Source organism: Lontra canadensis, unplaced genomic scaffold, assembly GCF_010015895.1.
Source record: "Lontra canadensis isolate GAN:19392208 unplaced genomic scaffold, GSC_riverotter_1.0 scaffold8, whole genome shotgun sequence".
Taxonomy (NCBI): Eukaryota; Metazoa; Chordata; class Mammalia; order Carnivora; family Mustelidae; genus Lontra; species Lontra canadensis.
Window position 1 is genome coordinate 26,430,391 of NW_022631002.1, and position 125,285 is coordinate 26,555,675.

The 125,285-nt window shown below is 44.3% G+C and overlaps 4 protein-coding genes and 1 pseudogene across 10 annotated transcripts; 3 read left to right on the forward strand and 2 right to left on the reverse strand.

The window, feature by feature from the left end:
• The first annotated feature begins 6,949 nt into the window (after positions 1-6,949).
• On the forward strand, positions 6,950-24,630 carry PLLP (plasmolipin). The gene is made up of 4 exons (XM_032854396.1): positions 6,950-7,149; positions 19,830-20,003; positions 22,365-22,487; positions 23,969-24,630. Exons 1-4 carry the CDS (start codon positions 7,015-7,017, stop codon positions 24,083-24,085), a joined length of 549 nt encoding a protein of 182 aa, XP_032710287.1. The 5' UTR covers positions 6,950-7,014; the 3' UTR covers positions 24,086-24,630.
• A 3,820-nt stretch (positions 24,631-28,450) lies between these two features.
• ARL2BP (ADP ribosylation factor like GTPase 2 binding protein) lies at positions 28,451-33,454 on the reverse strand. 2 transcript variants are annotated; one of them, XM_032854397.1, is made up of 6 exons: positions 33,122-33,454; positions 32,343-32,404; positions 30,749-30,855; positions 29,388-29,473; positions 29,077-29,173; positions 28,451-28,553 (listed from the first exon to the last, which is right to left on the reverse strand). In XM_032854397.1, the coding sequence occupies exons 1-6, from the start codon at positions 33,157-33,159 to the stop codon at positions 28,452-28,454; spliced, it is 492 nt and encodes a 163-aa protein (XP_032710288.1). In that variant the 5' UTR covers positions 33,160-33,454; the 3' UTR covers position 28,451. The 2 variants fall into 2 exon arrangements, with proteins under 2 accessions (XP_032710288.1, XP_032710290.1); XM_032854399.1 differs by lacking the exon at positions 33,122-33,454 and adding an exon at positions 32,721-33,055.
• Positions 33,455-38,066: 4,612 nt separating this feature from the next.
• RSPRY1 (ring finger and SPRY domain containing 1) lies at positions 38,067-83,455 on the reverse strand. 3 transcript variants are annotated; one of them, XM_032854400.1, is made up of 15 exons: positions 83,055-83,453; positions 68,908-69,412; positions 64,161-64,213; positions 63,366-63,478; positions 62,170-62,296; positions 61,060-61,118; positions 59,102-59,168; positions 58,561-58,692; positions 57,556-57,671; positions 56,303-56,446; positions 50,941-51,052; positions 48,222-48,324; positions 47,734-47,886; positions 42,823-42,927; positions 38,067-39,429 (listed from the first exon to the last, which is right to left on the reverse strand). In XM_032854400.1, exons 2-15 carry the CDS (start codon positions 69,255-69,257, stop codon positions 39,333-39,335), a joined length of 1,731 nt encoding a protein of 576 aa, XP_032710291.1. In that variant the 5' UTR covers positions 69,258-69,412; positions 83,055-83,453; the 3' UTR covers positions 38,067-39,332. The 3 variants fall into 3 exon arrangements, with proteins under 3 accessions (XP_032710291.1, XP_032710292.1, XP_032710293.1); XM_032854401.1 differs by having other exon boundaries at positions 82,958-83,453; XM_032854402.1 differs by lacking the exons at positions 38,067-39,429; positions 42,823-42,927 and adding an exon at positions 43,485-43,522 and having other exon boundaries at positions 83,055-83,455.
• On the forward strand, positions 41,600-42,103 carry LOC116865842 (annotated as a pseudogene).
• A 171-nt stretch (positions 83,456-83,626) lies between the features above and the next one.
• On the forward strand, positions 83,627-119,742 carry PSME3IP1 (proteasome activator subunit 3 interacting protein 1). Of its 4 annotated transcripts, none has more exons than XM_032854404.1 (7): positions 83,627-83,718; positions 95,157-95,298; positions 95,841-95,939; positions 96,351-96,472; positions 101,440-101,573; positions 108,939-109,003; positions 119,370-119,742. In XM_032854404.1, exons 2-7 carry the CDS (start codon positions 95,172-95,174, stop codon positions 119,585-119,587), a joined length of 765 nt encoding a protein of 254 aa, XP_032710295.1. In that variant the 5' UTR covers positions 83,627-83,718; positions 95,157-95,171; the 3' UTR covers positions 119,588-119,742. The 4 variants fall into 4 exon arrangements, with proteins under 4 accessions (XP_032710295.1, XP_032710294.1, XP_032710296.1 ...); XM_032854403.1 differs by having other exon boundaries at positions 83,704-83,898; XM_032854405.1 differs by lacking the exon at positions 83,627-83,718 and adding an exon at positions 83,725-83,894.
• The last annotated feature ends 5,543 nt before the right edge of the window (positions 119,743-125,285 follow it).

Sequence of the window (125,285 nt, forward strand, 5' to 3'; positions counted from 1 at the left end):
AAAAAAAAAAAAAAAGTGTCTGCAAATGTTCATAGCATGTTTTTTTTTTTAATTAAAAAAATTTTTATTTATTTATTTAACAGAGAGAGAGAGAGAGCGCGCACAAGCAGGGAGAGCACAGGCAGAGGGAGAGGGAGATCCAGGCTCCCCTGCTGATCAGGGAGCCTGCAGCAGGGCTCAATCCCAGGACTCTGGGATCTTCATAGCCACCTAAACTGGAAAGAACCTAAATGCCCATCAACCAGTGAATGGATAAAGATATTGTGCTCTATCAATACAATGGAATACATTCAGCATTAAAAAGAAACAATCTACTTAAACTATGCTGAATAGCACAGATGAATTTCAAGAGCTTTGTGTTACATGAAGGAGCTTTTCACAAAGGACTACTGTATCAGTTTCTTCTTGCTGCTGTAACGAATTATCAGGAACAGCAGCTTAAAAAAACACAAATTTATTCTTTTTTTTTTAATCTTTTATTCTTTCTTTATTTTTAAAAATTTATTCTATTGCAATTCTGGAGCCCAAAATAAGTGTCTAAATCAAAGTGTCAGCAGGGCTGGAAGCTTCTGGAGGCTGCAGGGAGAACCCACTCCTTGCCTCTTCCATTCTTAAAGGCTACAGGCTTTCCTTGCTTGGCTCCTGGGTGCTCCTAGTGATTGATCTCTCTTTCCATATTCACATTGCCTTCTCATCTATTGTCATCAAATCTCCCATCTCCCTCTGCCTCCTCCTCCTTTTTTTTTTTTTTTTTTAAAGTAATCTCTCCACACAAGTTGTGGCTTGAACTCAGGACCTGGAGATCAAGAATCACATGCTCCACTGACTAAGCCAGCCATCGCCCCTACCTCCTTCTTATAAGGACACAGTGATTACATTTACCATCCACCCAGATATTCTAGGATAATCTCATCTCAAGATCCTGAAAAACACCCGCAGAATCCCTTTTTGCTAGACATTCTAGTAGAGGCAATGACAGAAAACAAATCAGTAGTTGTTTGGGGCCAAGGTGGAGGTCACAAAGGCACTCTTGGGGTGATCTATAATCTTGGTGGTGTTCACATGCCTGTACAAATTTGTCAAAATGCTACAGAGTGGGAGAGACGAAGTAGGAGAAAACAAGGGCAACATATGAAAGCAACAGAGTATGCAAAATAGAAAAAGAGCTTATATCATTTGAAAACCACAAACAGGGAGGGAGCCCAGTAAAGCACAAGACCACTGCCACTTCCAAGGACAGCAGAGTTCGGGGCAACCCCCAGACCACCCTCAGGTGCAAACATCCATTAGAAGGACTCACCAAAAGCCTTGACTACTGTTAGACTCACAGTGACAGTTGTTCACTACTAAAGGAGATAGATAAGAATCAACCAACGGAAGGGCACAGAGGGCTGATGGAAATGTTCCGGAATTAAATAGTGATGATGGTTCACTACAGTGAACATACTGAAATTGAGGATTTGTGTAATTTTTAAAACGGTGACTTTTAGGTTCCAAATGGTTGTCCACTCCCCAGGGAATCATGGATTCCATGCATTATTTCCTCAGCACTCATGTGTGACTGTGGAGCATCACTGACCAGGTAAACTTGCCACTTTGGTGTCCAGAATCTTTACAGGACCCTCCTCCTGTGGCCACAGGTGACCGACTGCCCACAGAGCTGATCTGTTTCCAACTTTTCCAGGTGGAGTGAAACAAGCTGATATCAAGTTCCCCAAACTACACTGTTAGGTGTGACCAGACCCCGCCCTGAACAAAGACTTCTATGGGGCAGAACTTTCCAAAGCTTTAGAGATGACCTCCCAGAAGCTGAGGGCAAAGGCCAGACCTCTCTTTGGGCAAATATAAATTCCTTACTACGTCAGGGCAAAGTGTTCAAACCTTAAATTTGAGGAAAAAGAAATACAAATGGCCAATAAACTTAAGAAGAAACTCAGCCCCAGTAGCTAGTGCCAAAGGAAATGCCAATGATAACAATGAGACCTTTTTTTTCAATGCTCATCACACATATCATAGGTGGGGCAAATAGTTAAGCTTCCGCTTCCTCCCACTTCCAAAAGTGGGCATCTTTTGGAGTATCCATAAAAATTTGGCAGTATGTATAAAAAAAAACATGAAAATACTCTTCAGTCCAGTGGTTCTGCTTTGAACACTGGATCCACAGATAATCTCACATGTGAGCTACCATATGTAAATAAGAAGGTTTATATAATATTACTAGTAATGAGGAACTATTGGAACTCACCTATCATTGAGAGGAAGGGATAGGAGATTAGGTAGAAGCCACTCTATCAAGTATTACACAACATGTAAGAAGGATGAGGCCAGCCTTCATGTGAAATTGAAATTTCCAAGCTGTTAAGTACAAGTCAAGTTTCAGTATATATAGTATAATCTTATTTTTTGGTTAAAAAAAAAAAGGTTTTTTTAAATACTTACAAAGCAAGTCTCTACATTTCTCCATGTCATGTGGTAGGTAGTGAGGGAAGAAAAGAAAAGAAAAGATACGCCAGGAGGGGTGCCTGGCTGGCTAGGTTGGAAGAGCATACTCCTCTCTATCTCAAGCTTGTAAGTTTGAGTCCCACATTGGGTGTAAAGGTTGCTTTAAAAAAAAAAGAAAGAAAAAAAAGATAAGCTAGGCTACTCAAACTCTTCTCAGTGATTAGCTGGAAGTAAAGGTGAGGAAAGAGCAGAAGGGAAGCTGAGAACAGAGCCCCCCCCCCAGGCCCCCCCTCTAGGGTTGGGGGGTATGTGTGACAGTCCCTCAGGAAACTTCCAACTCTCTTAATGTTACTGCTTTGCTACAGTGAAAAACAACCTTAACTTGATAATAGCAAGGCCTCCAGTATCCTAAGGGTCTTCTTTAGCATATGAAAGTCTTTTTTAATTTTTTTATTTTTAAAGATTTTATTTATTTATTTGTCAGAGAGAGAGATCACAAGTAGGTGGGGAAGCAGGCTCCCCACTAAGCAGAGAGCCCGATGCATCCCAGGACCCTGAAATCGTGACCGGAGCCAAAGGCAGAGGCTTTTTTTTTTTTTAAAGATTTTATTTATTTATTTGACAGACAGAGATCACAAGTAGGCAGAGAGGCAGGCAGAGAAAGAGGAGGAAGCAGGCTCCCCTGATGCGGGGCTTGATCCCAGGAGCCTAGGATCATGACCTGAGCTGAAGGCAGAGACTTAACCCACTAAGCCACTCAGGCGCCCCCTGAAAGTCTTTTTTAAAATTTAACTTATTTGGCACAGATTGAGAGAGAGAGAGAAAGAGAGAGAGAGAGGTGGGCACAAGCAGGGGGAGTGGCAGGTAGAGGGAGAGGGTGAAGAAGGCTCCCCCATGAAGAGGGAGCCTGATGTGGGGCTTAATCCCAGGATCCTAGGATCAGGACCCAAGCTGGAGGTAGCTGGTCAACCGATTGAGCCACCCAGGTGCCCCTATGAAAGTCCTTTTGGACACCTCCCCTTTTCCTCACCTCCCCCAATTCTCAAGTATATAATCAGTCACCCCTCACAACCCCAGGGAAGCAGCTCTTTCTGCCTTCAGGTCCTGTCCCTGTGGTTTCATAAAATCACCTTTTTGCACCAAAGACATTTCAAGAATTCTTTCTCGGCTGTTGCATCCTGACCTCATCAATATTCCAAAACTACATCGAAGGTGCAGTTTTGGAGATGTGTGTGTGTGATGTGCAATGAAATCAATTAATGAATTAATTATGCGATTAAAGAAATTGAATCAACCCCATTGCACTGAGCATAAGGCCAGTTGGAAAAGTGTTTAATCGATAGTTGCTGCTTATAATCAATATTGCCCAGAGCTGGCTTCCGGAAGCTGGTTATTGACTGAGCCCCAGGGAAACCTTTATGAATTTTTAAAAATTGTAACTCAAAAGATATAATTGCCCTTCAAGGGTCTTTTTTTTTCTTTTTTCTTTTTTCTTTTTTAAATAATCCACCCCATTACCAAGGGTTTAAAAACCAGGTGATCTGGGCCCTGGCTCCCACCTGAACCTCATCTCTCCCCAATCCCTTCAGCTCATAACCTTCTGTCCTTCCTCAAAGACCCCAGTCTTTCCCACCTCAGGGCCTTTGCACATATGGTGGCTTTCTCTGCCTGATTCCTATTCATCCTTCAGGTCTCTGTTTAAATGTTTATACTTTCCCTGACAACCCCCAAACCTCAACTATTCTTTTCCATGGGGCCCTGCTCTTTTCCTGAAGTAATCTTATCACAACTGATAGTTATCAATTTATCTGCAGGCTCACAGCTCTGTCCTCAGGGCCCAGAACATCCACGGTACAGGTTAAACATCTGCTCAGTGCCTGAATCCCCACTGCCTCTCCAGCATGCTCCCATCCTACCCCAAGGGAGGGAGGTCCAGCACACAGTAGGGGCTTGGCCAGACTAGGGAGTCTTTATAAAATGGAGGAGAACTGAGACAAAGCCATGTGTTCTGTGTGGAGATGGCTGGCTCAGACCCCAGAGAGGGGGACAAGCTTGGAAAAGGACAGGCATTCCTGGTCTCATTCCCAGCTCTCTTTTCCCCCCACCCCATCCCAGAACTTCTAAGGCGCCAGTGGAGACTCTGGGTGGGTGGCAGGTTCCAGCCTGGGGACAGGTTCCTTCCCACTTTTTCTGACTAAGGGCGAGAGCGAAGCTGGTCTGGAAGAAAATGTCAAAGTAAAAAACAATGCAGTAATTGACTCTTGCTTGCTGCCATTTGAAAGGAATGAAAGTGGGATTAACCAAAAAAAACAAAATCTAAACCAAAACCAAAACAAAAACACTCTACTGTTTTAGACTCTGCCTCGGAAACAATCATCTTACTGTTTTCTGTGTCATAATAAAATTAAAGGTTTACCCAAGAGCTTTGTTCTGCGCTTGGCCTTGTGCAGTGTACAGGGAGGCTGGTCTCTGGGTTTGCAGCTACCAAGAAGCACCGCTCATTTCAAGTGCCCACTGCCTGTGGGGTGGGGAGGAGGGTCTCAGGGGCCTTGTGGCGAAGGGGTAGGACATCCAGGGTAGGTGAAGGGCTCAGTCATCATCCACCAGTGATATTTTCATCAGATATTGGCCATCAGATCTTGTCACTCTCCTGTTAGAAACCCACCAGGCCTTAGAATAAAATGTTAACCTCTCTCCTCCATTACTGAGTAGGCAGAAAAATAACTACTCAAATGTCTCAGACCCTATCCCTGGAATCTGTACATTTTACTGTATAAAGAAAAAGGGTCCTTGAAGATTAAATTAAGGTTCTTGAGGTGGGAGGTCATCCTGGATTACCTGGGTGGGCCTTAACCCAATCACAGCTGTCTTTACAAGAGGGGCCAAGAGAGATTTGATCCATACAGAAGAGGAGTCATCAACGTGATCCTTGAGGCAGAGATTCAGGAGATGAGGTCACAGGTCAAGGAGTGCCAGAAGCAACCACCAGGAACTGGAAAAGCAAGAAACAGATTCTCCTCTAGAGCCTTCAGAGGAAGACCGGCCCTGCTGACACCTTGATTTTGGCTAACTGAAACTGATTTCAGATTTCAGACCTCTAGAACTATATGGAAATAAATTTCTGGGTCGGTTTTGTTGTTGTTGTTGTTTGTTTGTTTTTGTTTTTTTTTTTAAAGATACCACAGTCAGGTGGCAGCCACAGGAAACTACTAGGACCATCATCTAAATAGCCCTCTGGGAACTGGTCCCTGCCTACCTGCTGAGCCTCCCCCCTTGCTCATGTTACCCCCACCCCACCAATAATCCTCAAACTGTCTGGCTTCCTCCAGCTCCAGGGCCTTTGCACTTACTAAGTTCTTCCCAAGGGCGGCCCTACTGATAATTCAGCTCTCTGCCTAAATGTCACCTCTCTGAGAGGTCTTCTCTGGCCAGTTTATCTAAAAATTGCCTTCTGGCCATCTCCGTCACATCTATTTTATTGTAGTCACAGCATTCGTCACTGACGTTTTTTCTTCCCAGTCTATCACTTGTCATACCCAGTAGAAAGTGGGATCGGAGAAGCCTTGCCTGGCTTGTACCTGCTGTATCCCCAGGGACTAGGATAGGGCCTGACATATAGTAGAGGTTCTGCAAACACTGGTTGATAAATTATCTGTGCAAGCCTTTATGGCCTGAAGGGGGTTTGTGTGTGCTTGTGAGTGTGTGTGTGTGTGTGTGTGTGTGTTTGTTCGCGCGCGCGTTTCAGGGTGCAGGTGGACTAATGAGACCATAACTCCAACATCATCTCCCACCTTGTGAATGCCCCTCATGCATGCCCTTGTCACGTTGTGCCAGGAGCTTCTGTGAAGTGAGGTCCTTTCATATCCCTATATTACAGACGAGGAAGCTGAGGCTCAATGATCTTCTAAGTTACTGCTTAGTATGTTCAGAAGTGGAAACCACGTAAATTGAGTCACCAGCAGCCTCAGTCAACTATAGACCCTCACCTCCTGGGTGCCGGGTCCCATCTCCCAGGACTCCTGCAGAGATGCGGATCACGCTGTAAGGAGAAACTTCAGAGAGGCCCCTAGAGGCATCTAGGAGAGGCATCCAGGCCAGGCCTGGGAGTACTGCACTCCCCCAGCCCCGCTTACCTCCCGCTTGGAAGTCACCTGCTGGCAGGGGGCGGAGCATCGGTGAAAGCCGCACCGACGCTGAGTGAGATTCCCAGGAGGTGGCTTTCTTTGGGAGAGAAAAGTGCGGCTCTCCAGGCTGGCTGTGGCGGAGCCGTCTCACTGACTGCGGCCTCAGTAGCCCCATCTGGAAAGTGGACGCGGCCTCGAACGGCTCGAGGCGGAGCCGGCCGGCGGCGAGCAGAGGGTTAAAGGGGCGGGTCCCGCGGTGGGGGCGGGGCCGGAGCTCGGCCGCACCTGGCTGCTGGAGGCTCCCCGCCCCGACGCCGCGCGTCGCCCCGGGAGCCGCGCCGGGAGCCTCTTCGGGAGTGGGAGCCCCCGGGGAGGAGCGGCTCGGCACCGCGGGGAGGGGCGGCGGCGGCGGCGGCCGGAGAGACGTCGGGAAGCGAGCGGAACCGCCATGGCCGAGTTCCCGTCGAAAGTGAGCACGCGGACCAGCAGCCCCGCGCAGGGCGCCGGTGCCTCCGTCTCCGCGCTGCGCCCGGACCTGGGCTTCGTGCGCTCCAGCCTCGGTGCGCTCATGCTGCTGCAGCTGGTGAGCGCGCGCGGGGCCGCGGGGTCCGGCTCGGGGGCGGCCGGGCCGGGAGGGCTCGGGGCTGCCTCCTTTGCTCCCAGTACTCCCTCACCTTAGGCTCCGACGCGCCGCGACGCCCCTGTCCCCCGGGCGCCTCCAGGACTCACGCCCCCAAGACCACCCTCAGCCCTCTCACTTCGACGCGTCCCCGTTGCCGTCGCCGCGAGCACCCGTGTTCAGAGTGCCCACTCTCGCGCGGCCCATGGTCCCGCGAGGTGGTCACTGGAGGCCAGACAAAGGAGCGCTCCCAGACGCACAGTCACTGCGCCCAATTCGCTCTGTCTCCCAGCCTCTCTGTCCCCCAGCCTCCTTGTCTCAGTCTCTGTCTCTCTCTGCCAGGGCAATGCCCGCAGCCCTCCAGGACACGCGGCCTGAGTGAAGCAAAGTCCACTCCGAGGGGCTCCGCGTGGCCGAGCCCCAGACGCTCCTTTTCTAAGCGAAAGGGCACCTCGGTGCCGGCGCGTACCTTTAGGCGCGGCCCCTGGCCTCTCGCGCGGGGACCGGGCTTTTCTGGCTTCCACTGGTTGCCCCACCGGGTTCCAGCCGGTTTGGCCGGCCCCAGGGGGCCGAGATACCGCGCCTAGCGCGGACGGGAGGGATTTGTGGGAAACCAGAGGCATTTGCAAGGTTCCGAAGCCTCCCAGACCCTGTGCGGATCCCCCCAGAGTCGGACTGATGGGAACACCCCTCTCCCCATACACTGGTTTCAGGCCTGGCGGTTTTCTCTTTATTCCCACGGTACCCTCTGGTGGGTCAGGAAGCCGGGTGGCTGCCCCTGCGGGAGGCTTCCCCAGCAACTGAGGGTCCCGAGGACTAAGGTGGAACTGGAGGTGGGCCAGGATCCATTTTCTTTTAGGACATGTCCGTCGTCCCCATCCTGCCTGATCCTGGTTTGGTTGGAAGGCTGAGAGGCTGGGTAGTCTGACACAATGTGCCCCTTCCCCTCCCCAGCACCTGTCTCCACCTAGGTCAGTGCTAGCTGTGTTTCAGGGTTTCACAGATCTGTCTCTGGCCCCTCAGCCCCCACACCAGCCTCAGACTCTCTGGGAAGGGTTTAAAATGTAGAGTCTTAATCCCCACCCCCTGGAAAAAATGTGGAATTGGAATTTCAGGAAGTGCAGCCCAGAAATCTACATTTGTAATCTTCTCCCAGAGTTGTGTTGGCGATCTCAGGGTGGGTAAGACGTCCCATGGGGCCTGATTTAAATTGGCAGGTTTGTATGCTGCACTCCAGGACCATTGAGAAGGTGGCAGGGAGCGGGCAGGGAGTGGGAAAGGAGCCTCAGGGCTGGGCTGAAGGGGCAGAGGAGAGGCAGATGAATTTGGAGTCCTGGGAGGTTCCTGAAGGAGAGGGAACTTTTGATTTCACTGACCTCGGGCAATGGAAGGGAGAGGGTGTTCAGAGTTGGGGCGGGGAGCTGATGTGGGAGCCAGGGTTTGGGGATGGACTAGTGGAAAGGAAGTTGGGGGGGGGATTGGGTTGGTACAGCTAGAGTTGAAGCCCTTGTTTCTGAGGTGGTCAGAAGCTGAGGGCCTTGAGTGCCATGGGGAGAGATAGGGAGAGAGCTCTGCTGGGCTCTGGGAGTGGGCGGTGGTTTCGTGGAGCCCCAGGCTTAGCTCCTGCTTGATGGGACCTGAACATGGGCTGCTTTCGAATTTGAACAGTGAGAACTGGAGTTGAGAGTAAGAGGGCCCTGCTGTGCCTGCTGGGACCTGGGTAGATCCCTTGGGAAGAGGCTGCCGTTTCTGATTTGGCAGTCCCTGTGGGCCCAGCAGCCCAGTCCTGAATATTCATGTCCCATTGCACAGAAATCAATCCTGGGTCTACACCGGGTGTGCAACTTACAGGGAGGCCTTGCTTAGGTGTCCAGACACTAAGGGACTGGGTGTGAGTGAGGTGGCCTTCCTTTGCCCCCCTCCCCCTGCAGTGCTTTTGGAGCTGGGGTGAGGGGATCAGGGACTCCTATTAGACTTCTGAAGACCTGCACCTTTTAGTGCCTTAACCAACCTATGTGTTGGAGAAGCTGCTTCCTGAGCTGTTTCTCTGGCCACAGACAGTTCCAGTGGACAGTTTCCTGGTTTCCTAGGGGGCTTTACCCCAACAGGCACCACCATCTGCTGAGAAGCAAAAAGCTCCCACCAGTCATGTGTGAACCAGGCTCTGGGTTCCTTGGCAAGGGCTTTATATACTCCATTCTCCCCTTTTTATAGGTGAGGAAGCCGAGACTCAGAGGTCAGTTCTTTGCCCAAGGTCTAAGAGTGATAGAACTGGTATCTAAGCCCTGTGTGGGCTGACTTTTCTGGCCCATGCTCTTAATCACCACACTCAGCTGTACTCCCACAGGGCACAGGGTGTGGTGCTTTTGAGGGTGTGATGGAGTGGTCGTCCCTCCCAACCCCCAAAGGCCCAGCACCTGCTTACTCTTGGTCTGAGGGACCAAGACTCTTGGTCTTCCTCAAAGGGATCAGGGAAGGCTGCATGGAGGAGGCAGTCAATGGGAAGATGAAAGCTAATTCTCCTTTGTTTCTCAAAGGATGTGGTGGGAGGAGGGAGGTGGGGTGGGTAGAGAGCTCCCAGCTTCTTGGGAAGGAAATGTGCTCTTTGTCTGGTGTTGAAATGGGTCCTGAAGAACCAACTTCAGTGTTAATGATTTATCACCCCCCCCAACACCATCTGCTTCCAGAAAGAACATTAGGTGGAATGTGATACTCAGCTACGTACAACAGGAGTTAAAGTCATATATTTCTAAAAGTTCGTGTTGTGTGCGTAGGAGGGGATAGTATTGACTTGAGACCCAAAAGAGATCATTGTACCAGGAATCTATAGCAAGTTTAAGGCTATTGATTCTTTGTCGAGTTTCCTAGCAGCCTAGGCAAAAAGGGAAACATGATGAATTTATGCAGATAAGCATCTAAAAAGCAAGCAGGTAAGTTTGAGCTAGAGACAACTCGTTTGGTCATAGAAATCTGGAGGTTTTGGGGTGCCTGGGTGGCTCAGTGGGTTAAAGCCTCTGTCTTAGGCTCAGGTCATGGTCCCAGCATCCTGGGAGCCCCAAGAGTCTGCTTCCCCTTCTCTCTCTGCCTGCCTCTCTGCCTACTTGTGATCTCTCTCTCTCTGTCAAATAAATAAATAAAATCTTAAAAAAGAAAAAAATCTGGAGGTTTTGATGTTGCAGGGGTGTGGCTAGGGGGTGGAAGGAATCTTGTGGAAGGTGTGGTTAACTGATCCTTACAGCTCTGGGGAGAAGGATTATCTTACCTGGGCTTACTGATGAGCAAAGAGTGAGGAATTTGTATATAAAGTCACACAGGGTACAGTGGCAGTCAGAATTTGCACTCACATCCAAAGCAGGGCTCTAGCTATGCTTCCTGTTATGTTTTTATTTTTTTAATTTTTTTGGTAGGGGGTACCGATTCCTGGGGTGCTTTGGAGGGGAAGGAAGGGAGACCTCCTTCAGGGAGAGAGATTTATCCAGGGCCAGGGCCACTAGGGAAGGCTTCCTGACAGAAGTGGGCTCTGAAGGGTTTAGTTATAAGGAAGGGAGTAGTAAGAAGGAGGTTCCAAACAGATGAACCTTAGAATAGCTTGCCCAAAAGCCTTGCAGTCAGAAGGCATCCCTGAGGTCTCGGGCATAGAAGCCCATATAAATGGGCCAATCAGTGTTTGGCACCTTCTTTCCTTTTTTGCTGGACCTCTTGGAATTGGAGGTGGCCACACCATTTCCGTTTTTGAACAAAATATCAAAAGCTTTACCCACCACTAGATCACAGTGACCCGTGGGTGATGCGGAGTATTGGTGGGAGCACTGGCCTGAAAGCAGAGAGCCTTGGGTTCAGATCCCGGCTGCCCCTTCCTGGCTGTGTGATCTTGCACCTTCCGTAATACCCTAGAGCTTCTGTTTCCTTGTTGGTAAAATAGTGACTATGGAATAGTGAGAAATGTGGAATATGGTGCTGTAAAGGGCTAAGTGCCGTGTGTGTTGGAATGAAGGGCAGTTAGGATTCACAGAGCCGTAGAATCATAGGGTTCTTCATGCTTGCTCCCAGAGGTCCCGCGAGCTTACTTGCTTCCAGGGACAGGGAGCTCAGTCTCTCTCAAGGCTGCCAGCACCATCCTTGTGTATTTGGGAGTATTAGAAGGTTCTTCCTTGCGGTAATCCTGGCTCTGTCCCCAGTCCCAGCAGGCACTTCACCTTCCTCTCCCTGTGGGGGTCAGGGCAAGGCCTGCAAGTCCCCTCTGTCCTCCATCAAGAGGCTGCCCGGAGGAGATTGTGGGGGTTTCCAAGGTGTGAGCAAAGCTCGGTCTTGTTGGAAGTGCAGTGCTGGGGCCTCCCAGGGTGTTCTTTAGCCCTGAGCTATGTGGGTTCAGTCTCCTGGGTACATCATGCCAGGCCCTGCAAGCTTGCTGGTCCACCTCCTGTGCCCAGAGGAAACCAGTGCTTGGTCTTGTTATCTCCACCCACACACCCCACTGGTTGTGGCCTGGAGGGAGTTGAGTGTTTGGAATAAATATGTGAACACATTCTCCTTACAAAATGAAAACCTTTTACAGATAAGGCCAAAGTTATTCTTGGATTGCTTGCCCCTCTCCCCAAGGGGACCCCTGTAGGGAGTTGCCAGTTCTTTTTCCTGTGCATTGTGAAAAATACGGGGATGGTTTTATGCCCTCTCCTTTGTTCGGTAAGTTGGCATTTCTTACACCCAGGCCACCTGAGATGCCTTCTGTTATTGTCCCTCCCTTTTAACCGATTCAGGGCATGTCCTGGTGTCAGCAGGTGTTCATGTAGCCCTTTCTCTACTGATGGGCATGTTTAAAAAAAATTGTATTCCTTGAGAAAATCACACAGGCACACAGCAAAAACAGTCCAACAATACAAAGGGTAATTAATACGAGTGTCATCTCTCTCCTCCTGGACCAGTCCTGGACCAGTCCCCCGAGGTACCCGCCTGCAGGAAGGCAGCATTCTACGCTGAGTCTATGCATTTTTCTGCACGTGACCCCTGTCCTCACTTTTAAAAAAACCATAGATGGGAACACTCTGTGCGTGTGCCCCGCAGTGCTTTTCCCCCTTGACAGCACGTACTGTGCTGGGTGTTTTCTTTCTCTAATCCTTCCTGTTCTGAATTTCTTTAATAGGTAATATATTTACTACGGTTCAGAATAAAACGGGCTGGGAAAGAGCAGGCTGAAAAATCTTTGTCCCTTTCAGTTAGAGTCGCCCCGCCCATGCCCGCCCTGGTTTCCCAGATTCCATTTCAGACTCTTGAGAGAGGCACACACTTGGCAGGAGAGTCCCACCTCTCCCCACTTTACCGAAGGAGTACAGTCTTTCCATGCACATCCTTCTGTGTCTGCTCCTTTTTCATATAGAAAATGTCTTGTGGTCTGCTCTCCGTGCATGGAGTGCGATGGCTGGCTTAGGGCTTTGCAGTGGTCCATTACCTGCTGCCTTGGGACTCGTGGGGCCCATCCCTTTGTGGACAGACACCTGGGGTTCCCACTCCTGCTGTTTTGCACCCTGTTGCAGTGAATGAGCACACACAAGCCACTGAGTGCATCTGTCCAGTACATTTCCAGAAGCAGGACTGCTGGCCATGGGTCTGAGTGTTCGTGATTTTGATAGAGCTTGCCAAACTCCCTCCGGAGGGGTCACCAGCCTGGTCAGTCAGGACCTCCCCAACCCCCCACCTCCATCACTCGGGGTAGTAGTGTTTTCTAGTTCTCTTATGAGTGAGGTTGGCCTTGGAAAAATGTGTTGGAGAGCTGTTTGTGTTTGTCGTCTGTTTGTCCTCTTTCTCCTTCTGTGGAGTCTTAATTCTGTCTTACCAGTTATTAGGACCTCCAGATGATTTGCAAATGTTTTTTTCCTAGTGTTGTTTTTTACTTTGCTCGTGGTGTTTTTTTATGCCACACGGACTTCTGTTTCTTTTTTAAATTTTTATTTATTTTTCTTTAAAAGATTTTATTTATTTGTCAGAGAGAGTGCGCACAGGTAGACAGAGTGGCAGGCAGAGGCAGAGGGAGAAACAGGCTCCCTGCTGAGCAAGGAACCTGATGTGGGACTCGATCCCAGGATGCTGGGATCATGATCTGAGCCGAAGGCAGCCGCTTAACCAACTGAGCCACCCAGGGGTCCCTCTTTATTTTTTTTTTTAAAGATTTTATTCATTTATTTGACAGAGAGAGAGGTCACAAATAGGCAGAGAGGCAGGCAGAGAGAGAGGGGGAAGCAGGCTCCCCACTGAGCAGAGAGGCCGATGCGGGGCTTGATCCCAGGATCCTGGGATCATGATCTGAGCCAAAGACAGAGGCTTAACCCACTGAGCCACCCAGGTGCCACTGTTGTTGTTTTTTTTTTTTTTTTTTAATTTCTCATCAGCATTTTATTTATTTTTAAAGATTTTTTAAAATTTATTTTGTCAGAGAGAGAGAGCACAAACAGGGAGAAGCCGGCTCCCCGCTGAGCAGAGAGGCCTATGCGGGACTTGTTCCTAGGACCCTAGGGTCATGACCTGAACCCAAGCAGATGCTTAACCGACTGAGCCACCCTGGTGCCCCTTATTTATTTTTTAATAGAAACATAGTTGACACATACTGTTATAGTAAATTATGACACATGTGTACAGTGGCATATCTTGCAGTTCGTGAAAAGATAACGTCTTACCCCTCAGAGAAAATAGGAGGGCAGCTCTCTGTAATGACGGACAGTCTCCAGGCTGTATAGCTAAGTGGAAAAGGCAAGGTGCAAAACTGTGTATGTAGAATACTATTGTGTGTATGGGAGGAAGAGAGAATATATAGAGATGCACCTATTTAAAGAGGGTGTGCAGGCGTGCATGCATGTACAGTTCCTGGAGAGATACCTAAGAGACCCTCTTTTTTGCCCCTGGGGAAGAAACTGAGTATCAGGGGAGGAGGGAGACGTGCTAAAAATACCATTTTGTTATATGCCATGTCATACAGATTACGTATTTCAAAAATAAATGAAATACCTTCTTTAAAAGTCTTCCAAATACATGAAAATACAGAGTAAAAATATAGTACAGGTAGTTTGTGCTTGTGACAGAACTATGAACTACAGAGGCGGCCCTTGTGGGCCCCTTAGGCCCTGACTGGGGAAGATACTCTCCCATGAACACACAGCAGCAAGCATGGCCTTGAATTCAATGTTATGGGCCAGGTGCCCTCAGGTGGTTGCTTAACCAGGTGTACATAGAAAGAGGCTGCGGGGTGCCTGGGTGGCTCAGTGGGTTAAAGCCTCTGCCTTCCGCTCAGGTTGTGATCCCAGAGTCCTGGGATCGAGCCCCTCATCGGGCTCTCTGCTCAGCGGGGAGCCTGCTTCCTCCTCTCTCTCTCTGCCTGCTTGTGATCTCTGTCAAATAAATAAATAAAATCTTAAAAAAAAAAAAAAAGAGGTTGCAAAGCTATCCACGGATGGTGGGTGGACCCTATTTCGTACATGTGCCAGGGTCAGGTGTTGGTCGCTCCTTGACAGCTGGTGATTGGTTGATGCTGGAACTCAGTGAGGACCAAGCCCCAATTTCCTGCTCATTGACGGTCTCAGGGAGCCACAGGGGTGCTGCCCTGGTCCCCATGGCCCCTGGGAACCTGCATAGTGGGCAGAGAGGGGTGAGCTGGTTTTCTTGGCAGCCCAGTGAGCCTGGCCCTTTGCTGTTGGTCTGGGTTGGCCTGTCCTGCTTGCCCAGGTGGGAGAGGCCAAATGACAGCTTGGAGTGAAAGGAAGGCTGAAAAGAGTGAAACCTGTGGCCCCGGGTGGTGGAGCTGGGAGGCGGCCCCCAGGACTCCCGAGTGCTGGGGTGTACAGTGCAGGGATTCCAGGGAGCCGTCTCCTTGCCCCTCCCCACCCCAGCCCACCACCTCTGCACAGGGAGGGGCCGGTGTGTGGGTGTGTTGTGGCCAGTCCAGGCGCCCCGGAGCCTCTGTCCCCTGCGCCTTTGTCTCTTGTGACACAATGGGTGGCTTTTGTCCCCATAAAGTCCCTTTCACTGTGGGAAGAAGGGTCAGGGCAGGGGTGGAGGCTGGGTCTGGCCAGGCCAAGTTCAGCGTGTCCTCAGCTGCCCAGATGTGTGCCTGTGAGGGGGAATCCCAGAAGGGCTCATGTTGCCCCCGGCTCCCAGTTTCCTGGATAGTGTAGTGGAGAGAAGGGAGTTCTGGCAGCTTTTGGGTGGGGCCCCATCCTCACATTATCTCCAAAACCTTTGGGTTCATTGCCAACATTTAAAAAGCTGAAGATTTCACATAGGAATTCAGATTTCTAGTGTCTCTTGGAAAATTGGAAGTCTTGGCTGCCCCAGGCTGCATTCCCCTGACACCAGTAGGCTGCTCTCCGCTCCGTACTTCCCGCCTGGACAGCCTTGGCCATTTCTGTGACCTGCCTGCCTTGGCTGAGTTTGAGTCCCCAGTGTCAGCATCCAGGCTCAGAGGTGCTGCCACTCTTTGAGGCACCCCACTCTGAGAGGTAAGCCCCTCTCGACTCCCTCCCGGAGATCCCAACGGCCCTCATACCACACCCGACCACTACAGCTGTTGACATTTTCCTTCACAGTATTTTACCTGCAATGACACCCCTGTGAGGTGACCGGGATGGGTGTACCTGCCTAGTCCTCTCACATGTCAGATAAAGAAACATCAGAAAGTTTGGGTAACTTTCCCAAGGTCAAACAGCAAATCCACAAGGGTCTGACCCAGCCCAGGAAGTGGAGAGGGATTAGAAGAGTGACCATCTTTGGGTGGGAGAAGACTTAGCTTAGTGCTGGGGGTGGTGGGGTCCCTCCAGTACCAGGGGGAGAGGGCTTTGGGCCCCGCTGCGGGAGGTGTGTAGTTGGAGGAGTGTCAGGCCCAGGCTGAAGGGAGCCTTGGAGAGCACTAAGTGGAACCTCCCTGCTCCCATTGTCTGAGGGACATACTGAGGTCTGAGGATGAAGGGTTCTCCCCAGAACCCCTCAGCCTGTGAGGAACAGAAGGAGTGTGCTTCCAGGAGGCATTCTAGGGCCGGGCAGGGCTCCCTTTCTGGGGCCTGCCCTTCAGATAAGCCTGGCTGCCTTATCTGAAAGATGGGTGGGGCCCACACTGGCATGGGGCCCTGAGCTGCCAGGCACCATGCCTGGTGTTTAAGTTCAGATGCGTCCTTTATCTCAGTGAGGCCTCACACCTCTGGAAACTGCACACACAGTTACTTCTACTTCAGGAATATGGGCAGAGAATGGATTGGAAAACCCATAGTCCAGCCTCTCAGGTTGATAATGACAGTGGAACGTGTTGATCTAAGTCCCTTACATTTACTACTTTCTTTAATCTCAGAACTACCCCCTGAGGTAGGTACATTTGGAGGATGAGGACACTAAGGCACAGAGAGGTCCAGCAACTTGCCCCGGGTCACATAGCTGGTAAGTTGGCAGGGCCAGAGCCTGAACCCAGGGAGGTAGTAGGCCAGCCCTCCATCAGAACTGATGTCAGTATCACAGTTAAGTCAGATGGTGACTTCCGTCAGCTGTCAAAGAGTAGCTAAGAAAGATGTGTTGGTTTCCTGGGGCTGCCATCACAAAAATACCATAAACTGGGCTGCTTCAGACAATAGAAATCTGTTGTCTCACAGTCCTGGAGGCTAGAATTTCAAAATCGAGATATTAACATAGTTGGTTCCTTCTGGAGGCTCTGAAAGAGAATCTGGTCCGTGCCTCTCTCCTGGCCAATCCTTGCTATTCCCGCTGCTCACAAGTCACCTTCCCAGTGAGATCTTTCTTGGCCTCTTATCTGAAATTGCAAATGACCCTACTGCCCATTCCTTCTCAGCTGCAGTTTTCCCATAGCACTTAGCCCTTGCCCTGTGGCTTGCTTGCCCACATTCATCGATGCACTGGGCTTTTATCTGGGTCCCCTCCATAGAGTGGGAGCTCTGGGAGAGCAGGTGTTTTGTCTCTTTGGCTCACACAGTAGTAGGTGTTCGATAGATACTTGTTGAATGAATGGTCCCAGAGAGGGGCACCTGAGCTGCAAGGCGACTATCCTGGACAGAGGGGCCTGGATCACACCCTGGAGACAGGTGGCCCTCCTTTGCTCTCTACCCTCGGCTACCTACTCCTGTCCCCTTCCCTCTGAAAAGTGGGATTTACTCTTGTCCAGTAGACCACAGGACAAGTCCTCCGGCCCCTTCTTCCAGCTACAGGAGGGGTCTTTGGCCAGAGGGGGGATGAGGCCGTCAGGCTAGCAGAGGGGTTGGCAAATGTGGGGCCTCCCTGTCCTGAGTGGGGTCTCCCTGGGGCCCTGGGCTGGGGTGCGCCATTCAGATTCCTGGGGCCGGGGGAGAGTGGACAGGAAAAACCAGTCTCTCTGGTTCCAAGGGAAGAGTGGACCTTTCCTTGTTTGAGGGCAGAAACCAAGGCGGCTCCCAGGGCACAGGGCCAGGTTGGCAAAGCCAGGAGGAACCCCAGAAATTCCCGCTGCTTATCCGGTGGCTTTATCTCTCAGAGGCTGTGCTTGCTGATCTGGAAACCAGGGCTGGGCTGGAGGGCAGGGCAGAGCCAAGGGACAGCTCAGGTGTCCTCATCTTTCATGTGTTACTAACTCACTCTCAGTAGCCTGGGTTCTAGAGAAGGTCAGAGCTGGGTTCAAATCCTACCCTGCCCTACCCCCAACTCTGGGGGGACCTATGGGCAGCTGCAGATATTTCCCTCTGAGTTTCTGTTTGAAAAATGGGGGAAATATATAGTACACACCAGTGAGGGGGTCATAGGGAAACCGTGAACCAAACAGGGAGTGGCTTACCTGAGGCCCGGCATGGACCCGGAGGGCGTTTAGTGGCGTTCAAGGAGTAATCGTACCAGTAAGTGGTAGGTACATGTTAGGCTGAAGCCAAATTGGTCTTCTCTTGATTTTCAGTTCAGTGCATTTTCTGACTTCCTTTTCTGGTGGTTGAAGCAGTAGCACATTGGCCTGGGGGCCCATCAGGACCCCGTTTGACGTGGAAGGATGATTGTCCCTGACGAGTCTGGTTCTTAGCTGGGAGGGTCCTGCAACAAGCTGTGTTGGTGGGGGAGGGGTTCTCCTTCAGAGCAGTGGCCTCACCCAGCTCTGGGGGCTCTTGGCCGCCCTCATATGTCGTTCTCAGGCAGGGTGCCTGAGGATGGGTGGTAAACCTGGGGGTGCTGTGCTGAGACACCCCAGCTCTGGGTCCTCGCTGGTAACAGCTCTGTTGCTTACTTGCGTGCCTGCAGGCAAGGCCCTGCCGCCTTCCTCCCCCCTAAATTGGGCCATCCAGGCCGCTGCCAGCCCATCTCTGGTGGGTGGAGAGGGGCAAGGCCAGGAGCATATCACCGATTCACCCCTGCTTCCTGTGCTGGGCAGGTTTCTGACCCCCATTTCATGGATAAGGAAACGGAGGCTCGTTAGTTCTGCACACGCATCTACTGACCAGATACCTCTGGGCCCTGGAGATACAGCAGTGACCAAACTCGGACTCCTCACGGTACCTGCATTCTGGTGGGGAGACTGGAATTGTTCCCCGGGAGCTGCACAGAGAGGGAAAGGAGCTTGCCCAGGGTCCAACAGCATGGGCAGGATTAAAGCCCAGCTGTTGGCTTTCAGGCTCCAGGGCTCCACCTCCCACTGGGAGGAAAAGTCAACCACACCCCTCCCCGGCCTCTTAGGCAGGAGGGGCAGGACGAGGAGAAAGGAGCATTGTCCTACAGATTTTTGGACTCAGCTAAGGTCATTCCTGTCCTGACCCCTCACATGTAGGGGAATGGGTACGCAACATGCCTTCAGTCCTTGGCGGGGCGCTGGGGTGGGAGCGCGCAGCAGGTTCCCAGTGCTGGCTGTGCTCGCTGGTGAGCACCAGCTCTCTGGGGGCTGGTATAGGAGCTTTTGGCCAAGGGGCCTTTTTGTTTCCAGAACCAGCAGCCAGAGATGGATTTGGCTCTTGAGCCATTTCTCTCTGATCTGTCTGATGGTTAGCTCATTCTCCAGCTGTGGCAGGGTCCCCGTGAGCCTTGCTGCCACAATGCCTGGATGCCATCCAAGAGAGAAGAGGGACAGTTGTCTTGGTGCATCTTTGTCAGCAAGGGAGCCTTTCTCCAGAGCTCCCCATTAGACCCTCCCTGCCTCCGCGCTAGCGCTGAATCATGCCTAGCTCCAGAGATTGCAGAGCGTGCCCTTGTGGAGAAGGGAGGATGCCTCAGCCTCGGGGATCTCGGGCAGCAAGGAAGGGGGTGAAAGCTGTGGAGGAGGCCAGGATGGCTCCATGGGAGGTGTGCTGACTGTCTGGATGCAGCTGTGAGATGGTCATTGTCCTGCCCTCAAGGAACTCAAAAGTCAGGGGAAGGAAACAGAGTCTGGTCCTGGGTGGTGGGTGCCTGGGGGGCCAGGAGGGCACAAAAGAAGTGTTCTAGAAGCCAGACTGGAGGACCAGGGGGAAAGTGTCCTATGGTGTGCAACGTTTCAACTGAGATCTGAAAGGAGGAGTTACCAGGCAAGGGTAACTCCCTTACCTGGTATGCAGTAGGAGCCACATAAATGTTTCTTTGACTAAATGAGAAATGTGTCCTGCAGAGTGAGCCCCGTGGCCTCTGGCCGGAGTGTTAGGGGCTCTTGGGGGACTCTTGGCCCTGTCTCGTCCCTCCAGGTGCTGGGGCTGCTGGTATGGGCCCTGATTGCCGACACCCCATACCACTTGTACCCGGCCTACGGCTGGGTCATGTTCGTGGCTGTCTTCCTCTGGCTGGTGACAATCGTCTTCTTCATCCTCTACCTGTTTCAGCTGCACATGAAAATGTACATGGTGCCCTGGCCGCTGGTGGTGAGTCCGGGTGGGAGCATGGCGTTGTGGGGGGATGCCTCAAGGCTGACCCCTCTGCCTCTGGGAGGAGCTGTGACAGAGGCACCTTCCCTGTCTGAGATGTGGCTGGTGGGGGTTGGCCCTCCGCCAGCTGTAGAGCTGAGTGGGGGAGGGAGGATCCATGGCCACAAATTCAGGAGGACATAGACTTGGCTTTCTTCAGAGAAGGGAGAAGTGAGGCGCGCGCTCTCTCTCTCTCTCTTTTTTTAAAGATATTATTTGTTTATTTGAGAGAGAGAGAACACAAGCTGGAGGAGCCCCAGGCAGAGGGAGAGGGACAGGGTGAAGCAGACTCCCCGCTGAGCAGGCAGCCGGACATGGGGCTCGATCCCAGGACTCTGGGATCATGATCGGAGCCAAAGGCAGACGCTTAACCACTGAGCCACCCAGGTGTCCCTGTGAGGGCTCTCGAATGGAGAGCCCCCTGCATTTGGAATCTTGAAAGTGTTTTTCTGTTTTATGGGGGCAGTTGGGATTTGAACCTGTGTTTCAGGAGGTCTGTCAAGACTCTCCCAGCCCTCAGCCAGACTATCAGGAATTACCCAGAATAAGGCCCCAACAGCTTGGGAGAGGGTGGCCTCCCCGCTTTGTCCAGGTCAGTCTTCTCGGGACACAGAGCTGAGAGTGGCCATAGGAAGTTCCCCGGCCAGACACAGAAAGCTTGCTGGGCTTTTTTCTCTGACCTGGAAAACCCCTGCAGCTGGGGTCTGAGGCTTTCAGTGAGCGGAGAGGCAAAGAGAGGCACATGATTGTAAGACAAGCAAGGCTGGGACTAGGCGGCATTGTGTGGAATTCAATGACTGTTTAAACTGAGGAAACGTGAGTCATCCTCAAGACAGAACGGGTTTGTTAGATCTTGACATCACTGGCAGGAGCCAGGCAGTGTTTGTGGTGGCCGCTGGGCTTGTAGGGAAGATCCTGGGCTGAGGAGGGGACGGCCGGACTTCCTGGCGAGGGTCCAGTCCCGGTCATGGCCACGTCCTAGGAGCCTTGAAGAAAGAAATCTCCCAAGATGGCGGGGACCTCAGTGTCTCTGAGCACAGACCTGGGGCTCCGGCCACAGCTCTTGTTGGAAAGAGGCTCCTTTCCTCGGCCAAGATAGCAGAACAGTGTCTCTTTGGCTGCTGGGCCTATTGGCAGATAAGGCTTGGCTGCATCTGGAGACGACTGGATTGGGATTGTCAAATTGGCATTTTCTGGGATGGGGACTGCAAGCTCCCTACCGGACCTGGGCAAGGTGAGTGAGTGATGTAGGTTGAGGAGGGGTTCTGGAGAACCTGTACCCGTCCGTCTGTAGGGAGCCACCTCCTACTGTCAGTGGGAGTGCAGGCCCCTTGGTACCAAATCTTGATATTTTAAGATTGAAAGTTTTATATGAGCTCTTTGGGTTTTCATATGAAATCTCATTTTCGGGGCACCTGGGTGGCTCAGTCGGTTAAGCATCTCCCTTCAGCTCAGGTAATGATCTTGGGGTTCTGGGATCGAGCCCCACGTCGGGCTCCTTGCTTCTCCCTCTCTTCCCTGCTCATGCGCTCTCTCACTATCTTTCTCTCTCTCTCAGATAAATGAAATCTTTAAAAAAAAAAAGCTTTAAAAAAAATCTCATTTTAGAATGTTGATAATTTTTTTTTTTTTAAATCTATAGGTTGAACCAAATGTGCCTGAGGGCCACCAGTTTGCAGTCTCTGCTAAGACTGTTTATGGGCTCCAGGGGCCAAGTGTTGGGGAAATGGGACTCGGGCCTGAATGTCAGCCGAGCGTCCCTTCTGCCAGTCAGCCCCAGAATCCAGCTGGGTCCTCACCCTGGCATTTGACATGGCGGCCTTGAGTCTAGGATGTGGCCAAAAGGCAGACAGAGATTCCCCCGTGGTGGGGCAGAGAGGGATGGGAGGTCTTCCCAGGGCCAGCCTCAGGACCAGGGTCCACAGTGCCATGAATGGGGGCCAAGCTTGCATGGAAGAACGTGGCCCTGGAATTCTTCAGCTGGTGCTCTCAGAGATGGCCTTCGTTTGGTCTCCTGCCATTGGGAATGGAGTTTTGCCTTGTGAGGCTGTCACTGCCCCTCCCCTGACCAGATCACTTTAGGCCTTCCCATCATTTCCCCTCCCCTCTCAGCCTTATGTGTGTTTATGCTCCCTGCGTGGATGTCCTATGGGTTGACCCCATGTGGACTGCCATCCTGAGGAGTATAGTGGGAAAGACCCATATATCTGTCCCCATCCTTGAGCCCCCAGCCCCTGTTCTGGATATTAAAGGGGTGTGCCGGGGCAACTGAAAGAGTTTGCCATCTTTAGCTTGTTCTCCCCTCCCCCCACCCCCTAGTTAATGATATTCAACGTGGGCGCCACTGTTCTCTACATCACGGCCTTCATCACCTGCTCTGCCGCTGTGGAGCTGACGTCCCTGAAGGGCACCCGGCCTTATAACCAGCGTGCGGCCGCCTCTGTGAGTATGGGTCCCTGGGGGTGCCCTTGGCAGTGATGGGGGAGGGGCGGGTCAAACCAAGTCTGTGCCTCTGGGCTCCCACCACCCCCTGGTTTGAGGCCAGCATCTGCCGCCTCCAAGGGACCTCCTTCTCAGGAGGGGCTCAGGGACGTGCAGGTTTGTCCTCCACAGTTAGAAGTAAACCTCAAGGAACTGCAACACTTGAAAATACTTTCAGTGGTAAATGGGAGTTTTGGGTTCACTGTTGAACTTTTCTGGCACACAGGTGCTTCATACCGATTTACAGTCTGTGTGCCCCCTTGGAGAATCTGTTAAAAACTGCCCACCCATCTTAAAAGGCGCACACAATACCTTTTGGGTTAAACCATTTGGGGGGATTTACAGCTCTCTCAGGAAGCCCCGACTTGGGCTTCATATCAAGCAGCCAGTGGCATACCAGCAACCCTGTCCACACCTGTCACGCTTCAGTCCACGGGGCCCTGTGCAGACATTACCTCACAGGACCCCTTGACTTCCACAGTGAGGGACTACCAGTTCCTCTGGACAGACAAGGAAACAGGCTCAGTGAGATGAACACGCCAAGGTGCAGTCCAGGGTTGGGCAGGAGCAAGACCAGTACATGGGTTTCCTTAGCTTCAGAATGTGGCTGCGGGGGCCAGTGTAGTCCACCTATGAACTGATTCCAGAGAATTCCTTGGATACTTTTTTTTTTTTTAAGATTTTACTTATTTATTTGACAGAGAGGCAGGGGGAGCAGCAGGCAGAAGGAGAGGGAGAAGCAGGCTCTCTGCTGAGCAGGGAGCCCGATGCAGGGCTCAATCCCAGGACTCTGGGATCATGACCCGAGCTGAAGACAGAGGCTTAACCCACTAAGCCACTTAGGTACCCCTCTTGGGTACTTTCTGAACATTGTCTTTTTTTTTTTTTTAATATTTTATTTATTTATTTGACAGAGATCACAAGTAGACAGAGAGGCAGGTGGGGGGATGGGTGGGAAGCAGGCTCCCTGCTGAGCAGAGAGCCCGATGTGGGGCTCGATCCCAGGACCCTGGGATCATGACCTGAGCTGAAGACAGAGGTTTTAACCCACTGAGCCACCCAGGCGCCCTGAACATTGTCTTTTTAAAACTAAATTCCTGATGTGTGTCTGAAGGAGCTCCTACCCCTCGGTCACTCTCAGCACACTGTCCAGTTGCCCGTGTCACAGTCTGACCTACCTTGCTGCATGGTTAGCCATGGTTTCCCCCACAAGAATGTAATGTCAGCACCCCTACAAACACTTGGGAAGTGAGTGTGTGGCTAATTGGAGTTGGGGTGGCTGCCAGTGCAGCTTGTTCTAGTTAAGTGGGGAGCACTACTTCAGGTTTTACTGTATATGCCCTTCTGAGGCTGTCTGGTGCTCGTATCTGTCCACCTTGACCCCCTCCCCCCATTGCCATGCTGCACACCAACTCAGCTTTGGTGTCTTCTTCCTCTTCCAGTTCTTTTCGTGTTTAGTGATGATTGCCTACGGAGTGAGCGCTTTCTTCAGCTTCCAGGCCTGGCGGGGAGTGGGCAGCAATGCGGCCACCAGTCAGATGGCTGGGAGCTACGCCTAGACCACGAGTGCCATGGTCCCCTTGGGGCCTTTGGCTGCAGCTGGGTCCCAGCGTGGGGCGGCCCGCAAGCCCGAAGCCTGAGCCCTCTGTGGAGTCGGCCTAGAAGGGACTACGCTTGCTCTGCTCTGCTCGTCAGACTCCTAAGGAATCAGGATCATTACTCTGGTTTGGCCCAAGTCAGCATGCACAGGGGCTGGAAGGAGGCCAGTGGCTGGGACCGCCTGCCCATCCTCCGTATGTAGTGGAAGGCGACGGGGGATACAGGCCTCTCAGTGTCTCTGCTTTGTCTTTAGAAGACCTCAGTGTCCCAGGCTGGGGCCCAGGCCTCTCAGCAACACTAAGTACACTAACAAGGACTCCAGACCTGCAGTCCCTGACCTTCTGTAGAATAAGCCTAACAAGCCATGTGTATTTATCTTAGTCTTTGTTCTGGGACCACAGAGCAAGTTTTTGAAACTGGTCTGGGTCCTTAAAACACAGGGGTTTTTTTATTACTGTTTTGGGGGGTTTTTTGTAAATAAGGCTTGAACTCACAACCCTGAGATTGAGACCTGAGCTAAGATCAAGAGATGGCTACTTAACCGAGTGAGCCACCCAGGTGTTCCCCCCGCCCCGACCCGGCCCATAAAACACAATTCTGACCCTCCCCCAAACCAAAGGCTGCTTTGAGGGAGACCTTTGCAGAAAGAGGGGTATGATTTCTGATGGCACGGTCTTCCTTTCCTGCATTTCAAACATACAAGTGATTTCAAACAATCCATTGGAAGCAACTTCTCAGTGATGAAATACCCAGCCAGCCTTCCCTCCCTCCCTCCAACCCTTGTTTGTAACACTCCCTTGGGGAAAAGCTAACCATGCTGATTGCTTCCCTGACACTGTTGATGAGGCACGGGGGACATGAAGGAGGGAGGGAATCAAGACCTTGCCTGGTAAGTTGTCCTGTGCTTGGTGGTGACTTTGTTCTTTGGGTTTTTTGTTTTTTGTTTTTTTTTACAAAAATAAAGATGGAAGAACTTATTTGGAAAAGGTGTTGGGTAATCCTGGTTGTAGATGCTTATAAATTCTGGGAAGGTGCAGGGAAGGGTTGCAGTGAGAGGTTCCAAATACCTGGAGTGGGCAAGTCCAGTTCTGGAGTCACTCAGCAGCACTCATGACATCCTTTACCAGAGGCGGCCTGACCCACTTCCTACCTGCCTGGCCATGTGTCCCGACAGGTTGAACATACCTTTTACTCTCCCAAGGGTCTCAGTTGAACACTGAATCATGACTCTAGCTTTAGGCTTCTTAGGTCATCTTGCTAGACTCAACGTTGCCCTCCTGTTAGCTCCCTTGAAGGTTTTGTGCAGTTCAGGAAGTGTGTCATCAAAGCCGATGACCACGCTTGATTCGGGAGGCTGGTGCAGACCACAGCGAGGGACGGTCCTCCCAACTGAGCTCATGCTTTTGCTGCCAGAGTAACAGGCTTTGAATGATCAGCTGAAGGCATTTCTGGGCACCCCTTGGTCCTTTTTGGACAACCCCGGGGACAATCAGAATGTAAATACAGTGGTCTCCCCTGTGACTAGTGGCCGACAGTCTGGAACCAGTTGGTCCTGCTGAGAAGGCTCACAGCAAGGTCACACTGCACCTGCGCCCTTCACCTCTCCTCATGTAGGTGCTGGGTCAGCTCCTATCATCAGAGGAATACAGGACAGTAAGAGATCTTGAGAGAGACCACACTCAAGTAACTTTCGTTAACAGTATATGTTTAGAATGGTTTTTATTGTTGTTCATCTCTTACTGTGTCTTTAGAAATTGAACTTTTACCACGGTGGAGGGGAGGATGTAGAGGGAAAGACACTGTATAGAGAGAGTTTGGTGCTATCCATGATCTCAGGTATGGGGGTGCTGGGGTCTTGGGACAGAGCCCCTGCTGATGGCGGTGTGGGGGCCGCTGTAGAGGCACACGGTTGTGGCAACGACTCTAGCTCTGGGGGTTGGGGATGTAGCCAGACACCCATGTCCCAGTCACCCTGGGACAGGCCCAGTTCGTGCCTGTTGCAAACACAAACAGCATCCCTTTTTACTCTTAAGTGCCTCAGAATTTGAGCAATTGCTAGTCATTCCAGGACTCAACCAGAGAAGAGAGTTCCGCGTTAAGGATCAACCCATTTTCTTTTGAGGCTAAAGAGGAAACAAAAATCCTAAGAAGTCTTAAAAGGTTTCTGACCCTGCTACAACAGCCTATTGCCTTGCAGATGTCAGTATGCTCAACTGGACTGTTTGCTTTTGGTTTAGGCCTGAGCCTCCCGACCCCACCCCCGATCCTTTGACCCTGCAGTTCAGGTGAATATTGCTTCCCACGGGTGAGGAGGCCACAGCAGTAAGTTGTATCGCTGTCTCTGAGGCTGGCCAGGATGTTTCTCATCCCCAGTCAGCCCTGAGCCCCATCAGAGGCGACACGCGAGGATGGAAGTTCCTCTGTCTCTGACAGACAGGTTTCTAGTTGGTGGATTTTTCTTTTTTTGTTTTCATTTTTTCAGATTTTATTCATTTCAAAGAGAGCCCATGTGCATAAGCATGAGCAGGGAGCAAGGGAGAAGCAGGCTCCCTGCTGAGCAGAGAGCTCAATCCCAGGATCCTGGGATTACGACCTGAGCCGAAGGCAGACGCATAACCAACTAAGTCCCCCAAGTGCCCTGCTAGTTTGTTTTATAAGAAATCAGAAAGCCTACCTGCTCATACTTAGCTACAGCAGGCTTGCCTGCTTTTTTTCCTCTACGCAGAAAAAAACTGTTTGTCTCTGTTCTCATTTTTCATAAGCGATTCTTTGGACCTCTCGACATCCATGGCTTTTTTTACACCAGGCAGACAGACCAACAGGTTTTCAAGTACTTTGACCAGGCCAGGCCTACAGTACCTGGTCCTCTATGAAAAGGGCAAGAAGGGAAAGCAAGGCCAGGAGGCAGAGCATTTGAAAAAGTTGGCTCTGAGAGTGCCTTTGGCTTGAAAGATCACAACAGCAGTGACCCAACAACAGCGGCGACAGTAAAGAAGACCCTGTAAGAATCGCGGTTCTTGCAACGTACCTCCAAGTTTACTCATGGTACAAAAGTATTTAATAAGCATCACACATCAGTACAGAAAAACACATAGTCTATATAGCTCATACTTGAAAACCAGAATGGGTGACTGAGATCAGTATAGAGTCTTACTTACAAAAAACACAGAAGGTACACACTGGGGATTGAAATACTACGTTCGTTCTTTCTAGAGATGTGACACCTGTGTTTCCTGGTCAGTACTTTCTATGAAACATTGTGCTAAATCAAAGCATACATGTGACCAGTGAAGTTGTCTGCTCTCTCCTACTTGCACTGAGCTCGCTCAGGGGAACACCATCTTGGTAGGGAGATTTTGACAGGAGGAAGGAACTAGAGACCCCACCCCAACAGAAAACCTAATAAACTTATTTATATAGAAAGGGTTTTAGCAAACCTGTACAAACACTTAACATGCTATTAGAAGGGGAGACCTTTGAGCCTACTTCCACAGCATTAAGCACATGCTCGTTGGTGCCCAGTAGACCAGGAAGGCCAACGCAGAAAGCATTTTTGCTTTCATAGCACTAACAGCTAAAAAGCACACAGCATATAATACTTTGATCTTTAAGTGGGTAATCTGGAAGCTCCAAGATTATATCCACTAGGTTAGCCTGAGTATTTTTCTATAAAAATATTTTTCTAAAAATGCTTAAGAGAATTCTAGAAACCGACCACATCAGGACCACAGAAGACAGTGATGCAAGGACTGCCAAGTTTAAGACAAGGAAATGATTTCCACATGTAGCTTCAGGTAAGGGACACCTCTCAGTTGATTCCTACAGCCCAAAGTAGCTGGAATGGGAAGAGCTGCAGAGAGCTCAGCTGAGCAGGCAGCTGGCTTGACTAAGAGCCTAGAGATATGTTCTCCCACAGGCAAAAAGCCCACTGAGGCTGCAGGTCTGAGAGTGATGAATACAGAGGGCTGTGAGCAACACGAAAAGCCTGGAGGACATGCAGAGCCTGTTGAGCCAAAGAGGCCTGGAGGTGACCTATCAACACATATGCTGGGGAAGTGGCCCCAGGGCAATGCCAAGCTCCGGAGCCTCATGCAGAGGCCTGAGAGGGGTCTGCCTGGGGAGGAGTGCTAGGATTACTGAACACAAGAAGGTGCTTCAGGGTCTCAGGAGGGTCAGACCATTGTCTTGACCCATCAATACTTAACATTAATAAGGAGTTGCAGAGCAGTCAGTCTTTCTAACATGTATTCTGTCACATTAGCCAGAGCCTCCTCCGTCTACTGGGCTGGCAACATCCAGAAAGATCCCATTGCTTGGTGGTGAGACCTATGGTCGCAGGTCATTCTGGGAAGCTGGCACAGAAGAGGATTTGCACAATGAAGTCACCACTAAACCACTGCTTAAGTCCAGTCCCCGGCCTTCTTTTTCCTGCGTGAGAAAACAATCTTAAGAAGCAAGGAATGGGGGTGGGAGAGTCCTTTCTAGCCCAGTACCCTGCCTCAGGCATGGGGAAGGAGGTGCTCGCCGGGAGGGTAGGCCCCAGTGTGGAGCAGACTAGAGAGGGAAGGAGGTTATTTGGCATTCTTGTTCAGCACTGGCCCCGTCACTCTAAAAAATGTTCCTCCCTTGGCTGAAATATTTTTTTCCTATTAAAATCCTACCTTATAAAAAGGCAAGGCAATTAGACCTCTTCGGTTTTGTTCTTTTAATTAGTGAGGGTCTATAAGAGATACTGGGACCTGTTGCGACAACACATGAGCATGCAGTTCCTCAGTAGGGGTGTGGGATCCCTGTCGGAGGACAGCAGCTCCCGCTCCTAGTACCTTACTAGCTGCCAAACTGACACTGGCCAGTTGTGGGGAGAAACCTGGCAGCTGGTCTGTGCTTGACAGGCCTACATGGAACTTTCTCTGGTTCAATGTGGCTGACAAAGTGAGCAAGAGTGACTTACTGCTCTGTAGTCCAGAAACATTTCTTTAAAAGCCAGAAAATCTGTAAACGTGAGGAGCATGTCAAATATGTCACCAGCCACTTCATCTTTATGGTGCCTGCAAAAGAAAAGGATGGCCATTTCATGAACGACTGAAATAGATTCTCTTCAAGATTCCACTAGAGGGTTTTGAGGGCCTTCCATCCCAGAACCCAACCACCCAGAGCTCTCAACCTTTAGGTTCATGCAATGAAGAAAAAAGGGGGTCTTTTTCAGAGTGGAGGAGGAGGAAGGGGGAAAAAGATAAAAATGCAGAGTCAAGCTCAACTCACTGTAAAGTCGTGGTGAAAGCCGCCATGTTAAATCCAGGAATCCGCTCCAGCAGCTGTTCTTCAATATACTTTTCTACCAGAGAAATCTGTCACGGTGGAAAGGATCTTGGTTTTAGGAAAACAAGGCTGCTTTTCAGAAAGCCCGGCCTCTAGTCCTTTGCAAACATTTCTTAAGAGCCTATTCTCTGCGCCAGGTTACATCCTCAGCGCCGGGGGTACCAATAAAATGAACCACAGCGCCCATCCTCAGTGAGCATGCGCCCTGGCCCACGCCGGAGAGCGCCTGCGCAGGGATTTACACTGCCAGGAGGAACACGGCACGGAACACGCTGACGTAGGTGGAGGCAGGGGACTGCAGGGCTCATAACGCCCCCGTGGCGAGAAGTGAGGCATGAAGTAAGCGTGACCTTTTTTTTCTCGGGTAGATGAAATATGTGCAAAAAGAACGTAAAGAGAGGTATATTGTTGGAGGTAACCACAGGCTCCTTATAAGCCGAGGCTTGTGTGGAGAAAACCATCGAGTCCGCCATGTTTCTAAGATTAAGAAAGTCTGGAGGATCAAACCTTTGCCCAGACAGATGACATCATTCCAAGAGGTTGAGGCCTCAACGCAATGGAAAGACCCGAGGGCCTAGACTTGAGACTCCTGGGTTTTAGTCTTGGTCTTCACACCAACTAGTTAATGGTCTTGGTTTTCACTTCTGCCTAACAAGTCAGGTAGTACCTGACTGGATATTTAGTAGAAAAAAATACAGTTGCCCCTTGAACGATGAGGGTTTGAACCGCGTGGCTCACATATATGTGGACTTTTTTTTTATTTTTATAAATACAATACAGGACTTTAATTGTATTTTATGACTTTAATAACATTTTCTTTTCCCTAGCTTCCTTTATTATAAGAACACAGTATAGGATACCTATACAAAATATGTGTTTATCAATTATTTCTGTTATTGGTAAGGCTTCCAGTCAACACAGGCTGTTAGTAGTTTTTGAGGGGTCAAAAGTTTTTTCCACTCCGTAGGCATCAGGACCCCTAGTCCCCACATTGCTTAAGGGTCAGCTGTAGTGTGTGCAAGTCCAAAGGTCAAAGCACATACAGGCAGGGTATGGCGAACCCATATATAATAACTGAAAACAGGATTATGATCAAACCATTTTTTAAAAACAGAAGTTGGACAGAAATCACCAAACACTGCAGAGGAAAGCAATGGGAGGTGAGAACTAGACTGAATTCTAAACAATTCCTGACAGGTATTGGTGGCAGCTTCTAAAAGTGCAGCAAATGTCATTATCTTTTGGTTCTAAATTCACATTTTAAAGAACCCCCAATCTCTGGGGAGAGAAACAAAACCACTTACGTATTCGTTAAAAATAGGGGTGTAGGTGAGTTTATTCTCTTCTGTGTCTTCAAACTCCTGATAGTACTTGTCCATGAAATTTCTCTGTAATAACTGGAACTCATCATCTGAACCACAACAGGAGAATGTTAGGCTTTTTGGTGGAGACTAAAAACCTTTCTGACTGGTAAGCAGGCAGGAATTCTGTGCCAGCACAACTGCTTTCTCAGTGGCCGGTCTCTAGGAGAGGGAAAGCTACAGATGTTCTAAGCAAGTGTTCATTATGACACCAATGTTCAAATAGCCCTATCCAGTCTTTTTATTAATTAGTAAAAAATACCAAAATTTTTAAAATTGTGAAAACATATACCTCACATAAAATTCATGGTTTTAACTGTTTTTGAGTATGGTTTGGTGGCGTTAAGTACATCCCTATTGTTGTGCAACCATTACAACTGTCCTTTGGTCCATTTTAAACACACCCATATAGGATGGCTTGGGAACTTCTTCACATTCCTTTTCCACAAAGGACTGGAATGGTTCTCTTGTAATAGGATTTCATTAGCTATAGTAGAAACAGTGTAGTGATTAAGCATATGGGCTCTGATCCTAGCTCAGGTGCTTAAACTGTGTGACCTTGGGCACATTTTCTAGTATCTCTAAGCCCCACTTTTGTCAACTGGAAAATGAGGATGATCAGAGTACCTATCATAAAGGACTGCCAGGTGGCATTTGGATGGATTCATATTAGCTTATAGCAAACACCTAAATGTAAGAGAATAGGGAATTTTAACAAGAGAGTATTACTCCTGAAAATAAAAGGAAATACCCCGAGCTTAAAGATGGCTCCTTTTTCCATGGCACACAGGGTGCCCAAAAGGACAGAAGAACTCAAAAGTATTCCTGAGGATTCCCCAGAAACCCTCAGATTCACACAGGACAAGGGCTTACTGGTGAAACCTCTGTATTTACGTGTTAAGGGTGTCAACATTTTTGCGACCTCTTCTGAAGATACAAAAGCTTGGGTCAGTAATTTTCAGACTAGACTAGAGACTATGAAATACCACCAAAATAATGGAGTCATTTTTTGTCTAATTTTAAAAAACTCAAAGTTTTCCACTTCCATATATTTTGTCTTAAACCTTGGGCGCCTGTTACTGCTTATTATACTTAGGTCTGCATGCACCAAAACGAATGCACAAAGAGGAACTCAGAACCTAGGAAAATACAGAACCAGCTCAAGTATGGCATTTTATTTTCTTCATGAAAACGTGTGCTATGGCTATGGTATTATGCTGGTGGTTTATGTCACAAAAACATTAATGCTCAAAACTGAAAATGGGATTCCTCTTACTCTGAAATAATGTAGGTCAGTTTTGCCAAGTGCGTCCTAACTTCTAGGGCCCATTACCTGAATCCATGGTTATTAGTTGTTAAAACAAGGGGGGATGTTTGCCTCTAAAATCACAGTATGGCTTACTTAATACTACTCTTTGCTACATTAAGATTTATATGCAGCTTGCTGTTTTCTCTCCAAATTAACTCCCCAAACCACAAGGGTCTAAGAACTGAAGAGCACAGGTTAGACGGAGGCTCGAGGCTCGAGGAAGCTTACCCATGATAATGTCCTCTAAATATCCAACTACAGCATCAAATTCTGCATCAGAGGCGGAAGAGCTGAAAAATATACCTGGATTAGGTGCTGTTTCAAAGAATTCGCTTAAAAAAGTGCATAAGGGACATTTTCAAACGTGCCTAAAAACAGCAAAAGGAACTTCCCATCACCCAGCTTCAGCCATTAAGAATGATTATTGGCTAAAGCAATTCCAAACAGGAAACATGTTTGACATGTTCGTGATATTGAAGTTGAATGGCTCCATTTTCAGAAAACCCGTTAGGACACAAGGAACGACAAAAGGAACAAATAAAGGGGAGCAGCGGCTCTCACGGCACATCTTAAGGCTCCTCATGTTTGTCCTTCGGGTTTACTCACCGCATCTTCGCTATCACCCCACACCTATCGTCTTGTGAGCGTGAACCTGGCACCAGCGAGATACTGGCCAGGGGGACAATCGGATCAGGAGTCCCCAGAAGTGGCGATGGAGGAGGTGGTGGTGGTGGAGGGTCCTCTGACCTGTGGTCGGCCTCGGCAGCTCAAAGCTGCCAGGTTTTGCTGACGACTAGGGGTCGCAGGCGGAGGGATTGTGATGGAGGCGTTGCTCAACGCATGATACTCGCCCGCACTCCCAGCTTGAACCCGGCGTCGCTGCGGCCGCGCCTTCGGCAGCGGGAACTTGGGCGGAGCCATGGCGGTCCCTCGTCCCCATCCCACCCCTCCAGGACACCCGCTTCTCAGGGCGGAGGCCCAGGCGAGCGCCGGGCCGCATCACTCACAAGGACAGCGCGAAGCTCTCTTCCTCTAGGGCGTCCATCGCCGCCGCCGCCGCCGCATCCACCCGCAGAGCGAGCGGGCCAGCCGGCCTCCTATCCCGTCCGCGGCCCGGGCCCAGCCTCGGCTCTGCTCCGTAGAGCCGCAACCCGCATCTGGGAGGCCTCGCCCGCTCACGGCGCAGCCGGGGTAGGCCCTACGTGCGAGGCCCGGGCCTCAGGCTCCCCTGGAGCGGCCACGCGCCTGCGGGGCCCTCACAATCAGCCAGGTCTCTCAGAGTGCGTCGCGGCCGCAGCGGGGTCCGGGCGTCAGTTACCTACAGCCCCGCGCCGCGCCCCGTCTCCCGTCACCATGGCCACCAAAACCCCTTCCGCCGCCTCGCGCTTCCCGGGAGCCAATCCCAGGCGCGCGCTATTTGACGCCGTGGGCGGGGCAAAGATGGGGAAAGGAAGTGAGGGGTAGCGGTAGAGCCGCGTTAGGGGAACTCTATGGGACTCAGTGGGACGTTTGGGGTTATTGGAGTGTTCTCTGGCGTTGTGGCGGTTAAATCTCACGTTGCCCCTATCTTACGGAAGAAGGAATGGAAGCGAAGAGCCTCAGTTTCTTCACTTGCAATTCGGGAATAAATTATAGGATTTAAGATTAAATAGGGGCCGCTTGGGTGGCTCAGCCCTTGAGAGTGGGACTCTTCCGCTCAGATCATGATCTCAGGATCCTGAAATCCAGCGCTGCGTGGGACTCCGCACTCACAGCGGAGTCAGCTCCCTCTGCCCAAATCTCCGTGCTCTCTAAAATAAATAAAATCTTTTTAATTTTTTGAAAGATTGACTTCATTTGACAGAGAGAGCACAAACTGGGGGAGCAGCAGGCAGAGGGAGAAGCAGGCTCTCCACTGAGACCGTGATGCGGGGCTCCATCCCATAACCTTGGGATCATGAGCAGAGCCAAAGGCAGCCGCTTAACGACTAAGCCACCCAGGTGCCCCAGTTACTCCCTTTAGTGGAAGGAAAGCCACCACAAGAAGTAGACGTAATTTACATCATAAAGATAATAGTCACACATCATAAGTATTATTCGGTATTTATTAGTTTCTTGGCTAATTAAGCGAGATAAAAGTTGACAATCACTGAACCAACGTAATCAGTAATCGGATAACTTCCAGGAAAACTCCTCTCCCAAACTGCCAATTTTTGCAAAAGGATTCCTGAGAGCTGATTTCTCTTGATTGGACTACTAGGCCTTATGTATCTGGTTGTATTAGATTTAGGTTTGATCTGAGGGTCAGATGGCCAGCCTGAATGGGTTGATATTCTGAACGTATATAAAATAGATAAAAGTGAGGGGTGCCTACGGGAGGCTCACTGGGTTGGTTGGGCGATCCTCTGTTTTTGACTCAGGTGGTGATCTCCTAGTCATGGTCAAGGGATGGAGCTCCTCCCCTCACCCCTGCGTCCCTCCACCTCAACCCGCCATGGGGCTCCTCCCTCAGCGGGGAATCTGCTTGTCCCTCTTCCTCCCCCTCTACCCCTCCCCTGCTCACACATCCTTAATGTCTCTCTCAAATAAATAAATAACATTGGGATCTGGAACTAAACCTGGTTACCAAGACACAGTTGCATCCAGGGTGAATGAGATCAGTTCTCAGAGATACTCTACTTAGCTCCAGTTAGAGGACAGGTATCTATAAAGGTTTGCTGATTAACTAGACTGAGTTATATTTAAGTTAAGCGGTTTTGCAGCTCAGAGCAAACTCAGCATTTCCTCATGACCTGTTTTTCTCTATAAACCACTTATTTCTTCTGGACTAAATGAACTTGCCCACCCTTTTTCTAAATCATGTATGGGATCAGAGTGGAGTAGGAAACTTGATGATTTCATCTGTTCTGGTTTTCTGTTGCTGTTACAAGACACCCCCAAATTTAGTGTCTTAAAACAGCAATTAATGTGCTTACTAATCTGCAATTCGGGCAGGACTTGGTAGTGACAGCTAGTCTCTGTTCCACTTGCCATCATTTGGGGCAGCTGGAATTTGGCTAGATGGAGGAGCTTCTTCCAACACACTCATTCACATGACTGGCAAATTATTGTTGGCTCTTGGCTGGGAGCTCAGCTGTGAATGTTTATTAGAGGACTGGTGACTAGTAGGGAGGGGGTTCCTCATTCTCTTTTCCTGTACATCTTCCCAGGGATGCTTGAGTTTTCTCATACCATGGTGGCTGGGCCTAAGAGCAAATATTTCAAGAAGTTGCCATTTAGGTACTGGAAACCAGCACAGTCTCACTTCCACTGAATTCTATTGGTCAAACAAACACAGAGCCTATCCAGGTTTTAGGAGAGGGGACATATACGTCATTTATAGATGGGAGGGATGTCAACTTGTGGCTATTTGCAATCCACTTCACCATGTCTGGCTTTTTTTTTAAATTTTTTTTAAAGATTTTATATTTTTGAGAGAGAGCACAAGTAGGGGGAGATGGAGAGGGAAAAGGAAACTCCCCGCTGAGTGGGGAGCCCAGCATGGAGCTGGATCGCAGGACCCTAAGATCATGATCTAAGCTGAAGTCAGACTCTTAACCAACTGAGCCACCGGGGCTCCCCCACCATGTCCACCTTTAAGAACAAATGGGCGTAAAGATAATAATAGGACCCCATTACTCAGGCATGTGCCAGTTACTGTGCTAAACACTTATAAATACATTGTCTTTTTTTGAAATACTTGAAACTCTACGAGAAAAAAAAGATTGAGAAATACAGAAGTATTTGCATGTGGGTGGTAAGGTAAGTGGCATCATGGAGCTGGGACTGGGTCCAGGCTTACTCCCAAGGGCATGTTTAACCAGTCATGCTTATATATTGCTCCAATCCCTGAGTTCTCATACAATATTCCTAGAAATCAGAACATGATGTTTTCTGCTAAAAATAGAATGTTGGCCTTTAAAGAAAAAATTTAACACTTATTTGAATATGTTTTTCATTAATAATCATTTTTAAATCCTTTGATTGTGGGTAAGCATTAAAAATTTTTTTTTTAAAGATTTGAAGGGGGGAGGGGCAAAGGAGGAGCATCCCTGCTGAGTGAGGGGCCAGATTGGGAGCTTGATCCCACAACCAATGAGAGCATGACCTGAGCCAAAACCAAGAGGCAGACACTCAACCTGCAAAGCCACCCAGGTGTTCCTATATTAAAAATTGTTTAATGGGGGCTCCTGGGTGGCACAGTTGGTTAGGCGTCCAACTCTTGACTTTGGCTCAGGTCATCTCAGAATTGTGAGATGGAGTCCCCTGTTGGGCTCCACACTCAGTGCTGAGTCTGCTTGTTCCTCTCTCTCTGCTCCTACCTCCCCACCCAGCTCATGCTCTGACTCAAATAAAATCTTAAAAACAATAGTTTTAAGTGAATAAAAATGGACAATCTTGGAAAGAGCTGAACTTCGTTGAACAGTTTGTTTCCTAGATACATACTCAGGATGTTGGAAATTCATGCAAAAGTCATTTTCTGCAGATGAAATTTTTATTTCTGTGATTGAATCCTTGTTTCCTGGCATGCAAATGGCACCATAACTTTACCTTGCTTTACTAATATCATTCCAAAAAGATAGTAAGTCATTAAAAACATTTTTTTTTTTTTTTACTAGAACTCTGGGAGCATTTCCCCAATAAATCATTGGAGAAATGCCGTAACTTAATTTTTTGTTTTTCTATGTGGTACAATGTATCATCAGTAAACACCTAGCTTTCAATTTTGCTTAAAATGTGTACGTGCAATGCAGAATATTGATCTGTTTATTCTCTTTCACATTGTTATTCCCTAGTTTTTTTCTCTTTTATGTGGTTTTTCCCTTTGAAGCAGTTCCAAGATTACAACTTATGAACAAAATTCAAGGGTAGATTTCTAGAAAGCTAATAGGCTCCCGTATTCCTTTGATTTGTGACAGATTACCTATTAATTTTACTTTTCTCCACTGAACTTATAGACCACCTTCACTTCACTTCACTTCAAAGTCTCCCTGTTGGACTTCAAATTTCCATGATTTGCTTGTCCTCTGTCCTGCATACCCCGCCGCCCTTTTCCATTCTCCATATAGATGCCAGAGCTATCTTTTAAAGTTATTTATCAAAGCACTTCCATACTTAAACTCTTTTTGTTTTCTATTGCACTTAGGATAAAATACAAAATCTTTAGCATGGCTTCATGAGTGGTCCCCTGACTTCTCCAACAGGGGAGCACACTGTTGTACCATCTCAGTTCCTACCTTACTAGCTATGGGGGCCTCCCATCAGATCCTGAAGCTCACTGAGCTTTCCTTCTTGTTAGGCCTTCACCTAGAATGTTGTGTTCCCACAGCTATATAGTCCTTGAAGCTTGTCCTCAGTGTCTCTACCTGGCCATGTCCTACTTTTTCCTTGGAGTTTTTCTGATAGTTAACTTGCTCAGTGAGGTTCCTTCTGCTCCTTTCTACCCATCTAAATTAAGTGCCCCCATTCTCTCTCACAGTACCCTGATCTTTTCTATTAAGGCACTATTAAACAAATATATTGTTTTCTCCCCACTATCAGACATAAGCTCCATGAACATATCTGTTTTGTATACCACATAGGCACAGTGCCCAGAACATATTAGGTGCTCAGTAAAGATCTGCAGGATGAGTAAATGATTACCTTTGCTTCTTAATTCTTTTTACTTGACTCTCTCCTACCCTGGAAAGGAGCCCTTAAAACTGAGAGGATGAGGTCTTGGAACCTTAGCAGTAGGCATCAATGAAAGTTGTGAAATCTTAGTCAAAAAAGGCAACAAATGTTTTATTTCTTCAATGCAAATTACCGTATTCACCACAAGCTAAAGAAGGGAACATATATATATATATATATTTATATATATATTTGAATTTATGGAAGACTAAAGACATGGAAAAAAATCCAGCACCCCAACAAGTACGGCCAGGAAGGAAATCAGCTCTATATAGGATAGTTTAATGAATTACAAACAAGAAAGGGTGGGAAAGGAAGAAAAAAAAATGTGCATTGAGTTTAAGACACTGTAAAACTCAGAAGACATATTTACTATTCAAGTATAAACTCAGTAAGGACTTGGCATAAATTGAAAGGCAGCTGCTGAGGTACACCATTATAAAATAAGTTCTATGAATTTACAATTCTACCTTCCAATTTTCTGGGAGAAAAAACCAAACTCTTGAAGGTCTTCACCAGAGACCCTGAGAGGGATTAACACTTTTGATGAAGACATAGTCAGCAATCCATGATTGAATTTACTATTCAAAAACATGTATTTATTTAAAACAATAGAAATACATGCTCTCAGACTGTCCTCTAAGAGTTTTTGAGACTGTTAGTTCAAGAGTTTCAAAGTATATTACTTCCAAAAACAATACTGATTAAAAAAAATTTTTAACAAAAAACAAAAAACCTGATTTGATGGTACCTTACAAATACCCTAAATACCAAATTTGCTCCAGTCTAACATTGCAATTAATTTAAGAATTCCTCCTGTATTGTTAAAACATTTTTTTCCTCAGAAAATGCGGGTACTGAAACTGGATAGAAACACCATGAATGTGAAAATACCACCAGTTTTCTGCAGTTAAAAAAAAACTACAATGTTCTTTGGAATCACAGAAATATCAAAAATTGGGGTTTTTTTCCACAGTCTGTGCACCTTCTTTCAGGCCCTCCATGTTGCTTGTAGAATTGACCTGTGTGGTTCTAGTTTATAGATTCAAGTCTTGCAGTGCAATATCCACGCTTAACATACCACTGTCTCTCTGACCAACTGGGAGTTATGCTTAACCCAGAAATGCTGTCATCTACTTCTCCATAATGACTTCTGCCCCAAATAAAAACTTTAGAATGAGACAAAACATTCTGTTAAACAATCAAATGCACCCAACATGGAGAATTCCGGTGTGGTTTCAGCACTCGGGAGGGCACGGTCTCCTATGGTTTTTGATGGAAGGACCACAGGCCTAGCTGTTAGCACTCAGCTTTCCTTGGCCTTAACAGGAATTTCTCAGGGTTGGCAAGTTGGGTTAGATTCTAAGAGAATTTTGTCTTTGACAAACTACCATTTTTAGCATAAAATCTGGCCATGGCTATAAGTTTCAATGTGCGCACAACTGATTAGAGATTTTTTTTTTGTTTTTCTCTTCAACATTGGCTGGAATTGAGTAGAAATAAGTCCATGATGCCTCTTCACGTGTGTCATGAAATATGAGAAATCTGTCTGACTCTAGACACTATTTCCTTACGACACAACGGGCAGGTCTCCAGTTGCAAGGCACAATCCATACACAGGTCACTGAGGAGAAAGACACAAGCGCTGGTTAGTTTAGTGCTTCCAAAAGGCAAACCGCCAATGTGCCTACTCAATCTGAAATATTAACAAGTTCGTTCAGTGAAAGGGTAATCATTACACGTGGTTAAAAAAGGAACTAAATATACAAACCAACAATGAGTCTCCCTCCCATTTCTGATTCCCCATTTCCTCTTCTGAGGAATAAGTAAAAAGTTCAAGTACATTCTTCCAAAAAGTTTGTATATACACAGCAAAAACTTACAGATGTGTATATATGGGTAGAGACACAACTTATTTTCCCAGACAGCTAGCCATTTATCCCAATATTAAACAGTCCATTTTGCACTGCAGAACTGACACAAGGCCTTTACATGTTAAATTCTCATTTGTATGTAGTTAGTTCCATTTCTGGGTTTCTATTCTGTTCCACTGTTCTGTCATTCTTTTCATATACTGGGAGTAAACTATAAGTCTTTATTTTAATATATCTTAAGATGTGGTAGATAGGGTGGGTCCCCACCATAACTCTTCTCTTTCAGAATTTTCTTGCCTTATATCACATAAACTTTTAAATTGGCATTTCTATTTCTAGGGGAAAAAAAAGGTTGAGCCAAATTAAGTTGGTTTAGGGAAAATTGTCACCTTTACAGCACTGAGAGGTCTTCTAAGAACAGACCCATTTATTCAAGCCTCGTATTGCATTCTTTAGTAGCTTACAAGTTTTCTTCTTGTAGGCACCACATATCTCTTGATATGTATTCTTAGCCTTTTTTTTCCCCCCTAAAGTTTTTATTTACTCATTTAAGTAATCTCTACACAACAACCCCAAGATCAAAAGTTGCATGCTCCACCAACTGAGCCAGCCACGTGGCCCTGGTCTGGAGAAGTTTATATAGAATCTATCTATTCCCTGAAAGTCTGAAAGAATTAATCTGAAACCATCTGGTCTTAGTGTTTTTGCTGGGGATTGGCGGGGGGGAGGGAGAGGGAACAGTGCAAGTGCAAATGTAGCTTTGATAATCATCTCAATTTTTTCTATGGCAACAGGAATACTTAGATTGTCCATCTCTTCCCAGGGTCAGCTCAAGTCATTCAATTTATCCAAATTTCCTTTTTCCTCCTCCCCCTCATTAAAATTGTTGTTGCTGCTGAAAGTTGAGCTAAATTCTCTTACAACTCTTTAAATTTCCTCTTCCAATTATCTGTTATGGAGACTGCTCATACTTAAGATACCTGGTTCTAAGTTTTTAGATTTCGGCCCCCATTCCTGAACATTTATTGTGTCCAAAACCACTGAGAAGGGCCAGAAAGCTCAAAGATGAGTAAGACCAGATACTGCTCTTTGGGACCTTAACAACCTCCCAGAAACAAAGATCAAAAAGGGCGCTGAGATATCCATTCTTTAAACTTTGCATCTGCCTGTGAGGCTCTAATGACTGAAACCTTTAAAGGCGCTTAACTGAGAATTCTGGGCTACAGAGTTGCTGCTAAGTGACTCCAGCCACAGCTGGAGTCACTGTGCCTTTCTTTCAGAAGAGAAACTGGTACAGCAAAGGGTGACATGAGATACACTGCCTGCACTTCCCTTAACAGCCAATTAGCTAACCGTGCATTGTAAAAATCAGCAGAGCAGAGTCAAAGGCCCAGGCTGAGCCATGTCTTAAGGTGACAAACTGGGGTCCATCCCTACAGGCTCTGGACCCCCAGGAGACCCGGTGGCTAAAGCTCTATCAAATATAAAAGGTTGCGGGGGAGAACAGGGCAGAATAAGGGATATGAGGAGTTACAGGGAGTTGGTCCAGAACATCAGCCTGGGTACGGCTCATCCAGTCAGCCCACATGGGCCAAGTCAGGGCCAGCACACCGCCCGGCTCCTCTTCCCATTTCCAACCTCAGCTGGGAGGCCTTCTTGGGGGCCACTGTACTTGTTGCTCTTGCTGGTGTTTGGAAACTCTTCTGTAGGATCCAGGTTGCCCTCTGGTTCCTCTCATATAGCTGAAACTTGGTTAGATGAGAGGGAGGCACTGCCTTCTTAATGGTTAGGAGGGTAAATTGCACATAAGGCGGCTATAAAAATAAAACTAAAAGGGATTTCCCAAGACGCTCATAAATAGTATTAAAGCATTTACATTTTGTGAGGTAAAAACATATTAAAAACAGTACAGAGTCCTTTTACGAAGATGGCGCCGAAAGCTAAGAAGGAAGCCCCTGCCCCTCCCAAAGCCGAAGCCAAAGCAAAGGCTTTGAAGGCCAAGAAAGCAGTGCTGAAAGGCGTCCACAGTCACAAAAAAAAAGAAGATCCGCATGTCACCTACGTTCCGACGACCCAAGACTCTGCGGCTCCGAAGGCAGCCCAAATACCCTCGAAAGAGCGCCCCCAGGAGAAACAAGCTTGATCACTATGCCATCATCAAGTTCCCCCTGACTACTGAGTCAGCCATGAAGAAAATAGAAGACAACAACACACTTGTGTTCATTGTGGATGTCAAGGCCAACAAGCACCAGATCAAACAGGCTGTGAAGAAGCTCTATGACATTGATGTAGCCATCAGGCCTGATGGAGAGAAGGCGGCATACGTTCGGCTGGCCCCTGACTATGATGCTTTGGATGTTGCCAACAAAATTGGGATCATCTAAACTGAGTCCAGCTGGCTAAATCTAAATACAGTTTTTTCATGATAAAAACAAAAAACAAACAAACAAACAAAACAATACTGAGTAAACAAAATAAAAACAGAGGCTTTTCATCAAGCAGCTTCAGGTACTTTCTAGAAGACAGCCATTCACTACCTGGCAAATCAATTTCTGATTCAGCCCACTTTGTATATAATCAACTTTAATGAACAGCTAAGGAACTAGAAACACTGTGCAGGGTCCAAGGGCAGGCAGCCCCAGGATGGGCCACAGAGACATGCGGATTACTTTGAGCTGAAAACAATCAAGGTCCGAGAGAGACTCTGACCTCCCTGCAACTGCCTAAAAAGAATTTAAATAGAGGACCTGTTACCAGGAAGAGTTATTAGCACACTAAGAAACTTACCTGCATAACTGGGCAAACTTTGTTTTCCAAACATCCCCTCTCTCATCTTCCTGCTAATGGCTTTCCTCCCCTTTTGACTCCCAGACCCCTACCCTTTCCTTAGTTTATGAAGACTATATATATACCTCATTTTGCTTGTCGCTGGAGTTTTGTGTCTGTGTGGATTCCCCATAAGTACTAACTAAATTTTATTTTCTCCTGTTAATCTGTATCATATAAATTTAATTCTGACTCCAATTTGAGGAACCCTGGACAGCGCAAAATTCCTTCTTCCCCAACAACTATAAAAGCATTTCTAGAATAGGATGAAATTTTGCCTAATGTAATACACAAAAGAAATGACCAAACCCTCTCACCTGTGTCCACATGGCTTCAGTTGTGTGTCTGCTACTTCATCACAACACAGGGAGCAGCAGTTTTCCCGGATACTGACTTGCTTCAACAGAGCAAGACGCCTGTGCCTGAGTAGAAAATGTAGTTTGAAACTTATCTGGTCAACAAATACATGGACCTATTAGCAGTGATGCATATTAAATGCTTTGAAAATACTCTGTTCATGTGAAGTATACTACGTATTCCTTAAGCTTTGTCCAGTAAGTTTCTCATACATGCATCTCATTTCAACCTTACAGTGATTTTCTACAGTACAGAATGACAAAGGCAGGATCATTCCCATTTTACAGACAAAGGCATAGTTCATGGAAATGATTTGCATAAGGTCACACACATGGGAAAAAGATTCAGGACTCAAATTCAAATCTTTTGATTCTCAGGCTAGTACAGTTTTATTTTACCAGCAAATTTTCACTTTTAAGTCCTACATCTCTGAGAGTTTGATGAAAAGCAGTGGAGACTTTTCCAAGAAAATGCACATACACAAGTTCTCATACAATTTCAAGGTGTTGGGATGCCTGGGTGGCTCTGTTAGTTAAGCGGGTAAGCATCTGCCTTTGGCTCATGTAGTGATCTCAGGCTCCTGGGATCCTCCCACATCAGCAGGGAATCTGCTTGTCCTTCTGCCTGCCATCCCCCTGCTTGTGCTCTCATGCTCTCTCTCTGACAAATAAATAAAATCTTTAAAAATAAAACAATTTCAAAGTGTTTATTGCTAGTCTAGCGCAGAATCTTCTGACTAGACGGTTAGAATCCTTGCATCATACTTTGACTCCGTTTGATGTGGAAAAGCAGACAGAACTGCTTTGCTGAAAGTACAACCCCGATGCCTGGGCAAGAGAAACTTGAAACATTCACTGTTCACCTTGGGCCAAAGCCCGGAGATGCAGCAGTGAAGAGAGGACTAAGAACATATCCCTACCTTCAGAGAGCTTACACTCCAGTGAAGGGAGACTAGAAAGAAACTAGGTGAAAGAGTAAAATATATAGAATTTTAAGTGCTGATGAGCAGTATGAACAAAAAGCAGGGAGAAGGATAAGGTAGTTTGTACAGGAGGGGCAGGGAGATACCATTTTAAATACGGCAGCCACGGAAGGTGACATTTAAGACAGGAAGGGTGTGAGGGAATGAGACCTGTGGATATCTGGAGAGACACCATTTGTGATACTGTGACTTATAATAAATATATATTTGGTCTTCATCTGGGTTCCTGGCACAGAGGTCCTAAAACCCTGGAAATTTCCCGAGACAAGAGCAACACAGTTCTTTTGTTATGTTAATCAGCCACCTTAAAAAAGCCCCTAGTTAACCTAAGTTTTGGGCTGGTTGTCAAGGGAACCAACCTTGTAATTAGTGGGTTGGTTCACTCCTAATTTCACTCCTCCCCCCCACCTCCCAGGAGGGCAGAGGGGCTGGAGATTGAGTTCAATCACTAATGACAAATGTTCTCAACAATCTCATCTTCATAATGAAGCCACCATAAAAAACCAAAAGGGGAGGGTTTGAAAATCTTCAGGATTGGTGAACATGTGGAGCTTTCGGGAGAATGGTCCATTCAAAGAACATGGAGGCTCCTTGCCCCTTCCCACATGCCTTGCCTCTGTATGGCTTCCATCTGTTCTTTATTATATTCTTTTATTGTAAACTAGTAAGTAAACTATTTTCCTAAGTTCTGTGAGCCACTCTAGCAAATTAATCAAACCTAATGAGGGAATCATGGGAACTTCCAATTTAGACATAATCAGAAGCACTGTAAAATCTGAACTGACAACTGGCATTCGAAGTGAGGGCAGAGGGCAGCCTTGCAGGACTGACCACTTAACCGGTGGGATGTGACACTATCTCCAGGTAGACGGTGTTGGAATCGAGCTAATTGCTTGCTGGTGTTGGACAACACACACCAGCCCATTCTGGAAGCAAGAAGAGCAAGTGCCAAAGGCCCTGAGGCTATAATGGATCTGGTACGTTTCAGGAACAGCAAGGAGGCCAGGGTGGCTGGAAAAAGAGCATGAACAAATGGGCGAGGACAGGAGATAAAATCAGAGAGTAAGGGAGAGGACAGGACAAATTGCGTACAGCCTCCTAGGTCACTGTAAAGATTTAAGCTTTCATCGTAAGTGGAATGAGAAGTCACTAGAGTCTTCTGAGCAGGGAAGAGCATGATCTGATCTAAGCTGTAACAAAATCCTTCTGGAGGCTGTGTTGAATAGATCGAAGGGGGCCCAGGCAGGAACAGGAAACCAGCTAAAGGGCAGGGCAAAAATAATCCAGGTGGGAAATGATGGCAGCTTGGACTATGGTGGCAGCAGTGAAGGTGATAAGCAGCAGTTGGATTTGGGATGTATTCTGAAGGCACAGCTCCCAGGGTGTGCTGAGGGACAGGACGCAGGAATAGCAGAAAGTAAGGTGTCAAAGACACTCTGGGATTCCGGCCAGGGAACCTGGAATGACAATGGAGTTAATAACACATGAAGGAAGCTTGCAGGTCTCCTACATCCTGGCGTGAGTGGATGACTATTGTTGCTGAGAAGTGGGGATATGGTGCTTCACTGTGCTCTTCTTGTTTTCTTTTGTGGGTATTTGAAGTTTCACATAACAAAAAGGTTAACAAGGGGAAAAAAGAATAAATGAAGGAAAAGCATGAGAGAGAGAAAGAGAGTACATACAATATAGAACAATTTACAAGATTCCAGATAGTCACAGGGCCTTGATCTGCCAGGAAACCAGAAAGGAATATATTCCAATGAGTAAACGAATAACAAGCTGAAGAGAAGCTTCTGGAGCACACGCTGAGGATATTAATGGCACAGAAAACGGTCTCAGGAATATCCACACCTAATGTCACAACACGTAATGTGGGGCAACTGGAATGTTAAAGGGGTGCAAGGTAGCAGCAGGCGGCTTCTGCGGCCTGGAGGAGACCCCTCCTTCAGCCTCCCCTGACTCCCATGTTGGTGTCACTGTCAGAGCAGGGCAATGTAAGCTCGCCCTCGACTGCAGCTCCCTCTTGCTCGGGGCAGGCTGCACCTGGGGCCAAGCTGACAGAGAACAACGAGACTACGGAGAAGCTGCCCATAAAATTAGACTTTTTACCGGGTGACGCCTACTGCCATCTGACCTTTGCAAAGTTTAATTCTACAGGGGCGGTTCCCTAAATGCTGGAGCAGTGTGAACTGAGGACGGCCGCCAGCGGAACTGCTGGGGCCTGCCCTCCCCTCTCAGGGTGTATGTCAAAAGGCAGGCCGATTGCTGGGCTACATCCAAGCAGACAGGTTAAGCAAAAAAAAAAGAACAAGGTATGACAGACAAGTGAGGTATTCAGACCATCACCAAGAAGAGTTTAAAGTTCAGAATCTCTGTCAGGACCAAGACAAGTTGAAGGGGAGTTCCAGGAATGACCCTCCGGTCCCTGAGCTGGTATGTAAGTGGCCCTTCTGTTCCTTCAATATTATAGAGGTTCCACTGTCACAGGCAATGCTGCTGGGTCACCATGTGACATTTTCTGGTTCATCTGGAAACTGCTGAGCCGCTTTTCAGCCTTGAGACACTGAATCCAAGGTGAAGCACAGCCCAGAAGGGCTGTTTACAGACCTGCTTTTTCAGACAAAACAGGAGTGAGGATTGTAACAGTATGTTACAGATACCTTCAGGGGCATGACGGCCCAACCCTGGCTACACCATGGCCTTTGTGATCTCTGTGAGTGCTGAAGCAATCTCTGTCACTGATATAACATGTGTGGCATTAGTAGCAGGAACTCTCTTCCTCATACAGGCCCAGAAAGCAGCTCTGTTAAAATCAAAAATGATAACCTTTGGCTCATATCGTGAAACAAGCTTCAAATTGAGGTCATTGCCAGCAAGCTGCTGGAGTCTTTCCCAGCTTAAGGAACAGATCATGTCATCTCATAAGGGAGAAAAGCAGGTATTCATCCAAGGAGATAATTAATGCCAATCACAGTTTCTGGCAAAGAAGGGCTATGAAATTTTACCCACGACAGGTAAAATTCACTGTCCTAAGGACTATAAAACAGTGTCGGCATCTTTGCCATGTGGCTAAACCCAAAAAGAAATATGTTTCATTAAATCCCAAAGTTAAAAGCGCATTAAAAGATGTACTTGATTTCCTGATATTTAGCATTTTTCACTGACATTCAGGTAAAGTTAGTTGGAGGGGCTTGTTCGTGTATGTGCATGTGTTATATTGTCTGATTTTTATACCGATGTTACTTAGCTCATAAAAATTATTTGGAAGTGCTCTTTCTTTCTGGGTTCTGTAACTTTTTTTCTTTTTTCTGGTGCAAAAAGGTGAATTTATTAAAGCAGGGGGCAGGAGGAACTGCTCGCCTGGGATTGTGAGGAGCAACTGATTGTGTAACATTTTCTAAAAAATTCATTTACTAGAGAGAGACCTACCACAGAGGGAGAATGAGAGGGAGAAGCATTACTCCCCACTGAGCAGGGAGCCCGGCATGGGGTTCAATCCCGGGACCGTGGAATCATGACTTGAGGCAAAGGCAGCCGCTTAACCAACTGGGCCACGCAGGTACCCTGAGGGTTCTGTAACATTTTAAATAGTAATTTATCTGTTACTTAAAAATTTGGTGGAAATCTCCTGTGAAACCAGCCGGATCTGGTATTTTTTGGGACTTACCCCTTATTTTTTGTTTCAATTAATTTTATAATAATAACTGGTTTGTTTATATTTCTTCCGAGATTTCTTTGAGTAATTTTTATTTCCTAGGAGGTCATCCATTTTACTCAAGTTTTCAAAATTATTTATAAAAAGCTGAAAAAAGTCTCTCAAGGAACTGCTGTTTCAGCTTCCCATGAGAGGCACGTGAAAGTCTGCAGACAGCCTAAGCAGATTCCTTACCTTGGCAAAATGATTTTCTCTTCAGCTGTGAGGAAGGCGTAGTCATTAAAAGTGCTAAATTTCATAGATGGTGGATATTTGAATGGTTTTGCTCCAAAATTGAACTCACATTGTTGATATGACATGAAACTAGCTGCAGCAAAAAATCCAGACCTACAAATAAAAACAAGGACAGAGGTCAAGAGAATTCATGAAAACAGAATAAAGCTCATACACAAAGTGGCTTTAAGATGTTGTACCCTAGCAGAAAAGAAGGGTAACAGATTTTGTTTACTAACCTAGACAGCACTGTAACCCTGACAATATCCTGCCCTCATCTTCCTATATCAAACTTCAAGACAGATGCAGGTATGATCAAATGGGCCCCCAATGACTCGAAATAAAATGATTTCTCATCACAACTGACCACATAAATAGAAAAAGTCTTCTTCTGGAGAAAAGTGAATTCCATGAATCTACCAAATTTTTGACTGAGGAAAGCTACTTACACAGTAGATGAAAAAACTTGCTTCTCAGGAGGCAGCTGGTTGCCGTTTAAAAAGAAGATCATTTGCTTTTCATTCAAGTCTAACAGAAATCCCACTGTGTCTCCTAGTGGATAAAGTGGAACATTGTTAGGGTAAGGGTGTGCACCACGGCCAGAGTTCTGCTCAGTGTCTCAAGGGTTAATTATGTCACTGTATTAAATCTGCATCTGTAGCTACGTACTAACACATTCATCCTCCTTGCTTTTTCTGCAGCTGATCTAATATTTTAATGTACCATGAAGAAGAAAATGCTGCTAATTAATCAATTGTAAGCTGCATCCCAATTTCGAGGATGTTAAAATGTGGGAAAATGTGCATTTTGGGATCAGTGAAATATGGCAAGGTCAAAATACTGTGCTTCCTTGCCTCTCTAGTGAGTTTTAACTCCTAGAGGTAACAACTGTCCAAAAGCAGGTCATATACATACATACATATATACACACATACATACATATAAAAAACCATTCATCTTCACTCAAAGTTTTTTGCTTTTTCTTTCAAGTTTTTTTTTTTTTTTTTAAGATTTTATTTATTTATTGGAAAGAGAGAGACAGCAAGAGAGGGAACACAAGCTAGGGGAGCGGGAGAGTGAAAAGCAGGCTCTCCCACTGAGCAAAGAGCCCGATGTGGGGGCTTGATTCCAGGACCCTGGGATCATGACCTGAGCCAAAGACGTTTAATGACTGAGCCACCCAGGTGCCCCAGTTTTTGCTTTTTCAACTGTCAAAGGTAAGCACATGAAATTACACAGTGATGATAAGGAATATGGATACTCAAAGCTGGTGGAGGAGAATTTGCCAATAGATGGCAAAAGCTATGAAGTCCTGTATCCCCCAGGCAGAAGAGTTTCCCTTCCAGGGGTTTATCCTGGGAGACCAGAATGGCTTATTATATTATTTCATATAGTTAAAAAAAAAAAAATGTAACTCTCCAACCTCTCGGGGCACTGGCTGGTATAGTTCAATGATATAATGGGCTATTGAAAAAGCTATTAAAAATAATGTTATTTTGGGGTGCCTGGGTAGCTCAGTCAGTTAAGTATCTGCCTTCGGCTCTGGCCATGATCTCAGGGTCCTGGGATCGAGCCCTGCATCAGGCTCCTGGCTCAGCAGAGAGCCTGCTTCTCACTTTCCCTCTACCACTTCCCCTGCTTATGCTCTTTTCTCTCTCTCAAATAAATGAATAAAATCTTTTTAAAAAATGTTATTTAATAACCTGAAAAGCTGCTCAAGGCATATAACAACAGCAAAAAATACAGATGCCGAATTTTAAATGTTTAAAAAAGATTACAAGGGATTTTCATTTTGCTTTTCTCCCCCATTTTCCAAAGTTTTATGCTAAACATATTATTTCAGTAATCCTTCCGAAAATTATTAAAAACACAAATGAGGCAATCTTTGCCGACAGTGCCTCTATCTTATGGTCTGCTAAAGGGAGAGGTTTTATGTTCCCTTAACAACCTGCCAGCTGTTAAAAGGAGGGCTTATATTGGCTTTTCCAGTTTTCTCTTTTCCCACACTGTCAACGGAGTTAATTAAATGGAGCCATCCCCTCACAGCAGTGGCCAGATTCCTGTTCTTTTAGCATGTCTGAAAATTCAGTTGACATCTATAATGCTAATCAGGGCAGGAAACCAAGAGATGCTTGGAGAAGGAGCTCAGTTCTCTGCCCTGTATTGTTCAAAGCTGGGAGTAAAATCTTTCCAGAGGCTCCATCCCTACTACATGGCTCTACATCCTCAAACAAAGTAGGGCCACCAGAAGGCCCCCCAAGAATATCATCCTCCAGGGCAATGGTGCCATAGCAGGGGGGTTTTCACTGTATTTAGTTGGGGGTAAAAAGACTCAATAATTTAAGCCCTTTAACAAACTGCATGGCTCTAACTTTGCTGCTTGAATCTTTCCTTAATAAATGTTTTCATGGGTCTAAGGTCTTGGACGGAATGAACACTGACGGGGGCAAAAGAGATCATAAGGTAAATTGATAAGATATACTCCTGCCAAAATCCTAGAGCCATGATGAGAGTCCTGACAGCACATGACCCCTTCAGCATTCCAAGCTTGATGTCTGGAGAACGCAAGCTGGGCAGGTATATTTGAGGCTGAAAGTGCTCAAGTGCTCCTTAAAAGCTGCTCTAGAGGGGACCAGAATGTGGCCACTAAAGAGTGCCTGTTCCTATCTTGCTCTGAAAACTCCTCATTTTACTGGCATTACAATGTCAGCATCTTCAGTATCTCCCTGGATGCTGATTCAAGCATGTTCCCAGGGGGCACCTGGCTGGCTCGGTCCGTGGAATGTGCTACACTTGATCCTGGCGTTGTGAGTTTGAGGAAACTAGAATTCATATTTATCTTTTTTTTTAAGATTTTATTTGAGAGAGTGTGTGAGAGAGAGAGAGAGTGCACAAGCGGGGGGTGGGGGGCAGGGGAAGAGGGAGAAGCAGACTCCCTGTCTAGCAGGGAGGCCTGAAATGATTTTGCTAAAGGAAGGGCCCCACCAGAAGTGAACTTATCAGGAAGAATAATGCTCACATCCACGACAGGGAATACAAAGGCTCATATCCCTTTACACATCACATCTTTGTCCATTAAAATATTTTAAGGCCTAACATCACAGATGCCTCATCATAATCAGATGTCTTCACCTGGTTGATAAATTCATGACAGAGAGGAATGAATACCTTCTTTCCAGCACGGGTGTAGGTGAGGCTTACTTCTGGCATTGTACCAAATCAGCTGCCGGCAGCCATCGTAAGCACAGGAGTATTCGTCGTCCCCAATGCCGTAGCCTTCCTGGAGGGAGACAGGGCCCAGAAGATTAGCAAGCTCTGCCTGCTGTTTTCTGGGAAAAGACAGTGTGTCTTTTGTAACCATCAACCTGGTGGCTGGAATCTGAAGCTTTCTCGATGAAGGGAGTCTATGGTTCTTGGAAGATACCAAAATTCTGACCTCAAGGCCTGGTTCTCTGTGACTAGATAATGACTTCACCAACAAGTATCTCCCAGGTTTCACATGTGTTAGTTCACTGAATCCTCACTAACCACTTTGAGACTGGTGGCATGATACTACATTTTAAGAAGAAATAGAGGGTTCAAAGGTCCGAGAGGTCAACCATGTTGCCCAGTGGCAAATCATTACTCAGAAAGTCACGTCTGGATGCTGGAATCTTCTGATTCCAAGACTGGTGCTTTCCACTTCATTGCAGCTGGGCAAACGTCTCTCTTGCATGTAGTAGACTGCATAACAACCACATGCTCAGAAACTTCAACAGTGGAGACAAGAGAAAGGTTATAGTGGACGATGGACTAATAGCTATCCTGAGGTGAGCTCAACTGGAGCATCATTTAGGTCCGTGGCAGCTCCTTTTATTACTTACTGCCTTTTTAACGATTTCAGTTATTTTACAGTTAAAACATGGATGGGATCTTAAGAAAATATTTTATTAATTTTTAATTAATAAATTATTATTAAATCCTTAATTAATTAAAGATTTTATTAATTTATTTGAAGGAGAATGAGTAAGAGAGAGCACAAGCCAGGGGAGAGGCAGAGAGAGAGGGAGAAGCAGCCTCCCCACTGAGCAGGGAGCCTGACATGGGGCTTGATCCCAGGACCCTGGGATCATGACCTGATTCAAAGACATACGCTTAACTGACTAAGCCACCAGGAGCGCCTATTTTAAGTGCTTGTGAAAAAACAGAAGAACCATGTAGATCAGATAGCTGTTATCTTTAAAGGTCAATAGTGAAAGATTCTTAGTGGAAAAAAGGTTTGAAAATATGGGCCAAATCCAAGTAAGATCTCAGGTTTTGGTGATGGTTTGCTTGTTTTATGGGGATAAACAATGCAGTGGAGATCGAATCCACCTCTTTTTTTTTTTTTTTAAAGTAGGGTCTGTGCCCAACGTGGGGCTTGAACTTATGACCCTGAGATTAAGAATCACATGCTCTGTCAGCTGAGCCAGCCAGGTGCCCCAGTGAGGAGATCAACTGGAGAAAAGACTCAAACACATTCCTTGACTACTTAAGACTACAATATAATGAATTCTGTGAGTGTTCTCCAAAGTGAGGCTTCTGAACTAGCTGTTCTGAATGCACTACTCAGACTATTCAAGAGTTAAATAAACTTGCATCTACTTGTCTTCAGGCAGAGAAGAAATTCATCAATCTACTAGAAACAACACCTTGCTATTGCCTCCTTTCAAAACCTATTGTAAAAAACTTATTTTTTATTTTATGGGTTTTGGGCATAGGCAAAGGCAAGCAATTCTTTTCTACCTTCACTTTCTAATGTCCTACAAAATCCTCGATGGAACAATGGAAAGAAATTCCTAGAAGATTCCTAGCGACAAGAGCTGGTTAAGAGCAGACTTTACCACGCAATGTCTTCCATCCTGGGATGAATTTCACAGTACAGCAACATTGTGGGACAAACATGGAACTCTAATAATTTCAACCACAGATCAACTCTACAGACTAAGATGTAGGTCTTCTGCCAAGCAGAGACGTACTTTAAAAATCCCTTTGAGATGACATCTCAGAGAGCAATCTAGATGTACCCTCTGTCAACCTGAAAACATTCCTAGCAGGACTAACTATGGTTTTCATTGATTGAGACAGGTAAATGAGACAACAGGGTAGCTAGCTTAGCACTTGGAGTGATCATTTTGATCTACCTGTTTATGGTCATGTATATTTTAGTAATGAAAACATTATTAAAAACAAAGAAACTTCTTTTAAAAATTTTTGAAGATTTTGTTTATTTGAGAGAAAGAGAGAGAGTGAGAGAGAGCATGAGAGGCGAGAAGGTCAGAGGGAGAAGCAGACTCCCCACAGAGCCGGGATCCCGATGCAGGCCTCGATCCCAGGACTTCGGGATCATGACCTGAGCTGAAGGTGGTCGCCTAAACCAACTGAGCCACCCAAGTGCCCAAAACAAAGGAAGTTTTATCCATAACTTGTCACTTAGGAAATATTCGGAATCATTTCTCATGTGGTGAACACCATCCTTTTTTCTACTGTCCAGCATTCTAACCCCCTCTGGTTTTAGGGAGTGTAATGAAGATACAGTGTCCTGCTTCCTGCTCTGGAGGTGGAGGGGTAGGATGTAGGCTTGGCCAACTGGACCCTTCCAGCAGACACCCAGGGTGGTCTGAGTGACCCCACATGGAGTGATGGTGAGGGACTTGTGGGAGAGGTGTTGGCATCCTGGCCCCTAAAACACTGGCTATTGTATTTCTTGTCTCTTGACTCTTGGATGTTGCCTTGGTGCCCGTTTGCTTCTAAACCCCTCAAGACTCTGGGAGTTCCTAACAGGCTTCCAAGTTATTCCCCTTTTCTGTTTAAGATAGCAGAGTCATTTTCTCCAAGGCAAGGGGCTACAACAAGGGAAGGAGCATGGGTTATTTTGACCAGGGTTTGGATTCTTCTCCACCCCTTGGGGGCTAGGTGACAATGGGTAAGTCTGTAAATTAATTTGTCAGAACCTTACTCTCCTCATCTTTAAATGGGAGAATAATACCTTCCCAAATTCTTGAGAAGATTAGAGACAGTATGTGAAAGATCTGTCACATGGTAGATGCTTACGAAAAGGCAAAAGATATTTTAGATAACTCAAAATGTACCTTAAGGATTTGCTTTACCGAAACCTCCATAAAAATATACAACACAGTAAGACAAAATATTCTTTAAGGTGACCTGAACAAGGGCTATCCTTAAGCTTCTTATTTTAAATTCTTTTTTTTTTTCCTTAAGATTCTTAAAATTTATTCACTGGAGAGAGAGACAGAGCACAAGCAGGGGTGGGCGGGGAGAGAGATAGAGAGCACAAGCAGGGGAGGAGGCAGAGGGAGAAGCAGACTCCTTACTGAGCAGGAGCCCGATGCAGGACTCCATCTCGGGACCCTGGGATCATGACCTGAGCCAAAGGCAAACACTTAACCATCTAAGCCACCCAGCCACCCCTAAGCTTCTCATTTTAATGCTTGATCTCTGAGCCCAACACTTTGATCATCCTTTCAAAACCAAAGCCTAAGCAATAAGAGTTAAAACAAGAGGCTATGTGGATGGACTTGAAGTCTTCAAAAAATTGGGTGTATCTACTGATGAGTTATTCCATAAAACCACACCCTGTCTGTACAAGCAAAAAGATTCAGAATTACCAGAACAATGTCCATTTGAAGCAAAGTTTTAAGTTTGGCAACATGATTACAATCCTACATTTGGGAAAGGAGATCTCAGACTTCACTGATTTCTAACAGGGAATCAACCAGTACTTGGATCAGGGGAAAAAATGTTATTCATTACTTAAAGAAAGAAATTAAAAGTCTACTAAACAATTCAGAGGACAGGAAAACAGATTTTAAGCCTCTTAATTTGAGGAGCCGAAGTTTTTGCAACTATTGGGAGAAATCAGTTTAATCCACCAGAAAAAATGATCCAGCTTCACCAGTTATTAAAATAAAATGTTTCTGATATTCAGAATCAGATATACTACATCTAGATCTGTGGTGTGTTTGCTAGCAAATGAAGAGAAACAAATGCTGTATCAAAGCCTTCCCCCTAAAGGAATCCATCTTTCTTCTAGTTCTGGAGCAATTTTTTACATCCAAAGGAGGAGGCTCGCTAATTCTCTGAGATTTTTCCCATTTTCAAATGTGAAGAAAACAACTACTGTAGAACAGGAAGGAGCCTGAATTCTAATCTGAGATTCTTTAGGTCCCTCTTTTAGGCTCAGTTTTCTCATTCGGGAAATGGAAATTATGACCGTAAACACTGTGGTGGGAATCGGGTGATTGGCTCTAAAATGACAATGCTCTGGAAATAAAGATTTTTTCCCCCCAAGTCCTAAAAAAACTGTCTTCAGGACATCCTTTGGGGCAGGCTGTCAGGGAAACTGATACCACCTGCTTTAAATCAGGGCCCAAGGTGAGAACTAAGAGACTAACTGGCATTGTTCTCCAGACCCATGTACTTCTGACTTCATGGTGCCACAATTGAGCCCCACGCTTCCAGGTTTTACTTAAGGTCCAGTCAATGAGGAGGCCCTTCATCAGGGAAAGTTCCCAAAGAAAGCAGTTGTAGATGGGGTCTAGTTTTCTGTCCTGGACAAGAATCTGACCTCTCTACTGGCCCTCTTCCTCCAATTGTCTCTCCAGCAAGGAGTTTAGCAAAACACCATGCACAATTCTAAGACATTATACAGCCTCACTGAAAGGGGTCCTTTCAAACTACACTCCTAGCAGGGAAGCTCAGTTTGGTTCACTTCTAAAACCCATCCATATGGGAGACTGGTGTTTAGATGAACAAAATAATCCAAGGGGTTTTCCCAGTTCAAAGGGTAAAAATCCTATGTCCATAAAAGATTCCAGATCAAAACTGAATTCCAAACAGCTTAAAATTGGAATAACTCAAGAAAGCTGTTCAGGCTGGGCATCTGAAGGGTATAAATTAGCAAGAAATCAACATCTGTAGGAAAGGGAGGAACCCCAGCCTCGGACACGCAAGTAGTGGTAGCCAAATCCTGCTTCCTCTAGCGGGTTTCATCTTCCCTCTTTACATGACAGCTTTCTACAACAGAAGATAAATGCTAAATATTGAAAACAAATGTGCCCACTAGTTATAAAGTAAAAATCAAGTAAAAGAAGTCAAGCCAACATTTAGTATTTTATGAAAGGAAGAGATTTCCTACAAAGTTCTTAGAGCTTACATGAGAGGTAAAAGGCATCACGGGTTCCAGTATAAAAACTGAGCCAGAGATCTGGCTGGGCTGGAGGAGAGCCTACAAAGACAAAGGACACATCCAACACCCAACCTCGAGGTGCAAATTTAAAACTCAAGGCAGGGAAAAAAACCCAAGGGACAATTTCCCTTGCGTCTTCCTATTTCAGTGCCAGCTGAGCAAACCCCTGTGAGGGGTCTGGCAGCATTTGGTCCAGCCCAAGAAGCGATCATCGTGCAAACCTCTCCAGAGAATTTGTGTCCTCCACCCACTCTCCAAAAAACTGCTGTTGTCCCTGTTTACGCCGTTCTCTAGGGTACTCACATGATTGAGAAATTTGCTGTCTCGTGTGGCCCAGCCGATCTGCATGACCCCAGAAGTGATCACGGTGACTTCGTAGTACCACACCCCCGCATCCACGCAGAAGGTGCAACGCACGCTTTCAAAAGAGGAGGCATCGCAGCGAGCCTGGCAGAACCAAAGCGTGCGACAGCCCACCATCAGTGCCTGAGACTGTGGAAGTTAGGTGAACACCCAGAGGTGGAATGTCTTTTTCCTTATCAAAGCTTCTGGTGGACGCTCGTTTCCTTCTCCGTGCATCCTCAGTGACACAAAGTGCAAAACAGAATGAAGCACACATATCTCTTTTGTAGCTTTACCTCTAGGGAGTTCTAACAGGGCTGGAAGGCCTCCAAGATGGCTGCAGTAAGCATTAACGAGGGCTACTTTTTGAAGTACCCTTCCCATAGAATCCTTTATGAATGCATCAACATGGCCTTAGCCTGCACTTGTTAGGATGCAGAGAGGGGAGCACACTGAAGGGTATAAGATGGGGCACCTAAAAATAACTGAAAGCAGAAAACTACGGCAGGCATTTGGCAATAACGTAAGATCAAAGAGCTGTCTACAGCCACTCTTCAAACAGCTCTTTAATCTTGACGTGTCTGGTGCCTGATGGTACCTTCCTGTACATAAGCAGCTTTCATCAACCTGCACCACCAAATCGGCAACATTTCCAACATAGAGGAGGAGGGGAAGCGCTAGCCAGAATATAACTGGTGGTGCAGGGATTCAAAAAGGAAGGGCCTCTTTTATAAACACTAGTCTTTGCACCTTTAGCTGAATAAAGAGGCAGAGATTGAAAACAGAAATAACTTAAATTGTCTATAGGGAACACACTGAGGGTTGCCAGAGGGGAGGTGGGGTGGAGGGAGACTGTATTAAATGGGTTGTGATGAGAACCAGTGTTGTGTGTAAGTGATGAATCACTAAATTCTACACCTGAAATTAATATTGTACTGTATGTTGACTGGAATTTAAATAAAAACTTGAAACTACAAAAAATTTCAAATTGTCAAATATTAACAGTGCTTACTATGTGTATGGCACCACGTGGGATATTAAGGAGTTAAACAACAGCGCAAACACCCTCTCCCTGCCACTTCCACCTCTACCCACTCTTGGAATATGACATAAACTTCCATCTACTCTGCAAGAAATGGCTCTTTGTTCAGAAACAGGGTGTGAAAATGAGAACAAGCTTTTTCCCCCGCATGTTCCGTCCATGAAAGCTTTACCTCCAAGCCGTGAGGTGAGATCTTCAGGTACTCGCTGACATCGTTGCTGTTCAGCATGGCCCTAATGCTATTCAAGTCCACTTTCTCATAGGTCAGCTGCCTACTGTCTTTTAAAACTGCAAAAGAAAAAGTGGTCATGTTTCTAAGGCAGGCTGCTGTGGGAAAAAACCTAGTGTCATCGTGGGCTGCCATTGCAGTTAAAAGTGGAGGTACCCAGAAATGGCAGAACAGGTAGGGAGACTGCAAACCTTGCCTTTCTGCTGTACGACCTAGCTGGGACAAGCTAGGATGGCACTGCCAGGTTTCTGCTCCTATTCCCTGTATTTGTTATTGTGCACGCAACAAAATGCACCTTCTACTTTTCTGGAATGATTCTGTCATGGGCACCACACAGGCTGTGCACAAAGCAACTCTCCGCAACGTTGTGGCAGGAGGAAGGGTACACACATCTGGCCGTGTCTTAGCACATGGGCTAACTGCGCTGGGGGAGTGAGGATTTAGTAGCAGGATAGTTTTAGTTCCAGCAGCCCTTGAGGAGATAAGGAAAAGCCACGAGCAGCCCTCTTGGTGTAGGAAAGATGTGTCTTGAGTTTTGAAGAGCCGTATCAGGACAGGGAGAAGAGTAAAGAGAGAGAACCCCAAGTGAGGGAAAGGCCTAGAGAGGTCAGGATGGCTGGGGCCTGCTTGCAAGAGAGTGAGGAGACAGTCTGTGTAGGGAAGAGCTGACTGGACATTGCCATCTGATTAACGGCCCGGATGCACCAGGAAGCGGGGTACAGTAAAAGTTTCTGAACAGGAGAGTGCTGAAATTAGAATTATGCCATATAATTTTCGTCTGGAGGGTCCCTAGAATTCTTTCCTGCTACAATACGGCCAACCGGCAATATCGGCCTTTTCAAGGAAAGTGTCACACTCACTATTACAAAATGAAGAACAGTGATCCTATATAAAGAATGGGTTTGGACATGGAAGCAGGAATTTTAACAAAGGACAACGCCTACTTACAGAGATTGTCTAAGCTCCACTGGGCACAGAAACCGACTTGACGCTTCAGATAATCAGGATCATCAGCCCAGGACTCCAAGGTGACGAGTCGGTCACTAATACTGGATTCAGAGATAGTCAATTTATTTTCACCTGTTGGGGAAGACAAGACAACTTGAATCAACCCTGAAAGAACTGGAGGATTTGCGGGGCAGGTAAGGGATAGGAAGGAGTGAGGAGAGGCCATCAGAAAACGTGGAAACTAGAATAATGACATAGTCCAAGAGCCTCAACTATTTTCTGGGAAGTAGCAATCTCATCACTAACTTTTTAGCCATAAAAAGTGAGTAACCATGGTCACAAATGTTGATTCTTGGGTGAGAAGACTCTTGGCTTCTGTCCCTGTTACATCTTACTGGCCGTGAGGCATCTATCCACATAAAAACAGAACAGGTGCATGTCTGATGAGGCTCAAAGCGTATGCTCATCCAGTAAGTAAGAAAAATAAGATTTTTAACAACCGATACAGAAGATCATTAGTGCAATAAGTCACTATACCTACTTGTCTGTGCAAACTTTTCCAGTGCGATAAGTGCAAAAAGCATGACTGTGGGGTGGGACTGTAACTTCTGAAAGACAATAAAAGATAAAAAACAAAAAGCAAAAACATCATTCCCCTGCAGAGGTGGCAAGTTAGCAATTTCCTCTTTGTACCCAGTATGTGCTAGATTTGTTGGAAGCAGTCAGAAAACTTTTACTCTTCTATGTCCTCAATTCTGTTTGCTAATACTGTTAGTAATGAGGAACCAAGATAGAGTCTCACAAAATCTCCTATTGTGTTTTGGAAATCACTGGGTCCATTGATAGGTATGCAGATTTCAAAAGTATTTTGTTAAAAGCACTATGTTATTCTACTTAGTAACATTTGTATTAGGGTTTTGCGAAATAAAACTATGCTCATTCTTACATTCATTTAAGCAAGCAAACAGAAACCTGTAATTGTAGCTAAGAATGACTTTTATTCAGAGCCCATAAAGGGTTACCCCAAACTCCAAAATGATAAATGATGAAAGGAACAACTAATGGCTTAGTTTTCAATCTGTTCTCTGAAAGGAACTGCACAAATGCTAATGGTGGGTGGGAGAGCGCTCTTCCAGTTCCAGTTAACTTCCCATCACAGGTGTTCCCATTTAAAGAAAGGTCTTCCTGCTTAACATCACACCTTCTCACAGCCATCCTTTCCCACAGCTCTTTAGGAACAAAGGAACTCAGAACATCCAATGATTCCTACTCCCTTCCCTGGGGCTCAAAGGTTCTGCAAAGCTCATATAACCACCAGCCCGCCCCGCAGTAAAGCCTGTTCAGCACTCTGCTTCTTGCCATACCCACTTTTCAATCTCTCTGTCTGGTTTTGCAGACCCAAGCCCTCCCCACGAAGCTGTCCAGGCCCATCCTCCGGTCTCTGAACACTGTCTCCTGATCAAACAGTTCTCTGTAATATTCCAGGAGCATGGCCATTCCTATCTCTGGGCTTCTGCTGGTGATGCCTTTAGCCAAGAAACCCAATTTTCCCTCCGGATGCAGGGACGAATCCTGACCTATGATGTGATCCCGCTGACAGCCCAAGTTCATGAGGAAGCCTGTTTCTCACAGCTCTCTCCGCTCTCACCATCCCTATCTTCCACCCCTCTCGGTCACCCTCTCAGAACTCTTATGGTACTTAGTCTGAAGGACACGATTTTGCCCTTAATCACATCCTGTCATAAAATGGAGGCTAAGTGGTTTGTCTGGGTAGGGTAGTTTTGTTCCCTCAGTCAATCAGGAAGATTCTTGAGGGCAGAGGACTGTTATACTACTTTTGTATCCCCACAGTGCTTGCTTAGCACAGTGGTGTGTATTTTAAGTACATATCATATAGGTACTGAGAAATAAGGTCTTTCAGTTGTTGAAGAAGGCCAGTGCTCACTAGGCCTGCAAAAGTAACTTTTACAAATACAGACCAGTCAAGTCTGCAGTTGGCCCGTGTGAGTGATCTGCCAGCACCACCTCAGCAAACCACGAGCTTCACAGACAATAGATCAAATACTCTATGGCAACAGTTAGAAGAGCAGTAGCCAGGGAGGGAGGGAAGGAGTAGAGATTTATAGACACTGGCAATCTGACCTGACAGTTTCCTGGCTGGGAATGCCATGTAATTTTGTTTCCACTGTGGAGGTCCCTACTACCATTTGGCAGACTCTAAGGACACACACAAAAGCCAGTCACAGTAGCTATCTTATGACTAAGTTTAAAACCAGACCAGCTGCTTTTGCTTGTAATGAATTCCTATCCCACCCTCATTTTTTCTTTTTCTTTTTTTTTTTTTTTTTAAATAGGAGGGAATAGATAAACACTCAGGAAACACCTGCAAATAAAATGTATAACCGATTCCATTCTCTGTGCCAGTGGCTAAACTGGCAATTTTAGAAAAATGCACAGTTGTAGATGACTAAGAAAAACTGGCTTTGATACCTTACTTACCAGACACTGTAGCAAATATTCCAGTATTCCCGGGCTAAGTAAGCCTATACTTGCGGGACCTAGACAACACAACAAACATGAGATATAATGAAATGGGCCATATTCTTTTTCACCAGTAATAACAATAAAATTGATTTGTGAACTGTTTGACAGCTACTCTCATGCACATTGTCTTATTTAAGCCTCCTGCTCTGAGGCAGGGAATAGCAGTGTCCCCATTTCACAGCTGAGCAACTGAACCCACGGTGAAGTGACTCATTCCAGTGCACTTGGGGTACACATGGAAGAACCAGAGCCAACATCCAGGTGTCCTGATTTTGAATTCGTTGTTTCTTTCTTTCTTTTTTTTTTTTTTTTTTAAAGATTTTATTTATTTATTTGACAGAGAGAGAGAGACAGTGAGAGAGGGGACACGAGCAGGGGGAGTGGGAGAGGGAGAAGCAGGCTTCCCACTGAGCAGGGAGCCTGATGCGGGGCTTGATCCCAGGACCCTGGAATCATAACCTGAATTGAAGGCAGACGCTTAACAACTGAGCCACCCAAGCACCCTGAATCCATTGTTTCTTTCACCATACGTGATTAACTAGCTGAGGTATTCACCTGTATTTGGATATTAACTTGCCTAAAGTGGGTCATGTCCATAAGCAAGTTAAGTATCTGCTTCTCTTCTCAGGAACTGCTCCAATTTAATGTTCTTATTCCTCTTCCCCAACTTAGTATGTCTCCACTATCTGGCTGAACTTTATAAAGTATATACATGTATCTTACCTATTATATGCATAAATATATAACTACATAATCTTTATTATACTGAATTTAGCCTTTTATTCCTAATTTTAAAGCATATAAGTAAAACTTGTTCTTTTAAGTGTCCCTCCGAAAATCCTCAAAGCTAAATTATATTGCACTCATCTCTTTGGCCTTTGAGTAATTTCTTCCCAGTAAGTTCTGTCCCCAAACTTTTATTTATTTATGTATTTTTTGGTGGTGGTGGTTGGGACAAAGACATTCCTTTCTGGTACAACAGGTTTGCTTAAAGACCTGCAGTGCAGTCTTCCCCTTTATGTCAAACAACTGAAGATCTTTCCTGGTAGAGGTTCCCAGAGTTACCTGCTAGTTTCTCAGCCAAGCAGCCTAGGACTGCAGATGTGTTCCTGTGTTTGGCAGGATGACCTGAGTCCTGGCAAGCTACTTCTCCATTTAAATTGAGAATTTCTGTTAGTTTCTGGAGTGCATCCTAAAAACAAAAATGTACAAGTGGATTTCATAAATAGATTACTTAGGCTTTTTTCCCCCAAGGGAATAATTTGAGATGAAAGCTACCTCGCCAGCTATTAAATTAACTCAGAAGGAACATAAAGAAATGATATAAACCACCCAATGAGGTCATTATTGATGGGAAATGTTATTTGATCAACCTGGAAGTTTTCTTACATGAATTGTTAAGATTTCCCTTCATTCAAAATGTACCAGTTGTATAAAAAATACATGATATACTCTTGAATCATTAAACAGACTAAATCCACCCAAATGCCAAAATGACTGATAACAACAGGGCCTTAGTAATGTTGAAGTAAAAAGTGACTTACAATTTTTTTTTTTTTAAATCAAGCAAGAGCAAATCTCACCAGAGTTTTTGATGCAAATTATAAAAGAAACCCATTATAAGCTTAGGCAAAGGTCAATTCATCAGTGACTAGGCCAAAGGCTTTTCTCTTCTGTCTGTAATGTTTTCCATGTCGTGCCTAAATGTCTGAGGCTTAAACAAATGAAAGATGCCAGCATCCAAAATTTGAAAAAACGTAGTCCATAGAACATATGGACTAAGATAATGAAAGTTTGATACTTTTGTTCTATATAAGGGAAAATCAAGGTTATGCCAGTCTTTAATATGTTTAAGACTCACAAGCGCTTTCAGTGTAACAGTTTTTTTCTCTTAATAGGAAACATTAAAGAAAACCTTTTGTAATGAGAAAACTGTTCAGCAGGGGATAAGAAAATAATCAGCTCAGCAACATTCTCTTTTATGAATGTTCTCTTTTAATTTCAAATACAGATTGCCATTTCAGATATAAATGCTTTCATTATTAACATTTTAAACGAAAGCTTTATAGTCAACTATTGACAGAAAGATGATGTAGCACTTCATTAGTAATAAAAGGCAAGTTTACATAATAAAGTTGATACTGAATGAAATAGACCCCAAATGTATAAAGAGGAAACACATTATGTCAAAAGTCTTTGTGGATGTTCATCCTGTGTTTAAGCATAGGTGACAGTTTCATAAAAGCCAAGTATTGACTTACTTTAGTGGGCAATGGACATTCATCTAGTAACAATGTTATAACAGCTGGTCCCAGTGGATCTTCCAATGGAATAACTCTGATTAACGACTGGACAACATCCAACCATCCTTCATCTAAGAGCAAATCAAGAAGATTCTATGAATGGAGCGACTATTTTAAAAATGTGAAAATACAGAACTTATAACACAAGGTGACTTCACAACAAAGTAGAAACACTTTTGGCTTTTAAGCAGCTAACACTGGCATGGACATCGTCATTAATTGTAGTCATCATGGTAGAGCCAAAGATTCTTAACTTATAGGAGCCTGGTGATTTGGAGGCCTCTTTGTTTGGACAAAACTGAAGATATGGTCCTGGGTTCTCAAATTATAACTAAAACAGTTTCAGCACCTTATTTATGACATAGGCATTTACTGAGAAGATTAAGTATCTGAAGCAGTTGGCTCTAATTTCAGAATGACACTTAGGAAATTGAGGGACAAAAAATGTCCTCCCCATTCTGGAATGGCTATGGTCAAAGATCTATCAGATCCCCCCGAAATTTTTCTTTTAATAATTTGGGTGAAATAAAACCAATACTGAGAAGTATAGTTATATATTCAGGATGCAGTATACAGTGGTTATTAGTTATTACCCCTGTACAGGAAAATTTCCATACACTAATGGCTTTTTTTTCATGATCATGTTTGTTAAGTACTTTTGGAGTCTTATTAAAAAAAAAAAAAAGTGGCCCATTTTTTCATAGTCATTAACTCATTAGAAAGTATTTTAAGAAAACTTTAAGAAAAGAATACCTGTTTCTGCCATTTCGTGCAATGTAATCATTGAATAGGGAGGTTCCTGATCACTGAAAAACAAATAGTCAAGACATCAAAAGTGAAGAACTAAGAAATAACAATTCCAAATAAAAATTCCAACTGAAAGTGTGGGAGTGGAGAGAGAAAGAAATGGATATGGAGAGGGATGGAAGAGACTGCTTCAGCTCCACTCTTTATACAATACAACATGAGCTCATTTCTAACCACCCTGTGATGGCCCACAATTCAAATGCGTGGGAGGGCTTAGGAAAGGACCAACACTGGCCTGAAGTAAAAGCACAGGACTAAAACTAGAGACCAGGTAACTACTTTCAGCTTTCCTTTAGAGGCTCAGTGCCAATGAGATGAGCCAGGAAGGTCAATATCATCTCCCTCCAACTTACCTCAAAGAAACACCAGGAAGGGAGATTATAATCTCGACAGAGGATTTATGGAAGCAAGGACCTACATAAACATCTTCATGTTTAAGTGTTCTTCTGAGAAATATCACTATTTGTTTGAACTTCATAAAATGGGTGTTAGAAGAAAAAGAAACCAAACTTAAGTGAGGAGCTATTTAATATTCTAGACACTGGGGGCACCTGGGTGGCTTAGTTGGTTAAGCATCTGCCATCGGCTCAGGTCATGATCTCATGGTCCTGGGATCCAGCCCCACGTTGGGGCTCTTGGCTGAGCAGGGAGTCTGCTTCTCCCTCTCCCTCTGTACCTTGCCCGGCTTGGGCTTGTGCCCATGCTCTCTCTCAAGTAAAAAATTCCTTATTTTAAAAAAAAAAAGATTTGTCAGATAGAGATAGGGTGCATGTGCAAAGCGCACAAGCAGGGGGAACAGCAAGCAGGCAGAGGGAGAAGCAGGCTCCGGGCTGAGCAAGGAGCCAGATGCAGGATTCGATCCCAGGACCCTGGGATCATGACCTGAGCTGAAGGCAGACATGCTTAACTGACTGAGCCACCCAGGTTTCCCGTAATTAAGTCTTTTAAAAAAATTCTAGACATTGCTCTAAAATGGTATTATATACCTTAATTCAGTGGGGTTTCAATCTGTGATCCCAGGAATCTTAAGGAGGTGCTGCTTTAGGGGAGCTTCAATAATGAACAAAATACTTTCCATCAAATAATGGTAAATCTAATTACTTAGGGAATACATTCACATTTACTTGCATATCGTGGCTCTCTGTTTTACTACGAAGAAAACTGCAAAAACTATTGTCTTCAATCATTTAATCCTCAGAAAAATCTTGTGATATGGGAATTATTAAGTTCATTTCAAGTGTTCATTAGGTACTGCTTATGTGACATATCCTGTACCTTTCCATAACTAAGGGAAAATTCGCATTTAAAAGATTTGTCTTAAATGGTATAACTGACTGATTATAAGTATTTCTGGAGAGCAATCTGGCAATAATGAAATTAAATGTACCCAACAATACCAGACAAACTATTACACAGGTAATAGATGCATATGAGGTTATTTGCTGCAGTGCCACATTTGTAGGAACAAAAATTTGGAATTAGTCGAAGTGACCATCACCAGATTACAGGATAACAAAATAGTACTTTCAAGCATACAAAGGAGTACTCTGCAGGAGTCCGAAGCAGCTGTAGCTTTACACACAATAACACAGGTCTCAAACATAATGTTAAGAGAAGTTAAAAACAAGATTTATACAACTGTATCACTTACGGGTTTTTTTTGTTCTTTAACTTATTTATTTGACAGAGAGAGCGAGCACAAGCAGGGAGAGGGAGAGGGAGAAGCAGGCTCTCTGCTGAGCAGGGATCGTGCGGGGCTCAATCCCAGGACCCTGGGATCATGACCTGAGCCAAAGGCAGACACTAAACCAACTGAGTCACTCAGGTACCCCACTTAGGTAAGTTTTTAAAATCACACACAAGACACTAATATAAACTTCCTGTACAGACATAAATATATGGCAGGCAAATTGGAAGAACATACCTTAAATTCACGAGAATGGTTTCCCACTGATATTTGGATAGTGGGGGGCAAAGGAGACAATAGGGTTAGGGGAAAAGGAAAAAATAATAAAAATATGACAGAGTCAGTGACCAATAAAGACTATGAGGACCTCAATTCTACACAGATGCACTTAAAGGACACCCACATCCTTACATTAAAAAAAAAAGATAAAGTTCTTCTTGGTACAGAACTGGAGCAGAAATTCCTGGTGGGGGGCAGGAGCTAAAGCCGTAGGACATTGTGGCTCACTGTCTGAAACTAGACAGAGGTGACGAGGAGCCACAAGCCTGCGTGGTAGGCAATGGGAACCAAAACCCCACCTGTGCAGCTTGGACAGGGTTCCCCACTCAGTGAACAAAGTTGCATAAGTTATGAATGATCATATGAGCTACAACTGATAACAAGCCCCGAGTCTCCAGTGACAGAAAAGGCAAAGAAAGCCATGCAGCAGGGCGTGGGCTTCTCACAGTGTCGTGGGAACTCGGAACCACCAATTTTAGGTTCAGTCATAGCCTGAAGGTAGATGGGGATGACAACGAAAGTGACAGGAAGAGAGGCAGAAAGACAGTGTGACGGAGAGGGAGGTAGCACGCGTGTGTGCACACACACGCGGGCACACACACACACACACACACTCAGTGAGGAAAAAATTCCATCAGGACTCCGTAGATTGTAATTCCAAACCATATGACAATCCGAGGTCATATGACCTCAATATGAAGAGTCTCTACCAAAAAAGTGCAAATAACAGAACTTCAAAATGATTTTAAAATAAATGTATTTAAAGTGTGTTTCCTACAGCAACTCTCTCACTACAACTTTAGAAACTGCTCTCCTCTCAGAGCAACGTCACCCTTTCCTAAGTAACAAGCAGGAAGTGGAGAACAATGAAGGCCCATTGCTCTCTAACTGCAACATCTGCATACATCGTTTTATGTAAACTTGTACTAAGTCCATCTATCCTATCGTTCACAGTTAGCTTTAACAGCCTTATCAACTTTATAGGTTATGAAATTCTTCTTCAGTAGTTTCTGAAAAGGAAGCTACGGTGACTAGGTCTGTAACTGTCTGAAGCCTGTTTTGCCATTAGATTCCGTAACAGGTCCTGTCACACTTGCTGCTCATCTGCCCTATTTGTCCATTCTCAGAAGAGTCATAGTCATAATTCAGTACCCGCAGGTTTAAGATAAAAGTGACCCTATTCCTCAAATTATGTATGCTGCTTGCTTCATGTACTTCATCAAGTTCACTTATAATCTATAATATTTTCTAAGATCTTGGAGAAAGAGCTCCTACCTTGCTCCCACACACTCTTAATCACTCTTTTAAAAAAATATGGCAAAGTCTATTCTGTACCTGTTTTTTCAATGAGCTTAAAGAACACTGCTCATGGTTTACTTCCTTATTTGGGAAGGGCAACTTCTCATTATAATTTTATAGTATGTTTTAAATGTCATCATGAAGAAACTTTAAATAACAGCTTCTAGCCCCTTGCCTGGGGTTGAGGGGTGAAAATGGCATAGATTTATATTCAATAAATATTTTCTACAAAAATATGAACATTAAATTAGTTGGGATACCAGAACTACTTCAAAGTCTGGTTTAATAAACTTAGGGAGGCCTTTCTGAACTGGTTATGGAGAATATTTGTGAGAGCCAGCTCTCCCCAGCATGTTCTACAACAGATAGAAAAATACGCAAAACAAACTTATTTCTATGAGGGAAAAAAAGCACCTCAGAAAAATATGCACACGTATACCTTGCTTAATGCTCTAATTTTGAGGAATTAAAACTGGATTTTTATAAACGTGATGATCAAATAGTTAGATACTTAAATTAGGAGAGGCTGAAGCAAAAAGAACCCACATCTAACTTAAAAAACCCCCACAAATGATCATCTATTAAGCAACTAGAATGTGCAAGGCACTATGCTAGATTCTTTATATATATTATCTCATGATAATCTCTGTAAGAAAGATTTTCTTGTGTTTTATAGATGAGGAATCTGAGGCTTAGAGAAGTAACTCTCCCAGTGTCATGTAGCTAGTTCAAGAGCTCAGCCAAAATCTGAAACTTGGTCCACTGTGGTTCTAAAACTTTTGCTCCTAACTACTGAACTATGGTTAAGTCAAAATATTTTTTCAACTTGAACCATGTTCTCCCATTTCACTGTTATTCAATCTGGGATTTCACAAGTAGAGTTAGACAAAGCAGGGGAGAAATAAAAAAGGTACAGGTGCGCCCTGCAGTTTCAATTTACAAGCCTCCCAAATGGATCTAAGATGGCCAAATGAGGGATACAAAAAGGGAGGAGGATACTCTCCTTGACCCCATCCTTACATTGCCAAGAGCAGCCATGCTCTTGGAAAAATAACTCATCTTGACTCTGTGGTCAGTGGTGTAGACAGGCAAGCAAGGTAAGAGTTGGTCTCCGTGAAACTAGTTCCTACTACAGCTTGCAACACAAACTCACTCCGTGTTTACTACATGCCCTAATGAAGATTGTAGCTTTAATTAGTTCTCTGCTACTGAAATGTTTAGACATTTCCAGATAGTAGTAGATGTAGCAAGTAAAAACATCAAGCCTTATAATTTACTCTGCCACTGGAGGAGAAATAAAATATTCTCCCTTGCCTTGTAAGCTCACGGCTTGGTGAATATACTCTAATGAAAGGAAGAACCCCAAAGTTTTGGTTCCTGTAGAACATTTTTCATCGCAGAGGGGTGACTAGGAAGTCAGATACTTACTTATCTACAAGAGTCCGTATGACTGCTAGTGTGTCCAGCACTAGCCCGTCTACATTTTGTTTCTTTCTCCTTGGCTCATGGGGTCCTCGGCCCCTCCTTGGTGGCCGAACAGGATCCCGGGGTTGGCTCCTCGTGTCAGCAGTGGGTACTGCACTGTTCTCGGCCTGCTGCTGCTGGGTGTCTACACTGTCTTCTGCTCCGCTGTCATCTCGGCAGATACAGGAATTACCCATGGTAGCAGTGGCACCTCTAGTCCCCAGGAAGTGGGCTATGTGCTCCTCAAGAGTCAACAGCAGACCCTGGCCAAGGCTTCTGCTCACTAAGAACACGGCCCAACCAAAGACAATCATTTAGATAGTTTTCAGTTTTCCAAGTACTGTTTTCATAATCTGGAGTCGAGGAACTTGCATTCTATTTGTTTTTAACAACTGAATGTGGAAGAAAGTTGCAGAACTGATCCTCAGCATTATCAGTTACAGGGAATCCGGGTCATCCAGTGGCAGTTCTAAAAGAAAGAGAAGGAAAAATGAATCCAAGGTCATTTGATTACTCAAAACTTTCTTAGTTTGATTTTGTAGGCATTAGGATTACAATGACAAACCATCTTTGGTTATATTTATAGGTTTCCAACACAAAGAGGTACCTTTGCATAAGAAAATCAACAATTAAAAATTCATTTTTATCATTATAAAGTTGATCGCAAAAACCATTCCCAGGTAAACAGGAGTTACCATTTTTTTTTTTAAAACCATATGTGTGAGGGGCACCTGGGTGGCTCAGTGTGCTAAGCCTCTGCCTTCAGCTTAGGTCATGATCTCAGGGTCCTCGGATAGAGCCCCGCATCCCCGCATCAGGCTCTCTGCTCAGCAAGGAGCCTGCTTCTTTCCCTCTCTCTGCATGCTTACTTGTGATCTCTCTCTCAAATGAATAAATAAAATCTTAAAAAAAAAAACCAAAAAACCGTGTGTTTGGTTCTACCCATACAGAAATACATTAGAAGAATGTGTTTCAAAGGCTCCTTCTGTGGATTCTGAAAAAATGAACTCCTTTTTAAACTTAAATGTAGGAGAAAAATTAGGATGTTTCAGACTATCAAATTACAGATGTTTGTTACTTAAAAAGTTATGATACGAATGATATAGCACCCACTCAATATCCAGAAGAATAAAAGGCAGAGTGTTTCTCTTGAATGCAATCACCAAACTGCACAAATTTCCCATTTGGAGGGACTCTTGAGAATTTACAGAAATTACACAAGCAGTTACAAAGTTTTTCTGTTATATTAGCAAGACTGGGGAGAGGCAAATATGTATCACAAGGTTACATTTTCACAATGATCAGTCTGTTGTAGGACATGTCTGATACAAAGTTACAAAGAAGGATGCACCAATTCTCTTTGTTTAAAAATACTGACTAAGCACCTTGTGCCCCCACAATGGAGGCACTGGGAGAACAAAGAAGGACAAGGCACAGGCCCTGCCTTCCAGGAATTAATGGATGGCCATTCTCATCCCATACAGTATGTTCATCAACAGAAAACCTAATGATAGAAGCTGCTCTTCATTAAACTGAGAAAATCTGGTTAGGTTTAGAAAGGAGGATCTGGAAGAAGAAAATGGACAGGGTTGGCTTGGTAACAGAAAGAAAAAAAATCACACCAACACCTGGAGACAGGGCCCATAGGGGCACAAATGGACACACGAGGAATAGAGACTAGACTACTGGAGACCAGACTCTCTACATTTGGTTATTTATAATTAAATCTGCATATATTGAGTACCCACTCAAGGGCAGATATAAATAAAATGTATAATTCAATGGAATTGGAGGCCAGGGAAGTTACTTCCATTATGGGGACAGATTTGCAGCAAATTCTTCTAAATATTTGTGCAGTTTAATTACTGCTCATGGAGGAAAACTGAAGCAAAGAAGACATATGGAGATAGAACGTCTTTACACATACATATAATAATCTAATCTGTATAGAGAGGGGGAGGGACAAGAAAAGGAAGGGCAGGAGGGGGATGGGAAGTGAGAAGAGAGGCAACAGACATTATCTCCCTCCAGATTACCAAGACAGCAACAGCCTAACCAAATAATACCATTGGTGTTCTTTCCCCTCAAAACAGTCAGGCTGTCTTTAAAATTTGGAGATTATACTTAAAAGGATGTAACTGGAGTATGTTTACTGAAATATGTGTCCATATTCTAAACCAGAAAGCAGTCCCATTACTGCAGGGACCATGGGAGACAATTCCCCCAGATGGCAGATAACCAAGAGATTTCAGTGCTTAAAGGACAGAAGACAGAAATCACAAACAATGCTTTTAAGAGGGTCCCTGGTATAAATTTCAGTTGATCTTATACATTATGCTTCTTTCTGAGAAAGACCAAAACCTAACGTCCTTCTCACACAATTTTCAGAGGGTACTGTTCAAACAATTCAGAGGACAGTGGGTAAAGAATCCAAGGTTTTCTCGCAGGTCTGCCCAGCTGATATGCCACTAGTACACTTCCTTGAAATGCCCAAGTATTATATTAAAACTTTATCTGTTAACTTTTTAAAACAAAAAATGGGATGAGCGCTCATTTTTAAGACCCAAATGCTGCATACAGTCTATAGAAAAGTGAAAGCTTCTGAGAAGAAAGGCTTTCTTCATAGGCTATTCCCTTTCCCAGAGGTAACCCCTGCTAAAAGCTTCATGTGTCTGTTTTCATACCTATTATTATATACTCACAACTTTTTTTAAACTTAACTAGGACAATGCCATGACCATTGTTCTGTGGTTTGCTTTTTTTCCCCTTACCAACACCACTTGCTACATGAGAATTTTTAAAACTACTCCTCATTCTAATTAAGACTATATCAAAATCCATGTTGGATTGTCATAGTTTCTTACTATGCCATAAAAATCTGTGTCTAAACCAACTAGTATTTTGGGTATGGTAGAAGGAGTGGTCCAGGATGCAATACAAAGGAACTCTGGGAATGCTTCATCTCCTGGCCAAGTGCTTTTTTTTTTTTTTTTTTTTTTTAAGATTTTATTTATTTATTTGACAGACAAGTAGGCAGAGAGGCAGGCAGAAACAGAGAGAGAAGGAAGCAGGCTCCCCGCTGAGCAGAGAGCCTGATGCGGGGCTCGATCCCAGGACCCTGAGATCATGACCTGAGCTGAAGGCAGAGTCTTTAACCCACTGAGCCACCCAGGTGCCCCTGGCCAAGTGCTTTCTAACCCTAAACTGCTGCATGGTATCAAGGTTACTAGAGCAGAGGAAATTTTACTGTCTTCTCTAAAACTTCTGAGCCTTTCCACATGCTCAGTATGGAAGCTGGGACAGGCATGACAAGCAAATAGCAGTGTCAGTCCAGCCAGACACATTAAATGGGGGAAAGTATGTATACCTAAGGAAGGGAGACCAGTCAGGTATTAGAAAAAATTGGTAATGATTTGAGAATGTCAAGGTGAGATTAAGTCCCAGAAAACAAAGTGTTAGAGGGAAGAAAACAGAGGGTCCTTACATCTTAATACCCAATGCTTGTGAAGCTATTTAGATTAACAAGAAATCTGGGGAATGCTTGTGAGAAAAGCAATGGATTGAAAAACTTTGTTGAATTTCAGTCTTAAACATCATTTTATCCAAAATTTTTTTGCTAAACTGGATAAAGAATTAATAATCTATGCAGATTTCCTTTTAATACAGTTCCAAAGTAAATGGAAGATATCAATACATAGAGCTATTTTTAAAAATCTGACTAAATTTGGAGGAAGATGACAAGAATTCAGGTGTTTTTTTTTTCTATTTTCATACTAAATTCAAGTGTAGTTCAGGTCAGTTTCTTCCAAGAGTCATTTTCCCCAAATGAACCAGAAGATGATGCCAATTACAAAATTTGCCATAAGAGGAAATGAAGTAAAAAATAATAAGTTTTCAAATATTTTAAAACCAAAGACTTTCTCTTTTAAAGACTAACTGTAAAGACCAGGTGTAAGGAAGAGGTTAATTAGGTGGGAGGAGCTGTGAGGCACTTCAAAGGAAACTATGAAACATATAAGAAAAAAATGAGAGCTGGCATCTTTAAAAAAAATCTCCTGAAATGAACATACAGAAAATATTAAAAAAAATTTTTATTATTCTGATAATTTATATATAAATCAGGATTCTTTACCATTGAATTGTTAGGTTTTTTTTGTTTTTAGATTTTATTTATTTATTTATTTATTAACAGAGAGAGAGAGAGAGAGAGAGAGAGAGAGAGAGGAATAGCACAAGCAGACAGAGAAGCAGGCAAAGGCAGAGGGAGAAGCAGGCTCCACACTTGAGCAGAGAGCCCCATGTGGGGCTCCATCCCAGGACCCTGGGATCATGACCTAAGCCAAAGGTAGACATTTAATTGACCGAGCCACCCAGGTGCCCCACATACAAAGAATTTTAAGGATTACAGCTAAAGGCTAGGGACATTAGTGAACAAAGCATATGATCCTTTAGATTTATTCAGCGCTAAAGAATGTATAGCTTTTCATCTGGAAATCTTTGTCACTTGTATTTTTCTCAGGGAACAAACTGTGAATACTTTAGGCAAAAGACTGGGTAATGAAACTAAACAATTATACTTGACACAGCTTTGTTTTATCTCATTCCAAGAAGCATTATGTGGTCCTCTTCCCAAGGGCCATTGTTTGAAGACAGTACGAGCCTACAGATCTTCTATAGGACGCCAGAGGCCTGCTCCAGCACAGGGCAGCATGGTCTTTGCAGTCGGACAGACTGGGCTCAGGTCCCAGCCCTGTAATACAGCTATGTAGTCTAATTACCCTGGCTATTGACACACTTTAAAACACGGAGATAATAATAGTTCTTACACAGTACTATAGTGAGGATTAAATGTAATAGAGCATGTCATACATGTGGCACAGAGCCTAATGCACTGGATCCAAAAATGCAAGATGTCATTATAAAATGAGTAACTAAATAATCTGGGATGTCGGGACTCCAAAATAAGACCTGATTTAAGAACACGAAGATAATTAAAGAAATTATCTTTTATAGTTCTCATCTACTCTGTACTAAAATAATTTTTACTTATCTATACTTTTAGACAAAGAAACTTGGGAGGGATTGTAGCTTAATCATTCCAAAGGCGATGGGCATTAGAATTGCTTAGGTACTTCTTAAAATGCAAATTCCTGGGTCCACTCCAAATCGCCAGAATCAAAATTTCTAGGATGTGGCCAAACAAGTGTTCTCTTAAAATTCTCCAGTTGATTCTGACGGTGGCCAGGTCTGGAAATCATTGTGTTATGATATCTAACACAGAACCTGTCACAACAGGCAGGACATATGGATGGAATGAAGGGACAAACTGAAACACTACAGAGTGATTCATCTGGGGTCAAAAAAGTTAATCTCCCTTTCCAGAAAAATGAACTAAGACTATCTTCGCACATAGCCTTTTGGAGAGGGCAGCCAAAGAAACCATCAGAATAGTTTCATCCATTAATGATTACACACAGTACGTATCAACATGGTGAGTAAGACAGCTCCCTATGTTTCCCACCAGGTCCACCCTATGAAGCATCGTAACTTGCTTATGGGTACCCTGCTTATGGGTAATGTCATTCAACTGCTGACAGGCGGAATGGAAAATGAGTAAGAACAGAGCTTATGTAAAGGCAAAACATCTCAAATACCTGTATACTTCCCTATAACTTTAAGACTACTTAGCATTAGACTGTCAAGTCTCAATTTTGAGGGGGAAAAAAAAAAAAGCTAGTCACATAATTTAAATAGACATGACGATTAGATCTGTGGCTGTAGCAATCATCAACTGATTATAATGATACCGCTGGAAGCCACCGCTTAGACACTTTTTCCCATCTAAATGATAATGCTTTGTAAATCATTATACTGTTCATAGCCATTTTGCTGCAAGAGCGTAATTATAATCAAGCATTTCCTTTTACAAAAGAAAGTGAAGACTATTTTTTCCACTTCTATATCACTTATGATTTGTTCGGTTTTTACATTTTATCTACTTTAAAGCTGCTTTGAAAGGAAAAAAAAAAATCAAAGTGAGCTGCTCAGTAAGTTTAGTGTTGGAAGAGGTGAGGTCTGGTAGTCAACACATAGACCTCTACCATCGTAAACAGCTCACCACAGAGACATCTGGCCAACTGGTCTAACCCTATCTCACAATGGTCCAGGAACCAGTGATTCCCCTCTTCAAATATTTGCTTGCATTCAATCATAATACAGCTCAGTGTCATTAAGAAAACTTTCTTTTCTCTGAAAATAAGACTTCAGGATTATGCTGCCAAGAAAGGAGAAGCTGGTTAAATGAACGGCCATAGGAAGAAAAACCAAACTTTGGGCATGAAATTACTATTACTGTCATCTTTGCTTCATCATTCCAAAACAGTGTTACAGGATGCCATAATTTTTTCCAGTCCACTCCCCAATTCCCAAAGACTAAATCCTGCAGGATGAACAGTAACAACATGTAATATACTGGAAATTTTAATGGTTTTCTTTCCTTAGAAAATGTTTTGGATTTTATCCTATGGCAGTGAATGTATTACAAGTGATAGCTTCCAATGTCATATTTAGTCCCTCAACATTTTATTATGAACAATTTCCAACATAGAGAAAAGCTGAATTTTACAGTGAACACCTATATACCCACCATCTACATTCTAACAATAATATTTTATTACAGTTGCTTTATTACATACCTACCCATCTCTATCTGTCATCAGTCCAGCTAATTGGTTTTGATGCATTTCGAAACAAATTATAGGCATCAGTATACTACCCCCTAAATCACTCAGCATGCATATCACCAACTGGACTTCAATATGTTTTTAGAAGTTAAAATTTACATATAATGAAATATACAAGTCTTAAGCATATATGTGCCAAATTTTGTCCAAAGCATACACCTATGTAACTCAAACCCTATCAAGGTAAATCTACCCATAAATATATTTGCTTTTCAAATATTCTACAGGACATCCCAAACACAATTTTTTTTTTGACTGAAGATTGTGTTTAAATGGGGGAAAACTGGGCACCTGGGTGGCTTAGTTGGTTAAGTGACTGCCTTCAGCTCAGGTCATAATCCCAAGGTCCTGGGATTGAGTCCCACATCAGGCTCCCCCTGGTCTTCGGGGATCTTGCTTCTCCCTCCCTCTACTGCTCCTCCTGCTTGTGCACTCTCTGTCTGTCAAATAAATAAATAAAATCTTAAAAAAAAAAACAAAACAGGGGTGCTTGGGTGGTTCAATGAGTTAAGCCTCTGCCTTTGACTCGGGTCACGATCTCAGGGTCTGGGATCGAGCCCTGCATTGGGCTCTCTGCTCAGCAGGAGCCTGCTTTCCCCTCTCTCTTTGCCTGCCTCTCTGCCTACTTGTGATCGCTCTCTGTCAAATAAATAAATAAAATATTAAAAAAATAAAAATAAATGGGGAAAACCTAGGAGATCAAGATTATTTGGTAGTACAATAAGTGGATAAGAAAAGTGTCTTATATGTCAAGAGTATACTTGCAAGTTGAAACAGAAACCACCTGAAGACATTTTAACAAGGGTGTTTTTGTCTCTAGACTCTAAGGCATCTGATCTGCTCTGGCTGGGGGTGGGGGGGGCGAGAGGGGAAGATTGTGAAATATTTGGTTGTAACTTCACTTTTCCTCCAAAAAGAAAAGCAATTCTGGTAATAAGATATTTTTACATGTCACCTAGGTGTGCAAAAACTGTCTACAGTGGCACTGCCACTTGAGGTTTAAGCCAGACAGGGTCCTGTTATCCCTGGGATTTTAACTAACTTTCACATTGTCTGAGGAAAGGACTGGGTGATTCTGATCCTTCTGCTATACACAGAGGTTAGTTTAAGAAAGTATGTCTTGGGGCGCCTGGGTGGCTCAGTGGGTTAAAGCCTCTCTCTGCTTTCGGCTCGGGTCATGATCTCAGGGACCTGGGATCGAGACCCGAATCAGGCTCCCTGCTTGGGAGGGAGCCTGCTTCCTCCTCTCTCTCTGCCTGCCTCTCTGCCTACTTGTGATCTCTCTCTGTCAAATAAATAAATAAAATATTGAAAAAAAAAGAAAGAAAGAAAATATGTCTTTTGGGGCGCCTGGGTGGCTCGGTTGGTTGGTTGCACATCTGCCTTCAGCTTAGGTCCTGATCCCAGGGTCCTGGCATCAGGCTCCCTGCTCAGCAGGAAGCCTGCTTCTCCCTCTGCCTACCTCCACAACTTGCACTGCCTCTTGCTCTCTCTCTCAAATAAATAAATCTTTTTTTTTAAAAGATTTTATTTATTTATTTGACAGACAGAGATTACAAATAGGCAGAGAGGCAGTCAGAGAGTGAAGGAAGCAGGCTCCCTGTTGAGCAGAGAGCCCGATGTGGGGCTCGATCCCAGGACCCTGGGATCATGACCTGAGCTGAAGGCAGAGGCTTTAACCCACTGAGCCACCCAGGCGCCCTCAAATAAATAAATCTTAAAAGAAGTGAAAGTACATCTTTGAAGGGGGGAAGTAGTTAATTTTTATGGCTGATCTGGTACAGAAGGATTATCTTGAAAAAGTTTCTCCTAAAATTAAGAGCTTTTTGGTAGCAGTAGTATCTGTGGTCAAGTGAGATTTTTTCACAGAACAAATTATAGAATACAGCCCTGACCTGAAACAGTACAAAGGAGAAAAGACAAACCCTTTTAGCATTCGAAAAATGTAACAAGAAATAAAATTTAGGGCTGGGATAAAGTAAGGAATTCGCAGAAGCAAATAAAAGCAAAAAAGGAAAAGTAAATGATACTTGCCTGATCTCAAAGACTGAAAAATTTGCCTTGAACCCAGAAAGGGAGTATTAGGGAACAACTGAGGCAAGTCCCAGTGAGGGCTGAGGAACAGAGGAGAAAAACAAATGCAGTACTCCGTACTATTTGACATCCTCCTCCCCCCACAGGAGGCCAGATAACAGGAAATCATAAAGATCTGTTAATTCAAACACATTCATGATACGCAAATCAGAGGACTTTACTATTACAGAGAACTCTTTGCTGTTAAAACAAAATGTGATGACAGCATGGATAGCAACACTTTCCTTAAAGAGATCCATTTAAAGCAGTAGCTGAAGTCAATCGCACACTCACCTGGATACTTAGTAGAAACTAACAGTAGTCAATAAGTATTTTAAGTGAATTTATTCTAAAATCTGTAAAAACCGAGGGTTTCCAAAGGAGTTATCACTTTGAAAAAACTAAGACGTCATACAATAAATATAAATCCAATGCTTATGATGCAGGCACCAAGCAAAGATGAAAAGAGGTCCCTCGTGCTCTTGGCAAAGGGACGAAGGACAGCAACACAGCAACACTGAGCGCCTGATCCATGCTACAGTACATGCCGTGGAAGCCTATGGATAGAGTCAGGTCCATGAGGTGGAGGCCTCTCCCTCCACCATTTTTTCCTGTGGAAAAGGAACTTAGTGACTTTCAAGTATCTCTTATAAGCAAGTTTTTAGGTGACTGTATATACCAGCATTAACAAAAAGGGAATGGAAGATTTATACTTGTGTTGCTACACATTCAGGTACACATTAAATTACAAGCCAAAACATTGTTGGTGTGAATATTCCCAACCACACAGTAAAAGGTTAACCAAAAGCCCATAAATTGATAAAGATGAAGCTCATAGCACTTTCAAGGGGGTGGGGGGAAGGAAGCACAATGGAAAACCAAGATTCATTTGGGACAATACTGAGGATGATCCCAAATAAGCATCCTTCCCGAATATGGCAGGAACCCCCATTCTGCACAGGACACGTAAGCAGCCCTGCTCTGGTGCCAAGTTTCCCGGGATAGACTCTGGGAGACAACAGTAAGCTCTAATGTTCTACTAGTTTTAATTTATGAATACCATGTTTTAGTAATTCTTAATAATTCACTTGGTAGGTTATTAATAAGTAGCCCTTAGGCATATGTAAGTATGAATAACTATGAAGCAAGAAGAACTGAAGAAAGGAGCTGTACTTCTCACAAAGAAGGGTGGAGTGGAAGCCATACTTGGAGAGTGACTGCATGAAGGAGCCCAGGAGAGGAAACTTAACTCTTCAGGACGTGGAAGGGGTAAGAAAAAACTAACATTGAAACATTAAACTGAGGTAATACTAAACATGCCAAGTAAGGTGTTTCAAACCTTCTATTTGATGTGAGACCCATGAAATTATGCCTGGAAACTATCATTTCAAGCAACAAGACAGTTACATGCGGGGCGCCTGGGTGGCTCAGTGGGTTAAAGCCTCTGCCTTCGGCTCAGGTCATGATCCCAGGGTCTTGGGATGGAGCCCCGCATCGGGCTCTCTGCTCAGCGGGGAGCCTGCTTCCCCTCCTCTCTCTCTGCCTGCCTCTGTCTACTTGTGAGCTCTCTCTCTGTCAAATAAATAAATAAAATCTTTAAAAAAAAAAAAAAAAAAAAAGACAGTTACATGCAAGGTTCATTCATTAACAAACTTAAGGAGTGTATCCGTTCTTTGTTTTTTCAAACGCATTCTCCATTTTCAAAAGCTCAGGAAGGGAGAAAGGAGAATATTCTCTAACAGCCAACCACCATTTATAAAATGTTTGCTTCCTTTAGCCTTATATATATCACACAGTTATATACAGTTATCTACAGTTAAATATGCTTTTACATATTTAACCAGCAAAAAAAAAAAAATGGACAAAGAAAAATTTCACAATATGTAACTTTTTTCCTAATCTTATTTCAAAAGCTTTTTTTTTTTTTTTTTTAAGATTCTATTTATTTACTTGACAGAGAGAGAGAGAGTCACAAGGAGGCAGAGAGGCAGGCAGAGAGAGAGCGGGGGAAGCAGGCTCCCCATTGAGCAGAGAGCCCAATGCAGGGCTTGATCCCAGGACCCTGAGATCATGACCTGAGCCGAAGGCAGAGGCTTAACCCACTGAGCCACCCAGGAGCCCCTCAAAAGCTTTTGAAAAGGTGACTTATTGAATAGATAAACCAAAGGGAAAATATTCATTCTTTCACACTCCTAAAATTGTATAAGTCTGCTTCTAATAATTGGGGCCCAAGTTTTAGCACTACTTCCTGACTTCTCTTGTTTTTTAGTTTTCTAAATTGTACACAAGGAAAAAGCTATCCAACCTCAATGGTAAATGCAAAAATGCCAAATATTTGAAGAGAAGCTCAACTGATAGTTTACTACCCTCAAATAACTCTTTGAAATAGATTGCTGGTTCCATTGTGGTTCCCATCTGTGGTGCCTAATGATTTGCCATTTACATTTCAGCCCTGTGACTCTCACATCTATTTTACAAGGCTCTGACCACAACAAAGCAGAAGACTTCCTATTTAAAGTAGTAATAGTCATTACCATCCATAAGAATTCCTAATAATTCCTCAAAGTATAGATATTAGAGTATCAAGGTGAGTTGTATTTTAAAGGATGCAAAGTGACTTCTCACTTCATTAAAAAAAAATTACTTCCCATTATTTTTCTAATTCTTTTTTTAAAAAAAGATTTTATTTACGTATTTGGCAGAGAGAGACACAGCGAGAGAGAGAGAGAGAGAGAGAGAGAGAGAGAATGAATGAATACAAGTAGGGGAGTGGGAGAGGGAGAAGCAGGCTTCCTGCTGAGCAGGGAGCCCGATGTGGGTCTCCATCCCAGGACCCTGGGATCATGACCTGAGCTGAAGGCAGATGGTTAACAACTGAGTCACGCAGGCGCCCCTATTTTTCTAATTCTTTTTTTTTTTTTAAGATTTTATTTATTTATTTGACAGAGAGAGAGATCACAAGTAGGCAGAGAGACAGGCGGGGGTGAAGGGGTGGGGAGCAGGCTCCCCACTGAGCAGGGAGCCCGATGTGGCTCCATCCCAGGACCCTGAGATCATGACCCGAGCGGAAGACAGAGGGTCTAACCCACTGAGCCACCCAGGCGCCCCTATTTTTCTAATTCTTGATAGGCTGACTTAAGCTCATGAGTAGAAACAGACTATTGGAAATGCACTTCAGGAACACACAACAATTTGTTATTCTCTTGCCAAAACATACTTCAGAGCTGTTGTTTTTCCTGATTCACTACTGAATAACAAAGTTTTACACACAATGCTAAGCTCTTATTTCTCCTTGATTTTTGGCCAACTTACTAAGGGAAAAGTCATCTTGTTGACAAATCAGAAAAAAGTCCACAGAGAGTATGCTGGATCACTTCCTAATCAATAACTTAAAAATAACCATGGAGTACAGAAATAATGAAGGGTTCTAAAAAACAGTAAAAGCAGGACACAGGCATTACGCATATATCCTGAGAAATCAGAAAGCTTATAAAATCACCAGAGTGCACTTTTTTTTTAAGACCCATGGAATATAAAATTAGAAAAACAGGAAATGCAAGCCAGTTTTTTGTTAAAAAAAGAAAAGCAAAGAAACCAAACTTCAAAAATCACCAATTACCCAACATTTGGAAAACCAGCTCTAAAAATGCCACTAACCAAACATTAGGAAAATGTCATACTTGGACACAATTATCCTATAACCTCATAGGGGGAGCTACAAAGAAAGATGTCATTCCAGGAAATGCAAATTCTATATATGGTGAGAAATAGCGAACCGCCATGTAAGAGAATTTTAAAAGCAATTATCTAACGTGCTCATAACCCATATTTTGAAGCCAGCAGAGAGCACAGAAAGGCTTAATATTCAAAAAAGGTCTCATCTACAAAATCACAACTGAGAGAGGAAGCATGATATTCACTACAGTCAAAGGTCATAATCCTCACTACATGTAGACACCCAAAGGCTACACATACACACACACACACACACATTCTCTCACATACACGGAAAAAGGGGAAGTAGTTTATAATATTGAGATCAAATTTCAGCCGTCAGAGAAAAACTTTCTGGAGGAAAAGATTATATTATAGTGCTACCTCTTGCCAGCACCATCGGAAGTTCAAAGTAAATTAAAACTCTGGGAGCAAAAACCGGAAATCCCTCCACTCCCATCCAAGCAGGGGCTGAAACCACGGGTTTAGACCATAATATGACCTAGAAAGCCTGGAACCTTGAGGTTTTCAGTATAATATGGCTCCCAGCACCCTAGGTGATCAGCAATTGTATTAATGCTGATCCCTTACATCTACACACTGCTTTACATTTTAGACAGTGCTTTCACTTTTATTCCTCAATCCTTCTGGTGGTAGAATCACAGTACTTTACTTTCGCACAGCTTGTAGTTTGGACAAGTATCTTCACACACTGCGCTATTATTTTACAGAAGAGACCCAAGAGATTAAGTTACTCGTCTATGAACGTGTACGTGGTAGGTGAGGGGCCTGGACCACTGCGGGACTCTATTCAGTCACAGACACTTCCAACCTTTTAAAGTTCAAAGTACAACACTCCAGAGGGAGCAGCCTCATTCAGACCGCTCTATAGGATAGAACTGGACAGTCCCAGTGTACCATCTCTGCCCCGCTCTCCCGCTCCAGAGACAGGGAAACCGAGGCACCAGGTAGGAACAAAAGCCTCCTCTAGAGTCACGCAAGGACTGATGCTGGGATAGACTCCCCCGCCCACCCACTCACCCACCTGCACTACACCCAGAAACAGCTAAATCCTGTGTTTAAGACACAGGTCGGGCTCCAGAGAGGAAAACCCTTGCAGTTACCGCTTCCCTCTCACTACTCCCCACCCGGGCTTTCCTACAGATGGTGGTCTCTGCTTTCCAGAACCGCTCAGCGACAACCTCTCCCTAGGGCCCTTACCTATTTTTCACATCGGGCCTCCGGAGTAAAAGAATCCGCTAGCTCTGGCTCCCACTCCTAGTCCCTTTCTCTAAGGTATCTCTCGACCCCAAGGCATTTCTGTCTCCCAGAGGAAGGTCCGACTCCAACCCGAGCCACCTAAACCTTAAACTCCACAAAAGAAAACCCTCCCAACGCCTCCTCCAGTTACCCCTTCCGTCCAGGACACTCCCGAGGAGGACCCCTAAATATCAGGAGCCTCCCAAGAGCTACCTGCCTCTCACCTGGGCCCCTTTAGCCGCGGCCTCCTCGGAAGGGCGACCCCCCAAAACCTCCGCCGATCACGCACCCCCTAAAGGGGGAACACCCTCTTCCAGGTACCTCTTCAAGCGCCTTCAGCTACGGGCCTCAGCGGAGAACCTCCGGGCTGCTTCCTGGGCTCTGCCCAACGCCGCTCCCTCCCGGGCCCCTTCCTGGAGTCTCCTCCGGCACCAGTCGGGTCTCTCCGCCGCAGACCTGGGCGTCTGTTCCCCTCCCTCACGGACGTCCCCAGGTCTCCGACTCCCCCCGGCTCCGCGTCCCCAGTGGTTTCCCAAGAGCAGCGCGGCCGGGCTACGGCACTGACTTCTCCAGCTCCAGGGCCCACCCGAGGGAGGGGGCGGCGGCGGCGCGCGACTCCTTTGTGACAGGTCCGAGAGAGCGGTAAAGATGGACGCGAGGCCACGGCGCTGCCATTACGCGCTGGGGCCCACCCCCGCTTCGCACCGCCCCTGCCCTCCCTCGGTCCCCTAGGAAACGCCCCTTCCTCGGTGGCAAGCCCTCTCGCTTACAGCCAGTCGTTTTTCGGGGAAGTTACCACGTGATCACACGGGGCGACCCGCCCCTCAAGCGCGAGGTGGCCAATCCCCTTGCTGAGGTGCGAATGGCCCAATCAAGTCTCTCGGGCTAGCTTTCGGGACACCGGATTTCCATCTGTCTCCTGGGGAGGAAGAGGGGTGCGGATTGGGTTACGCCGCCGGAAGCGGGGCGGAACTTTGTTGTGGCGGTGAGGAAGAGGAAGCCCTGAAGGGTCAAAAGGAATACAAAAGCAAAGGCTATTTTCTTTCTTTTCTTTTTTTCTTTCTCTCTCTCTCTTTTTTTTGTCCTAAAGAGAGAGCGGTCTTAGCGGTGGCTTAGGGGTGGGCGTCGCCGAGGTGAGGGGGTCTCGCCTCCCGCACGCTGGTAGGTGAGTGCGGCCTGGGCCCTACCTAGCTTGGCTTAGAGACCTGGGCTCCAGCTTCTTCGCTGAGGAGATGGGGGGCTACGTTTAATGTGAGGTTTAGGGTGAAGCCGGTTCTCAGTCTGAGCACTCGCCGAGTGCTCTGAGTCACTGGGGCCAGGGGCTTGCTGGGGTCCGCCTAAGTGGAGCCGAGGGAGCCCGCGGGAGGGCCTCCCCAGTCGTGTGGGGAAGCATCCCGACCCTTTCTAGCGGTCTGGGGACTTCGGGCCTCTTGTCGGCTCTCCACCGTTTCTGCCAGGTGGGAACACCCAGGCTCCAAGGGAGGAGCGGGCTCTCTCGCAGGGGTCTTGGGAGGGCTCCAGGCGACTCAGGCGATGTGGGAGTGACTGGCTGGAAATCTTTGAATCACAGAACGCAAGTGTAGGATGGGAAACACACTTACTATGTACGGTGTACCATTTGCTGTGCTCAGTGCATTTTCTTCTAATAGATACCAAGCCAGCATACTCGTTTTGCAAAAGAAAACTTAGGAAACTAAGACCGAGGGTTGAAGTATGTTGTTTGAGAGTTGTTTGCCCACGTGAATGTCTGTGCACACAGGTGTAAATGTGGAGACCTACTCGTTCAGAGCAGTGGTTCTTAATCTAGTAGAAAACAAGATTTTTCTGCAGCCCGTTTAAATGCAGATTCTCCGACCCTACCCCCAGATAGTTTGACTGAGTAGGTCTGGAGTTGGGACAGGGGAAGCCAAGGGCGGGCCTGGTGGTCAGAATTCCCAATTACCTCTGTGAGGTAAGGTTTGTTCGTTCTTCAGCTGTTTGGCTTGTTGATGTGCTAACAGGGACCCCATAAAATGGTTTGGAGGGCACTGCTTCTGAAATCCTTGAATCTGTTTATACTCCTTTTTGATGCAAGGAATTGAACTGAAATAAAGACAGCTTTTACAGTCTTTCAAATAGAGCACAAGACAGTTGTGTTGACAGTTTTTAGGGGTCTGCAAGCAAAGGCCAGCCAATTATTTTTCTCAGCTGAAGTGTTGTTGCCTTAATCCCTTACAATCAGGAGGAGCTGTGTCAAGACCATTCACCTGGCTAGCAGTCTTCCCTTTCTCCATCTAAGAATCTTGGTGTTTGGTTAGAGTGAAGCTGTTGCCTCAGATATTGAAAACCACATAGCTGGTAAGCGAAGTAATTGTAGTGTGTGGTTCCGCCATAGGCTCCATCATATTGTAATTATGCCTCTGGGGCAGCGGAATTAAACAACTTAGTCTGCTCACTATTGATCACCTTCTGAAAATGCTTTGTCTTCAATTCTTAAGTATGGTCAGTTTCACTTGTTATTGTAGAATGTGTTTTAGAGATTGTTTTTGGTTTTTGGTTTTCTGCATTTTCATGATGCAACTGTGGATGTGTTTTTGTTGGATTTGGTGTTTATCAGACCTTGAATGAGTGGATTAGTGTCTTTCATTAGTTCTGTAAAATTCTCGGCGAGTTTATATTCATATGTTGCTTATGCCCCATTATATATCGCCTTTGCTGATTTAACACAGAGCCTTTCACTCTAATGTCTGTGCTTCTTTTTTTTTTTTTTTTAAGATTTTATTTATTTGACAGAGATCATAAGTAGGCAGAGAGGCAGGCAGAGAGGGAAGGGGTGAAGCTGGCTCCCTGCTGAGCAGAGAGCCGGATGTGGGGCTCCATCCCAGGACTCCGGGATCATGACCTGAGCTGAAGGCAGAGGCTTTAACCCACTGAGCCACCCAGGCACCCCTAATGTCTGTGTTTCTTACTCCCTTTTTATTTTTCCATACTACATCCTGGATAACTTCTTCTTCATTAAATCTCAGTTTATTTCTAATCTGTTATTACACTGAAATCTTAAATTCAGTTAGTGCGTTTTTTGGTTTCTGAGGTTCTATTTGGTCCTTTTTCAAATGTGCCATGCCACTATTTTACAGTTTCTTATTCACTGCTGTTAATTTTGAGGCCTGGTTTTTATTCTTTAAACACAGTAAGCGTTGTTTTATAATCTATGTGTGCCAGTTCCACTGTGTGAATTCCCTTTGGGTTTATTTCTTTTGCTCATTATTCCTGCTTTTTTTTCTTCCCACTTCACCTTTACTTTGATGGTTTAGTTCTTTGGGGTATTGGGTTAAGATGGAGAAGGTTGCAGACTCTGCACCTTTTGTGAACTCCTGGCTTTGATTTTTGTTTCTGTTGCTTCACAAGGGCCTCAGAACAGCAGTTTTCAAAGTCATTGTCAGAGAAATCCTCAGTATGAAAGCAAGTTTGAATATTGGGCTTAATTTCTGGTATCATCTTTTCTTGGGTTTTGGCCATATTTTTTACTATCTGGTTAATTTCTGTGTTTAAGAATTATTTAAAAATTTCTTCCAGATTTTGTTTTTATCATAGAGGTAGAGGATTGGTCTCAACTACCTAGCCCACTGTTTCTGGAAATGAAAGCCCCCCACCTTTTTAAGATTTTTTGTTTATTTGACAGAAAGAGAGATCACAAGTAGGCAGAGTGGCAGGCAGAGAGAGAGGGGGAAGCAGGCTCCCTGTTGAGCAGAGAGCCCAATGTGGGGCTCGATCCCAGGACCCTGAGATCATGACCTGAGACGAAGGCAGAGGTTTTAACCCACTGAGCCACCCAGGCACCCCAGAGAGAGCGAATCTTAAGTAGGCCCCAAGCCCAGCGCAGAGCCTGCAGGGCTAGATCCCAGAACCCTGAGATCACCACCTGAGTCTAAGTCAGGAGTCCCACGCTCAACCGACTGAGCTTCCCACGTGCCCCAGCCCCCTTTCATTTTGATTGTTGGAATCTGAAATTTGTGATTTCAGGGAATCTTGAGTTAAAGATCATTTTTCTCTGTATACCTAAAATTTTCACCACTGTTCCCTATGCTAAGTGTCCCAGCCACTGTCAAAGTTAAGCTTCCCTGGTGCTTTTTTTTAGTCTTCCTTCTGTGAACTCCTCAGTGCTTAGCTTCTGTTTATTCTCTTATAGCATTTAACATCATTCTTCTTTTCTCCAAATTGCTTATGCCAACCTTACCTCTTTTTCTGAATGTAAGTTCCTCATTTGCTAAAAAGTAGAGTACCACCTGAGCACCTCGCACTCTGTGCTGCTTGTATTTGATAGGTCACCTGTCAAGATTGACCTCAACGATACAACTGAATGAGTTAGTTGGCCTTGTATGACTTTTGTAATGCAAAGCCTTTTCCCCCTTATATTTGGTCTTAGGAGTTAGACAAAACCTAGTGGCAATTGGAGGTGTGGGGGGAGTAATTTAGTGTGGTTTATGTTCCAAAGCCAGCCTAGCCGGTAAAATAGTGTATAATCAGAGCTACTTTCGAAAATCTTTTTGGGAGGCATCATATTGGATGTAGGTATACCCGCACAGCAAAATTCCAGCATGGCCAGGTTTGTCCTCCAACTTTGAAACAGATGCTGTTTTTCTTTAAGTCTCAGGTGAAGTAGCTGGTTTGCGTTTAGGAGTCATAGTGTTTAAAAAAAAAAAACAAAAAAAACCTAATAGAATTGTACATAATGAAGGAAGTGCATATACACTAAGAGGGTTACATGGACTAGAGAACTGAGGATCAGCTAAGGGGATTGGTATTTTATGTTCTTTTTTTCTTCCAGTGCATATAGATAAATTCAGGGTAATTGCACGTATGATGAGACTGTTCTTGTGCTATGGAAAGCTCATGGTATATATAAATTTATTTAAAAAAATTTTTTTTAATTGTGTGTGTTTTTTTAGATGCCTGGACAACCAGAAGATGACTACAGATTGCTCTTTATAATAAACATTTTTAAATACGAATGAAATCGCATATGCTGTACGCAAATGTTTAGATTCTTTTAGTCTCCTCTGCTTCTGGAGTATGTTTAATAAGCCTTAGTGTTAGATTGAAGATTCCTTTGTCAAGTAATAAATGCTAGTAGTGTTCCCTGTTAGTAGTTGTCATGCTCTGAAGTTTTAAAATGTATAGGGAGGGGCGCCTGGGTGGCTCAGTGGGTTAAGGCCTCTGCCTTTGGCTCGGGTCATGATCTCAGGGTCCTGGGATCGGGCCCTGCATTGGGCTCTCTGCTCAGCGGGGAGCCTGCTTCCCCCCTCTCTCTGCCTGCCTCTCTGCCTACTTGTGATCTGTCTGTCAAATAAATAAAATCTTAAAAAAAAAATGTATAGGGAAAGCCCTCTTGATCTGAATTACTTTGGCCTGGTAGAAGTGACTTCCGGCCAGAAAGCGATCTATTTGGAATAGAGTTGAGTTTGCCAGATGGCAAATTCCTCTTAATTGCTGTCCTGAATTTTGAAGTCCCATGTGACTTAAACATCAGGGTAAAAATGTTGGAAGGGCAATACTTAAGTATATTTACTGATAAAAGGAAAGTAGATTGGCCTATTGTTTTGCTACCCAGAGAGAAGCCTTACAACACCATAACACAGAAATCCGATCCCCTCTGGTGTATTTTTATACTACTGTCTGTCTAATGTTAGAATTTGGAGGGAGTAGTGGCCAGTGATGTAAACACTTAAGTAGTCTGCCATCACAGAATTCAGTTCCGTAGGAAGCCAGATCTCATTAACTTGTATCATGGCATTAGGTAAATGGAATAATTTTTCAACTCAGCAATAACAGTTACTTTGGGGGTAGCAGTGTAAGCTTTCTATCTTGTATAGCATGCTGTGTAAGACACTGAGCCTGTTTTGTCCCACCAATCTGGAAATTAAATACCACAGTCTCCAATACAAACACAAGACTGCAGTGTTTAACAGTTACTTTGGCTTGAAATATAAGAACTTTGTTTTTTTTTGGCTGTCAAGCAAATTTGAAAACTATGTTCTTTATTTGTGTCGGTTTGAAACTTTTAAGTTTGGACAAAGTGATTTTAGTATGGTTTTGGTTTTCCATGAGTTCTCTATTTGGAGAAGTTAGATAATCCTTTTATAAAATAATGTAATGTTTAGTCTGATAATTAGACTTGAATTACCTTGGAAATAAAAAAGCTATATGAGTAGAGGAAAGTTGACAGCATGTATTCTTTTTTTTTTTTTTTTTAATATTTATTTATTTGACAGAGAGCACAAGCAGGGGGAACAGCAGAGGGAGAGGGAGAAGCAGGCTCCCCAGTGAGCAGGGAGCCCGATGTGGGACTCGATCCCAGGACCCTGAGATCATGACTTGAGCCAAATGCAGACGCTTAACTGACTAAGCCACCCAGGCGCCCCGACAACATGTATTCTTTTTACAATTAAACACACTGAACGAAATGAATATTCCCAATGTAAGCCCTCTTTGTTCCTACATGAATCTTCATCCCAGACCCCTGGGCTTTGTGTTTTTAATTGTTCTAGCAAATGAAGGGGAAAAATAAGAGACTTATGAAAATTTTAGCTAGGCAGTTGGAATTAGAAATAATTTCATTTCCAGTTTTTGCCTCCTTCCAGAACTAGGTAAATGAGCTACAGGTAGTCATCACCTCCCTCTTGCAGAATAAACAACCAATGAAAATTGAACTCCTCAAAGAAAAATGCTTTGTGTGGGAAATATTTGTCAGTATAACAGAGCATTTTTTAGTCAGTAGAAATAAAAGGAAAGTAGTGAGTTATTCTTCAAGAAGACATCAACTGTATAATACAGGAAAGCGATTTAATTTTTGGTCATGTCTTTCCAGCTGTAAAATTTTGTCGTGTTTGAATAGAATTCCCTATGGGATGTAGAAGCTTGAGCAAATGCTTATGTAATGTCTACCATTTTCTATAACTTAGATTCGACGATACCTTGGAATACTCACGTGAGATCATTCTTCCCTGCTTGAATTCTTCAGATCCCCTTTATGGTTGGTTTATTCAATAAGTATTTATTATCTGCCTAATATATGCCAGACACTGTGCTAATAAGCACTGTGGATACAAAGGGCCGCTGGAACAGTCACAAATGACAAAACACAATGGGTGAGTGGCGAGCGAGTTAACAGGTTGCTTGAGTGGGGGCGAAAGGAGAAACAGGGAGGCTGATAGAAGGCTGTTGTAGTAGCCCTTGCTGGATGAGGCCCTGAAAAGAAGAGATTAGAAAGAATTCTTCTCTTAGAGGAGGATTAAAAAGAGGTCATTATGAGGTAGAAACAGCAGAACTTGGTGACTGGGGAGATGTAGTGAATTGAGGGGGAGGAGTAGTCTAGGTTCATGTCTGGGTTTTCAGCCTGGGAAACAGGATTGATCCATATTTATACCCTTCATCATTGCCCCGTACCTGTACCATTCACTTTGGCAATTCATTATGTGTACTGTTATCTGGTGGTAACTAGTTCAAGAGTACTAACTCTTTTGAAGTTGATTTCCTCTCTGCACCACATAGGATCTGGCGCAGTGCTGGACACAGAGTTCAGCATTCAGCGCAATGTCCAGTTTATTGAAATTGAACTGTTAATAAAACAGTAAAATAGAGAACCATGCTAAAGGGAAAATACAGAATTACCCAATTATATATACATGTAAGTTTTTCCTAATTTCTCTGTTTGGTTTGATCCCTTTGCTTAAGTATTATGTATCTAATCCCTGTGTTTATATCACTGATCCATTTGCTCCCCAATCCTTGAGTGCAGATGGCACTTCTCTCACTCCATAACCAGTCCAGGGTTTAGCTTTAGTATTTTGTAGTAATGGCCAACCTTTCAAAACATTTTGAAAGCTTGTGTCAAACACTGTGCTAAGTGCTTTGCGTGAATTACCTTGTTTATCCTCCCAAAAGCTCTCTGTTGTGCTGGACTGTTTTAATCCCCACTGGGGAGTGCAACCTGTGGATGAGGGAACCAGGACTCTGAGGACCTAAGTGACTTGCCAGGGCATACAGCTTGTAATTGGCAGGACCCGGGCCTCCGGATTTCAGAGTGTAGTATTTATCACTACCTGTGCTGCCTTGTGAAAGGAGACCATCCCAGAACGTACTCGTTATACACTGGGGGGGACTGGATTAGGTCATAGGGAAAGGTGTGTGGAGTGAAGCGTGCTTCTTGGCTGTGTGTATTTGACAGTGACCTTTTGACTCCCGAGAAAACCTGAATATTTCTGGAGAAGGAATATCCTGAACATTAGCCAGAATACTCAGGAGTGTGGCCCCTTGTTCATGAACATTTCTGTCCCTGTCTCTGACCTCTCCTAACACAGAAAGATGACCAGATAGCCAGGAGCGCCACTGGTGACATGGAAGGCAAGGGGGGAATGATGGTTGAGCACCAGGGAATGAGGACCTGTGGAAGACGCATAAAGTCTAGAAAGAGAGGATTGACCAGTGCGAATTCTAATGTTGCCCCTTTTATTTTTATTTATTTATTTAAAGATTTTATTTATTTATTTGACAGAGAGAGAGAGAGATCACAAGTAGGCAGAGAGAGAAGGGGAAGCGGGCTCCCTGCTGAGCAGAGAGCCTAGTGCAGGGCTCCATCCCAGGACCCTGAGATCGTGACCTGAGCTGAAGGCAGAGGCTTAACCCACTGAGCCACCCAGATGCCCCTAGTCTTGCCCCTTTTAAACTCCCAGAAATTCATTATAATTAGGTTGGCCTTCTAGCTTGTTTTGAGATCAAGGGAATATAAGGATTATAATACTAGTTGTAAAGAGCAGACTTTCCTAAGTGTTCATTAATTTTGACTTTGTGTTTTCAGGAAGGCCTCCCTTTGAGAGCAGTAGTTTCTCTGTCAAATTCTAAAGCCCTTGTCTTTCGGTTTCCTCTTTTCAGTATGCTTCTATGTTTATATTTTCGGTAACCATCTCTGATTCCTGGTTTTGTCCCTGTGGTGTGAAAGATGGTTAATAGTTAATAGCACAGACTCAACTCTTTGGGTAGAAGTTGAATTCTAACATGTAGGAGAAAAAGATTGGTGGGAAAGAGAATAAGAATTTCTTGGAATCCCATATGTTTATCTTTTCCCAAGATTGGTAAGTGTTGGGAAGATGGTTATTTCTCTAGAGTTTATATTTCAAATTCAAACCCTCTGCACATGTATCTTGAAGGCTTTGTCCCTTGAGTTTCAGGGATCTTTGTTAAAGTTAAGTGGAGGTACATTCTTCCTTTTCCAAAAAATTCAGCAGGCCGTAAAAATTAATGATTTTATTTTCTTAATTTTGAGTTATAAGAATAAATCAGTCTGCATTCTTATATAGATGGAAGCACATGAGATTCTAGGTTTTCTTCATTTTGGCCTACTAGAACACTTTTTTCAGTATTAACATATATGTATTTTTTCATTTATTATAATGTACAATGAAAATGAGATGCATTTAATAGGAATGCCATGGCATTGTCATTTCCTAATATTTATTTCCCAGGTTTAAATCCTGCACACTCTGATAAGTTCACTGCTTTGAGACACTATTATTTTTCTCTATTTCATAAGATTAAGAGAACTAGGGATGTTTGGTTCAGAAAAGTGGCAGATTAGGAGGAACGTGGGAGTTGTCTTCAAACAGTTAAAGCATTTTTGGGTTGAGAAAAGGATTTGGCTCCTTTTCTGTAGTCCCAGTGGATGGAACCTATGTGTGGAATTTATAGGGAGACACATTTCAATTTGGTTTAAGGATGAAATGTTCTACTGGTCTGATCTGCTTAGGGAGTCAGCTGCCTGGGAGTGAGTGCATTGGTCCCTGTTCCAAAGTTTTAGAATATGGGTTGGATGAAAATCTGGGGATGTGTGGTAGATTCATATGCTGGATGGAAAATCATATTAGGTGGAACATAAGGACCTGACCCTCTCTGAATTACTTACCAGGAAACAAGGGTGAGGGGAAGAAACAGATAGTCAATTTAGGGTGAGGGGGGAGAGCTATAGCCAACTAACAGACAATAAGAAAGGGGGACATCGAGAGTCCAGTATGTCTCTCCCATTCATGAGAGTCCCAATTTAAGACACTTAAGAATGCGTTGGCTCTTGTTTCATAAACGGTTATTCTACAGAAGTTGAGGGCTTTTTGGCATGGTTAGCAGAGACAGAATAATTGTGTTTCTGTAACAGGCCTCTGGCTGGAGACATTGAATGAGGCTAAATCAGATTGTCCAGGTTGTAGGCTTTAGGTGGAAACAATAGCTTCTGCCAATGAATTTGGTTTTGTTTGTAGTAAATTTCAAAATTCTCTCTCGGAGTTGTTATATTGAACTAAATTTTAGCTGCAGTGGGATTTAGGCTAAAACTATTGTCCAGAACGTTTGCGTTTGTTTTCTCAGCTTCCATTTTCACCTTTATTAAAATGTCTACATGAACATTTTCAGCCTGAAATTTGGTATATGAAGAAAGCTGAAATTGACATGTCCTTTTCAGCCAGGTTCCCAGGTTTCTGGGGAGGGGGCTGGTGAAGTGGATAAGGGTATGATTTTTTTATGTCATACTTGGATTTTGTTCTCAGCTCTACCATTTACCACCTTTTATTACCTTAGAAGAGTGACTTAACTTCTCTGGGCTCCCATTTCTTCACCTGTAAAGAGATAATATTTCTCACAGATCAATGGGAGCATAATGAGATACTATACATAAAAATGTGTTTAGTTCATGATAAGAGGCTCAGTAAAATGTAAAATGGCAGCTACTTTATTTTTGTGCTGTCAGGAGACTTTTTTTTTTTTTTTTTTTTTTTTTTTTTGGTGAGAGAGCAAGAGTGGTGAGGGGAAGGGGAGAGAGAGAGAGGGAGATAATCTTAAGCAGACTCTGTGCTGAGTGCAGAGCCCAGCGCGGAGCTTGATCTCACGATCCTGAGATCATGACCTGAGCCAAAATCAGAGTCAGAAGCTTAATCGACTGAGTCACCAAAGCGCCCCAGTGGAGACTTATTTTTGTTACTAGAGGTCATCTTGGAATGGACATTGAGTTGTGCAGAGTATTTGCTTCCTTGTTAGGGTGTAATACTATGAATAATATGTCTGAGTAGAGAGTTAATTCCACGTTTCTTCAAAAGGAAAGAAATTAGCAAAGAAAAGCAGAAAGGCTTAAAAGGAGTAATGCACACTCTATTATTATTTCCTTCTCCCTTCTTTCTGAAGAGAGGTTCAGGTGGAAGTATCTAGATTTGGGATTTGGGAATCTTATGCATCAAGATATGCATAAAGTGGCTGAGATCATGGTGGGAGTGAGAAAAGAGAAGGACTGGAGATAGACTATTTTTTTTTAAGGTTTTTTATTTATTTGACAGATCACAAGTAGATAGAGAGGCAGGCAGAGGGACGGGTGGTGGGGAAAGCAGGCTCCCCGCTGAGCATAGAGCCCAATGTGGGGCTCGATCCCAGGACCCTGAGACCATGATCCAAGCTGAAGGCAGAGGCTTAAGCCACTTAGCCACCCAGGCACCCTGAAGATAGACTATTTAATGGCATAGATTTGTAGCTCACAGGAAGGAAGGTCAGGAAAGAGATGGAGGACTCAGTGTAGGCTGGTGCAGAGGACATTGAATCTGAAGTTGGGAGGTCTGGGCTCTAGTTTCACTTTCTCCATTTGGGGTTTTGTGTGCCTTTAGGCATATCCCTTCCCTGCTGTACAGACTAGACTTCATCTCCAGGGCTCCTTGAATACCTGAGTTTTTCCATTCTGAATCCATTTGGAAACAATAACATGCAAATGGAGATAGTGGAATGTTCCTGAAACAGGAATTTCAAGAAGGAACAATGTCAGAAGTCACAGAAATAAAGGAAGTGAGATCTGAGAAAAAGATAGGATGCCTGGGAGGCCAATTTGTCTAGAGAGGGACCAAGAAGTATTTGCAGTGTTGGACTTACTATGGAACAGCACGTGATGAGAATCATTCCAGGTCCTCTTGCTGACTTCATAAATAACATAAAGGTTAATAAAACTGCCTGATACATTAAGAAAAATGTAATCATGTGCTTCACCAATGATTTATAAATTAAGCGACTAGAAGATTTCTTCAATTCAAAGTTGAAGGGAATTTTGAGGTAGTCTGTTGCTAGGTGAGACAGAGTTAAAGCTCCTTGTTTCTCTTTAGAATTTTTTTTCTTTTAAAGATCTTATTTATTTATTTGACAGACAGAGAGAGAGATCATAAGTAGGCAGAGAGGCAGGCAAAGAGAGAGGGGGGGAAGCAGGCTCCCTGCTGAACAGAGAGCCTGATGTGGGGCTCGATCCCAGGACCCTGGGATCATGACCTGAGCCGAAGACAGAGGCTTTAACCCACTGAGCCACCCAGACCCCCCTCTCTTTAGAATTTTAATTGCAGTTCTCTCTTAAAGTGTTTCATTTGTTTTTTGTAGACCTATTGCTGCATTATGGATGGAGGGGATGATGGTAATCTTGTTATCAAAAAGAGGTTTGTGTCAGAGGCAGAACTAGATGAACGGCGCAAAAGGAGGCAAGAAGAATGGGAGAAAGTTCGAAAACCTGAAGATCCAGAAGGTATATGGGCTTATAGTCCAGCATTCAACATAAAGATCTCTAATCTTCCTAATAGCCCTGCAGAGTTGGTACTTATGTCCTAACTTTGGAGTAAGGGGGACTGAGGCTCAGAGGGGTGCAGGAACCTACATAAGGCCTCTGTGGCCACAAGCAGAACCAAGTTGCTCACTGTCCACTCCACTTGCTGCCTTCCAAAAGATTCTGCTAGTCCCTTCTGTCTATACATGTGGATACAGGATCTGAGTGACTGAGAATGTGGCTAGTGACTGAGAATGTGTAGGGTAGGGCTGGCCCCCCAGTCCAGTTAGCGCGTCTCAGGCCGTGGGCCCTATTGACATTGGTAGTTGTCTTTGAAAACGGCTGGCCTCTCTCTGAGCTCCCAAGGGAAGCCATGGGCTTTGTACTATTTTTGTGTTATCCTTGCCCTCAGATCGTGCAGAGACTTGATCTTTAAAATCCTTTGTGATTCCAAAATAATGTGAAAAATTCTAAAGTATGTACTTTTTCTTCTCCCTCCCTTCTCCGCCCGCCCTTCCTTTCAGAATGTCCAGAGGAGGTTTATGACCCTCGGTCTCTATATGAAAGGCTGCAGGAACAGAAAGACAGGAAGCAGCAGGAGTATGAGGAGCAGTTCAAATTCAGTAAGCTTCCGAAAACAGTCCAACACTCCGCAGGGCCTCTTCGATGCCTTTTGCCTCATGCGACACTTTTTCCAACTAGCCATGGAACTGTCTTGATTGTCTAGTCTCTAGACGTTCATTTGGTGGAGAGAGACAACCTTCTGCCTTCTAGACCACATTGAGCATTTTTGTTTAGAGCTCAAGATACCCATTTTAATTCTGTGCTGATGTCTGGTAATGGGAGAAATGCCTTGGTTTTATGCCATATTACCTCTCCAGAAGCCGAGGTGTTTACACATTCTTTCTTCTAATCCTCTAAAAGATCTGCTGTTTATTTAAAAAAAAAAAAAAAAAAAAAAGGAGAAAGAAAAATCTTATTTGACTGTTTCCCCCTTAGCTTGCTAAGTGTTCCTTATTTGGTTATTTCCTCAGAAAACATGGTAAGAGGCTTAGACGAAGATGAGACTAACTTCCTTGATGAGGTTTCCCGGCAGCAGGAGCTCCTGGAAAAGCAACGGAGAGAAGAAGAACTGAAAGAACTAAAGGAATACAGAATATCCTTTGTACTTTGAGAGAAATCTGTACGGTGTCCCTTCTTCTCATCAATGTCTATGGATTTGAGTTTCTTTTCTTTTCTTTCTTTTTTTTTTTTTTAATTTTTTAAATTATTTATTTATTTGACAGAGATCACAAGTAGGCAGAGAGGCAGGCAGAGAGAGAGGAGGATGCAGGCTCCCCGCCGAGCAGAAAACCCGATGCGGGGCTCTATCCCAGGACCCTGGGATCACGACCTGAGCCCAAGGCAGAGGCTTTAACCCACTGAGCCACTCAGGTGCCCCTGGATTTGAGTTTCTTCACAAATCGAGTGAAAATAAGGTTTTTCTGCCCAGTGACCCCTGCGTTTCCTTTCAACACTGGTGTCCCTCTGACTGAATTACTGGAAGTGATTTATGGGGTTATGTTGCATGTGAGAGTCTGTTGCATTCAAAAGTCTAGATCCTTTAGGATTAACTAAAGGCCTAAATCCTAATAGTCAGTACCCGGGTATTTTTGCCTTGAGGGATTAGACTCTGAAACAGATGGGCAATGCAGAAAACTCATCCAGGGGAGAAATTGGCTTCTGAGTTTTAAAAGGAAATGTTTAGCAACTCTCCTGTGTCCTTATTAGGACCTTCCCTAGAAGTGTAGCCTGGTCTGTCCCCACAGAAGGGTAGAGAAAACAACAAAGATGACTTCGGTTTAGCTCAGTGTTGCCTTTTTCTCCTCTGCTTGCATTAAATAGGCATCCCATCTAGAACTTGGCCGAGTCCAAATTCTCAATTCTGTGTGCCACACCCCTCGACTTATCACACTGCCCTTGCCCCCACATCTCTTCTTTTTCTGCTCTTTCCGATCTCAGTAACAGCACTCCTATGCCCCCATGTGTCTGGGCCAAAAACTACTTCCAAAATGTACTCCAGATCTGTGCAGTTCAGCTCCCTCCGTGCTTCTTGGGACCACTGTGACCACCAGATTAGTCTCTGCTTCTGCTCTCGCCTGCAACAATCCATTCTGCAGACAGCAGTCAAAAGGAACATTTGAAAACATATGTGGAATTATGTCACTTTCCTATTTGAGACACTAGTGGCTTCCTGTGGCATTTAGACTTAAGTTAGACTTAACCAGGCCCTGCACAGTTTAGGCCAGCCCCCCTTCCTGTTGTGTTTTGAACTCACTCTTTCATATTCACTAGACTCTAGCCTATCAGTCTTCTTTATGTCCCTCTCACACTGAACTTTGTGATTTCATTTCAGGGCCATTGTATTTGTTTTTTGGTCTGGAATGCTCTACCTTCAGATTTTATAAGGCTGGCATTTTGTAGCACTTGTGTGTCAACTCACATCTCCTTCCTCCCAGAGACCTTCCCTAGGTACCCCATCTAACATTTCACTGAACCATGTCACTGTGTATGATGTCACCTTTTATTTATTTATTTATTTAAGATTTTATTTATTTGACAGAGAAAGATCACAAGTAGAGAGGCAGGCAGAGGGAGAAGGGGAAGCAGACTCCCTCCCCATTGAGCAGAAAGCCCGATGCGGGGCTCTATCCCAGGACCCTGAGACTATGACCTGAGCCAAAGGCAGAGGCTTAACCCATTGAGCCACCCAGGCACCCCTGATGTCACCTTTTAATAGTAATTTTCACCATCTGAAAATCTCAATTTGCTTACTGGTTTGTTTGCCTCTTTACCACAGAATGTAAGGTAAAATGCATAAAAATAGTCACCTGGTCACCACTGATTTCCTTAATGCCTGGCATGTAGGTTCTTATTGTATATGTGAACAAATTAATGAATGACTCTTAGGAGAGGTTAGTGAAGCCACCACAGCTTTTTTCCTATGAGAATGCTTATTTGACTATTTCAAGCTTGTATGTTGAATAACCTCACTAGTGTGATTGAATAGGCTTTATCTCTAAAATGAATGATACAGCTGCTTGTATGTGCTAGTTGGTGGTTGTTTGTTTTTTTTTTTTTTTTTGCAGGGAGCATGTAGTATGTCCCGTTAAAGAGTTATGTAGGAGGGGCGCCTGGGTGGCTCAGTGGATTAAGCCTCTGCCTTCAGGTCAGGTCGTGATCCCAGGATCCTGGGATCGAGCCCCGCATCGGACTCTCTGCTCAGCAGGGAACCTGCTTCCTCCTCTCTCTCTCTGCCTGCCTCTCTGCCTACTTGTGATCTCTGTCTGTCAAATAAATAAAATCTTAAAAAAAAAAAAAAAGAGCCATGTAGGAGAAGGTATGGGCTGATTCTCAGGGATTTGGTTTAAATCAAGGTGACTGACAGTGGCTGAGATAAGGGGGCAGCATGGGTGCCCCAAAACCTGCTGTGAACTGATAGCAAAAGACATGGCTTCCAGTCCCAGAGTTCCTAGTGGAATTTGGCAGGACACTGAAGATCGGGAAGTCACACCTCAATCCCAGCTTCTGGATTGAGGCTGACTCTTCTGGAGCTCCCCTCCCTTCTTACCCTCCCTGGTGACTCCAGAATAATCGTGTGCATTGATGTTTGTGGGGGAGGGGCAGAAAGATGGATTGAATTGTGTCAGGCTCTAGACTTTTTCCCCCTCAGGAAATACGTTAATTATACCAATCACTAGAATAATGTCTTCTTTTATGTGCTTAATTCGGCAGCCTAGCAGATAAGCTGCGTCTCCCAAAGCAGCGTTCTGGGGAGTAATGTTGGTTTGATGTGAATGTGCAGGGTCCCTCAGTTTTCAGCTCAAAGGGAGGAGTAAGTAGGGCAGCAGTAAGCAGGGAGAAGCTTTCCTGCCCTGCTGACATTACAGCACAACATTGGGGAGGCCCCAGAGGTGTTGGATTTTCTTGGAAACTTGGTAAGTTCTGACTGTCTAGCACTGACCAGCGTTCTAACCCACTGATGCATAAAGCAGGCATCCTGGCTTGCAGGTAGCCAGAGACCTGTCGAGATGGAGGAGACAGAACTGAAGGGTTAGCCGTTTGTTTCTTGAAGCTCTAAGTCAGGAGCTGGTTCGATCGTTATAATAGGACACATTTTATGATGTGATAATTGTGAAGGCAGAGAAGCTGTGGTTTGTGCCGTAGAAACAACAGAACTCTTGTTTGCTTTAGGTTAAATCAGCATTTAGCAATATTATATGTGTTAAGAACTATGTAATTTTTAAAAGTGCCTCATCAAATGAATTATTTGATATTTTTGAGGGGTGTTTATGTTTTTAAAGCACTTTAGGGGGAGAGGAACTTAAGCATAAAAATGGCTTATGCTTTGGCTATGGATCAAAAGTAGTAATTTTACCCCCCCATGTCCCCCAAAAAGAAAAGATTAAAGGCTTTTTTTTTTTCTACTTTAAAAGAAAAAGTGAAGTGCTGGTTTCTGCTTGTGTCCTACTATTATAAAAATGCATGTGTTTTGTTGTTAATTTTTTCCATTTTTGTTTTATTTTTCAATATTAAGAATTCTGTAAGAGTTTATCCCTTACTGATGGAGTTGCAGGTAAAAATCTGCATGCTGGTGGTTTTTGTCATTTGGTATTAGAAGGACAAAATGTGATTCTTTCATTTTTATTCTAGAAGACCAAACGTGTAATGTTAACGTATTACCAGCTTCCATGTTGACTTTGAAACCTGGTTTCAGAAACACAGAATAGTACTGAGCGTTTTGCATAATCCCCATGAATACTGCAAATATTTAAGGTAACTGGTGCTTGTAAGAACAGAGTTAGTGCCTGAAGAGTGATCAGAATGAGAATTTCCTGATTTCTGGTACCTGGTTTTCTTAGTGTTCAAAGACCATATACCTCTCTGCCCACCTGCTTGGGCTGATAATACCTGCTTCTTAGATTTCTTGGTCACTAGATGTCACTGTTGTTCCAGTAAGGCACTGCTACCTCTTAAAGAATTGCACCACATTCAACACTTAAAATTCTTGCCTAATGGATTGTGAGAATATGAAATGGAAGGAGGGGAAGGGCTGGTGGAGAGAACAGAAGAAAGTGACAGACCTTGACACCCAGCGATTGGTCTCATGCCTGTAAGGAGTGAAGTTACAAGTGAACTGGTTATACTTTATTTTTTTTTTTTTTAAAGATGTGTTCATTTATTTTAGAGAAGGAGAGAGTGCACATGCGACCATGAACAGGAGGGGCAGAGGGAGAGGGAGAGAGACTCTCAGGGTGCAAGGGGGAGGGGCAGAGGGAGAAGCAGGCTCACGAAAGAGTAGGCAGAAGATGAGGCAACTTGATGCAGGGCTTGATCCCAGGACCCCAGGATCATGACCTGAGCCAAAGGCAGATCCTTAACCGACTGAGCCCCCCAGGTTCCCCTTGTTGCACTTTTAAAAACGTTTTGGTTCATGTGTTGTATGTGCACTGGAGTTTCTCATTAAGATCACCTCGAAGAGAGGTTTAAAATCATTTCCTGGGCTTGTGGAGGTCCTCATTCGATAGATCTGGGACAGGGGAGGGACTCTGTTTTTTAATGAGCCTTCAGGTACTTCTGATGTTGTATTGTACCAGCAGAGGAATCCGTCTTTGTGGTGTCCAAGATTGAACGCCACTGATGGTCATAGGACATTCTGCAAGATTTGATTTTACCCTTGAGCAAAAAAAGCAAATACTTAAAAATTTTCAGGGAAACCACATTTTTTTCTGTGGCTTTTGTATTTCTTAAGATCTTTGTTTACCCCAGCAAGCTGTGGCCCTGTTTTGGGGGAGGTTTTCTGACTGTAATTCAGATTTTCACTGAAAATCAAAGGGGAAAAGTTTGCTTTTCTGTAATATATTTGGCTTGATTTGCCTTCTTCCTCTAAGGTTACCTTCATTTCTCTTCCAAATCAGCTGGGTATGATGGGCAGAATAAAGAGGAAAGAGAATTGTTTTTGATATAAACAGACTAAACATTACATGGCAGACTGGAAGAGCTAGCGGATTATGTGTCTCCCCTTGACTTACCATTGTCCTGCTATAGCTCTTTTTGTTGAGTTTGACCCTTAACCTCTAACACAGTAATCTCAACAAAGTTGGAATTTCTCCGGAAAACAAGAAGGAGGTGGAGAAGAAAGTGGCTGTGAAACCCATAGAAACCAAGAACAAGTTCTCCCAGGCCAAGCTGTTGGCAGGAGCTGTGAAACATAAGAGGTCAGCCAGCACTCACACGACTTCAGTCTCCCTCTGACTGTGTACTCTGAAATGCCACTTACAATGGTAGCCGGAACAAACGGTTACCTAAGCGGCAGTCTTGGTGACATTTCTTTAGTAGCCCTACCGCTCTCTCCCCCTCCAGATTTGGTGTGTTCTGTATTCTTGGAGCCTTGTCTCTCTGTTCATTCAGCAGGGTAACAGCTACTCTTCATTGGGCACCAGTCATGTGGCAGGCATTGTGTTAAGTGCTTTCCATTGTGTTGATGATCTTAACTCTTTCCACAAGTCTACGTAGTATAGGTTTAACTGTTAAAAACCTTTGTCCAAGGTCACAAAGGAATAGGAAGGGTGGACTTCAATGTTTGAGCATCTGTTTCTAGGCAAATGAGATAGCAAGTTGTGTGAAGGGATTTGGGCAGGGGGTCATGGGAGCAGGGAGGAGGAAACGCATAGATCCCTGGGGAGGGCCTGTGAGCTCAGGTTGGGGAGGGCGTTAGAGGGGGATGTTGACCAGGTAGATGACTAGGGCTTTGACAGGCAGACAAGGGGGAGAACATCCTGGGCAGCAGGAATAGCAGCTACAAAGGCACTGTGGCCTGTGAGACCATGGAAGCTGTGACTGTGGCACAGACCTGACTGGGCTCCTTGCTGATTGATGTGAGGTGGCGGCACGGCCTAGAGGTTTTTAAGTTCTGTTTTAGTTTTGCTCCTCCCTGCTAAATCCTGAGATGGCTCCAAAGTAATGAAATCTGGTTGTTTCAATTTGACCAACGATACCATGGATGAAATAATGTTACTTGTTAGTAAAGTCTATTAGGAAAATCAATATGGCAGCCAGCCACACGTTTTCAGGGGAGTGCGTTGATGCACTGTTGTGGTTTGGTGCCCCATCCGTCTGCTGCAGATGTTCCTAGGAACATTACTTCCGTATAAAAATGTTGTCATGGTTTAGCAGTGCAGGGGAGGAATAGTAGTAACCTGAAAAGGGCCAGTTACCTGAGCCATGAATTATTCCTTTCAAGTTTTTCATGGGAGGGGCAGGCAGAGGGAGAGGCAGGGAGAGAAAGAATGTTAAGCAGGCTCCACACCCAGCGGGGAGCCCGATGTGGGGCTCCATCTCTCAACCCTGAGACCATGACCCGAGCTGAAATCAAGGCAGATGCATAACTGACTGAGCCACCCAGGTGCCACTCTTCCTTTTAAGTTGACAGAAGCTTTCATGCCTGGTCCAGTGTATTTGGTCCTGGATCATTTTACTGGATTTCTCCAAAGTGGGCAGTTAGATACTTCTCAGCATTGTCTTGCTGTTAGCAGAATAAATGTTAGGACTGCCTCCCTTACTTAGTCCTTAGCTCACCTTTTATTAGATCATCATTTATTGTTGTTTTGTGTGGCAAGATGCTAAATGAGTCTCCTGGGGCAGCACTTCCTCATCTACCCAGGCTTGGATTTATTAGAATCACCCAGGAGTTTGTTAATGTGAATTTTAGGCTTCTCACTAACTCTGGTTCATTAAGTTTGAAGTGAGCTCTTGGAGTCCAGTCTTTCAAATCGCATGGATGATTCTGGTGCTTGTGAAAGAAAGTCGGATGGCGGTGTGTGCCTAGGACATGATCAGCTGACTGAGCCAACCTCTGTGCTCCCTTTTCCTACCCTGCCATCCTCACCCCATGTTTCCAGATCTGCTTGGTCATTCTGCGTGTCTTTACTTTTAGTAGTTTGGGGGTGTGTGTGTGTGGGGTGGTTGTGTTTGGTTTGGTTTCAGCTACCTATATAGGTATCCCTAAACAGTATAATGGCTTCCTTGGTTTTGAACTTTATAAAAATGATTTCATTCTGTATATGATCTATGAATTTGGTTTTTCACTCCAGTTGTTTCTGTGATTGAAACATTTTGTGTGTGTGTTCACATATATATAGCTGTAATTCATTCATTTTCCTTATTTTATGATGGTGCTTTATATGAGATACCAAAATGTGTCTTGTTCTCTTGTGGATGCGTGTTTGAACCATGACAGATGGTGTTGAAAGGTCTAGGGCATGCTTTGTAATGTATGTGCAAATGTTTCTCCAGAGCTCTGCTGTCTAGTATGATAGTCCTTGGCCACCTGTGGCTATCTAAATTCAAATTAATTAGAACTAATTTAATTAGTTCTAATTTAAAATCCAGGTTCTTAGCCACACTAGTCATATTTCAGGTGTTAAATACCCACTGGAATTAGTATGTGGCTAATTGCTGCCCTACTGGACAGCACAGATACAGCGATATATAGTGATTTTGTAAAATACTGTCTCCTTGTGGTCCTAATTTGCATTTCCTCGTAACAAATGTAGCTGACATATTTTGTATGTTGATTTACCATTCATATGTCCTATTATGTGGAAAGTCTGTTCATATATTTTGCCATTTTTCTACTGGATTATTTATATTTTTCTTAATGGTTAGTAGGTTTGTTTTTTTTAAATATGGTCCTGACTTTTTTCTTGCCATTTATATCTTTTCTTTTTACTTTCATTAGTTAATTTTAAGGGGGTCAGTTTTTTGTTTTTGTTTTGTTTTTTAAGTAGGCTCCACTGCCAGCATGGAGCCCAACATAGGTCTTGATCACGACCCTGAGATCAAGACCTGAGCTAAGATCAGGAGTCGGATGTTTAACCACCTGAGCCCCCCAGGGCCCCAGAAGCTAATTTTCTAGCAACATTTACTAAATATTTCTACCTTTCCCCAGTGACCTTCAGTGTCACCTCTGTCTTAAATCCTTGGGTTTGTATGGGTGTTCCTTGTTTTCTGTCCCTTGGGTCTGTTGGACCAGTACCACTCTGTAATTATTGTAGTTTTTATAAGAAAAAAATCTTGGTATCTGGTAGGACAAGTCCCCTTACATTTTTCTCGGAGGTGTCTTGTCTACTGTTGACCACTTTGTTCTTCCATATACATTTTAGATTTTGATATGTTAAAATTTTAGATTTAGATTAAATTTTAGATTAAGGTCTCTAAGTTTATTGGGATCTTATTAAATGGGTTGATGAATTTATGGAGAGAACAGATCTTTATGGATGTGAATCCTTCTACACATGGCATATATCTACATTTATTTGTTTCTTTAATGTCTCTTGATACAAGTCTTACAGATTTTTTTCCAAAAGGTTGTATATATCTTTTGTTAGATTTATTCCTAGATGTTTTAGATTTTATTTTTCTGCTGGTTATTTGTTTCTTTAATGTCACTTGATACAAGTCTTACAGATTTTTTTCCAAAAGGTTGTATATATCTTTTGTTAGATTTATTCCTAGATGTTTTAGATTTTATTTTTCTGCTGGTTTATAAAAGTGCAGTTGATTTTGGAATATTTACATCTAGCCACTCAGCTCTTACTAACCTGAGCAGTAACTCTCTAATAACTCTTACTAACTTTTATCCGTGGATTCCTTTGAAATTTCTATGTAGAGAGTCACTATCTGTGAATAATGACAGCTTTATTCTCTTATACCTTTTAACTTCCTTTTTTTCTTTTAAAGAATTTATTTATTTGATAGAGCACAGAGGAAGTGGGAGAGGGAGCAGCAGACTCCCCACTGAGTGGGGAGCCTAATGTGGGCCCAGGACCCTGGATCATGACCTGAGCCAAAGGCAGATGCTTAACTGACTGAGCCACCCAGGAACTCCTGATTTGTTTTTCTTCTTTTTTTTTTTTTTTTTTTTTTTCCGTACCTTACTGCACCAAGCAATTACCACCAGTAAAATGTTAGAAACAATTACTGTGCACATTCTTGTTTTAGACAGAACATTTATAACTTTTCACCATTAAGAATAGTTGTTATTGTTTTTGTTTTTTCAGATCTCTTTTATTTTTATTTATTTATTTATTTAGCTCATGAAGGCTTTATTACAAATTGTCATATTGTAGGTTGAAAAATGAACTTCAGATGCTGATCAGATATCTTTTAGTAGTTTAAGGAAATTATGTTCTTAGTTTGATAAGGTTTTTTGTAGCCACAAATTATTACATTTTGTCAATTTTTTTTTGCTTTTGAATTGGTGACTTTTTTTTTACTCTGTTATGGTGAAAAATTTAAGGATTTTTCTATGTTGTATTCCTGTGATAAAACTAGCTTGGCTGGGGTGCCTGGGTGGCTCAGTGGGTTAAGCCTCTGCCTTCGGCTCAGGTCATGATCTCAGGGTCCTGGGATCGAGTCCCACATCAGGTTCTCTGCTCGGCAGGGAGCCTGCTTCCCTTTTACTTTCTCTGCCTGCCTCTCTGCCTACTTGTGATCTGTCAAATAAATAAAATCTTTAAAAAACAAAAATCCAAAAAACTATCTTGGCTGTGATGTGTTATTTTAAAATTGTTTTGAGGGGGCGCCTGGGTGGCTCAGTGTGGTTAAAGCCTCTGCTTTCGGCCCGGGTGGTAATTCCGGGGTCCTGGGATTGGGCCCTGCATCGGGCTCTCTGCTCCATGGGGAGCCTGCTTCCTCCTCTCTCTCTCTCTGCCTGCCTCTCTGCCTACTTGTGATCTGTCAAATAAATAAATAAAATCTTAAAAAAATAAAATAATTTTTTAAATTGAAGTATGATTAACATACAGCGTTTTAGTTTCAGATGTATAACATAATGATTCAGCAATTCTGTGCATTACTCAGGGTTCTCTATAAGTGTAGTTACCAAACATTATTATAATGTTATTAACTATAATCTCTATGTTGTGCTGTATTATAATTATTTTTAACTCCACTGGGTTTGGTTTCCTAATATTTTGTATAGGTTGTTTCATCTGTGTTCATAAGTGAGACTTGGTCTCTTCCCTCCCCCCTCTACTTTTTCTGATTTTGATATGAAGATTAAAAGTAGCTTCATAGAAGGATTTAGGGAGTGTTCTGTCTTTTTCTGTTCTCTGGAGGAGTTTGTGTAAGATGGTAATGTTCTGTTTTGTGAAAATTTGGTAGAACTCCTTCATATAATCATTTTGGTCCCTGCTTTTTAAGATTTGGGATTTTAGGGCTATTTAGGTTTCTTCATGTATTTTTTGAGTCAGTTTTATTTAGTTATATTTTCTGGGAGTTTGTCCATTTTGTCTTGTTTCACATGCATTCGCTAAAGTTAGTATTTTTTTTTTTCTGATTGCAGCTTTATCTATAATTGTTCCCTTTTTCATCCCAGATATTGATGGATTATTTTATTCATATTTTGGCTAGTTTCTTAATTTCTCCTAACTTCTTTGGGATATTCTTTACTTCCCTCAAGTTTATTCTCTTATAATTTCTGTTACAAATGAGTGTCAGATACCTAGCTAATTAATTTTCAGCTTTTCTTTTCAATTATAGGCACCTAAAACTAATTCTTCTTCAGCTTTTATTATACACAATTTTGTATTTCCAGCTAAATATTTTTAAATATCCATTATGGTTCTTCTTTGACTCCTAAATTAGAAATAGTTTTTTAAAGTTTCCAAACATATTGAGATAACCTAACTATATTTCATAGGTTCTAAGATGAACCTTCCCCCCAACACATTTTTTTAAATAAAGATTTATTTATTTATTTATTTATTTATTTGACAGAGAGAGAGATCACAAGTAGGCAGAGAGGCAGGCAGAGAGAGAGGGGAAGCAGGCTCCCTGCTGAGCAGAGAGCCTGATGCTGTGTTCAATCCCAGGACCCTGAGATCATGACCTGAGCCAAAGGCAGAGGCTTAACCCACTGAGCCACCCAGGCGCTTCCCCTCCCTACCCCCACATTTTAACACCTTATAGCAGTGGTGTCTTAGAGTCTGTGATACGTAATACTTGTCTTTTGTTGCTGATTTCTGCCTTACTTGCATTGTGGTTTATATGTACTGATTTTTAAATTGCTTTAAACTTGCTTTGTGACCCATTCCTGAGGTTAATTTTTGTGAATGTTCTAAGTGAGCTTGAGAAGAATCCGTGTTTTGCAATTGTTCTGGTTTTCATGTAGGTAAAACCAAAGAAGCTTGTTAATTGTATTGTTTAAATTTTCTGTGTTTTTACATCTTTGTCTGCTTGCTTTCCCAGTACTTGAGTATTTTGAAATCTCCCATTATAGTGATGTTTTCTTGATTTTTCTTCAGAATTCTGTTGAATATCTATTTTAAGCTCTTTAATTAGGAGCATACATGTTCAGAATTGTTATTTCTTCATAGTGAATTAAAATGTTTGATTATAAACTAACCTACTTTATGTCTTATAATGTTTTTGCTCTTAAATTCTTTTTCCCTAAAATTTTAATAGGTAGCTCAGCCTTCTATGGGTTAGTATTTGCTTTGGTAACTCTTTTACTCTTCTTTTGTTTTCAGTCTTTCTGGGTCTCAAGTTTTTGTTTTATTTTTGTTAAATTTTTTGGTGTGTCTTACAAATAGCTGGTTTTAAATTGAGGATTTTGATCTTGTTTTACAGGTAGGCTTGGATTTTTTAGCATTTTTTTTATAGTTTCTGCTATCTTAATGTTGTCATTTTACCTTAAAAATATTTTTTCCTCCTACTGTTTTTTAAAAATTACAAATTTTAAAAACTTTTGTTCGTTTTCTTTCTACTAGTTTCTGTGTTCTGTTTTTGGTGGCTAAATTTGCAGCTTACCAGGAATACTTTGCAAAACCTTAAGTTAAATAGCTATCTTACTTTCCTACAAAATTATACATGGACCTTAGAACTTGGAGCTATAATCACGTCTTCCTTACATGCTACTACTGCCCAGGACTTAGTATGGTCATGTTTAACACACAAATTAGATTGTATTTGCCGGTTTCTTTGTTCACTAACCCTTCCTTCGGTGATTACGGCCTTCTTTCTGAGATAATTTCTTCCTAGTTGAAGTGCTTTTTTTTTTTTCTTTTTTTGACTGCCCTCAATATTAGCAGTAATGGTGGAGCTGGAGGTACGATTATGCCTTCTCTATGCTACACAGCAGGAGAAGTACATTCTTTCGACATTCAGTGAAGATCTTTTGGCTGACTTTCAGAATCTCTAGCATGTCACTAAAGGAGAGATTTCCGTTAATCTTTAAGAACTTAACTAAATTTTTGTCTTTTGTGAATGTGTCCACATACTCCTGCAGTCCATCTGTGGTTCTAACCAAGATGAATGATAAGGACAACAAAGAATCTGAAGTTCAGGTGATGCTTTAAGATACAATGCTCCACTCCTTGAATTGGCCAGGGGTTTAAGTTGTTTTTATAACAATAATGTAACTGGAAGGAGATTAAGAACCTGAAATGAAGACTTTTCATTTCAGACCACCCCTTTGAGGCTACCTGAGACCCATATAAATAGTTATTGGAGCTCCTGATTCCTGAAGTTTTAATCCCCAAGATTGGACATAGCTCAAATTACCGTATTTTTTGTTACAGCTCAGAGAGTGGCAACAGTGTGAAAAGACTGAAATCGGACCCTGACCCAGATGACAAGAGTCAAGGTAGGTGGCAGCTTCCATTTCACTATTTATTCATAATACACGTGAACCATAGTACAGGGCTGGGCTGCATTGTATCTGTGAAGGAATGCATGGATCTCTAAGCAAGCTTTTTTTTACCAAGCAGGATTTACACCCATGAGTATGTCAGCTGTCCTGCCGATCAATATGTTAGAAACCCAGTGGAATTGATAAATGACAATAGTGATCCCCCAGAAGTGCTTCCATAGACAAAGCCCTGGTCATATCACTCCTGCTCATAGAGGGTTTCTCTCAGTCTCCCCCAAATGTCAGTTTTCTTGATTTCACCTGGCTGGCTACCAGTGAGAGGTAGAATGCCTGGCTTTTGCTGATCTTGGATTGGATTGAGGCTAAAGGCTAATATAGTCTCACAGAAGTACACTTTCATGGGTGGTTACTTGTATGCAATCAAATCTGGCACTGTATTAAGTGGCACAGAGTTGTAAGTGAAGGTGAGTGTTCCTGAAGGCTGGATCAGGGATGAGAAATTCAAGAGTGTTTTTAGTTCTACCTGTGACCCCCTGTGGGATTGAGATGGTGTACTAAATTCAGTGGGTCATCTCTAAAACAGGGCTTACATTTATTTCTCTCTGAAAAAATAATGGATATTTAAAAATAATGTATTGGCCAAATAACTGCAATTTATTTATGTTTAAAGATTTTATTTATTTATTTGACAAAGATCACAAGTAGGCAGAGAGGCAGGCAGAGAGAGAGGAGGAGGCAGGCTCTCTGCTGAGCAGAGAGTCTGATGTGGGGCTCGATCCCAGGACCCCGGGATCATGACCTGAGCTGAAGGCAGAGGTTTTAACCCACTGAGCTACCCAGGTGCCCTGTAACTGGAATTTAAGTAAAAACTTTTTAAAATGCAAAAAAATATATATATATCTGCTGACATCAGTAATGGTGAGCTGTTGCTGATAACTTTTTGCTCTTAGAATTTACTTTTTTATTTTTTAAAAGAGCGAGAGAGAGAATAGAGGCAGAGGGAGAGGGAGAGAGACAGTCTTAAGCAGGGAGCAGAGAGACAGTCTGGGTGTGGTGCCCAACTTGGGTCTTGATCTCAAGTCCTGAGATCATCCCCTGAACTGAAATCAAGAGTCAGAGGCTTAACTGAGCCAGCCAGGCACCCCTAGAATTTACTTTTAAAAAGGACATTGAGGGGCACCTGGGTGGCTCAGTGGGTTAAGCCTCTGCCTTCAGCTCAGGTCATGATCTCAGGGTCCTGGGATCAAGCCCCACATTGGGCTCTCTGCTCGGCAGAGAGCCTGCTTCCCCCTCTCTCTCTGTCTGCCTCTCTGCCTAATTGTGATCTCTCTTTCTCTCTGTCAAAAAATAAATAAAATCTTTAAAATAAAAAATAAAAAGGACATTGAGTGAAGAGTCTCCCTTCAACATTCTGTATCCTTTTCCATGCAGTTCTTTCTGAGAGGGAAACAGTATTTCTTACGTATATATCCAGAGCTATTGTATGTATATACAAGCAATTATAAATATATTCTTTTAAAATTAAAAAATTTAGGTAAACATACTCAAATGTTGAGATAATGGAATAATGAACCCCATCATCTAGCTTCAACAGTTTTTAATACATGGCCAATCTTTTTTTTTTTTTTTTTAAGATTTTATTTATTTATTTGACAGAGATCACAAGTAGGCAGAGAGGCGGAGAGAGAGGAAGGGAAGCAGGCTCCCGGCCAAGTGGAGAGCCCGATGCGGGTCTTGATCCCTGGACCCTGGGATCATGACCTGAGCCGAAGGCAGAGCTACCCAGGCGCCCCAATACATGTCCAATCTTATTTATACCTTCTCAACTGTAGTGTTTTGAGGCAAATAGCAGACACTATATTGTTTTGTCAATAATTCTTCTTTACCTATCCTTAAAAAAGTAAGTTTTTTTAACGTGATTACAATACCATTATTACACTTAAAATAATAATAATTTCTAAATATTATCAGATATCAAATTAATACTCATTTTCCCCAATTTTCTCATTTTTTTCTTGGCAATTGACTTTTTTTTAAAACCAGGATTCAAGCAAGGATCAGACATACATTGTATTTGACCTAGATGGCTTTAAAAAAAAAATATTGAGAGACACCATAAAATTCATTCTTTTAAAGGACGCAATCCAGTGGTTTTTAGTATGTTCACAAGAATATGTATTCATCATGACTATTTAATTCCAAAACATTTTCATCACCCCAAAAAGAGGCCCCATTCCCTTAACAGTTACTCCCCATTCTTCCCTCTCCTCAGCCACTGGCAACCACTCTTCTACTTTTCTCTGGATTTGCCTTTTCTGGACATTTCATGTAAATGAAATCATGTAGTGTATGGCGTTTGGTATTTAGCTTCCTTTCACTGTACAAAGGTCATCCATGTTGTAACATGTATCCGTACTTTTTACAGCTGAATAATCTTCCATTGTGTACTTTTTACAGCTGAATAATCTTCCATTGTATGGTATGCTGCATTTTGTTTGTCTAGTCATCAGTTCATGGGCATTTGGGTTGTTTGCACTTTTTGGCTATTCTAAATGATGCTGCTATGAACGTTCATGTACAAATTTGTGTGTGAGCAACTATTTTCAGTTCTCTTGGGCATATACCAAGAAATGGCATTTCTAGGTCATATGGTAACTCTATGTTTGTATGGTTGACTTTCTGAGGAATTGCCAAGCTGTTTATCAAGCAGCTGTACCATTTTTACATTCTATCAGCAATATATGAAGGTTCCTGTTTCTTTTTTTTTTTTTTTTTTAAGATTTTATTTATTTATTTGACAGAGATCCCAAGTAGGCAGGGAGGCAGGCAGAGAGAGAAAGGAGGGGAAGCAGGCTCCCTGCTGAGCAGAGAGCCCAATGTGGGGCTAGATCCCAGGACTCTGGGATCCTGACTTGAGCCAAAGTCAGAGGCTTTAAACCACTGAGCCACCTAGACACCCAAGGTTCCAGTTTCTTTATTTACATCCTTTTAAAAAACAAACACAAAAAACTGATTTATTTGAGAGTGAGCACAAGAGAGAAAGGGAGAGCATGAGTGGGGGTTGGGAGAAGGAGGGAGAGGGAGAAGCAGACTCCCTGCTGAGCAGGAAGCCTGATGTGGGTGGGGCTTGATCCCAGGACCCTGAGATTAGGACCCAAGCTGAAGGCAGACCCCCAACCCACTGAGCCATCCAGGCGTCCCTTTACATCTTTATCAACCCTTGTTATTGTCTTTTTTTTTTTTTATTCTGTTCATTTTTGTGGGTGTGAAGTGATAATCCATTTCCCTAATGATGATGGCATTATGTACTTATTGGTCATTTGTATATCTTCTTTGGAGAAATATTTACTCAAATCCTGAGCCTGTTTTAAATTGGGTTACTTGTCAGGCACCTGGGTGGTTCAGGGTTAAGCCTCTGCCTTCGGCTCCAGTCATGATCTCAGGGTTCTGCGATCGAGCCCTATATCAGGTGCTCTGCTCGGCGGGGAACCTGCTGTTTCCTCTCTCTCTGCCTCCCTCTCCACCTACTTGTGATCTCTGTCTGTCAAATAAATAAATAAAATCTTTAAAAAATATAAATTAAATAAATTGAGTTACTTGTGTTTTTAATGTTGAGCTGTAAGAATTCTTTATGTATTCTGGATACTAGACATTTGTCAGATAAGTGATTTACAAATATGGTCTTCTTACTGTGGGTTGTATTTTCATTTTCTTTTTCTTTTTTCCTTTTTCCTTTTTTTTTTTTGTATTTTCGTTTTCTTGATCGAGTCCTTTGAAACATATAATTTTTAGATTTTGAGGACATATACATTAGCTATTTTTCCTTTAGTTTGCTTATGCTTTAGGTGTCCTGTCTAAGAAATGATTGCCTAATCCATGGTCTTGAAAAGTTACACCTGTGTTTTCTTATAAACTTACACCTGTGTTTTCTTATAAAAGTTTTATGGTTTTAGCTCTTACATTTTGGTCTTTGATCCATTCTGCATTATTTTTTGTTTATGGTTTGAAGTAGGGATGCATGTTCATTCTGTGTGTATATCCAGTTGGTCTGCACCATTTGTTGAAAAGGCTGTTTTTACCAGACTGAATTGTCATGGCATTTTTGCTGAAAATCAGTTAACTAACATGTATGGGTTTATTTCTGGACTCCTCTCTTCAATTGATCTTTCTTTATGCCATTACCACACAGTCTTGATCACTATAGCCTCTAGGAAGTTCTGAAATTGGGAAGTGTGAGTCCTCCAACTTTGTTCTCTTTCAAGATCGTTGAAAGATCTTGAAAGAGAAGGTGCAAGATTGAGGTCTCTTGCATTTCCACATGAATTTGGGGATCAACTTGTCAATTTCAATAAAAAAGGCAGTTGGGATTTTGATAGGGATTGCTTGAGTCTATAGGTCACTGTGAGAATATTGCCATCATGTGGCATTTTACAATAGGCTATTACATCTTCTTAGTCTCATTTGACCTATAAGAAGTTCTTCCTTTTTGTATTTTTTTGTTTCCTTTGTTTTTGTGAAGAAACTGGGTCTTTGTCCTGTGCAGTTTCCCATACTCTAGATTTTGCTGATTGCATCTCCACAGTGTTCATTTGTTCCTCTTTTTCCTGTAAAATGGTAATTCGATCTAGAGCTCAATTAATTCAAGTTGGTATTTTGGCCAGAATACTTCATATGTTGGTTTGTACTTCCCGTCATCATTGTTAGTATTTTAATTAACACACTCTTCTGTTCATTGCTTAATTCACTTGTACCTTGGGGATCATTACATATCTCTACACAAAGAGCTTCATTCTTTTTATAAGACTGTGTAGTATTCCATTACATGACTGCACCATAGTATATTTATCCTTTTTTTTTTTTTTTAAAGATTTGTTTATTTTAGAGAGAGAGAGCTGGTGCACATAAGTTGGGAAAGGGGCGGAGGGAGAGAGAGAATCTCAAGCAGACTTCCCACTGAGCACGGAGCCCAGTGCAGGGATCAGTCTCACGACCCTGAGATCATGACCTGAGCCGAAATCAAGAATCAGACGCTTAACAGACTGAGCCCCCCAGAAGCCCCTATCCTGTTTTTTTATGATGAACATTTAGATTGTTTCCATTTTTTCTCTGGTATGAGGTTTCATTAAATAACTTTGTACATGCATCATTCATCACATTCATGATATATTAGGGTAAATACTTAAAAGAATTATTGGGACAGAGAGGATATACATTTGTAATTCAGATAAATATTGCAACCCCCCTGCAAAGAAGTTATGGCAGTTTACATTCTCATCAGCAATATGGGAGCTCCATTTCACTGGTCTCTTTTCAATATATAGGAAACTTGCTAAATTGGCTGCTTAAATAGGGTTACGTGTGTATTGTGTCTGTATGCACATAGGTATATAAAATTTTACAGAAATCTTGAACGTACTTCAACTGGTTAATTAGTAGCCCTGTATCTGGTGCTTATTCCCTTGTAGGAACTATTTGCATCAGTCAGTAGAAAGGAAAACTTGTGTGGCTTTTTTAAACTATCTCGGGTAGACACCATGTTTCAGAGCCACCTTTCTTAATCCCTTCGTCCTCCCCCACTCCATTCTTACAGCGGCATTCTTACAGCTGGGCATGAAATACCCTCTTCTGATAGATGCTGAGGCCCCACAGGAAGAATATTCCCTGAAAGCTTGCTTGAGAGTCTTGTCCATGGCCGAAGGCTTTGTCCCTTTAGTTCTCCCAGAAGATAGCTCTGTGACCCTAATGGAGATTCAGGCTTCCCTACTGGAGGCTCTGGACTTCAGCTCCAAACAGAGCCCGTGAATGAATGCACAATTGGCCCCATTGGCTGTCAAGTCACGCGTCTGTTTAAATCCCAAAAACATTCTCTATTAGTAATTTTCTGTGTTAATTTGGTATGACAACGTGGTCCTGCAAATGCAGAAGTTGGCAGGAAACTTCACCAAATGGGGGAGATCAGAGGGCACCATTTTGTTCTCTTTGGACAGTGTAACTATTTTTGGAATGAAATTTGTCAGAATTGCAGTCTCTTTTCTTTCTTGAAACCTAGATAATCGAGGGATTTGGTCTTTTTGCTGAAACTCTCCTGATGCCACCATGGTCCCGATTCCTTGGGTTTCGTTTCGTTTTTCTTTTTCTCTTCTCTCTTCTTTCTCTCTCTCTCTCGCTTTATTCATTTGGTGGGGTGGCGGGGGGTGGAGAGGGAGAGAGAGACTCTCAGGCAGTCTCATGACAGGTCTCATGACCTGAGCTGAAACCAAGAGTCAGACGCTTAACGGACTAAACTACCCAGGCACCCCTCCTTGGTTTCATTTCTGTGGCTGGCTTCCATCCTTCCATTAGGCTAGCTCTAGTCTTGCCCAGATACTCTGAACTTAATCTTCCTTTTCTATCTAAGCTAGAGACTAAAATTCAATTCACCCTTGAAATACTTAATAAAATGACATCTCACTTAACAGCTTCACATAAATTACTTTTCTGGGTAACTGATTCATACCTTATAAGATAGCAGCTTCTTTTAAAAAGATTTTTTCAAAATCTTAGAGAAGGAAAGCAGAGAGAGAGAATGAGAGGGAAAAACAGACTCCCCACTGAGCAGAGTCTGATCAGGGCTCGATCCCAAAACCCTGAGATCATGACCTGAGTCTAAGGCAGATGCTTAATGCTGAGCCAACCAGGCGCCCCAGACTGTGGGTTCAGCTAGTTTTATTTTGACCAAATAGTTCTGTTTTGTTTTGTTTTTAGGTTTTATTCATTTATTCATTTATTTATTTATTTGAGAGATAGTGACAGAGAGTGAGCACAAGTGGCGAGGAGAGGAAGAGGCAGGCTCCCCACTGTCCTGGGAGTCTGACTTGGGGCTTGATCCTAGGACCCTGGGGTCATCTGAGCTGACAGTAGACACTAAACTGACTGAGCCACCCAGGTGCCCCTTAACCAAATACTTTTTTTTCTCTTCTTTTTTTTTTTTAATTATTTTGTTATTTATTTAAGATTGTATTTATTTATTTGACAGAGACACAGCGAGAGAGGGAACACAAGCAGAGATAGTGGGAGATGGAGAAGCAGGCTTCCCATTGACACAGGGCTGGATCCCAGGCCCCTGGGATCATGACCTGAGCTGAAGGCAGAGACTTAACGACTGAGCCACCCAGGTGCCCCTTAACCAAATATTTCTAACAGAATCAAAGTGTCACTGAGTATGTGAAAATAATACAATGTATGTTCAAGTAGTGAATGGTGTACAATTTGATGTTGTGCCCCAAATTTTCACCACCACCACCCCCAAATTTAGCTATTTGCAGTGAACTTCTGTAAAATGTCTTCAATGCATTGTGAATGCTGATTTGCTCTGTGCTAGGCCCCATGCTGTGTGCCCAAGGGACAGAGTGGTGAAGGAAGAGCCCTTGCCTTCAGGCTTACAGATAGAGAATACAGACCAGCAGGCCTTCTTATCATTAGACTTTACCTTCTTCTACAGCCTTCCTGGCTGTAATACAGAGCTGCCCTTGGGCTTAGACAGATATGTGGGACTCTTCCTACCTAATTTAAGTAGATGATGATGCTCTTTGAACTTTTGCATTTGCTTTTCTAAAAAATTATCTATATAGGTAGTATACACACATAATAGAAAATTCAAAAGGGGCAAAAGTATGTGGAGTAAAATTTAAGTCTCCCCTATTACCTGACTACTCAGCTGATGTCCCGGGCAGTCATTGTTAGAGTCTTACATGTATTGTTTCCAGCGTTATCATGCGTGTCCGTGGGCATTCCCTCTCCCCACGGACTGTAGCTTACACATAGCCTTGCCTCTTTCATATAGCATGGTGTCTTGGAGACCATTCCATACCAGTACGCAGAGGCATTACTCTTCTTTATGGCTGAATCGTAGTCCCTTACACTGGTCTTTTTTTTTTTAAGATTTTATTTATTTATTTGATAGAGAGATCACAAGTAGGCAGAGAGGCAGGCAGAGAGAGGGGGGAAGCGGGCTCCTTGCTGAGCAGGGAGCCTGATGTGGGGCTCGATCCCAGGACCCTGAGATCATGACCTGAGCCAAAGGCAGAGGCTTAACCCACTGAGCCACCCAGGCGCCCCCCACCCCCGGTCATAATGAACCTTTTGGTTCCTGCTATTAACAGTGCTGGAGGGAATGGTCTTACATTAACATAGTTTAATTTCGAAGGACACTGCCCTGCATTTCTGAGCAACACACGAAGATGCCTATTGCCCGTAACTTCCCTCCTTATAGATTGTTTATTCTCCCAAGTTCGTTTTACCTATTTTTTTTATTTTTAAAGATTTTATTTATTTATCTTGAGAGAAAGCACAAGAGTGGGGAAGGTCCAATGGAGAAACAGGCTCCCTGCTCAGCGGGGAGCCGGATATGGGGCTTGATCCTGGAACTCTGGGATCATGACCGGAGCTGAAGGCAGATTCTTCAACCACTGAGCCACCAGGTTCCCCCATTCTCCCAAGTTTAAATGCCATTTTTTCTTTTCCTGTGAACTGTTCATGCATTCTGTCCACTTATTATTTTTTTAAGATTTTATTTATTTATTTGATAGAGGAAGATCACAAGTAGGCAGAGAGGCAGGCAGAGAGAGAGGAGCAAGCAGGCTCCCCGCTGAGCAGAGAGCCCGACGCGGGACTCGATCCCAGGACCCTGAGATCATGACCTGAGCCGAAGGCAGAGGCTCTAACCCACTGAGCCACCCAGGCGCCCCAACTGTCCACTTATTTTTAAAGATTTATGTTTGTTTTAGAGCACAAGTGAGCAAAGTGGGGAGGGCCCGAGGGAGAGGGAGAGGCCTCAAGCAGAGGACTGCTGAGTGCGGGGCCCAGCTCAGGGCTCAATCCCGTGATCCCAAGATCATGACTTGAGCCGAAATCACGAGTTAGACACTCAGTCCACCCAGGCACCCTTGTCCCCTTTTCTTTTTTCTTTTTCTTTTTTTTTTTTTTTTTTAAAGATTTTATTTATTTGTCAGAGAGAGAGGGAGAGAGAGCGAGCACAGGCAGACAGAATGGCAGGCAGAGGCAGAGGGAGAAGCAGGCTCCCTGCAGAGCAAGGAGCCCGATGCGGGACTCGATCCCAGGACGCTGGGATCATGACCTGAGCCGAAGGCAGCTGCTTAACCAACTGAGCCACCCAGGCATCCCGCTTGTCCCCTTTTCTATTCAGCAGTTGGTTGGTTGGTTGGTTGGTTGGTTGGTTTTGGAAGAACTCTTTGTATCCCGAAGAAATCTGTTTTCATGTCTTTGTTGCAACTCTGCCTCTGCTTTCCTGTTGTCTCGTTACCACCATCTCTACGAGCGGTGTCAGCTCTCATTTCACTTTTCTGTGTCTCCGTGTTTCACTGCTGCCTTTCTTCAGCAGCATCTCTTCCCCTATTAGAACTTCCTGTAAGACGAATGGATACAGTGAGCTCCTGGGCTCCGTGTATTGGCCACCGGAGATCTCTTTTTGCCTCTCAGTGGTATTTTTGTGACTTACTCCTGACTTCATATACTTTGGAACCGCGTGTCCTTTTACGTTTACGTGAAGTGTTCCTTAGGGGCTTGTTAAGGCAAAAGCCTAGAAAGGTATATACTTGTCAGCCCGAGACAGTAAGGTTTGAACTCCAACCCTTACTCCATGGTGAGCTCTGGTATTGTTTTAGTACATTATTATTATTATATTTAAGAGGAGGAGAGCACGCATTCGTGAGTTGGCGGGGGTTGGGTGTTGAGAGGCACAGGGAGAGAGAGGATCCTAAGTGGGCTCCATGCTCAGCTTGGAGCCTAACGTGGGGCTCAATCTCACGACCTGAGCCAAAACAAAGAATTGGATGCTGAACCGGCTGAGCCACCTAGGCATCCCAGTTTTTTGAGTCAGGTTTGGTTTAACATTTTTTACTCTCAGTGGCCTTTAACCTTGGCCTAGTCCTTTGACCCCCCCTCATCAGTAAAATGGGGGATACCTATATATCAGGTTGTTGTAGAGATTCACTGAGGCTGGAAACATTTAGAAGCAACGAGAGGGGTGGAGTAGAGTCCTTAAGTTTTCATCTCATCCTCAAGTCCCCATGTTTTCTAGATTGAGGTTTTCCATCTCTCAGGCACTGCCATGGTTCTGGGTTTCCCGGGGCAAGAAGAACCCTAGCTACTTGGTCACATTCTGCACGCTCTTAAAACATTCTCTGAGCATGGCGTCAGTTTTGTCAACGGTGGAAAAGGAACAGCTGTCAGACGCAGGTGCCGGTGGTGCTGACTGCATAGGGTGGTTGGGGCTTCACGGTAAAGCCTGGGGCACAGTGGCAAGTTCTCGGTCAGCTCTGGGAAAGGAGGTGAAGTCACGGCCCTTCCTCCTGTCTTGCAGAAGCCCCGTCCTGCATGTCTCTTGGCAGCACGTCCCTGAGCGCCCCTTCCATCCACTGCCCCTCCGCTGCGGTCTGCATCGGCATCCTCCCGGGCTTGGGCGCCTACTCCGGGAGCAGCGACTCCGAGTCCAGCTCAGACAGCGAAGGCACGATCAACGCCACCGGCAAGATCGTCTCCTCCATCTTCCGAACCAACACCTTCCTAGAGGCCCCGTAGCTCCTGTGTCCCTCCCAGAGCTCCTGCCCGAGTAGACCGGTCGGTTTGTTCCACCTCCGGGCCTCCCCTCCCTCAGAACTCCTTTGCCCGCTTCCTGTGCACACCGTGACATTTTTAACCTCATCTAAAAATGTGCCAGAATCCACTGTGGTCCAGCTTGTGTTTGGTTTCTCTTTCTACTCCAGTGCAGGTGTGCGGCCCTGTCTTGCTGCCTCTTCCCTTGCCACGGTGGTGGGGCGGGGACCGCGGCTCCGCTGAGGTTCCCCCGGAAATGCCTGGGAAGATAGCCACCCGCTGGTGTGCAGTGTATAGATCCCGTTGCTTTCTTGTTTTCTTTGTTTCCCTTCCTGACGGCACAGAGAAGCAAGGGCAGTTATGGGACAGACATCATATAACCCTTCTCTTCTAGCTGAGCGCACCATGTGGTTGTACTGCGCTGTGGAGCATTTTGCAGGGTGGGGGGAGGGAGGCCCCAGGTGAACTGCTGCACCCCCTTGGAACTGACCGATTCTTGATGTTGTGTGACTAAGTAAAGATTATAAACTACATCTGCCAGGGGTGTCACTCAGCGCTCAGCACTCATTGTGGAGTTTTTCCTTATTCCTTCTCTTCCTACTCCCTCCATCCAATCCCATTTAAGACCCTAAACCTTAGAGAAACAAACATGGGCCTTACCTTATTTCATCATGGCCAGAAAGCAGAAGCCCTGGTAGGTATGTAGACGAGATGACTTATTTCTAGCAGCTTCTGGAATTCTGAGTGCCAACCAGTGGGACACACCTGCCTGTTCTGACTCGACTCTGTGCTCTGTCAAGGCCCCTCTCTGTTTGGAATGTTTGTAGTTGAGGCTTCTTACTGTGGAAGCTTTTTGTGGCCTAAAGGTGCTGCCCTGTCTTTTCCTCCCCTCTGTGCGCCCCCTTCCTGCACAGGGCAGTTTCAAGACTGTGCGCAGCCAAGACCTCGAGGCACTGTTCCACCTGTCTCCTTAAGGGAGGCAGAGGCTCTCCCTCCGGGATGGAGAGAGATGAAGTTAGAGGGAGGCATGCTCTTGAAAAGCAAACACAAAAACATCTATAAGCTCCCCTGCTCCAGGAGAATGAGTCTGTACAGTTCTCTCTTCCCCTGGGTTCCTACATCAATTGTTTCTACTTTTTTGGGTGTGAGACGGAGAGAGACACACACAGAATGTGTTGACACTGTGGTGCTGGCAGGCAGAGCAGCTACTCATTTTTAATGTGGGCAGAGAGGCCCCTGGATCTCCTCCAACCCACTGCCTCTCCCCTTCCAATGCAGTGACACTCCGGTGCCCGTTAACAGATGGTGACTTCCCTTCACCCACAAGTGATGCCTTGTGAATCCTTCTTCCTTTTCAGGACCGTGCTAATTGTTCCTGTCAGCACAGGCGCCTCGGCTCCATCCTAACAAACAAGACATTTAGGTAAAACTGTGTAGGCACCTTCTGCTTCCCTGCTCCATTGTTCCTGCGATTGAGCTGTCATCATTACAGCATGTACCCAGAGCAACCTCACGCCGTTTCAGGAGGCAGACTGAGGAGTCAGAGTCACCATCTCTATGTGGTTTGACTTTTATTTTTTTTTTAAGATTTTATTTGAGATTTTATCTGAGAGAGCATGAGCGAGGTGTGGGGGGGCGGGAGGGAGAAGCAGGCTCCCCACTGAGCCAGGAGCCCGATGAGGGGCTCGATCCCATCACGACCTGAGCCCAAGGCAGATGTTTAACCCACTGAGCCACCCAGGCGCCCCTGTGATTGGATTTTTAAGAAGCCATAACTGTACCTTGTGGCCTCTGTTGTGAGGAGAAGGGGACAAAAGGTGATAGGGATTAAAACTTGAAAGCTAATCCACCTAAAAACAAGATCTTGCTTTTCCTGTACGGGATCTTGGGTCCCAACTCCCTCCTGGTCGACTAACGTAGCTAGATTGTGTTGAGAAGGTTGAGGCTCCGCAGAGAGAGATTTCTGCTCTCTGGTATCACAGGAGCCTGAGAGTCAGTGGTGATCGTCTCATCATGTTCACTGTCCCTGTTGGTGTAGACTCCTGGGAGACACACGTCCCATAGAACCATGACTGGCAGAGCAGGACCAGGTCTCCCTGGTAGAGGAAGCAGCCTTGAAAAGCAGCCATTGTAGACGGTGTGGTTCAAACCCAAAGGACAGAGAAAACAGGGACTGCTTTAATCCATAAAGTGCAGCTCTCAGGCCTGAATGAATAAATAAATAATTGGGGTTTTATAATTAGGAAAGAAAGGCTAAAGACAACCTGTATGGTGGGGTTTCTGTAAACCTGCTTACATTGTCCCGAGTGATAGTATTTTTTTTTTTTTAATTTTATTTGATAGAGCACAAGAAGTAGGCAGAGGGAGAGGGAGAAGCAGGTTTCCCACAGAGCAGAGAGCCTGGGATCCTGGGATCATGACCTGAGCTGAAGGCAGCTGCTTAACCAACTACCCAGGTGCCCCTGAGTGGTAATATTCTTACAACTCTTGAACCAGGCAAGGGAAAGCCTGTTAGCCAGTTCTCTCTATATTGTTTAGCCTGTGTCACACCATGCCCTGTCAACTACTTCTGACTTTCGGCCCTATTACCCACGTTGGTGGGGAGAAAGCATGAAATTCAGAGCATCCATTTTTCCATCTATAAAAAGCAGGGGAGCTGAGGTGACTGGACCCAGAGAGGTGGCTGGTGATCTGTTTCCATTTCCTTCCCTTGTCTCGGGTCCCAGGAGGAGAGAAGAGCTGGCTTCAGGTGAGTCTTAGACTGGAAGTTGGTCCCTTAACTAGGGGTGACCTGGGCCAGCTCTTTGCATCCTCATTCCGTGGGTTCTTCCCTTCTGGCTACCTCCTTTCTACCCAGGACAAGCTGCTTTTGCCTCAGACTTCCCCCAACTGCTTCTGCTTCTCCCTGAGAACAAAGCCTACTTCCCCCTTCCCTGGATTATACCGCAGTGGTTAGGAGCTTGGAGCCAGACATTTACTAGCTGGGTCAGTGGGGCAAGCTCCTTAACCTCTCTGGGCTTCAGTTCCATCCTTGGTGGATAGAAATGATGATACAACTTTCTGGTGAGGGACAAAGATAGTCTGGCTTAGGGACTGGGTGCGGGATCTGACACAGTGCTCAGTAAATGGTTGCCATCCTCAGTAGCCCTGATAGTGCTGGCCTTCCCTGTTTCTGGGTAGGGTGGCCAGAGCTTCCATAGCGGGGATTTATGGCAGGTCTTCCCCTCCTACTGGCACTCCTCACTTGCAGCTAGAACATCGACATGATGGAGGGTCAGATCTGGTCGTCGGAGCTCCAACCACCAGCTTCTGCTGTACGCTTCCCTCTCAGCTAAATGTTAATTGCTTAGGCACACCCGGTTCCTTGGCTCCGGTGTCCTACTCGTGGGTATATGGCTCAGCTGTTGTCTTAAGCCCCTTCCAGAAAAACAACAAGGAGAGCTCAGTGGCAGTGCACCATCATTTGGACTTGAGTGTTGTCTTGATTTTCTGGCGTGCCCAGCCTACTTACGCGAAACAGTATGGAATGTAAGTTCTGCTTGGTGGGAGGCTTCAATCTTGGCAACGTCCTTGTAGTCACAGGGTGAACACAAGCCAGTTGCACATTCATGCCTTAGTGATGCTGGCAAGGGCTGACGTTTTGCTCCCTTACCTGCTGGAACTATGGATGGGGAGAATGGGAGTGTCACAGCAGTGACAGGCAGAATGTGGCCCAGCCTCAGAGCTTTGTAGAGGAGAAGGGCAGCAAGACCCAGAGACCGCTCTGGGCTGTTGGCAAGGCTTCACACTGGCTGTTTCAGTAATGGGCACGTCATTATACCATACGTGGATTTCATTCATTCATTCGATACTGAGGCCTGCTGTGTATGCCAGGCACTGTTTGGTTTTTGTTTTTGTTTTTTAAGGATTTAAGTTATTTGGGGGGAGAGGTAGAGGGGCAGAGGGAGAAGCAGGCTTCCTGCTAACCAGGGAGCCCGACTCAGTGCTCAGTCCCAGGACCCTGAGATCATGACCTGAGCCAAAGACAGCCGCTTAACTGAGCCATCCCATGCCCAGGTTTGGGACATTTGTGGACCATTTTTGTGGACTGTAGTGTCTTTCATCCTAAAAAAAAAAAAAGAAAAAAAGTCCTGTGAAGCAGTCCTTCTCTACATTGTATAGGGAAAATCGGAATTCATAGTGGTTCAGTGACTTGCATGAAGTTGCACAGTTGAGAGGACCAGGATTTTGAGCCTTTAACTCTTTCAGTATGGCCTTCTCTGTTTTCAGTGGAAATTTTAAACAAATGCTAGTGTCCAGGCCTTAGCAGCAGTGATGCAAGGGTGAAGGGATCTTTTCCATTTTCAAGTTCACTTTTCAGCTTGCTATCCATGTACCAGAAACCAAGCATCAGCTCACCAAGGCTGTTTGTTTTCATTGAGGTATGATTGACATTAGCTTCAGGTGTACAGTTCAGTATTTGTATGTATTGCAGAATGGTCCATCCACTTTACTTGTGGTGAGGGCTTTTAAGATCTATGCTCTTAGTGGTTTTCTGATATACAATACAGTGTTGTTATTAACTGTAGTTACCATACTGTACGTTACATCCCTGGGACTTATTTTGGTTTGTTGCTTTGTTTTAAGTGGTGATTTGGCCGGGTCAGGAGTTTGGGTGCATTGCTTTCCCCTGTGAACTTGAGCCAACTGGGAGAGGGCTTGCTTGTTTGATCCACTCAACCTGGGCAGAGAAGGGGGAAGAAAGAGATGTTGGGGTCTGCTCCTGTGAATCCTGGAGGTGAGGGCCATGGCCACCACACCCGAGGTAGGGGGTCCATAAGATTTTGAGTGTTGGGGATGGACACCAGCATAAGGCAGGGACTCTACCCATGGCCCAGTTGATGTCTGTCTTTCCAGTTTTACCAGTTTGGTAAATTCCTCCCATGGGGAGGTGTAGAAGAGAGGTCTGCATGAGAAGTGGTTCCCCCAGTACGCCTGTCCCCTGAGGGCTAAGGAGGAGAAAGCTGCTCCCCTTTAGAGACCTCTGATAAATCATAGCTTGACAGATTAGGGGGTACGGCTCAGGGGTAAAGCATTTGACTGCAGAATTTGACAGATTATTCCAGGTTTGGATGGGTAGAAACTTCTCTGGATGTGACATCCAGCTAGACTCACCCCAGCTGCTGAGCAGTGGGCAGATAAGCAGACTTGTGCTGTTGTTTTGACGGACACGTAGTCTTACAGCTGGCCCAAGCAGGGGTTAGGCCCGGACCGAAGAAGCCAGATGCCCTCACCCTGCAATTCTATCCCATGTTGCCAGCGGTTGTACTCTAATTTCCCAAAGGTCCTTGGGGAAATGGGGCTCTGTGCACTCCTGCAGCCCTCTCAGAAGTGAAGGTGCCCCTAAAGGATAGTTCAGCTGAGTTGTGGCTGCAGAACCAGCAGGGCATTGGAAGCTGAGGATGAAGGTCTCCCTCACTCGCTCTCACCAAGTAGACATGGGTTCCTGAGGCTACCAGGCACCTAGAGGTGGCATGCTGGTGGGCGCCCAGGTCTAGCAGGCCCCAGTGACAATGACTGACGTGGGAGAATGGATCAGGATAACAGACCTCCCAGATTCAGTGCAGAGAAAGGACAAATTCATTAGCAAGTCGAGCAGACTCCCTTGCAGAGTCAGAGGAAGATGCTGTGGAGTAAGTATAGG

Excerpts from the sequence above, each read along its gene's own strand:
- PLLP (XM_032854396.1), top strand. The coding sequence starts at position 7,015 with ATGGCCGAGTTCCCGTCGAAAGTGAGCACGCGGACCAGCAGCCCCGCG. Across the intron at positions 20,004-22,364 it reads TGGTGCCCTGGCCGCTGGTG|TTAATGATATTCAACGTGGG; the intron begins GTGAGTCCGGGT and ends CCCACCCCCTAG. Across the intron at positions 22,488-23,968 it reads ACCAGCGTGCGGCCGCCTCT|TTCTTTTCGTGTTTAGTGAT; the intron begins GTGAGTATGGGT and ends TTCCTCTTCCAG.
- PSME3IP1 (XM_032854404.1), top strand. The coding sequence starts at position 95,172 with ATGGATGGAGGGGATGATGGTAATCTTGTTATCAAAAAGAGGTTTGTG. Across the intron at positions 95,299-95,840 it reads AAAACCTGAAGATCCAGAAG|AATGTCCAGAGGAGGTTTAT; the intron begins GTATATGGGCTT and ends CCTTCCTTTCAG. Across the intron at positions 109,004-119,369 it reads CCCAGATGACAAGAGTCAAG|AAGCCCCGTCCTGCATGTCT; the intron begins GTAGGTGGCAGC and ends CCTGTCTTGCAG.
- ARL2BP (XM_032854397.1), bottom strand. The coding sequence starts at position 33,159 with ATGGACGCCCTAGAGGAAGAGAGCTTCGCGCTGTCCTT. Across the intron at positions 30,856-32,342 it reads TTTAGAGGACATTATCATGG|ATGATGAGTTCCAGTTATTA; the intron begins GTAAGCTTCCTC and ends GTTGTGGTTCAG. Across the intron at positions 28,554-29,076 it reads TGTTTCTGGACTACAGAGCA|GAAAAAGAAGGCCGGGGACT; the intron begins GTAAGTCACTCT and ends TTTCTCACGCAG.
- RSPRY1 (XM_032854400.1), bottom strand. The coding sequence starts at position 69,257 with ATGATTGTCTTTGGTTGGGCCGTGTTCTTAGTGAGCAGAAGCCTTGGC. Across the intron at positions 61,119-62,169 it reads CTTGGCTGAGAAACTAGCAG|GTCCCGCAAGTATAGGCTTA; the intron begins GTAACTCTGGGA and ends TGTGTTGTCTAG. Across the intron at positions 51,053-56,302 it reads ACAGCAAATTTCTCAATCAT|GAAGGCTACGGCATTGGGGA; the intron begins GTGAGTACCCTA and ends GTCTCCCTCCAG.